Below are 121,896 nucleotides of genomic sequence, written 5' to 3'. Positions count from 1 at the left end.
AATTTGCCACTGGCACCCTGTGCTCTTCACAGATGAAAGCAGGTTCACACTGAGCACGTGACAGACATGACAGAGTCTGGAGACGCCATGGAGAACGTTCTGCTGCCTGCAACATCCTCCAGCATGACCGGTTTGGCGGTGGGTCAGTCATGGTGTGGGGTGGCATTTCTTTGGGGGGCCGCACAGCCCTCCATGTGCTCGCCGGAGGTAGCCTGACTGCCATTAGGTACCGAGATGAAATCCTCAGACCCCTTGTGAGACCATATGCTGGTGCGGTTGGCCCTGGGTTCCTCCTAATGCAAGACAATGCTAGACCTCATGTGGCTGGAGTGTGTCAGCAGTTCCTGCAAGAGGAAGGCATTGATGTTATGGACTGGCGCGCCCGTTCCCCAGACCTGAATCCAATTGAGCACATCTGGGACATCATGTCTCGCTCCATCCACCAAGGCCACGTTGCACCACAGACTGTCCAGGAGTTGGCGGATGCTTTAGTCCAGGTCTGGGAGGAGATCCCTCAGGAGACCATCCGCCACCTCATCAGGAGCATGCCCAGGCGTTGTAGTGAGGTCATACAGGCACGTGGAGGCCACACACACTACTGAGCCTCATTTTGACTTATTTAAAGGACATTACATCAAAGTTGGATCAGCCTGTAGTGTGGTTTTCCACTTTAATTTTGAGTGTGACTCCAAATCCAGACCTCCATGTGTTGATAAATTTGATTTCCATTGATCATTTTTGGTGTGATTTTGTTGTCAGCACATTCAACTATGTAAAGAAAAAAGGATTTAATAAGAATATTTAATTCATTCAGATCTAGGATGTGTTATTTTAGTGTTCCCTTTATTTTTTTGAGCAGTGTATATATACACCATTCATAGAAGTTTTTAACAGTTTTGGGAGAGCAAGTGGTATAAAGAAGCTATACATTACATGCCATCAATGCTTGTCCATGTTCAGTATGGACTGTACTTTTTTCCTTATTTAATCCCATCTGTTTTGAAAGAAATATTCTTAGATAAAAAACAACAACTTTTGTCTATTTATTAACCATTAGAGCAATGGCTAGCTCTTTACAATGCAAGTCAGTATAGGCTTCAATTTGACATTGAAGTTATACATTTTATGTAGATTTGTAGAATGTCCACTGTTTACATTGCACATTCTGGAAACGGTGAGATACTTTCTTTCGTCCCTTGTATTCGTTTATTCATTGTACTGGCCACAAAAAAAAGGGTCCTGCGCCTTTAACTGCAAATTGTACATCATTTTATTTCGCGAGATTTGCTTGGCGCGGTGACCCATGTGAGAGACACATCCTGCAAAAATCATTCTCCCCTGCAGAGAAAAAGGCAATGGAGCGCTGAACATTTTCACTTGTATCCCCCTTCCCCCAAAGGCCCCGTATTTGTTGTGATCAGATTTCTGTAACATTTTTTTGGTTGGCTATCGGGCGGTGGAACGATGTGGATTCAGATTCGGACCATAGACGGAAAGGAGACACGAACCATTGAGGATCTTTCAAGGCTGACCAAAATTGAGTATCTGAGGCTGAAAATCAAGGATATCTTCAATGTAAACCCCCAACAACAACGGTTATTCTATCGGGGCAAACAGGTAGATGCTATCTGTCACATATGGTCATCCTAACAGTCGTTTGTTGTGTGTTTACGGTGCAGGATTAGGTGCTAGGCTGTTAACGTTGTGCATAGCACTGGAGCTTCCTGTTTTGAAGGGAATTCGCCAACAGTTCTTGCGCAAGAGCTGAGAGGACGGACTGTGGTGCCATATTCATATGCTGTCATTGTCCCCATGCATTCTGTGTCTACAATGTTGCAGTTTTCAGTAGGCCTGTTTTCCAAGATGCATACAACAATGTATCAATGTAGTAGCCACTTGAGCTAGACAGCTGAGAAAAGGCATATTCTTCGTGATATTTTTTCAGATTTTCCAGTGTCATCCACATGCCAGGAAGACATCCCGTTATTACAACCTTATTCAGACCCCCATGACCAGTTCGAGATAATCTAGATGCATTGCGAACAGGATTCTACCACGTTTTCCAAAATATGTGGTCTCTTGATGACCGTCGTCATGGCCTTTTGATGTTCACGTGATTTGTATTATTCATTTGTTTAGTTCAGGATGCGTTGCTCCACGTGCCTTGACGTGAAGTGCAGTGTTTACACCCGCGCCCTGGTGGTTTGACACAAACTCAACGTCACTACATCGTGAATAGTGGTTAGGTAGGCGCTACTGTGGAAGTGCTCTTTGCACGGTGACTTTGTTTCCCCATATTCTGCATGTAGGTTACATGCAAAACATGGTTGATAGATACGAATTCTGCTGGACCGTGTTGAACAATACTAACACTCCTGGGGATTCTAGAAGCTGAACTAGTAGATTCAGAGACAATTGTCATTGAATGCGAGATTAAAAAAAAAATCTCTCCAAGTGAGATTTGACATTGATCAGCAACATTACATCTTTTACAATATGACATTGATCAGTCATTACAACATTGTCCTTTCTGCGACTTCGTATAATGCCTTGTCATCATTTCGGTGTTTGTGAAGGTAATATGCTAGAATGCTCTGTACCTTTTTTTTTAGGGCCCTGTTTCCAGTCCAGTAGTAAGGACTGGCGACCAGAGGACTGGCGACCAGAGTGTTATCAGAATACGCATACACCCACCTTGTATCCTTTCTATCCAGTGTTCGAGCCAAGTATAATGACTCAAAATGCCATCCGTTAAGAAAGACAATGGTGATTGGGTTGGAGATGGAAATGCTGCCGTGCCCCTTGTGACGGTCATTCAATCATTTGTGGGTGTGTGTGGGGGTTAATTGTCTGACCACTGTGCCCCTGTATATGTCCCAAATAGCAACCTTTTACAAAAAGCACTACTTTTGACCAGGGCCCATAGGCAATATGTAGGGAATAGGGTGCCATTTGGGACTGACCGTGTGTGGGGAATATTACATCTGGAATAATGACTCAACATGCACCTCATAAAGAAAATACTGCTTTTTCTATTATCATAATTTAATATGCTTCACACCATCCTTTTTTAAATCCAGTTATTTAACTTACCATATAAATGGATTCCTCTGAAGGCACTTGATCCATTCTTAAATCCTAGGCCCTGTAAATAAATAAAAAAACTAAAGGAAAATCAGGACTGCTATTGAAAATAAATGGCTTGCTCTTGTTTTGCTGAATTTCTGACACTACATTAAGGATTTAAGTGGTTTTGTGTTTACACATCCATGCTTTGGGAGGGATTCCAATTGACGGGGATGTTGTTCATTGCTGTATAATGTGCAGTACAGCATGACGTGTCAGCCATTTTGAATTTTTGAATGAGGAATTCCCATGTGCTCTCTTTGAGAGGAAACATGGGACGGAGCCACGGCAAGCCTTTTTTCATTTTTTTTTTCTTTTTTCGTGGGGATCAAGCAACTAAGCGTATTCCATTTTAATGTGAATTTAAACAAAAGACCTGCGTTCGATTTGCTTCAGTTGGCAGCCTACCTACGTTTTCATCACCTTGTGATGTATGGTATGCATGGCTGGCTGTTTCTAAGGAAACCATATGCTTTTCTCTTCTCTCTTTTCCATACTGAGTGTTGTTTTCCCACTATCATTTGATTTTAGGCCTAGTTTATGAGATGAAAACAGAATCCAGTGTGTAACGTTTGTTATACAAGAAGACCTTCGGTTTTCAGTGCTGATATTGTGTAGTACTGTAGTGAAGTAGTAGTGTAGACCTAGTAGTAGAGTAATGTACTGTTGTGAGTATGTACTGTAGTAATCTTTGTATTTCCTCTGCCTCAGGATAGCAGGCAGGGTGGGTGGGTGGGGGATTTACACGTGTGAAGTAATGTGAAGAATGAACCACGCGCAGTACCCACTACCGTCACACTATTAAGACTGTTGCCAGGAGCCAGAGGAGACTCATTCAATTTCAAAATGGCGTCGCCCTAGTTCAAAGCATGTGTTCTATGCCCTTGCGTTTGAATGACTGTCAATGTTAGAGAGCCACAGAGGTCTTGTAACAGTCTCTTCATTAAGTCTGTGAACAGATCTCTACCTGCCTATAGTCGGTCACAGATTCTCCCTTTCTGAGAGCACAGTCCCTGCCTTTCTCTTTTAGATCCTGGGCATACCGTCTTGTCACACACACAAAAACAGAACACTCTACTAAGCAGACCCTCGTCCGCTAAACATCTACTCTGAGACTTGTGATTGGCTGGTTTTCGAATTGTGCTCCCTCTCTATTGGCGAGTGATTCACAGAAAAATTGTTTCAAAGAAAGCCACTTGCACTGATGGCATGTTTAGAAATGCTCCTAAATGTGAAAAAAAACAGATTAAGAACTGTTTTTAATACACACACATTTTCAACATTACACTACGGGCTGATAAACCTTGACCCTTTTTTCCTTAGTTGGGGAAAACCAGGGCATTCGTTCAATCGTCTTGATATGGCTCTCTAAATGAGAGGCAGTATGGCTCTCTAAATGAGAGGCAGTATGGCTCTCTAAATGAGAGGCAGTATGGCTCTCTAAATGAGAGGCAGTATGGCTCTGTGTATGAGAGGCAGTATGGCTCTGTGTATGAGAGGCAGTATGGCTCTGTGTAAGAGAGGCAGTATGGCTCTGTGTATGGCTCTGTGTAAGAGAGGCAGTATGGCTCTGTGTAAGAGAGGCAGTATGGCTCTGTGTAAGAGAGGCAGTATGGCTCTGTGTAAGAGAGGCAGTATGGCTCTGTGTAAGAGAGGCAGTATGGCTCTGTGTAAGAGAGGCAGTATGGCTCTGTGTAAGAGAGGCAGTATGGCTCTGTGTAAGAGAGCTGGTTGGTTGTGTTCCTGGGTCTTTGCTTAATGTGGGACTAAGATAGTGTGTGTGTGCTGCAGTCAGCCATGTGTACAGATGCCCCACTCTCCAGTTTAGGGTTGGGCTGAAGGTTTGGAGCCTGTTGTCTGACACGGCTGAGGGCACTTGAATTCAGTTACGCTAATGGAAGTTGGTGTCCTTTCTGAGTTAAGAAAGGGACTGTGTGTTTCACGTGGTGGAAAAGTGACCGATTTTTATTTTGGATCCGTGCTGCGCAGGCAGCGTGAAGTAGAGGCAGACAACAAAGGACCAGTTTTCAAACATTTTTATTTAAGGCATGTTTTTTTTTCTATAACTAAACTCAAGACTCAACCCATTCTCCATTCACATATTGTTGATTTAGTTATTTTCAGTTGTATCAAAGAAGTTACTTTTTTTAAAAACCATGCAAGATTAAAACGTAACGAATTAAATAAACAAAAAAGGGCCCAGGAAGCAGGGTGTCCCATTTTCTTCAACCGTTCATCTTATAACCTTTTTGGTAGCTATTTGCTCTCACCAAACTCTTGCCACATGCCCTCTGCAACAGGGATCCACCGTGCTTCTGGGCTGCATCACATCCGGTGGGATGTCCGCACCTCAAATGGAAAGAAACTGGGATTTTCTAGAAGGCAGGTGAACATGCGTTACTCAATGAACCAGAGTCTGCAGAGTTAACTTGGCAATCAGTCATGTACTGTTAAGCAGTGGTACTTGAGGTAGATCAATGCCACAAAGGCTACATTTACACAGAGAGCCCAATTCTGATATTTTTTCACCCCACTAATTGGTCTTTTGACCAAATGCATCAGAACTTTTCATATCAGATCTTTTTCAGAGTTGATCTGATTGGAAAAACGTCTAGTCCCAGTTTAGCAATTTTATATTCGTATCCCTGCATGTGGATTTGGATTTAGGCTAGTTATCACCGTGTCAGCTCAGTAGTTATTTTGTTTACGGTTCCTTCAGTGGGGATGTGTTTTACTTTCAGTGAAGCCCGTGTTTTACTTCATTTGAATATCAGCTAGCTACAGGAACTGAGTGTCAGTTGTTCTTGGTAATGCGAGGAAAATGGAAGTGCTTTCTTTTTCACTCTACCAGACCGGCTTGTCAGAAAACGCAGGGTTCTGCTTTACGGACACGACGGCTAGAAAGAAACCAGGTTTGGGGGAAGAGGAGAGCAAGCTGAGTCTATTTCAGCCAACTTCTTTCTATCCATATAATTACTAGAGATGAAGAAGGGAATCTGTTTTAAGGTATGAAAAAACGTGTGTGTTCTGTATCGATTAATAAATAAAGCAATAGAGTTTGGTATAGGCTAGACAGCGAGTTCCATGTCAGTGTTTTGGGCTGCTTGGGGGTGTTCGCTCTTGATTAGAAACGTGACCTATTTTTTTCCTATTGGCGGTCTAGCGGGCGGGAGGCGAGGGGTGGTTTGGGTGGTGGTGGGGGGAGGGGTAGGGAGTGGAGCTCACTGTCTGGTTGAGCAGTATGTCTGTTGGGCGTTTCCTGCCCTATCCCAGAGTTCCCTGCTCCCTGCCAGGCTCTGACTGCAGACTAGTATCTGACCACCAGCCCCACTGACTGATTTGGGTTTGCACCTTTGTTGTGTTAGTGAAATGAATAGTCACACATACACCAGCCCTGACTCACTTACAAAAATACACATGAACGCCACACGTACGTACGTACGTACACACGACTGCACCAGGTGCATTTCGGAAGCACAGGTCGCGTACCGATTTTCTTTTTGAAAGGCTTGGCACTTATTCAGAAACACCTTTCCAAATTCTGATAGTAATCTCAGGTGGTCCAATTCACTTAATTGGCAGGCAGAGATAACCACCACAAAAGTTCAATGGTTATAATAGAAATGTTCTGTCATTTTAATTGCGTATACAGAGTACTTTTCTCTGTTGCGTTAAATCATTGATAGGCTAGATGCCAACGCATACCTGTCAGCCAGGATGGTAATCGAATAGACTTTTCCAGGTGATGTGGTGTTGCCCTCCCCTCCACCTGGAGTAGATTAGGTGTCTATTCTGTATCGTAATGAACAGGATCTGTCCAGCAATTCCCTAATTCAAATACAAAAGTATCTGTTTTAATTATTACGTATTCAGAATATGTTGTGACCTTGCCAGTGCGTAAGCAAAGCACATCTGCTGTTTTTGTTTAGTTTTTTTGTTTGTTTGTGCGTGTCAATGTCTGAGTGACGTGCTTGTAATGATTTAGCAATGAGCTTTTTAAAGACAGTCTGGCTGACTTGTCGGTCGTCACCTCGGATAAACAAAGAAATTAGTTTGACTGAGGAGAGGTGGTACTGGTGATCTAACAACCAAATAATAACACGAGCATGAACACACACACGCGCCCAAATTCACATGCGTGCACGAACGCAGACGAACACACACACACACACACACACACACACACACACACACACACACACACACACACACACACACACACACACACAGAGGTTGTGCCACTGCCACCATGAGGTCGATCTTTTGACCATGCTTTCAAAATATTTTTCCATTAGTGTTTCTTTTCCTCCTTAGTCTTGCAGATGACTGAGGTTTCATTGCACATTCCTAATGTTGCTATTGACGATGACATTTACATCCCACTTTGGAACTTTGATATGCCCGTAGAGTATATTATGTTCAACAAAGTATTTCAAAATGTGCCAAAATGTAATACATATGCCAACTTTGATTAATTGTTTCTCAATTATGCTTTTTGATATATATGTCAACAATCCTTCCAAAGGACCATGCTATGGATTGTGATTTTGGAGATTTTCACAAAATCAGTCTTTTTTTTTTTTTTGATCCGGATTTGTGAGAGGAATCGCTTGTATGAGAAATGCATTTCGGCATATATTTTCCAAGAGAATCTGAGCTAGAATCCGTTTTCTAGATGTCGTCAATTGATTCAGTAAAATTCTGAAGAATACGTACGTCCCAGAGCAATCACACATGTGGTGAATGCACAAGCTTCTGAAGACAAGATATGATTCATCAATATCCATCACATCCACAACTGTTATGGATGTTACGGATATCATAAACGCTGAAAGAGGATACTGACAATGAGAGAGTGGAACCAATTCTAGAACCACACAAAACCTTTAGTTTCCTAAAAGTTTCAAGATAAGGTGCATGTTTTATGACCCCCCTTAAAAAAATGTTATGGATGTTACATTGCCTGTCCCAGTCAACCTCCTACATTTTACAGGACTGTAGAATACACAAACAAAATGTAGTATTGTTTCATGTATATATCATCTTCGTAACTAATACTGGGAACAGCTGTGAGTGGAAAAACAAGCTTTGTGAGCCCTTTCTAAAAGCCATGAAATATGATTGACTGAAAAGCCTTGGCCACCTACTCTGTATATGGTCAAAATTCATGAAATGAATATTTTCAAATAAAGCTTGAACTCCAACACATAGACCTTAAGGGTAATGGTTTCATTTGTAAATGAACGCTCAGGTTGACTTTTACACAGAATCGCCCAACTATAACTCTTCATATGAACTGGACGGAAGACATCCAATCGCCCCAAATGTTTTACCATCCCTTGACCATAGCTAAACCCCAAATTTGTAGAAGCGTTATAACATCGGATATCATGGGTACTAACTGGACCTGGGTTTTGAGTAGAATTATTGTCATTGCCTAAACCCTAAGGAGCCTATAAAATGTCTTGTTGAAGAGGGAGATTATGCAAATCGTAATTGACTCTCCAGTTAAAGGCCAAACGTGGCTAATGTACGCTGTGTTATGGGATACCATGCATGAAATAAAATGGGCTTTTCCCGACACAATAGATTAATTCTAGTCGGTGTGCCGCAGCCTGCCTGGTGTCCCTTCTCTCCATGATGGCGTCTAGTCTACCATAGAAATAGAATTACTAGAACGGACATTCCCATTTGAAGTCTATGTTCTGTGATGGTAGTAATTATATTTCTGTGCTATGCAGTTTACTCCACATGGGAGGCAGACATGGACACAGACAACCGCACACAGACAGGTGACCATAGTGTTTGTGGCGATCACGGGCGGCCTGCTCTGTTCTAAATTTCATGAGATTATTAAATAAGGGAGGTTAGAGGATGGGAGATTGCGCTCTGTCACAAGCCAGTCTGGAGCGCCTCCACTCACGTTTCTCCTTTTCTGCCTCAATAAGTAACCAAGGAGAGGAGCGAGTGGCCATGCTTATTTCTCCAACACAATGGAGGATGGGAAATGGTCTGGTCACTGGCTACCTCGCTCGCTTCTGCTCTGATGAGACGAAGCTACATAGATCCATTGGGACACAACTAGCTGTTTGCTCACCATTATACCATAACATTTTCATGGAAGTAGGCTATAACAAGAGATACAGTAACTTAAACACGTGGCAAGTAATGAGGCAGCCAGAGATGCAATGTTTCTTAACGTGAGGAGTCTCTCACTCAGAAGTGGAGCCATTTTCTGACACAAACTCATGACTGCGGAAATGCGCCACACCACCATCTGAAAGACAGACCGAGATTGTGGGGAGGGAGTTTGTCGATATGGAGGAGGGGGGGGGGCTTCTTTATTGGTTGCCATAGCGACTTAGGTAGTGTGCCCCCCCCTTCCAGATGTAATATTTTTATTTATTTATTTATTTGAGGAAGAAAAAAAACGCAGTGTAAGGCAGGGATGTGTTGTTTTGTTCAGGAATGGATGTTTGTTTATTTCCCCTTAGCTTTTATTCCGAATTGTGTTGAGCATCAACTCATTGTCCCTCCTCACCCTTCTGAAGAACTGTGGAATTCTGTGTTTTTGCCGAGCTCTTTGTTTGCTCTTGACAACCAGCTCCGGCTCGATATATGCTTCTGACGGCGATGCTATGCTGTTCATTTTAATATTGAGCAGATGTCTGCCAGTGCCAGAGAAGAGAACCCCCCCCCCCAAAAAAAAAGAAAAAACTAACACCAAAATGGCTGGCGAACAGATCTGTGTGTGTGATTTTTCAGATGCAAGATGGCCATACACTGTTTGACTGTCACACAGCTGTTTTACCCACCTCAAGCAAAACACAGACAAAATGTCTGCCTTACTAACAGATCCATTTGTGTGTCAATATTTTTCAGATGGAAGATGGCCACACGCTGTATGACTACAACGTGGGACTGAACGACATCGTCCAGCTGCTAATCCGTTCTCAGGCAGGGGACGCTCCCGACAGCCCCCTCGTCCCGTCCATTGCACCCCCTGTCACCCCGAAGGACTGTGACACCATGCCCATGTCCAGTAGTACAGCTCTGCCTCCCACCTCCTCCAACACCACGGCTGGTGCAGCTACCACACCCTCCCCATCCAAGCCTACCATAGTGGCCCCCAAACCCATCCCTACCCTCGCCACAGTCAACAACAACACAACCACCAGTAACAGCAGTACCACCAGTACCAGTAACACCAGTGATCCCAATAACAACAGGGCCAAGTCTTCTACTCCACCAGCACTGCTGGAGAAGCTCGACAACCAGCCATCAACCTCCACACGTCCCTTCCTCATAGACGCCGGCATTGGGGTGTTCAAGGTGAGAGAAAGGACTTGCTGGTCTGTGGTACCATTTTCTCTCAGGTTGTGGTTTGTGTATGAGATTATATAATATTATGTTCATTCAATAATGGACCATTTTGAGCCGGATATGAACCAGAGGATACAACTCTCCCCAACAGTATACTTGTGTCTTGAAAGGTTTCAAACCCCTACTTTCTGTCCTCTAGTCCAGCTTGGTTAGTTTCACAATTTACTACTGACGTTTGTTTCGTCGTTCGTTTCCTTGATGGCACTGGCACACTACCTCTTATTTGCATTGTGGTTTTTGGACCCACATGCCTGTGGTAGTTTGAATTGCCATCTGCCTCTCACTCCCTCAGCATGCTCTGTGTTTGATTGCCATAGTGACGAGTGGATACAGACAAAGGGCTCTGGAGTATTTCGCTACTGTAGCAGGTCCAGTGGTTTGGGTGCCATTCTGGCCTTCTCTAGCTGGCTGGCTGGTTGGCTATCTTGTTTTGTGCGTGTGTGTCTGGCACGGTCATGTTGCCCTTCACCTCTCCCCTCCCTGTCACCCTGCCAGTCGTCAGGGAAACTGTCTGTGAACATGCATGACAGACCTGATCCTGTGTCTCTACTCTAGGGTGACACTAACAGACATTCAGTGGAGGTTGTTCTTCCTAGTGGTTAGAGCGTTGGACTAGTAACCGGAAGGTTGCGAGTTCAAACCCCCGAGCTGACAAGGTACAACTCTGTCGTTCTGCCCCTGAACAGGCAGTTAACCCACTGTTCCCAGGCCGTCATTGAAAATAAGAATATGTTCTTAACTGACTTGCCTGGTTAAATAAAGGTAAAATAAAAAATATATTTTTTAAAAAAATATATAAAAATTCTGGGCCCGTATTCACAAAGCATCTCAGAGTAAGAGTGCTGATTTTCTAGGATCAGTTTAGCCTTTTAGATCATAATGAATACGATATGGGCAGGGGGAGACCTGTTCCTACGTCAGCACTCCTACTCTGAGAAGAGTTTTGAATTTGGGCCATTTACTTAAATTTCCCTGTTGAATTATGGAGCTCTGAACGTTCGTCTCACGGTAACCATGTTGCGACACGTTTAATCTCCTCAATGAATCAGACATTTGAATTGGGGAAACTTTTTATTGCCACGCAACAAACGGTTGCTAAGATTTTTCTTGGTAATTATTTTTTTAATACTCTGTTGCAGTAAGTGGCAAGGCTGACACGTTTTGATAGACGTCCTCTTAACAGTTAACACCTTAGCCAAGCTGCAGGGGAGCTGGGGCTAAGGATGCCAAGCGGACCCAAGCCAAGAGACACATGCGCAGAACTTAACCCTGAGAAAAGGCATGCTGGCCTGCTGCTGGTGAACCACAGTGGCTGTAAATGATATTGGCTGGAACATGGACAGTAACTGTCTCTTGGCTCAATGAAAAGCCTGTGCTAGCCATCTACCATCAAGGTGATGACTGGCCCTGTGTGACTCAGTTGTGGGTTAAATTTATGCAAGGATCACACATACACATACCAAAAATGTATGTACTCTGATATATTCTTAGCTTTGGGACACATCATTGTGAGAATGTGTATTGGTTGTCCATCGTTCTGGTGGGTGGCAACAGAAAATAACAATACCACAATATAGCTGGCTTCACCCCCGAATCCAACATTTGTCCAAAGCGCACCATTCCTGCCAGTAGACAACGCACTTCACGCTACCACTGTTTACACTGCAGGAATATGGTGCGGTTCGGACAAAAGTTGGATTCAGATGTTTATTTGATAGCGAGGGACACATTTCACTTCACGTCTTGTAAGTAGAGTTCCTAGAGATTATACATATGCTTTTGTTGACAGGAAAAACATTTTTTGGGGTGAAGCCGGTGTTGTGTCTTTGGCTATGCCGGATTAAATGATATGACATGCTATTCTATAAAATAATTTCTCTGTAATTAATATTACCTGATTGAGCTAATCATGTAAATGTAATTAACTAGAGAGTCAGGGCACCACAAAATAATATTTATAGAGCTGTTATCTTCCGAATAAACTCTTAAAGACCTAGTAATATTTTACATAAATAGCAGTCAATATTAATCGTCACCTTAATTCAGTCTCATCTGAAAGTTGTAAATTCTTGGTTATCTTCCTGACTAACAAGTTGAATCAGCAATACAAAATTGGGTTGAATGATTTATTTACTAAATACCTAACTAATCACACAGAATTACACATACACATAATTAATCATAACTTGATTACAAATTACGTCATAAAGGAAAACGTCCCTAGCGGGCGGAAGAGATATGACCGCATTTTACACAAAAGAGAAGGGCTGGGTTTGAGTGAAAGAGCGCGAAGACTGAGTAACAAAGGAAGAAGCTGTGCTATCGTAAATACAGTATCTTATGCATTCTAAATTACCGCCCATTTGGAAAAGGAAAATGCAATAAATATTTACTGAGCTGCGCTTCAGTAGGTTGGTGGTATATGGAAGGCCGTGTTGCCAAACCGAGTCCTTTGTCCTTTGAAGAATGTCTCTGGTGGTCAATTGGATACGTTGTAGTAACGTCGTTGTCTGTTCCTTCCTAACCCTCGTTTGCAGCTGCTGTTGCTAACTCAATGGCTAGGAGGTATCACTTCTGTAGTGAATAAGAATTCAAAGTTCATACCATTCGCAACAGCTGACGTTGATGTTGGTTTCGTTCTGTAGTTATTTTCTGAACCATTCTGACATCGGACCGTCGTCCTCACATCCTCTGAACAGGAGGTTATATTGTCGTCAAGGCTTTATATAGGAAGGGAGAGGAGGGCGTGTTTGAAAAGTTTTATCTCTCATTTGGAAGCTAAAATTACATTTCATCCCATCACGAATAATTTCATATTCAAACATTTCAATTGAACAACAATTCCATGTGAATCCGATAACTCTGATATGTGGACTTTCCACTGTAGAGTTTGTCATCTTATCATTGATGAGTATGTCTCGGATGACAACCGAACTGACATCATATTTGGGGTCAAAATGATCACAAGAACGGGGAGCAAAAATCCCAGAACCACACGGGGGGACCTAGTGAATGAACAGCAAAGAGCTGGGTCCAAAGTAACAAAGCCTACCATCAGTAACACACTACGCCGCCAGGGACTCAAATCCTGCAGTTCCAGACGTGTCCCCCTACTTAAGCCAGTACATGTCCAGACCCATCTGAAGTTTTCTAGAGAGCATTTGGATGATCCAGAAGAGGATTGGGAGAATGTCATATGGTCAGATGAAACCAAAATCTAACTTTTTGGTAAAAACTCGTCGTGTTTGGAGGACAAAGAATGCTGAGTTGCATCCAAAGAACACCATACCTACTGTGAAGCATGGGGGTGGAAACATCATGCTTTGGGGCTGTTTTTCTGTAAAGGGACCAGGAAGACTGATCCATGTAAAGGAAAGAATGAATGGGGTCATGTATCGTGAGATTTTGAGTGAAAACCTCCCATCAGCAAGGGCATTGAAGATGAAACGTGGCTGGGTCTTTCAGCATGACAATGATCCCAAACACACCGCCCGGGCAACGAAGGAGTGGCGTCGTAAGAAGCATTTCAAGCTCATGGAGTGGCCTAGCCAGTCTCCAGATCTCAACCCCATAGAAAATCTTTGGAGGGTGTTGAAAGTCCGTGTTGCCCAGCAACAGCACCAAAACATCACTGCTCTAGAGGAAATCTGCATGGAGGAATGGGCCAAAATACTAGCAACAGTGTGTGAAAACCTTGTGAAGACTTACAGAAAACGTTTGACCTCTGTCATTGCCAACAAAGGGTATATAACAAAGTATTGAGATAAACTCTTGTTATTGACCAAATACTTATTTTCCACCATAATTTGCAAATACATTCATTAAAAATCCTACAATGTGATTTTCTGGATTTTTTTTCTCCTTTTGTCTGTCATAGTTGAAGTGTACCTATGATGAAAATTACAGGCCTCTCATATTTTTAAGTGGGAGAACTTGCACAATTGGTTGCTGACTAAATACTTTTTTGCCCCACTGTATTTATGACTGTCATAAACCTACCCCCAGGCCAACATCGTGACACCTATTATGGTAGGGTTATTTTCAGTCACCACCCACCAGAATGATGCATAACTCAGGAAGTCCAACCAATACAGACTCTCGATGTTGTGTCACAAAATATTTTCGCTTTAATGTGAATATTAAGAGTAGACCAAAAGGCTGCCTTACTATGATGTTGCTACTCCCCCCCTCAGTATTTGTCCACAAACACTCACTGACGAACTTTCCAGAACTGATGAACATTCCAGAACAGTGATACAATCCTTAGGTGCTAACTCTATTAGCTAACTATGCTATGCTACTCATCATAACATAAACTGAGGACGCATCATGAGGCGATCTGAATCCAGACCCAAGCCATGATTGCATGGAACACAGAATATTTCAGACGTCATTATAAAGGCCTTGAGAGAGGGGGTGGGGTGGGTGGGGGGTGTTAGTCACGAAGAAACATTGGGGTCTCCAAAACCCACAGTCTGGAGAAGCGTGTTTTGGTTCCTCACTTTACATCTGGATGAGAATCAGATGCTTCATTCAGACTGCTGTTTCATGTGGTAATGTCATTAGCTCCAGGGGAGACAGATAGTGAAAGCAGTGTCATCTCCACAGGCCCACAAGGACTGCTTAAAAAATAGTGGCACTCGGTATCAATAATACTCTGGACCTGCAACCATTAACTTTAATGAAGGGTATAGAGTTCACTGCATTTGCAAATCTCAATTTCTTTAGCCATGATTCACATTGTAATGTCAACATTGCTAGGCCCACGCCTCAGACAGGGAGGGGCAAGGCCAAACTCAGCCTGTCTCAGTTGTGTGCTTTGCTCTTCTTCCATCATTAAAGGCCCAATGCAGCTGTGATTTGCAGAGAGGTTTGGAACTCTTTTCTTATTGGTCTATTAACTAATTTAACGCCTGATGATTTCACCAGGCAGGCCATAACTCCATCCCACCAAAACAGGCAGAAATTTCAGGTGGTCTTTTCAAACCGCTCTTACACTAAAAGGGCATTATCATAATTGTTCACAATTGGAAATATATATTTGATTGCACTGGGCCTTTAAATAAACAGAGGCTAGTTGGAGAATTGATAGCTAAACACCAATAACTGGGCTAACCCAATTTCACATTTAAACGTCTTTCTCATTTTGTTGCTTCCAGTGGTCCACCGACGTTTTTTTTTTTTCAGCTACTTTGTATTCCATTGTAAACAAATGCTTGTCAACAATAGTAAAAAAAATGTATGGGTATTTTAGAAGTAATTGCAGAGGTCTATTTCTTAAAAAACATTTTTTTTTTAGAAATGTCCAATATGTCTTTGTCATTTTTCTTTGATGCAGCATACATTTAGTTATCCAGATGCCTGCTTTCATTAATATTGAAGCCAGGTGTACTCTTAAAATGATAAACAATAATGTGTATTTTTATGAATGTTTAAAAGCTAAACTATTTCATTTTTTCTTGTCTCCCAGATAAATGAGTTGGTGGACTGCAGAGACATAAGCATCGGTGCCTGGTTTGAAGCCTGCATCGACAAGGTGGCACGAACCCCAAAGGGTCAGAACAGCAACAGCAAAGCTCCTACAGCGGGGAAGGTTGGCAGGCCTAGCAAAAGGACTAATGGCAAGCTGGAGGCCGAGCCGGGCCAAGGCCACCCCTCCTCCTCCACGGACAATAGTAATGGAAATAATTATTCGATGTTAAACTCGGATAGTGGGCCAGGGGCTGCGTCCTCCACCTCTCAAACAGACTCTACTGCCACAGACAAAGAGAAGGAGGATGTCACGTACCATATCAAATATGACGAGTAAGTTGGAGCACCTGAGGAAAAAGGCAGCATGACTTGTCGGGAATTCCCACTTAGGAACCCTATTTTGGATTTATTTTCGCCCTTTTTGGGGAGGGGTCATCTACACTTGATAGTTTCACCCACCCAGGTTTGCTTTCCTTAATTCCCTGCCATTTGGTTTCTTTTAGGCGTGTTAGAGTAGGTCCTATTCTTTTGGGATGGGTCACCTACTTTTGGTTGGTAAGTAGGAGTACGGTATGTTGTGATGAATCCTACCAGGTACAGTGAGCTCTAAAATAATTGTGGTTTTTACTCTGTACTCCAGCACTTTGGATTTGAAATGATACAATTACTGAGTGCAGACCGTCAGCTTTCATTTCAGCCTTTTTTGGTACCTACCCCCCCATTTTAGGGGACCAAAAGTATTGGGACACTATACTGTTTGTGTATTAATAAAGTAGTATAAAGTGTAGTGTTTGGTCCCATATTCATAGCACACAATGACTACATCAAGCTTGTGACTCTACACATTTTATTGAATACATTTGCCGTTTGTTTTGGTTGTTTCAGATGATTTTGTTTCCAATAGAAATGAATGGTAAATCATGTATTGTCATTTTGGAGTAATTTAAATTATATATTTTTTGCACCTTTTTTCTCCCCAATTTTGAGGTATCCAATTGATGTAACTTGCAGCGATGAGACAAGTTAGTCTTGTCTCATCACTGCAACTCCCGTACGGGCTCGGGAGAGGCGAAGGTCGAGAGCCGTGCGTCCTCTAAAACACGACCCAACCGAGCCGCACTGCTTCTTGACACAATGCCTGCTTAACCCGGAAGCCAGTCGCACTGGAAGAAACACCATACACCTGGCGTACCGTGTCAGCGTGCACTGTGCCCGGCCTGCCACAGGAGTCGCTAGAGTGCGATGGGACAAGAACATCTCTGCCGGCCAAACCCTCCCCTAACCCGGACAGCACTGGGCCAATTGTGCGGCGCACATAGCCTGGACGACAGAGCCTGGACTCGCACCCAGAATCTCTAGTGGCACAGCTAGACCATCGTGCTACTCAGGAGGCCCTTGGAGTCACTTTTATTGTAAATAAGAATACAATGTGTTTCAAAACACTTCTATGTTAATGTGGATGCTACCATGATTATGGATAATCCTGAGAAAGTTAGAGATGCACAAATATCATACCCCCCTAAAATGCTAACCTCCCCTATTATTGTAATGGTAAAAGGTTAGCATGTCTTGGCGGTATGATATTTGTGCGTCTTACTTTCTCACTCGTCATTATTCACGATTCATTCAGGACTATCTGTAATCATGGTAGCATCCACATGAATGTAGAAGTGTTTCGAAACATTCTATTCTTATTGACAATAAAAGTGACTCAAATTAATTTGTTGGGCACAAAATAATCTGAAACACAACCAAAACAAACTAAAAATGTATCCAACACATTTGTAGAGTCACAAGCTTGATGTAGTCATTGCGTGCTATGAATATGGGACCAAATACTAAACTTTAGACTACTTTTAATAAACGTAAGTGAATTTGTACCAATACTTTTGGTCCCCTAAAATGGGGGGTGCTAGGTACAAAAAGTGCTGTCATTTCTAAAAGGTTCACCCGATATGGATGAAAATACCCTCCAAATTAAAGCTGACAGTCTGCCCTTTAACCCAATAGTCAATATATCGTTTCAAATCCAAAGTGCTGGAGTACAGAGCCAAAACGACAAAATAAAAAGAGAAAGAAAGGGGGTCACTGTCCAAAAGAGTTTAGAGGTCACTGTGAGTCAGAGCTGTGTAGACTGGGGTTACTGGGGAGTTCAGGAGATACCATTACATGCCATATATTTGGCTGTAGAAGTGCTTTGATATCCCCTTACAGTATGTAGTCCCGCCCCAGTAAATACAGAGGAGGTGTGATTGCATGCAATAGAAGTGGCGATAAATCTGACATAATACCCCTTATGTATTGCTGCACCAAAAGTGCCAGCCACTCCCTCAGTAACCTTTGACCTGGAAAACTAAAGCTCCAAGCAGTAATGAAACGGCAGCATTAACTGTTTTCCTTACTAGGCTGGTGGGGCACTGGCCAGTGAAGTCAAATTGAGTTCAAAGGCAGGTCAAAAGGCAACAGAGTTAGTTCCTGTCTCAGAAATCCATTCCCGAAAAATAGGTGTCTGTAGATCAGTGAGGTTTGCATGTTTTAAGACAGACAGATAACCTTCTGAAACACTGGCTAGTCACCTGGAGTAATCGCATGAGAACCAGATTTAATACTGTAGACAGGTCAGTTGGTAATCTGAGATGTTGAGTCTCATTTTCCAATGTCCATTTTCCATGTTGAGTCTCAACTTCCATGGCCTCTCTGAAAACATTGTCAGTAGTTTGTGTTTATAACCACAACTTGGACAACATGTACAGTTTTGCAAAGTAGTGTCACGAACCGGCTCGTAGCCCTTAACAAAGAGGGAGACAACGTGCAGATAACGGAATAACAAAAATATGTTTATTAACTGAAGTAAACTATATACAATTTAACAATGCTGTGTGTGTGGGGGTAGTCAGTAATCAGTGGTGTAAGAGAGTGGTTGCGTACAAAGATGGTGATAATGAGAGGTGCCAAAACAAACAAGCCACAAAACGCCACAACCAAAAATAGTATGTCTGTGTGGAGAGAAGGCTCCTCTATGAATGGGGGGAAAGGTGTATTTATCCCCGGAACACACCCGAGCCCAGGCATGTCCCATTTCGCTGACGACCCTCCCGGCTCCGCCCACCGTCATCCTATTAAAGAAAACAAGCGTAAAGAGCGAGAATTCGGCAGACAGTGGGAGGGTCGTCACAGCAGCTAACATCTGCAACGTATTAATATAACTGTTTTGTTCTTGTACTCCTTTTACGTAAATAATCAGAAATCACCCTACGTCCTGCTGGATGGGGAAAGTCCCTTTGTTGGGGGTGTAAACCCACAACTCTTTGGTTCAGAGGGAAAGGAAAAAGGGGTTGGGTTGGGGCAACTAGTTTAAAACCACAGCCCCTGATTCTGTCTGCCTGCAGCTTATAAGAGAAAGGAGAATAGAGTTGGTGGGGAGAAGCTGCTAGATGGAATTTGGAGTCATCTTTTTCAGGGAATTGAATTCAAAGGAGCCGTTTCCAAGGTAACCGTGGAGTTCTCGGGGAGCGTTACTCTAAACCCCATTCCAATTGCTGCCTAAAATTGAGCTGCACATCGAGCATGTTGTGAGGTGAGGTGCATAAGGCTCTTCGCTTAGTGAACCACTTACATCACTTCTGTAGCTACCAATCTCTCTAGCCCATATGTATCAAACTCATTCCACAGAGGGCCGAGGGTCTGCAGGTTTTTTGCTCCTCTCTTGTGTTTGATTGATTGAATTAAGGTGACCGATGGGTTCGGAACTCCCCTCACTTGGTTGTATCGGTCTTCATTGAACACAAATTGAAAGGAGAAACCAAAAAGTGGCAGACTCTCGGCTCTGCATGGAATGAGTTTGACACCCCTGTTCTACTCATTGGGCATATTTCAGTACGATGATGGGAAATAAACATTTATATTTCAAATGACCCCAAGCCAAGCAGCTTTTCTCTCTCTCTCTCTCTCTCTCTCTCTCTCTGTGTGTTGTGGTTAGGCAAGGCTTTCCAAGGCTCGCCTGCCTGCTGTAATAATTTGAGGCTGAAAAACAGCTTGTCAAAACTGAAACCACCTGTTTTACTTCAAAGTCTTGGACTAATCTGTAAAATCTTAATGAGGCTCAAAACCATTGCCTCCAAGATGGAGAATCGTCTGCATTCTTATGGCCTGTTTTTCCATTCTAACAAGCGTCTCAGATCTGGCTTGCGGTGGGACTCGCTCTCGGCCCCAACCAACGCTTTCAGTGTAGCATTTGGCACAACCGATGCATGTGCATCGATCCAAGCAAAGAAAAAACTCTGGAAAGTATAAATAAGGTATAAACAATGATCAAATGAAATGGTTATATGAAAAAGACCAGAAGGAATGTACTATTGCATCGCTGCAAAGGTCGTGCTACATGCTATTTTCCAATTGTGACGGTCACTGTATTAGTGAAGCGCCCGTTGCCGCCACATTTCTGCTCTGTGGTTTAGCCGTATCAATTAGACCTTGTACTTAAATGTACGAGGTCTAATTCAGTATTCCATGATTGCTGAGATCAAAAGGCCTGCAGTTCCATTCAGTTGTAAACGAATACTGTTTAAAACGCACTAAGCAACCGTTATTGTTTGAATATCTCATAGCTCCAGGACTGCCTACTCGCCTCCAGTAGTCGTCAGCTACTCCTCCACACACCCACTGTCTGTCCTGCACTTCACTTACTTATCCTCCCCTCTTGTTTTCAGATTCAATTTGATTAAACAGATCTTTTAAAAGGAAAAACTCAAGGTTTCCATTTGAAATATAAAATTACAAATGGACAGGGAGATTAACGGAATGTGATCATTTCGCCCATGTGATGTCGTCATGGCGTAATTACACTCAGATAAGATCAGCCAGACTCCTGCGTTGGTGTCTGTCGGGGTGTGTGTGTGTGTGTGTCCTCATCTGAATCCCAGACACCCTATCAAACCATGCTGCTTATCTGACACCCATGGCAGTGCTTCATTTGAGCTAAGGGGAAATACTCGTTTTCACATACCTCCTCTACATGCAGTATAGGTGCCCTGTTTGGTAATCTACATAATGATGATAATGACAAACACTTTCATAGTTTCTTCAGTTAACACTCTAAATTCCAGAGTCTCTAGATTCTAAATGCCAGATTCTAAATTGTGGTTTCCAGATTTTAGAGTCCAGATTCTAAAACCCAGATTCTAAATTCCATTCTAGAACCACTTCTAGTTTCCTGCTCTTCACAGGCGGTGTGTACAGTATGAGGGTCTGTGTGGCCCATGGCCCGGGGTGGACTAATCTCCTCTACTGGGTTGTTCCCGTCTCTCCCTTGCCACAGGAACACTGTGTGCTGAGCACTGACTTCTGTTCTGTTCTCTCCTTGCGGAGCTTCTATAATCCCCTCCACCCAAAAAAGGAAATTCATGCCTCTAGCCTGCTACTCTCACACTGACATCTCGGAGCTATCAATGGGCTCAAGCTTTCGTCGCTAGTTTTCCTACTCTATCGACAGTACCAGACAAAAGATTGGACACACCTACTCATTCCAGGGTTTTTCTTTATTTTTTAAAACTATTTTCTACATTGTAGAATAATAGTGAAGACATCAATACTATGAAATAACACATATGGAATCCTGTAGTAACCAAAAAAGTGTTAAACAAATCAAAATATCGATTGAGATTCTTCAAAGGAGCCACAAATGAACTTTTAACAAGGAACACCTGTTAATTGAAATGCATTCCAGGTGACTACCTCATGAAGCTGGTTGAGAGCATGCCAAGACTGTGCAAAGCTGTCAATCAAGGTGAAGGGTGGCTACTTTGAAGAATCTCAAATATAAAATCCATATTTAACACTTTTTTTTTTTGGTTACTACACTATTCCATATGTGTTATTTCATAGTTTTGATGTCTTCACTGTTAATCTACAATGTAGAACAATGTTTTCTGGTATGCACGTACACAGGCACCAAAACACGCACACACGTAGAGGATATTGCTGTGAACCGTAGGGCTGGTCTTTCTCCCTCTGTGTAAAGTGTCAGCCCTGGTGCTACAGAGGTAGGGTGTGTGTGGAACCATGGATTAAAATTCGGAACATGAACTTGAGTGTGCACGGAGCACATTGCAGGGAGACGAGAATGTGAAGGACACTGGAGAGGAGAATGTGAAGGACACTGGAGAGGAGAATGTGAAGGACACTAGACAGGAGAAATAGGAGACACCTTCACAGTGCAGCCAGTGGCTACTAAGCCTCTTCACCATGCTAATGTCTGTGAACCCAATTTATCTTGTCATCCATCAGCAAAATATTTTGTCAAAATAACCCGTCACTCTCCTCTGGTCGGATAGGACACTACCACTGTCACATTTCTAGGATGGGTGTGTTGGGAATATTAACGGTAAATCCCACAAACGACTCAGCAGTTTATTAAGGATAAAAGATGTGTCTTGTGTGCTTGTCACTTAAATTGTGTTGACATGCTTCAATGTAGTGATGCTGGGAAAGAGCTCTGTGATTTTTTTTTTGTGACACTGCAGAGAGTGCGTGCTTGTGTGGGGTGGATTGTGATAAAAGCATTGCCTAATGCAGGCCTTGGTATGTGAGCTCGTCTCCAGCATTCACTGTCCCTTTGTTGTTTAACCTCTCCAGGACTGACCACCTCTACTGGTTTTATGTCGGACATTCTTTTTGAAGTATAACTCTATTAACCTTAGAATCCTTATTCAGGGGCTACCTGACTTTGGAGTGGTGAGTTAGTCACACACACACACACACACACACACACATATATATATATATATATATATATATATATATATATGTATATATATGCCACCTTTTTAGAGTTGCCTTTTTTTTCTTCAGACCGGAGGATGGGATGTTTTTGCAACGTACACACAGTGTTTAATTTCCTCTTCTGTCTGTTCTTAGGGCGATACAGAGCTGTTAAACCCTTTCGAAGCCTGTTGCATTAGTCCCAGTCCAAGCTGCATATTATGCTGATTTTTCTCTGAAGTTTTGTGCTTACGTGCGTGAAATTCCAATTTTTCTTGTCTGGCTGTATTAAAAAAATTATAGAATTTTGGCCTGTCCTAGCAGTTTCTCTGCTCAGCTTGCTACATCTAATGTTGGTGTTTCTAATGAGGATGGCGGTGGTGTTCTCTCCTCTCCCTAGTTACCCTGAGAACGGCGTGGTGGAGATGTGCGGCGGTAACGTGAGGCCGCGGGCTCGGACTCTGCTCCGGTGGGACCAGCTCAGTGTAGGCCTTGTTGTCATGGTGAACTACAACATTGAGATCCCAGAGGAGAGGGGGTTCTGGTTCGACGCTGAGATTACTGCACTCAATGAGATCTCCAGAACCAACAAGGAGGTCCGCGTCAAGATCCTACTGGGGTAAGAGACTAGAGCTGTGGTGTAGAAACCCCGTGTATATAGAAGGTATATTTATGTCTACAGGTATTGTTGTGAATCTTCATATTCTGGTGTGAAGTGCAGGATCGGAGATGAAATCTGACATTGTAAAGGCAAAAGAAGAGGTTCGTTTTTACCAGTGTTTCATTTAATCAGATGTAAGGGCTGTGGGTTACTTATTGGTTGTATTGTGAACCCCGTAGGCCTCTAATGCAACGTAGATATTTCTGCTGACTGTTGTTGAGTGAGGACTGTTCTTGCTCCCCCCCCCCCCCCCCAGAGGGCCAGGGGACGTCATCCCAGACTGTAAGCTGTTGTTTCTGGATGAGATCTATCAGATTGAGAAGACTGGAGCACCCTCACTGTCTGCTGCAGATGGCCAGTTCAAACGTACGCTTCAATACTACAGTCTTCAGACCAGCCAGTCAGGGCTAGGATAGGGTTAAGGGGGTAATATTGAGAATTCACTCTGAATTGTTTTTGTCAAGTAGCCTCAATGATAAAATGTCCCATCGAAAATGGCCATTGCAAAATGGCACAATTTGCAATTTCACATGGTTTATTGCCATCAGTATGTGTGTTTTGGTGTGTGTGGGCATGGGTATTTGTTTTGTGGTTTTGTTTGCCTGTGTGTGCGGCAATTGTTTGCATATGTATTTGTCTGTGTGTGCACACTGGTGCATGTGTATGTTTTCACGGGTCTGTGTGTGTATGTACTCTACACACGCTTGGATTGATCCAGGGAAGAGCGGGCCTGAGTGTAAGCACTGCAAGGCGGACCCCGACTCTGAGTGCAGGTTCTGCTCGTGCTGTGTGTGCGGAGGGAAGCAGGACGCCCACATGCAGCTGCTGTGTGACGAATGTAACATGGCCTTCCACATCTACTGCCTCAACCCACCACTCTCCACTATACCAGACGACGAGGACTGGTGAGCTTCGCTATGCACTCCCACCATTTGGGGGCGCTACACTCACTCACTCACTCACATACTGTAGGCAGCATCCCAAATGTCACCCTATTCCCTATACAGTGCATGACTATGGGCCCTTGTCAAAAGTACAGTAGTGCTCTATGTAGGGAATAGGGTTGCATTTGGGATGTAGACAGAGACCGACCCATAGACCTGTGCACTAATGGCTGGTGGTGCATGTACAATATGTGGTCCATTGATTCTAATGATGAACAAACACGCATTGAGTGTTAGTCATTTCTGTATGTCAGTGATGACTGAGAAATGGCTTTAGCCGTGTGTGTGTGTGTATATGTATATTTGTGTATATATACATATACAGTGCCTTGCGAAAGTATTCGGCCCCCTTGAACTTTGCGACCTTTTGCCACATTTCCGGCTTCAAACATAAAGATATAAAACTGTATTTTTTTGTGAAGAAACAACAACAAGTGGGACACAATCATGAAGTGGAACGACATTTATTGGATATTTCAAACTTTTTTAACAAATTAAAAACTGAAAAATTGGGCGTGCAAAATTATTCAGCCCCCTTAAGTTAATACTTTGTAGCACCACCTTTTGCTGCGATTACAGCTGTAAGTCGCTTGGGGTATGTCTCTATCAGTTTTGCACATCGAGAGACTGAATTTATTTCCCATTCCTCCTTGCAAAACAGCTCGAGCTCAGTGAGGTTGGATGGAGAGCATTTGTGAACAGCAGTTTTCAGTTCTTTCCACAGATTCTCGATTGGATTCAGGTCTGGACTTTGACTTGGCCATTCTAACACCTGGATATGTTTATTTTTGAACCATTCCATTGTAGATTTTGCTTTATGTTTTGGATCATTGTCTTGTTGGAAGACAAATCTCCGTCCCAGTCTCAGGTCTTTTGCAGACTCCATCAGGTTTTCTTCCAGAATGGTCCCGTATTTGGCTCCATCCATCTTCCCATCAATTTGAACCATCTTCCCTGTCCCTGCTGAAGAAAAGCAGGCCCAAACCATGATGCTGCCACCACAATGTTTGCCAGTGGGGATGGTGTGTTCAGGGTGATGAGCTGTGTTGCTTTTACGCCAAACATAACGTTTTGCATTGTTGCCAAAAAGTTCAATTTTGGTTTCATCTGACCAGAGCACCTTCTTCCACATGTTTGGTGTGTCTCCCAGGTGGCTTGTGGCAAACTTTAAACAACACTTTTTATGGATATCTTTAAGAAATGGCTCTCTTCTTGCCACTCTTCCATAAAGGCCAGATTTGTGCAATATACGACTGATTGTTGTCCTATGGACAGAGTCTCCCACCTCAGCTGTAGATCTCTGCAGTTCATCCAGAGTGATCATGGGCCTCTTGGCTGCATCTCTGAACAGTCTTCTCCTTGTATGAGCTGAAAGTTTAGAGGGACAGCCAGGTCTTGGTAGATTTGCAGTGGTCTGATACTCCTTCCATTTCAATATTATCGCTTGCACAGTGCTCCTTGGGATGTTTAAAGCTTGGGAAATCTTTTTGTATCCAAATCCGGCTTTAAACATCTTCACAACAGTATCTCGGACCTGCCTGGTGTGTTCCTTGTTCTTCATGATGCTCTCTGCGCTTTTAACGGACCTCTGAGACTATCACAGTGCAGGTGCATTTATCATCATTAGTCATTTAGGTCAACATTGGATCATTCAGAGATCCTCACTGAACTTCTGGAGAGAGTTTGCTGCACTGAAAGTAAAGGGGCTGAATAATCTTGCACGCCCAATTTTTCAGTTTTTGATTTGTTAAAGAAGTTTGAAATATCCAATAAATGTCGTTCCACTTCATGATTGTGTCCCACTTGTTGTTGATTCTTCACAAAAAAATACAGTTTTATATCTTTGTTTGAAGCCTGAAATGTGGCAAAAGGTCACAAAGTTCAAGGGGGCCGAATACTTTCGCAAGGCACTATATATATATATATATATATATATATATATATATATATATATATATATATATATATATATATATATATATATATATATATATATATATATATATATATATATATATATATATATGAACTATAAGATAAACTGTGTGTGTGTTTTATTTAGTGCCATATTTTTATGGTGGGTATCAAAGGTTTCAAAGTTCCAAGAGACAATGACACCAAAGTATAGCACCAATAGTAGTTTATCTTCTGTCCATCAACACGCCCCCTATATTGACTCCCTGTATTGATCATGCTCTAAGGGGGTAGTGCATCTACTCCTTTAAGTGACTGACTTTTGGCTCTTGCCTGTTTTTACTTGGCAGGTACTGTCCCACCTGTAAGAATGACACTAGCGAGGTTGTGAAGGCTGGTGAGAAGCTGAAGGCCAGTAAGAAGAAAGCAAAGATGCCATCAGCCCATACAGAGAGTCAGAGGGACTGGGGCAAGGTGAGACAGACTGGGTCTATAATACTAACTACGCTAACCCCTTAGCCCCAACAGAGAGTCAGAGGGACTGGGGCAAGGTGAGACAGACCGGGTCTATAATACTAACTACGCTAACCCCTTAGCCCCAACAGCGAGTCAGAGGGAATGGGGAAAGGTGACGGGCCGTGTCTGAGATCTGGCTTGCCTACTACCTACTTCAACTGCATGCTATACTATTTAGGAACTCCTGTTTAGTCAAAAATGAACGCAGTAAGCAACAAATATCAGCACACCGGTCTCATCCTACTGAGAATTGGTCATCTAATGTGCAATTGTGTTGATTCCTGCCGTTTGTTCATTTTGGTACAGCATGTTCCCCTCAGCTGATTATCAGCTGTTGTCAAACACACTTTGGTCTTGAAAGACTATTCTATTTTACTTTAGAAAGAGGCGATATCTTGGCCTGGACTGGAGCAAATATGTTAATGCCGCAACTGGCGTTATGTGACACTCAGGAGGACCCCCTTGGTTTTTGGCAGCTGAATGAGTGAGCGAGACACTCACCCACATGGGCAGGCAGACAGACAGACAACACTGTCATTGTCTAGTGCCTTGTGCTAGACAATGAAGCCCAGGCTAGTTGAGTAAACTGAGCTTTCGGCCTGTCGAGTCACAATATTAGCAATACAAAGTAGATCTCTTCTTCACAGCTTTGTAGCAGAGTGACTGGGCAGATTGGATTATGCTGATGCATGGGGCACCGGTCTATGGCCCGTAACGTGAACGGGCAAAAGCCGTAAGGGAGGAGCATCCTTCTCCAATCGGAACAGTAATCTTCGCCACTCGGTCATGTTGCCAACAAAGCAGCGTGGTGCATTGTCCAACTTCTTATCAAAAGCAACCACTTGTGCATGTGGAAACACAGAATTATTTTCATTAAATCAAATCGGGTCCTTTTCCAACAATGCAGAGTTAAAGGTAAGATACAATCCAAAATGTAAATAGTGACACAAGGACTAAATACACAGCAAATAATGAGTAAAATAATAATATGGCTCTATACAGGGAGTACCAGTACAGAGTCGATGTGCAGGGGTACGAGGTAATTGAGGTAGCTATGTACTACATATACAGTGCTTTCAGAAACTATTTATACCCCTTGACTAAAAATTGGATCTGTTACAGCCTGAATTGAACATTTATTAAATATTGTTTTTCTCACCCCTTTTACACACAATACCCCATGATGACAAAGTGAAAACATGTTTTTATAATTTATACAAAATGTATTGAAAATAAAATGCAGAAATATCTCATTCATACTTGCTCCAAACATAACACTTTGTTTTCAGAATATAGTCTTTCTTTGCATTGTCTTTTTTGCAGTCTCACTTCACTTAATCACTCTGTCATTTAGGTTAGTAATTGTGGAGTAATTACAATGTTGTGATCCATCCTCAGTTGTCTCCTACTCACAGCCATTAAACTCTGTAACTGTTTTAAAGTCACCATTGGCCTCATGGTGAAATCCCTGAGTGGTTTCCTTCCTCTCTGGCAAGGACGCCTGCATCTTTGTAGTTACTGGGTGTATTGATACACCATCCAAAGTGTAATTAATAACTTCACCATGCTCTAAGGGATATTTAATGTCTGTTTTTTTACCAATAGGTGCCCTTTGCGATGCATTGGAAATCTTCCCTGGTCTTTGTCGTTTGAAATTCACTGTTCGAATGAGGGACCTTACAATTATCTGTCTGTGTGGGGTACAGAGATGAGGTGGTCATTAAAAAAAATGTTTTACTTTATTATTGCAAACCGAGTAAGTCCATGCAACTTATTATGTGACCTGTTAAGCAAATTGTTTTACTCCTGAACTTTAAGGTTAGCTATAACAAAGGGGTTGAATATTTTTTGAATCAAGACATTTCAGCTTTTCATTTTTAATTCATTTGTAAAAATGTCTAAAAACATAATTCCACATTATGGGGTATTATTGTGTGTAGGCCAGTGACACAAAATACTTTGAACGCACTGTAGGTAGGTGTAAAGTGACAACCGGATAGATAATAGACAGTAGCAGCAGTGTATGTGGTGAGTGTCAAAGTGTGTGTGTGGCATCAGTATGCATGTTTGTGTGTGTGTGTGTGTGTGTGTGTGTGGGCGTATGTAGTGTTTGTGTTGCGGTATCAATGTAAGCATGTATGAGTGTGTGGATATAGTCAGTGCAAGAGAGTTTGTGTAAAAAAGGTTCAATGCAGGTAGTCCGGGTAGCTATTTTATTAGCTATTTAGCAGTCTTGTTTAAGTCTTATGGCTTGGGGTTAGAAGCTGTTCAGGGTCCTCCTGTTGGTTCCAGACTATAGATGTTGGACCTTCCTCTGACACCGCCTGGTATAGAGTTCCTGGAGGGCAGGGAGCTCGGCCCGAGCAATGTACTGGACCGTACGCGCTACCCTCTGTAGCGCCTTGCTGTCGGATGTCAATCAGGTGTCATACTAAGTGGTGATGTAGTCAAGATGCTCTCGTGGTGCAGCTGTAGAACTTTTCAGCCTCCTGAGGGGGAAGAGGCATTGTCGTGCCTTTGAAGCTCTTGACCCGCTCTACTAACAGCCCAGTCGATGGGAATGAGGGCGTGCTCGGCCCTCATTCTTGTAGTCCACAGTTGGCTCTTTTGTTTTACTGACGTTGAGGGAGAGGTTATTGTCCTGGCACCACACTGCCAGGTCTGAGACCTCCCTATAGGCTGTGTCATTGTCGTCGGTGATAAGGACTACCACCATCGTGTCGTTTGCAAACTTTTTATTATGGTGTTGGAGTCGTGGGTGAACAGGGAGTGCAGGAGGGGACTAAGCACGCACCCGTGAGGGGCCTCTGTCTTGAGGGTCAGTGTGGCGGATGAATTGTTTCATGCTCTCACAACCTGGGTTACTCCTTTAATTACTTCACTTTTGTTTAGAGTTGACTTTGCCCTGGGCTTTGAACGGGGCATCTGGCTCACGTTTGGGAAGCAGCCCGTGTCCAAAACGAATTCAGTCAGCTTTTACCCCACGCAAAACACGCCTGCCTGGGCTGTATTCATTGAATCTCCTCACTAAGTTCTCCTAAAGGAGTGCATTGGCAGGTAGCAGTAGTGACCAAATGGGAAGAAAACGGACTGAGACAGGGAGGGACTACCTGGACTTGTCCAATAAGAACCACTCAATTTCGTTTTCCATTGCAAAATGTTTTGTGACATTGTACCCTACAAATTAGGGTTGCAAAATTACACAACCTTTCAATAAATTCCCTGTTTTTTGTGAAATCCTGGATGGAGTATTCCTGCCTATTTCCTCCTGATTCTAGGAATCCTCTAACTGGGATTTCAGGAAAATCAGGGAATTTATTGAAAGTTCCCCGAAATGTGCAACCCTAGCCCTACTGAACAAAACCCTCTACTTTTTACTCCGTTTCCTTCCGTTTGGTGCCCACTGAACATGGCCCAGGCCCACAGTGAGGCCTTTATGCTCTGACTAAGCCGTGTGTAATTCTTTGTTGGCGCTCTCCTCTCAAGCTGTGAGGCGACGCTAACAATGCCATTTAAAATGACTCAGCAGAGTGAAGTTCTTTTCCTGGAACTAAACTTGAGGAAAATGAACCCCATTTGTTTCCCAGTATACAACATTAATGCTTCCCAAATGACACCCTATTGCCTATTTAGTGCACTAATTTTAACAAGGGTCCATAGGGCTCTGGTCAAAAGTAGTGCACTATAGGGAATATGGTGCCATTTAGAACGCATCCCGTGTTAATTGAAAACAGCATATTCTGTACATTTTAACATCTATATACATGGAAGTGCTAGAGGTTTTGTTTTTCTCATTTATTTGTCTTATCATTTGGGAATGTTATGAGATAAGAATTAATCAAATTGTCCAATGCTTTAACAAGAAACATTTCCAGCCCTGAAAATGGATTATTGTTATATATACAAAAACCATTCAGGTCTGATTACGCTATTATGGTAACTAAAGCTTCTACTAGTAAGCCCTTTGTTTATGTAATGTGTGTGGTCCAGCGTGGGAATACATGCTAGCTAAAACATGCATGAATAAGTCCTTTCCTTGAATGCCATGCTCCTGTTTCAGGGTATGGCCTGTGTGGGGCGCACTAAGGAATGTACCATCGTCCCCTCCAATCACTACGGGCCCGTACCTGGTGTTCCCGTGGGAACAACATGGAAGTTCCGTGTTCAGGTGAGCCAATGGCAACACGATTTCGTACCATGGGTCATACCGGTAGGGTGATACATGTTGGATAATTCCTCACAGAGATCAGAGAGAATGTTTCGAACAATAAGTTATATTTTCAAATCATGGCGATGTTGAAAGGATTGTTATTTTAAGTGAAATTTATTGGCTTATAGTTGTCAACTCTGATATTCTGACACGGATTTGTTTACATAGCCTGTATCGCATGTTCCTTCCCTCTTTCTCTATCCCTCCCATACCATCACCCATCCTGACTCTCCCCCACTCCTGTTCATTCTCCCTATCTATATTCTCCTCCCTTCCTGTGTTCCAAGGTGAGTGAAGCTGGAGTGCACAGGCCCCACGTGGGAGGTATCCACGGCCGCAGTAACGATGGCTCCTATTCGCTGGTGCTGGCCGGAGGCTTCGAGGATGAAGTGGTAGGTTTCTTTTTTTATTTTCATTTCTGCGGTTGTTGTGTTTGAACTAAGCAATCTAGGAGCGTGGGAGCGGGCTCTCTCCCTCTGGTTTTCCCTCTCTATTCTCACTTCCTCTAATGTCCCATGCTGTTTGTTCTTGCTCTGTCTTGTCTTTAGCATGGGAGGAGGGTAGGATGGAGGGAGGATGGTAATCTGTCTACCCATCCATCTGGTCCTCACACAGATGTTGTCTGCCTCTCTTTCTCCCACCTCTGCTCTCCTTCTCTCCCTTTAACATGTTTGACTTAAAGGATGTACATCATTTTAAGAATACAGCATAGCACTGGAGAGTGTATTTAAACCACTATGATGAATGTTTAACTGGGATTTGTCTGGAGGATGGATTTGGATGGACTTTGAACCGTATTTTCAATGGATTTTGCAAAAGTGTTCATACCCATACATAGCCAGTTATAATTGTAATGGCTTAGCAGATAAGAAAAGACAATCAGTATTTACCTGGCTAAAAGAGAAGGAATGTAATATCTGTTGTTTACAGGAAACTCATTCAACAATTTTAGATGGTGATCTGTGGAAGAAGGACTGAGGGGGCGAAATATACTTTTACCATGGGCAAACTAACTCAAAAGGGGTGATGATATTAATTAACAATAATTCTGATCTGAATGTGCAAATTGTCCAAACTGATCCTCAAGGTAGATGGATTCTTTTAAATATGTTATTGGACCATAAACAGATTTGGCTCATAAATCGATAAGGTCCAAATAATGATGATTCACGCTTCTTTAAAAATATATATAATAATTGATCTTGCCTACAAGCAATACAAAACTCTATTATTATGGTGGGAGATTATAATACGGTTTTAAATACCTCAATGGACCGTAATGGAAATCGCACTACAAACTATCACCCTAATTCATGTAAGGAAATCACAAATGTCATGGATATTTGGTGTGTGTGTGTGTGTGTGTGTGTGTGTGTGTGTGTGTGTGTGTGTGTGTGTGTGTGTGTGTGTGTGTGTGTGTGTGTGTGTGTGTGTGTGTGTGTGTGTGTGTGTGTGTGTGTGTGTGTGTGTGTGTGTGTGTGTGTGTGTGTGTGTGTCCTGACCTAGAGAGTTTTACATGGCAGAGGCTCAATGAAGCTAGTCGTCTGAACTACTTTCTTATGTCATTCTCGCTGGCACCAAAAGTTTAAAAAGTGTTGATAGGGGACAGAATGCCATCAAATAATTGGCCTATCCATTATCCTTAGAGAATTTCCATGTTGGCGAGGATATTGGACATTTCATCAAAGCCTATTGGATGACAACTTGTTGACAGAATCATTTATAACTGCCTTTTCCCAACATAATATAGGTAGAGCAGATCCCCTTATTGTAAGGGACACTTTTTGTAAATGTGCCTTTAGAGGCCATACAATTCAATACTCATCTTTAAAACAATAGCAATTTAGGTCAAAAGAATGAATATCAGCAAAGGAAATAGAGGGACTAACAGTACAGAGAGTTGTCAATAAAAACTGTACCATAGAGGCACAGAATACATCAGAGGAAAGACTATAAAAGAAGAGGAGGAACTTATGCAAGAAAGATCAAGTGTACAAGAATATATTATAAAAAATAAAGCGAACTGGATGGAATATGGGCAAAACAACACAGAAATGCTACCAAAAATAATTTACTGGAACTTGTTACAAATGACGTAGTCACCCATGATTCACCAAACTATAATTAGAAAGAGGAGGCAAAGTACTTTAAGCAGATGTTTTCGTTTCAGTCTCCATTAACCAAAGTTAATTGTATTATTCTATTAATAATGTAAAATTAACATCTGTACAGAAAGACTCACGTGAAGGCCAAATTAGAGAAGGAACTTCTTGATGCAATTAAAGCCTTTAAGTCTGGGAAAACTCCAGGGCTGGATGGCATACCAGTTGATGTGTGCCAAACCTTTTTTGATGTACTCAGAGGACAATTATTAGCATTTTTTTAACCACTTCGATAAAAATGTCAGATTATCAGATACTCAACAGGGTCTGATTTCATTATTACTGAAACAGGACCCAAGTGGTAAATACAAAGATCCAGCCAATTTAAGAAATTAGAGGGCCCTTACACTTTAGTGTTGTGATGCAAAAATTCTAGCAAAATGCATAGTGCGTAGAATTTAAAAAGGTATTGTCGGATATTATTCATCCTGATCAGACAAGTTTTTTACATGGACGATACATTGGAGATAATATAAGACAAGTACTGTGAATAATAGAGCACTATGAAAAATATCTGGGAAACCAGGCCTGGTATTTATGCTGACTTTGAATTGAATATAAATGCCATGAATATTTACATTTTGAAGGATCTCTTATACAGTGGGTTAGAGTTATGTCTAGTAACTAGGACTGTTGCGGTGACCATATTACCGCCACACAAGTCATGACGGCAGTCAAATTCCACATGACTGTTTAATCATAGTAATTAGGCTTCTCCAAGCTCTGATGCTGCTGATGGTCATTAGTAGCCTGCCAAACTGGCTAACTTGCCTGGTACTCAGCACTCCATTGTCCCTCTAATCACTCTGACATCAATGCAAATGTATTTGAAAATCTAATCAGACTACATGAGAGCCCAGGAGCTCATGTTGCGCAACATTGGTATACAATTGCACGAGAAAACAGGGTGATGGCCTCTACTAAAAAGAGGATCCCATCAGCTTTGTATAGACTAGGCCTACTATATTTATTTCTCAATTTTCCTAATATTAAGCACATTGTTTATCACAACTAAAGTGTCAAATAACGTTTTAAAATTAAGCACATTAATCTGCTTTTACAAGGGGTTTAGAGCCTAAATGGCATTCATAAGCAGCGTGTGAGTTTAAAATTTGGGGAAGGTAATTTTCACCATAAAAATGCACCTTTTATAATAAATGCATTACATGCGTAATTACATTTGTGTTCACTTTTGATAATGGTGTCAACACACAATACCCCATAACAACAAAGCGAAAACAGGTTTTTAGACTTGCAAATTTATTAAAAATATAAAACTGAAATACCTTATTCACTTAAGTATTCAGACCCATTGATTTGAGACTCAAAATTGAGCTCTGGTGCATCCTGTTTCCATTGATCATTTTTGAGATGTTTCTACAACTTGATTGGAGTCCACCTGTGGTAAATTCAATTGATTGGACATGATTTGGAAAGGCACACACCTGTCTATATAAGGTTGCCAGTGCATGTCAGAGCAAAAACCAAGCCATCAGGTCGAAGGAGTTCGGGACGGACGCGATGGTCACTCAGACAGAGCTCTAGAGTTCATAGAGTTCCTCTGTGGAGCTGGGACAACCTTCCAGAACCCAATGGTCACTCTGACAGATGCAGAACCTTTCAGAAGGACAACCATCTCTGCAGCACTCCACCAATCAGACCTTTATGGTAGAGTGGCCAGACGGATGCCACACCTCAGTAAAAGGCACATGACAGCCCGCTTTGAGTTTGCCAAAAGGCACCTAAAGGACTCTGACCATGAGAAACAAGGTTCTCTGGTCTGATGAAGCCAAGATTGAACACTTTGGCCTGCGTACCAAGAGTCATGTTTGGGGGAAACCTGGTACCATCCCTACGGTGAAGCATGGTGGTGGCACCATCATGCTCTGGGGATGTTTTTCAGGGACTGGGAGAGTAGTCAGGATCGAGGGAAAGATGAACAGAGCAAAGTACAGAAAGATCCTTGCCGCTCTGGACGTCAGACTGGGGCAAAGGTTCAACTTCCACAGGACAAGACCCGAAGCACACAGCCAAAACAACGCAGGAGTGGTTTCGGGACAAGTCTCAATGTCCTTGAGTGGCCCAGCCAGAGCCCGGACTTGAACCTGATTGGACATCTCTGGAGAGACCTGAAAATAGCTGTGCAGCAATGCTCCCCATCCAACCTGACAGAGCTTGAGAGGATCTGGAGAGAAAAATGGGAGAAACTACCCAAATGTAGGTGTGCCAAGGTTGTAGACTCGATGCTGTAATCACTGACAAAGGTGCTTCAACAAAGTACTGAGTAAAGGGTCAGAATTATTATGTAAATGTGATATCTGTTTTTAATTTTTTAAATAAATTATTTTAGAATAAAGCTGTAATGTAACAAAATGTGAAAAAGGTCAAGGGGTATGAAGGCACTGTGTTCACATTCTATTTATAAAAAGTGGGATGAAAAATGGATTTAATTGTGAAATTGGAAGATTATTATTTTTTCACTAATAGAAATTATATAAGTAAAATATAGTTGTTGCTGAAGCATTCCGCTCCCTGAGTCAATACATGTTATAAACCCCTTTTGGCAGTGATTACAGCTGTGAGTCTTCTTGGGTAAGTCTCTAAGAGCTTTACACACCAGGATTGTGCAATATTAGCCCATTATTCTTTTCATAATTCTTCAAGTTCTGTCAAGATGTTGGGGATCATGGCTAGACAGTAATTTTGAAATCTTGCCATAGATTATTAAGCAAATTTACATTGACACTGTAACTTGGCCACTCAGGAACGAGCAGCTCCAGTGTAGATTTGGCCTTGTGTTGTAGGTTATTGTCCTGATGAAAGTTAAATTACTCTCCAAGGTTTTCCTCTATGATTTCACCTGTGCTTAGCTCCATCCTGTATCTTTTTATCCTGAAAAACTCTCTAGTCCTTGCTGATGACAAGCATACCCATAACATGATGCAGCCACTACCATTTTTTAAAATAAAGAGGCAGTTACTCAGTGATGTTGTGTTGGATTTGCCCAAAACATGAGGCTTTGCATTTAGGCCAGTGTATTCCTTTGGCAGTTTTTGTTTTTCAGAATTACTTTAGTACCATACAAGGCTCATGTTTTGGAATATTCTGTATATTTGTATTCTTCTTTTCACTTTGTCATTTATGTAATTATTGTGGAGTCCCTACAATGTTGTTGATCTGTCCTCAGTTTTCTCCCATCACAGCCATTGAACTCCGTAGCTGTTTTAAAATCACCAATAGTCTCATGGGAACACCCCTGAACAGTTTCATTCCTGTCTTTAAAAAAATGTTTTAATGTAACCTTTTATTTAACTAGGTAAGTCAGTTAAGAACAAATTCTTATTTACAATGACGGCCTACCCCGGCCAAACCCTAACGACTCTTGGCCAATTGTGTGCCACCCTATGGGACTCCTGATCTTGGCCGGTTGTGATACAGCCTGGACTCAAACCAGGGTCTGTAGTGACGCCTCTAGCACTGAGATGCAGTGGCTTAGACTGCTGTGCCACTCTGGAGCCCTATCCTGCTGCTCAGTTTAGAAGGATGACTGTATTTTTGATGTGTCTAGGTGGTTCAATACATAAACCACAGCATAATTATTCACTTGACCATGCTTAGAGATATTCATCGTCAGATTTGTTATTGTTACCCATCTACCAATCACTGTCCTTCTTTGAGGCTTTCAAAAAGCTCCCTGGTCTTTGTAGTTGAATCATGTGAACCCCTATTATTTCACACAGTGAGTCCATGTAGTTTACATTATTATTTGATTTGTTAAGCCAAATTTGACTCCTGAACTAATTTAGGCTTGCCTAAACAAAGAGGCTGAATACTTATGTACATAACTAATTAGATAATAGTTTAATTCTTCTTAAGTTTAATAGTTTAATTACTCACATTTGAATTAATCTTTAAAAAAGTTAGAATTTTTCTTCCACTTTGACATTAGAGTAGATTGTTGACCACTTTGCAACACAATAAAATATGAAGATATCCAAGGGTTATGAATACTTTTGCAAGGCACTGTATGTTGACTTAACTGTGAGTCTCAGGCTGAGATTTCATACTTGAGTCAGCTAAAGAAAATGCAAGATTAGTCCAGCATGTGCAGTGGCTGTGTTTATATATATATATAGATAGATGGATATCTATATAGATATCTATATGTGTGTGTGTATATATATATATATATATATATATATAGATAGATAGGTGTGTGTGTGTCTCCTTTTAACCCTCTGACCTCCGCTGTCAGGACAGGGGAGATGAGTTCACCTACACGGGCAGCGGGGGTCGCGACCTTTCAGGGAACAAACGCATCGGGGAGCATTCCTTTGACCAGACCCTAACCCACTATAACAGGTACAGTAAACAAACAAACACAAGAAGTACCACCTGTCCTGTTTCTCTCCCTGGTTTCAACCAAGACGGCAGGCTTCATAGTGCACTTCTATTTTTATTTTTTACTCAAGTCAATGTAAAACCGTTGAAAGCCAGTGTTCGTCAACCTGTCCCTGGAGACGCAAAGGGTGCTGAGTCAAATGTGTTAGTGCTGAACTAGAATGAAAGCTAGCTCCATTCATCACATGACCCTTGCTCTCTCAGGGCCCTGGCGCTGAACTGTGACGCCCCCATCAACGACAAGGACGGGGCGGAGTCCAGGAACTGGCGTGAGGGGAAGCCAGTGCGGGTGGTGCGGAGCTCCAAAGGACGACGCATCAGCAAGTACGCCCCGGAGGAGGGCAACCGCTACGATGGCATCTACAAGGTGCATTAGCTAGGGGACTAACCTCTGTCATATGAAATTGCAATGCATGTAGTTGAAGTCGGAAGTTTACATACACTTAGGTTGGTTCTCATTAAAACAAGTTTTTCAACCACTCCACAAATGTCTTGTTAACAAACTATAGTTTTGGCAAGTCGGTTAGGACATCTACTTTGTGCATGACACAAGTCATTTTTCCAATAATTGTTTACAGACAGATTATTTCACTTGTAATTCACTGTATCACAATTCCAGTGGGTCAGAAGTGTACATACACTAAGTTGACTGTGCCTTTAAACAGCTTGGAAAATTCCATAAAATGTCATGGCTTTAGAAGCTTCTGATAGGCTAATTGACATCATTTGAGTCAATTGGCGGTGTACCTGTGGATGTATTTCAAGGCCTACCTTCAAACTCAGTGCCTGTTTGCTTGACAACATGGGAAAATCAAAAGAAATCAGCGAAGACCTCAGAAAAAAGATTGTAGACCTCCACAAGTCTGGTTCATCCTTGGGAGCAATTTCCAAACGCCTGAAGGTACCACGTTATTCTGTACTAACAATAATACGCAAGTATAAACCCCATGGGACCACGTAGTCGTCATACCGCTCGGGAAGGAGACTCATTCTGTCTCCTAGAGATTAACGTACTTTGGTGCTAAAATCCCAGAACAACAGCAAAGGACCTTGTTAAGATGCTGGAGGAAACCGGTACAAAAGTATCTATATCCACAGTAAAATGAGTCCTATATCGACATAACCTGAAAGGCTACTCAGCAAGGAAGAAGCCACTGCTCCAAAACCGCCATAAAAAAGCCAGACTACGGTTTGTAACTGCACATGGGGACTAAGATTGTACATTTTGGAGAAATGTCCTCTGGTCTGATAAACTCATCCAGAACGCCGCAGCCCGTCTAGTGTTCAACCTTCCCAAGTTCTCTCACGTCACCCCGCTCCTCCGCTCTCTCCACTGGCTTCCAGTTGAAGCTCGCATCCGCTACAAGACCATGGTGCTTGCCTACGGAGCTGTGAGGAGAACGGCACCTCAGTACCTCCAGGCTCTGATCAGGCCCTACACCCAAATAAGGGCACTGCGTTCATCCACCTCTGGCCTGCTCGCCTCCCTACCACTGAGGAAGTACAGTTCCCGCTCAGCTCAGTCAAAACTGTTCGCTGCTCTGGCTCCCCAATGGTGGAACAAACTCCCTCACGACGCCAGGACAGCGGAGTCAATCACCACCTTCCAGAGACACCTGAAACCCCACCTCTTTAAGGAATACCTAGGATAGGATAAAGTAATCCTTCTCACCCCCTCCCCCCTTAAAATATTTAGATGCACTATTGTAAAGTGGTTGTTCCACTGGATGTCATAAGGTGAATGCACCAATTTGTAAGTCGCTCTGGATAAGAGCGTCTGCTAAATGACTTAAATGTAATGTAAATGTAAAACAATAGAACGGTTTGGCCATATGACCATTGTTATATTTGGAGGAAAAAGAGGGAGGTTTGCAAGCCGAAGAACACCATCCCAACCATGATGCACGGGGTGGCAGCATCATGTTGTGGGGGTGCTTTGCTGCAGGAGGGACTGGTGCACTTCACAAAATAGATGGCAACATGAGGTAGGAAAATGATGTGGATATATTGAAGCAAAATCTCAAGACACCAGTCAGGAAGTTAAAGCTTGGTCGCAAATGAGTCTTCCAAATTGACAATGACCCCAAGCGTACTTCCAAAGTTGTGGCAAAATGGCCTAAGGACAACAGTTAAGGTATTGGAGTGGCCATCACAAAGCCCTGACCTCAATCCTATAGAAATGTGTGGGCAGAACTGAAAAAGCATGTGTGAGCAAGGAGGCCTACAAACCTGACTCAGTTACACCAGCTCTATCAGAAGGATTGGACCAAAATTCACCCAACTTATTGTGGGAAGCTTGTGGAAGGCTACCTGAAATGTTTGACCCAAGTTAAACAATTTAAAGGCAATGCTACCAAATACAATTGAGTGTATGTAAAATTCTGACCCACTGGGAATGTGATAAATCTTTCTCTACTATTATTCTGACATTTCACATTCTTAAAATAAAGTGGTGATCCTAACTGACCTAAGACAGGGAATTGTTACTAGGGTTAAATGTCAACAATTGTGAAAAACTTAATTTAAATGTGTTAAGGTGTATGTAAACTTCTGACTTCAACTGTACTTCCATGCAATAGTATTTTGTTTGTATTGCCAATTGTTTGATACTTAGAAGGCATGCCCATTACATTGCTTTATACTAAGTTGTATGCTCGAGTGTGGATATTGGAATTGAGCCCTGGTGGCTCCTTGCCTGTCACTCAACCTCGCCATTTTGGATCCTTTATGCGTTTACCTCTCTCCTAGTCCCTTGTGACAAACTGTCAACAGCCGTTTGAGTTGTGAAATCAGAAATCCATTACAAATGTAATAGAAAATGGCATCAAAATAAATCAGATGTAGACATTGTTGGGCCTGGTCCTCATTATGAGTCATGCTTTTTGATCACATCTTGATTTCCCCTGATGTGCCATTACGGTAAACACAACACGCATGGTTTCAGGGCTGTCACTAACAAGACAAGATTAAGAAATATTTCATCTGCTCTTTTTTACCATCCTTTTTTTAAAAGAGGAATTTTCAAAGCAATATAATTTTTAGTGCTATCCCTGTCTTACTATAAACTCCTGTTTAGTTAAATCTTCACTGGATGTTGCTGCTGTGTATGTGCCCATAGAAGTAGAATTTCTAGAACGAACATTCCCATTCAACTCTGTGTTCCGTGGAGCAGCAGTAGTTATTTTTCTGTGTATGTCTCAGGTGGTGAAGTACTGGCCGGAGATAGGGAAGTGTGGTTTCCTGGTGTGGCGGTACCTGTTGCGGAGGGATGACCTGGAACCTGCTCCCTGGACACCTGAGGGCCTAGAGCGTATCCAGAAACTGGGCCTAGCTGTGCAGGTAAGTGAGGTTCTTCTGTCCACCTGCATTTGTTTTTATAGGACATTATGATAGTATGAGAAGGATAGGACAGGCTTTTGGTTATGACTGCTGTTTCAGGGGCTGTCTCTCTTTTATGTCTTCATTTCTCAAATTAAAAGTGCAATATTCTGAAATCGCTCCACCATTTCCTTGTTGGAAAAATGGGAGTAGTTTGCCTAATTTCAGTTTTATTGACAAAACAAGCACTAATCATTGTACCATCTAAACCGCTGTGAAATAGTATATTTTCAGTAACAACAAATATTGTATTGATCCTTTGTTAAAGACAGTTGACGTTTTTATCTGACGGGGCCTTGACTGTCTCTCGGAGTGCCCCTACTACAGTATCCGCTGTGTTTTCGTACGACTCTGCGTCTCTTTGCCTCCACAGTATCCTCCAGGCTACGTGGAGGCCATGGCCAACAAGACCAAGAAGGAGGCTAACGCTCGACCGGGGTGTACTAGGAGCAAGAAGCAACCTGGACGGGGACGGCCACGGCTACACCCCCTGGAGAAGATGGTGAAGGAGGATGAGAAGAAGCCCATGGAGGGTACAGAACAGCCACAGAGCAACGGCAGTCAGAAGACACCCAAGGACAAGGAGACAGGTACCTGTTGAGACACAGCTAGGAATATAAGCCAGAGACAGAAGAGATGTATTTATTTTTTTAGCTTTGTGTGTACAGTATACTGTATATCTTGTGCACTGGAATTGTTATGATGAGGCATTTCAGGGGTTGTTTTGAAGGTGTCAACTAAAATGTTACCCCATCTTTGAATAGAATCGATATGTGTCCATGCATCCATACACAACGTGTGTTGGTGTGCTTTGTCAGAGGTGTGTAAGGAGTCGGCGGAGCCCCGAGCCAAGCGTCTGAAGATGGAGGAGGCGTTCCAGCTGACAGAGCAGCAGCAGAGCCTCATCAAGGAGGACCAACCCAACAAGAAGAACTGGGATGAGTCCATGGGACACCTCAAGGAGGGGCCGGTAATGTATACACCACCACCCTACCTCAGTCACCTCACGAACTACCTCATCTCACTGACCACTAGACTAACTACAACTATACTGAACAAAAATATAAACGCACATGTAAAGTGTTGGTCCCATTTTTTATGAGCTGAAATAAAAATCCCAGAAATGTTCCAAATGCACAAAAAGCGTATTTCTCTCAAATTTTCTGCAGAAATTTGTGTATATCCCTGTTAGTGAGTATTTCTCCTTTGCCAAGATAATCCATCCACCTGAAAGGTGTGGCATATCAAGAACCGCAGACCACGGGGGGTGCTGAGGTGCTGAGGATAATTTATGTCTGTAATAAATCCCTTCTGTGGAGAAAACCTAATTCTGATTGGCTGAACCTGGCTCCCCAGTGGGTGAACCTGGCTCCCCAGTCATGTGAAATCCATAGATTAGGGCTTAATGAATGTATTTTAATTGACTGCTTTCCTTCTACACAATACTGCCTCATAATGTAGTCTCCTGACTACTTCTAAACAATAGCTGAACCAACACAAGAGTCTCAGCTAGCTACACAACCTACCTACAAGGACTTGTATGCACTTCTATTAAATGAAATGAAGCAGATGATCCTTAGCTAACTAAGATGTGTGATGCTGCTGTTACTATTGTGACAGCTGAGCCTTTAATTCCTGTGTTGCTGTCTTTCTCTGTAGAATTTCCTGAGGAAGGTGGAACAGACCTTCATGTGTGTCTGCTGCCAAGAGCTAGCCTACCAACCGGTCACCACTGTCTGCGCTCACAACGTCTGCAAGGTGTGTAACGTGTGTGTGCACTTGCATCCGTTGTAATGATTTGTTTGCGGGACTATAATTGATGACTAATTGTGGTGTAGTAATGGAAATGATAAACAAAAGTTGAAAAAGTATGCGGACATGACAAAAAAGGAAACAAGATATTAGATGCGTTGAAACAACAATGGTCTAAGAAGGGATCTTTGAGGAACACCACAAGACATCATAACCTTATTAAGTATGAAACACACCAAGCATGTCACTGCCGATAGGTACTTATCACAGTGGGAAGCCGTTCCTTTTCTTGCTAGACTGAAAGCGGTACCTGCTGCGTGACGAACAGACCGCAATGCTCGTCAGTGACCAACAATTTGACTTTGAGCCAGTCAGAGAGCACGAACCCCCATGTGGAGGAGACAAAAAAAATTATTAAAATGTCATTCTCACCGTACATTCCTGGATGAAACAGTTACACTTCATATGCACTGTAGGCTATGGGATTGTAGCTAGCTACGTGCACAGACGCAATGCACACAACACCAAATACTTCCTTGGCTAGCTAACTAGCTATGTTGTGCTAGCTAGCGAATATGCTAACGCTAGCTAAACATTTGGCTATGGGCTGGCACTGGCCGTTTAGGATTAGGGAAAGTGAATTCAATTGTTTATTCGTCCTCTTGCTAGGTAGTTATCTAGCTGTGGCCATATGGCTATTATCAACAAGGGTCTTCTACAACTTAGCAAGATGGCTTTGAATCTAAACCAAAAGCAATACGCACAGATATGCATTGCCAAACATAGCTACTGTCACCTTCTGGTATGAAGTATTTTAATAACAAGAATGAGTGGCTGACGACTTCCAAGGTGTTTGCTGTGTGAACACAAAAGAGATTGACTGCCGACACTGTTCAGAGGTGCTAAATACTGTTGGCAGGCGAACATTTGACAATCCTACCACTGTGTCTGAGCTTTTAGATACCTATGCTGTTTCTGTGATCTGTGGCATTCTCACTCTGTCTCTCACTCTCTCCCTCCCTCCACCCCAGACCTGTTTGTTGCGGTCTTTCCGAGCGGAAGTGTACACCTGTCCTGCATGTCGCCATGACCTGGGTAAAGATTACATCATGGTCCTCAACAAGACTCTACAGCTGCTGTTGGACCAGTTCTTTCCTGGCTACAGCAAGGGCCGATGAGGCCACACACATTACATGTACACGGCGACACACACACACACACACACACACACACACACACACACACACACACACACACACACACACACACACACACACACACACACACATAGATACACACATTTGCACTTACACAAGTATAGTTACACAAATAACATACCGATGATGCACACATACAAAACCTACGTATAGACATACATTGGTACACTCATACATGCCACCTGTTGAACTTGGACTGTCCCCATTTAACTTCACCAGCCTGAAATCATCCATGCCTCAGAAGACCTCTCCTGAGCACCACCTAACCCTGCCATGGATTCCCTTCCTGGGTACCACCACCCCTTAACCCCCCCCAAAGGGTTCCCTTCTTCCCAAGCCTTCCACGTCCCCAGTCCGCAAATACTTAGGAGTTCATCACCTGTCCATGTGAGGAACAGCCAGCGAGGATGCTAATGCTAACCATAGCCATGTAGAGAATATATGGCTGTAACGCTACGTAGCCTCCAGGGGGAAGGTGCCTGAAGTCAGCACATAGGGGTCAGGGGTTTGGGGTCACAACCTTGGGAAGCGGGGTGATGGGAAATGTAGTGTACAATGTTAGTTTTTTTTTTTGTGTTACTGGTCCATTTGAATTTCAGCCTGTTCCTCCCTTTCTTCTTCTCTCTGATCTCTGTTCCTTTTTTGTTTGTTCTTGTGGTGATGTCCTTTTCGTTCAAAGAATTCAGGATTTTTTAAAGACATGCAAATGCAAAATGTTTTAAATTATGCTATGGTCTCTAAAGCAGCAATCTGTGATGTGCATTCCTTCCTACTGCTCAAGGCGCAAATATACAGAACAGAAAAATAATTTTTCTCTCTTCTGTATCGACTCGCAAGCTAATAGTTTCCTTCTCTGTGAGCTTTGCTTCGTCCCCACCGTCCCTAGGGTTGCAAGATTCCGGTAACTGCCCAACATTCCAGGTTTTCCAGAAATCCCGGTTGAAAGATTTGTGTAATCAGGAGGGAGAAAGCAGGAAATCCAGGAATCCTTCAACTGGGATTTTTGGAAAAGTTGTGAGAACATTTGCAATCTTACCTGCCCCCAGTCGTGTACTCTACCTACCACTGCCGTGGACTACAGTAACTGTCTAGTCATCAAGTGGACGCTTCGCTTCAGCTTTAGTGTTGTGTTCTGTTTTTTTTTTTGCACTTATTGAAGAAAAAAAGATGTTGAAAATAAAAAAAGTAATGTCTATAATTTCCTATCATGCTACTACAACATATGGCATTTTTCTATCATTTTAGTTGTCTATTCTATTTTAGTCATTAGTTATTATTTTATGTGGCAACCTTTACCTGCTGCTGTCAGCCTGATTGAAGAGTTTCATTGCTTCATATTGTGATCTGAAATTTTATACATGGTATAATAATACTTGATATGCACCTATTAAATATTTTGATTCCAGAAAAAAATATTTTCTGTTCAGTTTTCTTCAAGCCCAAACTGGGCTTCTGCAGGCCTCAGCGGAAACATTGGGTTCTGGCTGCCATTCATGCCAAGAGGATATATCTTCCCCTCTGCTCCAGTCACTCTACCTCATATTCAGATTCCACCTAGTTTCTGCTATATTGCTGTTACATAGTGCTATAACATCTGTGAAGGACTGGAGAAACTTCCATGCGTTTACACAGGCGGCCTAATTCTGATCTTCTGCCACTAATTGGTCTTTTGACCAATCCAATCAGATCCTTTGCCAATAATTGGGCAAAATATCAGAATTGGACTGCCTGTGTAAAGGCAGCTTATCTATATATAGGTTAGTCTGAGATTGAAAATGTTAATGCGTAGAGGCCCCAAGTATAGGTAGGTAGGTACCTATTACCTACTCGACAACTCAGCTGATCAGTGCAGTAGAGCCACAGCCAGGCGCTGTGCTATGGCCTGGTTACTATACGAAAAAGTTTCTACGGTGAAGTGTAAATGGTCCCGAACGCTGAGCTGAGGATACAGGATGGAATGTTATACTTTCTGTGCCACTGACTGCAACGTAATGGTTCCACTTTTAAAACTCAGATAAACCCATGGAGAAGGTGATCACAGAATGAATTAGGGTAGAATAGAGCCAGGTTTTCACCTATGGACTCTGCAGGTGTTATGGCATACATCCAAAGAACATGAGATGTAGTGGCTCTGCAACGTTTACATTTGAATGATCAGAGATAAACCCATTGAGAAGGTAGTCACTGTCTAAGTTTGTCTTTGTAAAGGGACTAGGGAGAGAGGATTATTTCACCCTTGGATTCTGCAGGTGAAACTAAAGCAGCCAGGTAATCTTGATCGAGGATTTCTCACCTTGATTGTGCAGGTAAAACGCCAAACATTCAAAATGGTGCAGGTGATAACGAGGAACACTGTTATTGACCTTGTGACGAGCTGCCCCCTAGTGGAGTAACATATTACACTTTTCAAGCCTCCAATAGTACACTATTTCGCTTACTGCACAAACATTACTAGGGCTGTAATTATGATTCTCTACCCTTCTCCAGAAGTGTGCACTAGTATGCATTTAAAAGCATTGGACTAGCTGGCATTTCAACCACATTCTTCACACCAGTTCATTACTTTAAAATCCGTGGGGGGGGGAATCACATCCTCAAAATGCATCGGAAGGCCCGAAGGGAGTGGACCTTGACCCTCTTTCTCCAAAGCAATTGATTTAAGCCTTGGAAACCATTTGAACAACTACAGCTGCGTTACACAGGGAGCCCAATTCTGATCTTTTGCCCAAAAGTATTGGCACAAACTTGGATTTGTCAAAAACACCAATTTGTGGCGTAAGATCAGAGTTGGCTGCCTTTAATTCAATCACTCAGTGTAAATATTCAATCAGAGAGATGTTTGAACTGTCAAAATGTGTTATTGCAAAGAAATACTGAACAGTAACTAGCATACGCTTGTGGTCAACTTCTGGAATAAGAACCACTGCTCCATGATCATGCAAATGTGTCACATCTAAATGTAAAGTGCATTAACAAAGAACAAGACTTTACAGAATAGGGAGGAGGAAAAAAATCCATAAGATTATGTATCGGAGACAAGGAGGCAATGCTATTTTTCTTACTTTTATTATCACAGGAGCACAATAGGTACCACTATGCAAGGTGAACATCAAACTTAAACTCCACGAAGAATCAAAAAGTTAAATGGAATGCTAGTCCAAAAAAAAAATTACAAATTGAAACATCACAGCAATTTTATCCAAACAATGGTACAATCATTTTCAGATATACATGAAAGAAAAGCAAAAAGGACTATTTTTGGGTTGCTTTGAACCAATCAATCCATTTTACATGACATTTACTTGCCAAATTGAAGCACCCAAACCAGTTACAACAGCATTCACATGTGCTAAAGTTTAAAGGGCTATTATCCAGCAATGAAATACCAATATTGGAGCTTTTTTGTTGTTGCTTAACAGCAATGTTTACACACATTACAACATTTGTCAGAGGACTTGAGTGCTTTATTATCAAAATGTTTGTCACAAAGGTGGGGCGGAAATGTTTTTATAGCTTAGCCAATGAAATAAAAAGCTTAAATCAAATATAGCTAATGAAATAAAAGCATACATCTTAGCCAATTAAATTAAAAGCTGGAGTACCCAAGTGTAAACCTGATGCTGTTTTTTTTTACATTCAAGAAAAAAAGAAAATCCTCCTTCCACCTATCAACACAAGAATAAAACAAGACAATCCATTGATGATAATAGTTGAGAATTGCAATATGCTCAAAGTCCGTAAAAACATGGTTCCCTCTTAAGTAATGAACAAAATACCAATGAAACCTAAATAATAAAGAACTTAAAGGGATGCAAGAGAGAGGAGAGAGAAATGTCAGTCAAGCTGTGAAACTGGGGGATACAATATCGAAACTAATCATCCACTTCCTTTGAACAAAAGCATGGAAGGCTGTAAGCACTTGGGTCACATAGGAGAGTGGGGTTTGTTGGAGCAGTGGGTAAGGGGTAAGCCTGGATCCCAAACTGAATTGCTCCATTTCACACAATTGTTTCACTTCACAATTGTGGTCATCACAGCATGGCCATCAGACTTCAGTCTGGCTGAACCATCTCTTCATTGAAACAGTTTGTGAAACAATAGTGAAAAAAAAACAGCACAATTCAAGTTGGGATCCATGCTAGGCAGGGGGCTGTTCCAATAAGCAGGATCAATGTGTTACTTAATCAGCTAAATGTCTTAACTAAACATTTGGAAATTACTTCATCTTTCCTAGAATATAGAATTGAAATGGTATGACTGACTCAACCAATAAACCCGTGCTCGGGTTTAGCTTTCTGAATAAACCAGAAAAAAATCAAAAGATGTGCCTATATCTGGCTGTTTATCAAAGTTAGCTGGCTAAATTGATGATTCTGTTTCCTGGAACACCCCACAGGGGTCAGAGCTAATCCTCATCGGAGGAGGAGTCCTTGTCGAAGTTGTAGGCCATGAAGAAAACGTCAGGTCGGAGTGGGACAAGGGCATGGCCCGGTTTCACTATCTCGAAGCCCAGAAAGCTGAATGTGCGCACAAGTTTAGCTGTGGGGACACACAAAGACACATATTAGAAGAAATACCATCAAGGACGACCTTCCATCATAAACAGTGAACTCTAAAAGTATTGGGACAGTGACACAATTTGTTATTTGGGATAGTCCTGATTTACATTTTACATTACATTTACATTTACATTTAAGTCATTTAGCAGACGCTCTAATCGTGAATAATGATGAGTGAGAAAGTTAGATGCACAAATATCATACCCCCAAGACATACTTGACCTCTCATTATTTCAATAACAGGGGAGGTTGGCATTTTGGGAGGTAGGATGTTTATGTCTGCAATTTTCTCACTCCTCATTATTCACAATTCATTCAGGACTATCCGTAATCATGGTAGCATCCACATTAATGCAGAAGTGTTTAGAAACATTCTATTCTTATTTACAATAAAAGTGACTCCAAAATGGCACAATAGTTATTTATCATTCATTTCTTTAGGCACAAAATAATCTGATACACAACCAAAACAAACAGCAAATGCATCCAAGTTTGTCAGGTCACAAGCTTGATGTAATCACTGCGTGCAAGGAATATGGGACCAAATACTAAACGTTGACTACTTTAATACACATACAAGTGAATTTGCCCCAAAACTTTTGGTCTCCTAAAGGGGGGGGGGATACCTAGTCAGGTGTACAACGGAATTCAACTGAAATGTGTCTTCCGCATTTAACCCAACCCCCGAATCAAGTGGAATACCACGAAATTGGGGAGAAAAAGGGGTAAAAAATAATAATAAATAAAATGATTTCATGTTACTGTCCCAATACTTTGAGCTCACTGTGTGGATGCTTATCTATTGAGATCATAGGTTTGGTGGACACGCTTATCGTACCGCGATCATCTCTATTCTTGTAAAAGCAGACGAACACGCTGACAACTTCAAGATGTTCTTCCGCATACTCCAAAAGAGCCGCAAAACTGTAGAGAGAGAGAGAGAGGTAGGCAGGGCTAAATAGACAACATGAGATTATACACACACACACGCACTTTCACATACAGAGCACAGGCACACACCTCTCCTTGCTGCCCTCGGGGAGCGGGTCCATCGGTATCTCAACATACAGAGCGTTCCCGCTCAGCACAGCGCCCCAGTGGATCACCTTGGAAACAGTGGGGCGGCTCTGGAAGCGGAGTATCCCGGGGCGACCGTTCCCCGCCGGCTCCTCTGTCACAGTCAACTTCCGGTCCTGGAGAACCAAAATGGGAAGGAGGGAGCGTTAATCAATCATTTCACTTGAAGAAGGGATCATTAATGAACTCCCTGGGTGACTTCAGGATTGTGTTCACTAGGGCACACCAACAACATTTTTGAAATTGAAAAGTAATATCTGTTTTAATTTCAAGCAGTACTTCACTTTATATGCAAATCCTGCTAACAGCTTCTAAAAGGGCTCGGTAGAGTTTGCGGCCAACCAAATAATTATAAATGAGTAACAGCGTTTTCCATTCACGCAGGTCCTCAGCTAATCAGCCGGTACCAGACGGATTTTCAGCTGGCTACTTTTTCCACTTCATACTAAATTAGGGTACTTTTCACTTAAAAGTTTATATTGGCTATTTTGTCGACCCCTCTCCCGTTAGAATAGAAGATGCGTATCGTTCAGCAACCTATCGATAGCGCCTGTCAGTCACAAAGCAAGCGATGACTGGGAAACTCACGTCTGCCACCTGATCCCAGTACAATGGGCAGGCGCTGTGGTTGGTTTCAGTCAAATTTATTTACATGGAGGAGGGAGAGAGAGCAGAATGCTTGTGAATTTGCATGTCCCATGTAATGTGGTAACAATGAGTTGAAAACTATTATTTTATAGGAAATGTTTTTTATTTTGTGTTTCACATAGCCAGCCACACAGAGTCGTGGCGCATAGTATGCTATTTACTGTGCTATAATTGACAACTGAACAGCAAGTGTTGACTACTTTATAAAACGTGTCGAACTGCCTGAATAAAATCGACCTCCTATACCCCTTTGCCATTCATAAATCATGCAACGTGATTATATATATCCATGGTATCGCATCGGGACAATTAAACCAAAGGATTTCCGAGCTTACCTTTCCTAGGACATTGAAGCTTGCCAGGCAGTGACGAAAGTGACCAACTCTCACCTCGCTAGTCAGCGTATCCTACCGAATATTGACCTTAATAGGGAAGCAACTAAATGTATTAAATTTGCCTAAGTTTATCATGATGGAAACAGAACATTTTTCAGCCAACTTTCCAAATGTTGACTAAGCAAAATATGCTAGACAAGGTGGGATCTTCTTGTGTCTGAGAAATGTTGGTGGAAACACTGCGTAAATACTTTTTTACAATAACCACCATATCGAAGTAAACTTCGAGTCACATGATGACATGTGTGGTCCTCCCACTACGACTCGTTGGGAAAGCATGCAGTTTATTAGGGTACAGATGAAATAAGTTATGAAGGTCACAGGGTGGTGAAAGTGGAGGCGATGAGCTTGATGCTCCTTTCCAATAAATATGGATGGGTCTTATTCAGTTGACATGATCATTGATGCTTGTTTGACAAATAGATCTGATCTCGCGCTTTTGTTCATAATGATTTAATTATGTAGGCTATACCCGCACTGTATCTGCAAGGCTGTTGGCTAAAGCGCACATGCCATTACCAGAGAGGGCACACTCGCTATATAAAATGTTTTGTTTATATTATTTATATCCCAGGACAAATTAGCCGGCAACATCAAGATAACTAGCTAAATGTCCATGAATGTTTCATGTGTTTCGACCTGTGCCCAAATTAATATTAGTTGGGTCAGAGTGCGCTTCGATATTTCAACCTGCGAGCCCTGATCGAGTCTGGTGCAGATGGACAAAAATCAATGCGGGCGCGTAATGGCGCTCGCATGTGCGTGCCGGTGTAGTCATCAGCATGTTAGAAAAATATTTATCCAGCTCGACTGAGTCACGGCACAGACATGGCAAAGCAATTGCTGAATGTCTCAAGCAAGGGTGATCTGTTTCATAGCTCTATGATTAAAAAAAATGCAACGCACTTCCAAACCTAAAATAAGTAATTGCGTGGAAGTCAAACATTTGTTTTACGTCGGAGGCAGACATATTGCATACGCTCAGAACGCCAAAAATGGACCCCTTTACATAGTTCTTATCCCCTTGTCTATAAGAGGGATGCATGCTGTTTAAATGGCCCAAATGTTGATTTTGACAGTCACAAATTTAAAGTAATAAAGGTGAAATATTGTGTGTAGCTGTTCCTAAAACAAATTATAACTACAGTACCAGTCAAAGGTTTGGACACACCTACTAATTTAGCTGTGTTGTGACAAGGTACGGGTGGTATACAGAAGATAGCCTTATTTGGTAAAAGACCAAGTCCATATTATGGCAAGAACAGCTCAAATAAGCAAAGAGAAACGTTGGTCCATCATTAATTTAAGACATGAAGGTCAGTCAGAATTTTTCAAGTTTCTTCAAGTGCCGTCGCAAAAACCATCAAGCGCTATGATGAAACTGGCTCTCATGAGGACCGCCACAGGAAAGGAAGACAGAGTTACCTCTGCTGCAGAGGATAAGTTCATTGGAGTTACCAGCCTCAGAAATTGCAGCCCAAGACATCTCAACATCAACTGTTCAGAGGACACTGCGTGAATCAGGCCTTCGTGGTCGAATTGCTGCAAAGAAACAACTACTAAAGCACACCAATAAGGAGAGACTTGCAGCAACGGCTCAGCCGCAAAGTGGTAGGCCACACAAGCTCACTGTCCTCGGTTGCAACACTCACTATAGAGTTCCAAACAAAGATTACATTATGGTTGCATTTGCATGAGCGTTAAATGTGTGTATGTACTCACAGAGTAGAGCGGCCGAGCTGAAGGAGTGTGATCCCGTTGACCATTCCCTCGCCCACCTGGGATCTTCAGGGGTGGGAGAGGGGCATCAGGAGCACCACAGAGGCCCCGGACCGCGGGTACTACAACAGTGTAGGGACAGGCTAACAGGGAGACACACATATTAATCTTTAATTGTTATTTTTAAGCTTTTGATTGCAATAGGACTCTGAACATGCGGGATAACGTTGCTTAAATCTTGTGTTCCCCGGTGTATTTTAATTATTTGGTGCAATACAGGCCGACGTATCAAGTGCAAGTAAAATTGGTAACCAAAATACTGATTGTGTGATTTAATTCACCCTCAAAGCACATTATAGTTGGAACTGTTGTCCAAGGAGGCAGTGGCGTGTATTCATGGGTGCCAAGTGAAGCCCGGCTTCCCTCAAAAAAATTACCAAGAAAAAAACCTATACAATTGTCTCTTTCGTATCTGTTTCATAAATGTTCCTTCAATTCACAGGAAGCTTAACGTATCTCACCAGAGAAAGCATCAGAGTGAGCAAAATAGAGCCCCTCTGTCTCTGTAAGCAATCTATCTGATGCTGTCTGGTCAAAAAGAGTATGACATTGTTGCCACCTGTAGCATTGAATGCAATGGAAACCAGTGAGCATTTGGCCTCCCTTGATTAAAAAAAAAGAAGTACAAAATAGCCAATTGGCGTTGAGCTAAACAGTGTGCGCTCAACTGTGAATGGTCCTGACGCACCCAAAAAATAAAGTGGCAAGGAAAGACAGTTTGGATTTGGCTTCAGTCCAATCACATCTACAGCAAATCAGCATCGAGAGGAGATTATTATTATTTTTTTTAATTGTTTCATCGTTGCCCTCTGGTGTCTAGCTAGCTAGTTAAAATTGGCCCTTTCCTAAATTAGCCATGGATGGAGATCGTGATTTGGTTTTACTTCATTCTCTGTACTGACCAATGATTATAACAGCGATTTTGATCCAAACATAAACTCATACCTTGTGCCCCTGGCCTGAGGGAATGTAAGTTCAATATGTGCTCGATGTAGTAGGCTAATGCTAGCTCGCCTGGCGCATTTATGTCCTTGAAAGGAAGTTAAGCTAGCGAGCAACCATTTTAGCCAGGTAGCATAGGACAACAAAAAATAAAAGCATGTGCTGTATAACTGAGTCATAGACGTTTCGTCAACATGAAAAGACAAGAGAATGGCATTGGTGTTTCCATACAAGTAGGGTGGGTCAACATGTTTTTTCTTGCACAAATACACAGAAATCAGAACCATAGACATCCACATCATATTTGACTTACATTGATTGGACCAAATTGTTTTAGGCATTTTTGTTGTTGTCACTGTACTAAGCATAAGTGATTTGATGATGAAGTTGAAATGGAGCTGGAATAGTCGATGCAGCTCCAGTTCTTTGCGACTTGCGGTAACTCTGTGGTTCTAAACCGATAGTTGTTTAATAGTCCGAAAATGTAGGTCACGTTTTGTTACATACAATATGCTTTGTGGACTGTACCAAACAGAGGTTGGTCTCCGGTTTTGTGATGAAACAAAAGGTGTGCTTTCATTTACTCTACCACTGGGTCTTCTTATTGTCTCAGCCTTAGGCCTATATATCACGGTCACAAATTGTATTGGTCACACACATATTTAGCAGTTATTGTGGGTGTAGCGAAATGCTTTATCACAACACATAGGTTGTAATATGGCTTTAAATTGTTTTCTCTGGGTTGATTTGACCCACACACCACTACTGCATGTAGGCTATGCGAGTTCACCACCTCCCTTCATAATTGTGATACTCATCGAAAGGCGAGGTCAGTACAGGTGCATCAAAGCTGGGACCAAGAGACTGAAAAATAGCTTCTATTAAATAGCCATCATTGCCAGCATCCACCTGGTTATGTAACCCTGCACCTTAAAAGTGAATCACTTGTTAACTTTAATACTGCTTTACTCATCTCATATATACTGTATTCTATTCTACTGTATTTTAGCCCGTGCCACTCCGACACTGCTCAATCTATTATTTATATGTTTCTTAATTCCATTCTTTTAGATGTGTGTATTGTTAGAAACTACTGCACTGTTGGAGTTAAGAACACAATAATTTCGCTAAACCAGCAATATCGGCTAAATGTGTATGTGACCAATAAAATTTGATATGGCTTCAGTGTGACATATTTTGCCCTATAACCTAAACAAATTGTATTATTCCAAGGCAAAACTACTTCATGAATAAACATAATCCACCATGTATGTGATGGATAGTATTAAATGGCACACGGCAGGTTGCCTAACGCCCTTCGAAGGGGACACCTGGAGGCTGCCTTGCATCAGGAGGGCACTAGTGATGGGTCATTCGAACAAACAACTCTTTTTGAACGGGTCTTTTTTGGTGAACGTCAGGAACCGAACCACATCGGTGAAAGAGCCATTCCTTTGGCTCCCTGACTGCAACTACAGCAGTTTGATCTAAAAAAAAAAGTAGAAGTTTTTCTGCAGATAAATTACAAAAAAAAGTATGTAAAGAGGGTGAACCCTCACCGCCTAAACAATAAATAGTGGGGAGAGCTTGTCAATCTGGTCCTCGCTAATTTTCTCTTTTCTTTTTTTTTTTTTTTTTGGGGGGGGTAACATTTTATTTGAACGCGCATTTCACGATCTGATAGCCAACGTATAGCCCAAAAGGTAAGCTATCTGTACCTTTTCCAGGGTTCAAGCATTTTGAAAAAAAGAGCCGTTTAGGAACCGGCTCACTGAAAATACTCTGAATGCACCACGATGGGGAAAACGTGCACGACGAGGAAAAACGTGCCCTATCTAAACTGCGTATCTGCCCGATGACAAATTAACTTGGTCAAAAAACTGCCAATGATCGCTACAAGTCAAACGTATAAATAGCATACACTACATGTAATAATTAATTAATCCCACTTAGATATGCACCATTATTTAATTTATTCATAGGGGTTGGCTGATTAATTCAACAATACTTTGACAATATGACTCCAATAATGTTTTTGTGTGCATCATTTTGAGGGACGAATAGTATAACGGTATAACGTTACAATGTAACCGTAAGAGTTTGTGACGTCAAAAATGGAGGAATGACGTTGCGTCACTTGGGCCTTTTGATTAATAATCAAATGTGTTTAGAGAAAAGTTAACAATGGACGTGGATTCCGCGTGTTTCTTCCGTTTCAAGTTGCTTACCCATGAAACAAGCCATTCTAATGACCGTTTCATTTCGGGGCCTTTTAACTCGTTGACTTGTGAGTCAACGGTAGCAAGCTACCTGACGATGCTATGCTTTCAGGTGGCAAGCTAGTTACACAGCTAACGTTAACGCATCTCATCTAGCTAAACTACAAAACGACGTCATTGGCAACCATTGAAACAAATGGAAATAAAATGGTTGAGGTGTTCCGTTAAAAAAACAAAAACATGGTGATGGATATAGCTAGGCTTCCTAGAGGACCTTGATAATGTAGCTAGGTTTTAGCCTAGGGCTAGCTAGCTTAGGATAAGCTAAGGGAGAGGACTAACCTTAAACAATAACGTTCTAATTCTTCACTCCAAATTAAAATGTAGGATATGTTTCATAGATTACTTATCTAGCTAACCAGTTGTGGACAAATAAATATTTTACGTCATAAGAAATTAAATCCCAGTTTAGTGGCTACTTCCTCGTCACTGAAAAAAAGCACCATCCCCCACTTCACTTCGCTATTTTCTCCCGTCTTCACTTACTTGCCAATCATGTCACAAATATTAACGTTACTACTTAAATCCGCCATTGTAGTACAGAACTGTGGTTTTCCTTCTTTCTCGCGAGCAAAGCAATGACTGTTTAAGATCCGCTGGAGGTTGGATTTTACCATCCGGCCTCGGAGAGAGACACGACTGGCTTCTGACTGCTCGCTGCAATGGTCGGCTGAGGAATAGAGCTTGATCACTTCTGAACTCCAGCTATGAGCTACGTAGGGGAAACAAGCGATACGTAGCTAGTTAGAGGTGAAGTTAGCTACATGGGGGCGTCTTCCGTGCAAGTGGAAAAATACCACGGCAAGTAAACTAACAAAGACAGACAGACAGACAGCAGGGTTGATGTTTGTCATCAAGGTGAGACGAGTTGAATGTGCAGTCTCCATGCAACATTATAATTAGCCTTTCAGTTACATTTCATTTGTTTGAAAGGTACAGCACCATTGATGGCTTGAACACAGTGGGTGAATAGGTAAATTATAACCTGGCTTTATTCATATTATTGTCAATTTAATGTAATACAGTAGCTACATTTGTATAGGTTTGCATATTGTTCCTTTAGCCTCCCCAGCAGTATAAAATACCACTTTGCCTCCCCTGCAGTATAAAATACTACTTTGCCATAACAAACTAGACATTTTGGCTAAAAACATTTTCTCTGTGAACCCAACAGTGGACTGGAGAGACTGCATACCTATATTCTCGCCGAGCAGGTTAATCTCCTTGGGATGAGGATATAGCCTTGGATTGTTTATCTGGCTCTAAAATGTGTCAATGTCAGCATGCTTGGTAGATAAGCTTTGAGGAGTAGCTATTGATCTTGGATGCTATTACCAGAGGCAAAGCAAGAATACGTCCCAAACGGCACCCTATTCCCTGGGTGTCATTCGGAACGTAACCCAAGACAAGTCAGTGCTTATATTGACCCCAGTGACTTTTTACCTTGAGTAAAACATAACATTCATACATAACTCTGTTGAAAATCTGACAAAGCAACTGGCCATTACCGATTGCCTCATCCAATCTGGCCACTGCCATTATGATGTGTACTTACCGGTAGTCTTATATTGGTATGTGAAGCCTATGGAGAGAAATGCAGCAACATTCACGCTTTAGGCAGATTAATTTCCTTTCATGTCTTTAGCCAGCCCCAAATCAAAATGCCAGACTATGCTTATCATATTAACCATGGCATGAACTGGGGAATGTCCCAAATGGCACCCTATTTCCTATATAGTGCAGTACTTTTGACCAGAGCCCTATGGACAGGGTGCAATGCCTAAAGTATTTCAGTTCATAATAGCCAACTTGTGATGTTGAGTGGTCTGCTGCTTGCTCCAAGTAAGGGTAGCTGCAGCCCAATATTGTGACCGGAGTATGGGCGAGTGGGTGTGTCGAAAGTAGTGGGTGTATGGAATGCGAATCAGCTAATTGGGCAGATTTGTTCCCACTCAAGAATGTTTGGCGTGGCCGACTAACTAATATTGATAACCGTCTAGATGTCACCTTGATACATACAGTACCAGTCAAGATGTTGGACACACCTACTCATTCAAGTAGAAGGCCACTATTTTCATCAAAACTATGAAATAACACATATTGAATCATGTAGTAACCAAAAAAAGTGTTTAACCAATCAAAATATATTTTAGATTCTTCAAAGTAGCCACCCTTTGCCTTGATGACAGCTTTGCACACTCTTGGTATTCTCTCAACCAGCTTCACGTGGAATGCTTTTCCAACCGTCTTGAAGGAGTTCTTATTCTAAAAAGGATTAAAATAATTCCTCATCAATCTACACACTATACGCCATAAATACAAAGCAAAAACTGTTTTTAGAAATGTTTACTAATTTATTAAAAATAAAAACTGAAAAACCTTATTCACATAAGGCCCTTTGCTATGAGACTCAATTGAGCTCAGGTGCATCCTGTTTCCATTGATCATTCTTGAAATGTTTCTACAACTTGATTGGAGTCCACCTGTGGTTAATTCAATTGATTGGACATGATTTGGAATTGCACAGACCTGTCGATAAAAGGTCCCACAGTTGACAGTGCATGTCAGAGCAAAAACCAAGCCATCAGGTCGAATGAATTGTCAGTAGAGCGCCGAGACATGATTGTATCGAGGCACAAACCTGGCGAAGGGTACCAAAAAATGTCTGTAAAATTGAAGGTCCCCAAGAACACAGTGGCCTCCATTCTTAAATGGAAGAAGTTTGGAACGTACAAGACTCTTCCTAGAGCCAGACTCCCATCCAAACTGAGCAATCGGGGGATAAGGACCTTGGTCAGGGAGGTAACCAAGAACCCGTTGGTCACTTTGACAGGGCTCCAGAGTTCCTCTGTGGAGATGGAAGAACCTTCCAGAAGGACAACTATCTCTGCAGCACTCCATCAATCAGGCCTTTTATGGTAGAGTGGCCAGACGGAAGCCACTCTTCAGTAAAAGGCACATGACAGCCCACTTGGAGTTTGCCAAAAAGGCACCTAAAGGACTCTCAGACCATGAGAAACAAGATTCCCTGATCTGATGAAACCAAGATTGAACTATTTGGCCTGAATGCCAAGTGTCACGTCTGGAGAACCTGGCACCATCCCTACGGTGAAGTGTGGTAGTGGCAGTTTTTCAGCGACAGGGAGACTAGTCAGGATCGAAGGAAAGATGAATGTAACAAAGTACAGACAAATCCTTGATGAAAACCTGCTCCAGAGCTCTCAGGACCTCCGACTGGGGCGACGGTTCACCTTCCAACAGGACAATGCACCCATCAATGCTTTTAATGAAAAACAAACAAAAGTCAGTTTTATAACTGAACACTTATTTGTGTAAAACTAACAGTGCGACTCAGACTCATCCTCTGGCATAAAAACAGAAGTCCAAACTTGCAGTATGGTAATTCAATGTGTGATAGTTGCCTGGTCATAAACGGAAGAAAAACAACACGGCTCAATCAAAACCGTCTAACATATAGCAGATCGCTTTCGACACACCCACTCCTTTCCGCAGCTCTGCACTGTCACCCTTTGCTGGCTGTAATTAAACTATGACCTACATGTAATGTGTCCTTTGGACCACTAGGCGTCCTCCTTGCATTATAAACACCGGTAACAGGTTTGAAGTGTTCTAGCTACATTGTCATTCATGTCAGTTATGTTCAAGGAAGACGTTTGTTTTGTGTTTGAGCAATTGCGTGGCTGGGTATCTGAAAGGTTTAGGGTGACAGGACAATTTCAACTTTGGATGGTTTCTCCATGAGTTCATATACTTAAACATGTCAATTGTGAAAACACGAGTTTGATATGGTGCTGAATTGAAACGTGCAAGTCGGATAATTACAGAAAATAGTAGAAAGTATGAGACACAGGTCCTGTCTCCCCTACACCTTCTGCAGCTAGGTGAAGTCTAAACTTGCATTCCAAATGACACCCTATTTCCTATATAGTGCACTACTTTTGACCAGAGCCATATGAGCCCTGGTCAAAAGTATTGCACGGAATAGGGTGGCATTTCGGGTGTAGGCAGGCCGATGTGGTAAACAACTGTCTCTCGGTATGCCTTCGCTTATTGTCAAAACAGATTCAGTGGAGTGCAGATCTGGCTTGTACAGGCTTGTTGTTTAAAGCTGTGGAACCACTCCTAAAATCCCTCTGTACAGCAGTGGAACATTATGATTTAAGGGTATGATGATTACCTGAACAGAGGAGGAATCGTGATAAATTAACCTAAAAGGAGCATCTATTCGAAACGTTCTAATTATTGCCCAATCTTCTTGTGTTTGACATACATTGTGTATGAGGACCTTCAGTCCTCATGAGATCTCATAGATTTGGAAATCAAAGTCAAGTGAATTGAATCGTAACAGGGGGTTGTTTATTGTTAATCTATAGAGACCCAAAACCTCCCAACAGCTTTTCATCCCACGTCCGACCTGAGCTCTCCCACTCCCCCAGGGTAAAAGTGGAGGACTGAAGGTTGCTGTGGTGTGTGTGTGTGTGTCTGTCTGTAGCAGTGGCAGATATGTTGGTTCAATTGAACCATAATGAAAGCATTTAATTTGCACGAAGAGTGCCTTGGTCCTTCTTGAAACAGTTTGTTAGATCTCAAATTTTTACCACATTTTTCACAATGTGATGACTGAAACCTCCACATTGTGTAATGTTGAATTACAGAGGGATTATAACCAGGAATGTTAAATTGTCGTTTCCTTGCAGAGACTTTCTGCATGCAGTGGCAGTCAGTGCTGTTTAAGATGAGGGAGGACAATTCATTTTTTCATGAGCATGGCCTTATTTCTATTACAGCGTATTGGTTGACTCTCATTCATATTCCATTCACCCAGTTCAATGTAACAGTGATCGGTTTAGGCTACCTCATGATAATCAGATTTTCCCTATACCCATTATGAGGTTGCTGGAACCAAGCCTATGAATGAAAGTTTACAATGTAGTTGCACACAGGTCAAGAGACAATTTTGAGGTGACAGACAGTGACATTAAGTACTGCTTTGCACACTCTTGCCTGCATCTAGCTGATATAGGGTGTAATCATTAGTCCAACAGTTGCAAACAATAGTTTCTATTGGACAAATTCTAGTATAATTATCCCTGTTTTGTTCCGTTTGCTTACGCGTAATACATCTTTTCAACAGAATTGGCAGAATGAATACAGCCCTGATCAGGCGTAAACACAGTTCACTTTCATAGCAGCCACATTGTATTCCTTCTCGCATCCATGCACTCTCATCCTCTCACTTCTTCCCTTTGCTTGTGGACTTCAATGCACAACACATCAGCTGTATGTGGCCAGGCGAAAAAAAACCTTTCCAAACCAAACCGCTACACTCTGCCTACATCGTTGTCACCATGTTAGCTAATGTAAAGTATAGTTAATATAAGTAACACGTTAGTAAACCTGCTACAATCATGCAGTAACGTTAGTGTGCAGTCAGTAAGCAGTTACACCGGTGGGCCCCCAGAGGCAATAAATGAGTAATACCAAAAGCTTACCATGAATGAATTGGAAGAGTTCCAGCGTTGTTTTGGAAAGTCATAGCCAGCTAGCTAACATAGCTTCCCTCTTTCTGAGCAGGGTGTTTCAGTAGGCTAAACTAGGTAGTTGCATTTGCTTGCTAAGTAAGTGAAACTGAAAAAAATAAGGAAATCTCTCTCTTGCTTCTCCTTCATTTTGGAAAAAATACATTTGTTCAAAACTGTTCAACTATTGTCTTTCTCTCTCTTTGAGTCAACTACTCACCATTTTCTACACTGCAGTGCTAGCTAACTGTAGGTTATGCTTTCAGTACTAGATTCATTATCTGATCCTTTGATTGGGTGGACATGTCACTTCATGCTGCAAGAACTCTGATAGGCTGGAGGACGTTCTCCGGAAGTTCTAATTACTGTGTAAGTCTATGGAAGGGAGTGAGAACCATGAGCCTCCTAGGTTTTGTATTGATGTCAATGTACCCAGAGGAGGACGGAAGCAAGCTGTCCTCCGGCTACACCATGGCCGCTACACTACAGAGTGCTCTTAAGGCTACTGTAGACCTTTTTGGCAGAATAGTGTTTTAATCAGTCATTTGGTGGCGTGTTTATATTTAGTATAGTTTTATTTAAAAAGGATAACTTTCTAAACATTTTACAATTGACATTTTTATGATATTCACTGAGGAGGATGGTCCTCCCCTTCCTCCTCGGAGGAGCCTCCACTGACTGCTTTGTACCACATTTGTACCATTTTGTACAAATGGGCTTTCACATTTTCCTTACAGCTCCCTGACTCAGGCATTCAAGCCTTTGTCTCCATTTCATTAGTACAAAGTACCAGGCCATAATCAGCAGCACACTTATATCCATTCACAGGTTCCACCCATTGATTCAAAACAGAAAGACTGAGACGGAGTATGGTGTGAATGTGTGAAAACATTTACAATTTATTAATAGATGCAGGTGAGGCTCACAAATTCTGTTAATAACTTGTTAGTCAGAGATGTGTAAATGTTCTAGTCCCATAATGATAACTGCAGTGGAATAGAACAGTAGTTGGACTGTTTCCTTTGCAGCCTCAGCTTTTTCTCCAATGAGAAATATGGCCTAAGTTAAAGTGTGTGTGGAAGCAGTCTGCTGCAGTGCACTGGCAAAGGAGAGGAGACACAGCAAGCACAACAGCAGAAGCATTAAAACATCAACCTCTAAAACAAACAGAGTAATAAAAAGGGAAAAACAATCACAGGTAGCTTCCCAAAATGGCACCCTATTCTCTAAATAGTGCACTACTTTGGACCAACACTCTATATTGGCCCTAGTCAAAAGTAGTGCACCATGTAGGTAATATAGTGTTCTTTTGGACGTAACCAAAAAAAACAAAAAGGCATTCCAGTGACTAATACAGGTTAAACAATTGGATATCATAAATACTTTCACTATGGATCTTATCCATTGCAATTATTAAGACCTGCTTGAGTGGGGCACAACAGTTGATCTACAATCTCTGTATGTACAAGTTATATCTGTCTCCAGACTAGTCTGTGAAATTCCAGTTTCACATATCGAAGAGGGTGTATAGGGGTTACGATTTACAATGAAGTTCTCAGTCACCGTAACACATGGAGAACTAAAGGCACTGTAACAATTTTATAATATTGAAAACAACAATTGTAGATGCTATTAAGGTAAGTATTGGCGTAAGTGGGGCCATAGCAGTGGTGGTTCTGGCCATCTTAACTAATTCAATACACACCGTATTGAGTGGCATTAGGCAGTACACATTTTGAATTGGTTCAGGTAAGGCTAGTTCCATTCAGTGAAAACAGCTTTGCCTTTAAAATGGCTGCCTCTCTAAAGACCAATACCCTTCCTCCCCATATGGATTGACAAGGTGAGATGCAACATCATACCTTTACACTGAATGGTAAAGCAGCATTCTAGAACCTGTTGACTCCGTGTCAACACTTTTACTATATGTGCCATTGTAATATAGGCAAATGTAAATACTTGTGTGTGACCCTCTATTTACATTTTGTAATAAGCAAATAAAAGTTAAATAGCTGCACAGGCACAATCAAACATTTATGTCAAGACTTGCTGGAGTGGACAGCGATGAAATACCAGCGAGAGCTCTTACTATCTCAAAGGGCAATGGATATCAAGAAGTCCTATTAATTAAGGACAACACAAGACCATAACAGTTACAATGTCTTGGCTCGACTGTTGTTCATTAGTACTTTGCATTATAGTAAGTGTAAATCTTTTTCTGATTTGCTCCATTCTGTGCACGTCTCTTCTCACAGGGGCTGTGTTTGGGGTGGAGAGTGCAGAGTGCTCAGTCTGGCCAGAGAGACCATTCCATGTTAGGCTGTTCTGTCCATCCCTGGCCTGGCTGTGCTTTTGGACAATCTCCAGTGGTCTGCCTTAGTCCATACAGTAAACAAAACAGCAGTCTGTAAACTAGAACACATACAGTAGAAGCTGAATGGTCAGTCAGTGATGCCTTGCTTTCATGCATGTCGTTGTAAAGGAGGCAGGCAGGCAGCAGGTTCACATTGTATTTTCATACATCCTCCGTGACAGATACAGGGAAACCCAAGGCATTGGTTCATTGTCTCTACACATTGTCCACAAACTCGCCCCAATCCTAAAACTATCCAATCCTTTCAGATCTCATGGAGTGCCTAGGGAGCTAGGGGTTGATTTGGGATTCAGACAGTTTGTCCAGTCAGTGTTTCAGTCATTTGAGTGAGTAGAGCAGTTCAGCTGTATGACACAGGGACAGAGGGTGAGCGGCGCTGAAGTACTGACAACACAGCCAGTCCTCCAACTCTGCGTTCCTCTCCGGCTCCAGAGACCTCTCAGCAAACTTCATCATCAGCAGGGCTCTCTTCACGTCCAGCCAGTTGAGGAGGCCCTCGTGGCATGGCCCTTCTCCGGGGCCCAGCCTGTCTCGGTTCCCCCACCGCTGTTGCTCCATCAGGTCCCTCCGGGGGCCCCACAGTAGGCTCTGCAGCACCCGCTTGGCCTCCTGGATGTGGATGCGTTTCATTGGGTCTGGCTGGAGGAGCAGCCGGGTTAGTCTCTGGAGCCCAGTGGAGTAGAGGGAGACTGGAGGAATGGGGGGCAGGTCCTCACAGTTGTAGTCCTGTTCTTTCAGTTTTGGGCTCACCTCGAATGGGTTGGGCTGGTGGAGCAGCTCGTAGATCAGGATTCCCGTTTGGAACTCGTCAAATTTCCGGTACTGGGCGGCCGACACGATTTCCGGGGCCAGGCGGGCATGGTCGCGTTTAATGCGGGGATCATTGGCAGCGGAATCCTCAGTGTTTCGCTGCTTGGCCTTGGCGAAGCTGGCGATGACCAGGCGGGGGAGGTGCTTCTGATCGTAGGGGGCATTGGGGTTGGCCTGCAGGGGGCGACGGTGAGGGATCAGGAGAAGGTTCTCCAGACAGAGGTCGCGGTGTGTGACCCCGTGCTCCTTTAGGTGCTCCAGACCGTTGCACAGCTGCAGCAGGAGGAAGCAGACCCGCCGTTCGTACACCTAGATAAAAAACAATACATTTCAATAGTAGAGCGCTATTCATCAGAAATCACGAAGCTCTGTACATCAAAACAAGATTTTTTTTAAAGGCTGAATGCTTAAAGCAAAAATGAAGAAAGCTACAAGTGTCCCAAATGGCACCATATTTCCTATATAGTGCACTACTTTTAACCAGGGGCCTAGGATGCCATTTGAGACACACCCTAGTACCGTACAAGATACGCAGACAGACAACTGACCTCTGGCTGAGCCTGGTGGAAGGACGCCCACTCCTTCACGAAGTCTGCCGTACTCTGCTGTGGCACCTCCTGGGTGATAACCACTACGCGTTCCTTGTCCCCCTGCGTGGGGTTGGGCCCGAGGGGCAGTGAAGCCTCGTCAGGGGGGAGCATGCTCTGGGGGACGCAGGCGATGAAGTGACCACAGTCCTGCTGGAGGTTGAAGTGGGGCGGGAGGGTTTGCTGGACAGACAAACCGTAGAGGTGACCCTGCTTGGCTTCAGAGGTCTGGCTCTTACAAATCTGGGGGGAGAGAGGGAAACATACTGGTTATAGTTAGGTAGAGAATGGAGGAGGGGAGAGTCAACACCATGATGTGGAGAGAATTAGGAAAATGTCTGCCTGGCACTTTCAGAGAACAGAGTGGTGGAGGAAGAGACTGCTTAAACCACAATGTGCATAGTGGGGAAAATACTTGAATTACATTGATAGACAAGAGTCAAAGCCCTGATGTGGACAGAATGTGGAAATACTTAAGTTATAATTGAAGCAGTTTTATAACTTGTATACTATCTCTGCATCCAGAATCAAATCTCGCCTGTGTGCTTGCACGCTACTTGTCTGTCACAAGAGACTTTGCAAGAGTCTTTCCCCTTATTGTACGACTTCAAGTAGAGACATTAACACATTCTCTACTTGCACTTGGTGAGATTTAGTATTTTCACTCGCTGTCACCAAGCTTTAAATCCTGCATTCATTCCGATCTTGTTTTCAAGCAGACAAACACTGGTACACTTATGGCAGCTATGATGAATGAGTTTCATCATGTACAATATGTGCAAAGCCAAACACTGTGTTGATGCATCCCACATTGCACCTTATTCCCTATATAGTGCACTACTTTTGACCAGAGTCCTATAGACCCTAGTCAAAAGTAGTGCACTATATTGAGAATAGGGTAAGCTCTGATATGACATAGGGTACTTCCCAAATTGCACCCAATTTCCATATATAGTGCAATACTTTTGACCAGGGCCCATAGGGAAATGTAGTGGACTATATAAGGAATAGGGTGTTATTTGGGACAGTCTGATGATTAATATGAAGGCTGGATTATTTCATACACTGTGTGTGTGTGTGTGTGAGAGAGGGGATCTTTGATATATGTGTGTGTGTGTGTGTGTACAGGCCTTGACAACAAGCGTGTGTATAACTGTAAATCCTGGCTGGCATGAAAAGATTAATGGACACAGAGACATTAGGAAAGACTATGCAGAGTCTCTGCAGCAAACCTCCCTTAACACACAGGGCCCTGCTCTGGATTTACATGTTGCTAATGACTTTGGGACAAAGGTCAGTGAGATTGAATGCAGAGCAGCACACCCTCCTCCCTCCTCGGCAGGCTACAGTACATTCCCTGGAGGAACACTAGAATGGTGGGACCTTCCTTCTCTTCCCTCAGAGAACAAACCAAATATGTCCCAAATGGCAACCTATCTCCTATATGGTCAAAATTAGTGCACTACGTAGGGAATAACATGCCATTTGGTACATACACAAAGTGAAGGGGCTGTGGCTCCCTCTGGTTCTCTAAACAGTCAAAAAGCTTGTTAAGGGGTCGGCCTACTTCATTGGACAGGTTTTATTGTTTAGCGAGCTAGGCTTTAACAAGGTAGGAAGATGACCTTGATTGAGGAGTAGAACTTACAGTCCAATCACAGAGGAGTTTGAGGGCCTCCCGGGTGGCGCAGTGGTTAAGGGTGCTGTACTGCAGCGCCAGCTGTGCCACCAGAGACTCTGGGTTCGCGCCCAGGCGTAACCGGCCGCGACCGGGAGGCCCGTGGGGCGACGCACAATTGGCCTAGTGTCGTCCGGGTTAGGGAGGTTTTGGCCGGTAGGGAAATCCTTGTCTCATCGCGCACCAGCGACTCCTGTGGCGGGCCGGGCACACACATTGGTGCGGCTGGCTTCCGGGTTGGATGGCGCTGTGTTAAGAAGCAGTGCTGCTTGGTTGGGTTGTGTATCGGAGGACGCGTGACTTTCAACCTTCGCCTCTCCTGAGCACGTACGGGAGTTGTAGCGATCAGACAAGATAGTAGCTACTACAACAATTGGATACCATGGAATTGTGGAGAAAAAGGGGTAAAAAAAAGAGGAGTTTGAATTTAAACTACAGATTACAAAGAACCTCTTCTCACGGTAATTATGTCTCTCACACACACACACACACACACACATCCTCATCCGCTTGTTTATAATTCCATACGCCCCCCCCCCCTCTAAATGCCTTGTTGTTTTGTCTTTCAGACTTATTATAAACATTAAAACACCAGAGTCCTTGATAGCAAAAACATTTGATTATCAAGCACCACATGAGAGCCGTGGCCCCCAAAACAATCCCACTTTGAAACTCAAGAACACAGACAGACATATCTCCCTAGGGAAAGCGTTCTTCTGACCTAAAAGGGGCCTAGATAAAGGTTAACTAAGAAAGTTTGTATTCAGTTACCTTGACTGTGTGTGCGTGTGCGTGTGCGTGTGTGTAGTGTAAAACTTGAGAACACAGAGAGCTATGGAGATGAAAGGTATCTAAGGTTGTCACCTTGACAGCGTAGGAGTTAGATGGGTCGGAGGCGCAGGCAGCAGAGTAGTACACAGCATCGCCTGCATTACAGCTGGCTTTGTTACAGGTCAGTTTGAACAAAGACCAGTTGCTCTCATCGAAGCGCAGCGTGTTCTTCTGACTGCGGGTGAAGTGGTCCTCACATTTCAGAGCCAGGCGCCGCAACGACTCAGCGTACAGGCCTCCCAGCTTAGAGTAGATGCCCTCTCTACTGTCTATGTTACTGAGCAGGGTCTGCAGCTGCAGGCTAGAGCCGTGGCTGAGCCCGGAGGCTGAGAGGTGAGGGCCGCTGAGCTGGGGAGAGGAGGAGGAGGTGATGCTGCCCCTGCTGTGTCCTCCGAGTCGACTACGTACTTTCAGGGGTTCGTCCAGGGTCCGGGAGTGCAGGGGGCGACCCGGAGGGCCATGACAGCGCTCTAGGGATTCGGAGGAGTAAAGGGGACGGGGGTCGACAGGGGAAGATGGGAGGCTGGACAGGGATGGTACGTCTGGACGAGATGCGTTGCTCTCGGAACCACCGGTGAAGGGGAGGCGGGGGAAGGCCCAGAACAGGGGTTTCCCGGCTGCACTGTCAGGGGCGGAGACAGTGCGGTTCACCATCTTCTTCTCTGGGAGAGGCGGTGGCTGCAGCTGGTTGGAAAGGTTGTTGCTAGGGAACGGGTCAGGGTGAGGAGACACTGGAGAGGAGTCCATGGGGCTTCTGGGAAATGGGGAGGCGAACGACAGACGAGGGGCATCATGGGAACCTGTAGAGAGCGAGAGAGAAGTCATCAGTATTCATGTTGATATTGGATATCACACAGAGACAGGCTACAGGCACAAGATAAAATATTACATTTGAAGCACATTTCCATTTTTTTTTATATACTGAATTTACTTAAACACTGGAGAACTACTAGTACCAGCAGCATCAACACTTCTCTGATCAAACAGTTGCCGAATCCATATACATATAATAAAAAACATTTGATCAAAACATCTCACACTAGAAAACAACTCTGAGCTGACTTCTCTGAAGCGTGTGTGTGTGTGTGTGTGTGTGTGTGTGTGTGTGTGTGTGTGTGTGTGTGTAAGAACCCAGCTGAGCCATAAGGGAGACTGGGCATCTATCACACCACTATCAGATTGGGGGGGTTGGGTAGTGCATGTAGGCTTTTTGTCCCCCCACTTTTTGATCTGAAATCACCAGCACCCAGCTAACGTGTAATTTTTGCAGATTCTAAGTGTTTGCGCTAGTAATGTATCAATATTTGTCTATGAAATGACCAATGAACATATAGCACAACTTTGGATTTCACCTCTGTTTCGAAATCAAATGATGTTGATCGTTTTGAGGTCTTTACTGAGTCAGCTTCTCTTCTCCTCTTGCTTTGGCAAAGCAGTGCTGCTCGCCAAAAGGGTTTGCTGTTCTTGTTATGGAATGATAATTCGGAAAGTATTTGACCCCTTGACCTTTTCCACATTTTGTTATGTTACAGCCTTATTCTATTCCCCTCATCAATCTACACACAATACCCTACAATGACCAAGCTTAAACAGGTTTTTAGAGAAAAAGAATTGGAAATATCGCATAAGTATTTGTTGAAGCACCCCATCACTGCAACCCCCATACGGACTCGTAAGAGGCGAAGGTCAAGAGCCGTGCGTCCTCCGAAACAAAACCAGCCACACTGCTTTTTGACACAATACTCAGAAGCCAGCCCACCAATGTGTCTGAGGAAACACCGTACACCTGGCAACCGTGTCAGTGTGCAGGATGCCCGGCCCGCCACAGGAGTCGCTAGAGCCTGATTGAACAAAAACATCTCTGTCGACCAAACCCTCCCCTAATCTGGACGACACTGGGCCAATTGTGCGCTGCCCCATGGGTCTCCCGGTTGCAGCCAGCTGCGACAGAGCCTGGACTCGAACCAGGATCTCTAGTGGCATAGCTAGCACTGCAGTACAATCCCTTAGACCATCGAGCCACTCAGGAGGCCCTTGTTGAAGCACCTTTGGCAGTGATTACAGCCTCGAGTCTTCTTGGGTATGATGATACAAACTTGGCACACCTGTATTTGGGGAGTTTCTCCCATTGTTCTCTGCAGATCCTCTCAAGATCTGTCAGGTTGGATGGGGAGCGTTGCTGCACAGCTATTTTCAGGTCTCTCCAGAGATGTTCGATCGGGTTCAAGTCCGAGCTCTGGTGTGGCCACTCAAGGACATTCAGAGACTTGTCCTGAAACCACTCCAGCGTTATCTTGGCTGTGTGCTTAGGGTTATTATCCTGTTGAAAGGTGAACCTTTGCCCCAGTCTGAGGTCATGAACGCTCTGGAGCATGTTTTCATTTAGGATCTCTGTACTTTGCTCCGTTCATCTTTCCCTTGATCCTGACTAGTCTCCCAGCCCCTGCCGCTAAAAAACATCCCCACAGCATGATGCTACCACCACCATGTTTCACAGCGGGGATGGTGCCAGGTTTCAGGCCAAAGTGTTCAATCTTGGTTTCATCAGACCAGAGAATCTTGTTTCTCATGGTCTGAGAGTCCTTTAGGTGCCTTTTGGGAAACCAAGTGGGCTTTCATGTGTCTTTTACTGAGGAGTGGCTTCCGTGTTGTAACGGCGTTCGTCTGTTGAATGAAGAAAGTCGGACCGAAATGCAGCGTGTAGGTTACTCATGACTTTAATGAACAGAATAGCGGTACATGAAATAACTGAAATACAAAAACAACAGAACGGAACGAAAACTAATTACAGCCTATCTGGTGACTACAACAGAGACAGGAACAAACACCCACAAAATACAAAGCGAAACTCAGGCTGCCTAAATACGGTTCCCAATCAGAGACAACGATACGCACCTGACTGCAATTGAGAATTGCCTCAGGCAGCCAAGCCTAACAACACCCCTAATCAGCCGCGATCCCAAATATTACAAACCCCAATACGAAACACAACATATAAACCCATGTCACACCCTGGCCTACCCAAACATATAACAAAAACACAAAATACAATGACCAAGGCGTGACACGTGTGGCCACTCTACCATAAAAGCCTGATTGGTGGAGTGCTGCAGAGATGGTTGTCCTTCTACAAGGCTCTCTCATCTCCACAGAGGAACTCTGGAGCTCTGTCAGAGTGACCATCGGGTTCTTGGTCACCTACCTGAACAAGGGCCTTCTCCCTCGTTATTTCCGCTGAAGGCATTCAGTGATTTTTCTCATCGCCTGGGTATGACCGTGAACTGCTCGCCATCCGCCCCCAGTAGGCGAATGATTACTCAGTTTGCCTGGGTGGCCAGCTCTAAGGAGTCTTGGTGGTTCCAAACTTCTTCCATTTAAAAATGATGGAGGCAACTGCGTTCTTGGGGACCTTCAATGCTGCAGAAATGTTTTGGTACCCTTCCCCAGATCTATGCCTCGACACAATCCTGTCTTGGAGCTCTACGGACAATTCCTCATATATATATATAGGTGTACCTTTCCAATCAATTAGAAACATCAAGGATGATCAACGGAAGCAGGATGCGCTTGAGCTCAATTCTGAGTCTCATCTGTTTGCTTTTTTCTGTAAACAAAAACGTTTTTGCTTTCTCATTATGGAGTATTGTGTGCAGATTGAGTTTTTATTTTTTATTAAATCAATTTTAGAATAAGACTAACGTAACAATGTGGAAAAGTTAAAGTGGTCTGAATACTTTCTGAATACACCGACTGTTCAAAGCAAAACTATCCAAACTATTGCTGATGGTGAACCTGAACAATCATAATCAAATCGAACGCAAGCCTCGATCTGCAGGTAGGCTATAGCCAGATTAGAGTTGTGTCTCTAGTAGCTTAATTCTATTCTGGTAAAACACCATTTTCAACAGCGCATTTGATAACAATAAGCTTGAAAATTATATTGGTTGTCAATCAACTAATAAAGCCTAATATTGGGCAAGCCATTTTACAAGCATTTGAATGCTGAAGGTGCCCCGCAGCTACAAGATCAGAAATAGAACTCTCGTCGGGCAGTGCGAAGCTGGGCACAGTGTGCAGTTTCACTTGGCTACTGATATTCCCTGGGGTTGTTCGGCACGCAAAGGGACTATCAACACATTTATAAGAGCGGTATTTTCAGAAGTTAGACAGAAAGTTATTTGATAAGAAGACAAAAAACTAGCCGACGATTCGTAACCTTTGAATAGATTTTCCGACTGATGCATGCTAGATCTGGATCTTCAACATTTGAACTAGGAACCAATGTGTATTAGTGAATCGTTACATGCCCAGTATGAGCAATAGGGAGAGTGAGGAGAGCGACTAACTGCCGCTAGTAGTTACTGTTGAACTAGGAGCCTACCGCCTCAGGCGCCTGTATTGATTCTTATAATTGGAGCTTTGTGTCCTTGTGCCTCCCTCACCCAGAATGCTATAAATATATAGTACATTACCAATACAGCACATTACCCCTCACCCACAAACCTACAGTACGTTTTCCATAAACATACCGCACATTATTCATATGTAACAGATTGCATTCTGTTCTGCCCCGAGTGGGGATTAAACTTAGCGATCTTCTGCCCAGCAACTCAAAGCCAACCATCTTAGCCAACAGAGCAAGCTACATTATCCCTCACCCATAGACCTAGAGGAAATTACCCGTCACCCATAAACCTACATTAAAGTACATTATCCACAACAGCATCGGCCTGGGTGACTTTGGCTAGCCGTACCCATCCTATCACTGTGTCTAAGTGTCTCTCCCTTGTAACGTCTAACATCGTAGTCACATTTCATCTATTCAAAGTTCCCTGAGAGGGTGTAGTGAGGAAGTTCAATATGATGGTCAACATGTCTGCTGTGCTATACCATTAGGAAATGGCCAATTAAAGAGTACAATATAAAGAATGTGAAACTCCACAGTCTAACCCAGAGAGATGGGTAAGTGTGTGCTTGTTGACAGTAAAGAGATAGAGTAGAGTCATAGAGTCACATTTTTAACACCGACTAAATGAGTGAGTTTCCAGAGCGGAAATCTAAAGGAAAGATGGCATGTCTGCATGGAGCAGCAAAAGCCCGTATTTTCCTCCTTATCAAAGTCCCATAATTATCTCTTCAAACACTTCCCAGGAAGTGAGGCAATTACATACTGTCTGGGAGTGTCCCAAATGGCACCATATTCCTTTTGAGTGCATTACTTTTGACAGGAGACCTGTGGTCATAAGTAGTGCACTACATAGAGAACAAGGTGCCATTTGGGTTGCATCCCCTGGGCTTATATGGAGAGACGAAGACGGTGACGCCAGACAAGAGTGATGGTGCGTCAGACCTCAGCCAGCAGTGTGCAGGGCTAGACACACGCACACACTCACATGCACTCAAACACACACTGATTCAATCTGTCTATCAATCACAAGCGAACTCTCTCACTCTCTGCATGGCTTGTGCATGCTGGCCAATCACAAGCATCCCTGCTTAACTGCAGTTAGACTCTGGTGAGGAAAGAAAGGGCTTTACCTGTGTGTGTGTGTGTGTGTGTGTGTGTGTGTGTGTGTGTGTGTGTGTGTGTGTGTGTGTGTGTGTGTGTGTGTGTGTGTGTGTGTGTGTGTGTGTGTGTGTGTGTGTGTGTGTGTGTGTGTGTGTGTGTGTGTGTGTGTGTGTGTTCAGTTGTATGGCAGTATTTTGGCTACAGGCAAACTGATGTCAACCAAATTGAAGTGTTGTGTAAAAAGTGCCTCAGAGTTGTGGCAACAACAAGAGACAACACAACAAATGTATTAAATCACTTGAAGAATAACCATTCCCTACTTTACAATGATTGCATGGTGGAAAAAAAAACATCTGACAGTAGGAAAGCCCCTCAGCCACAACCAGCCGCCGAAACAGGCATTGATTACAGACATAGAAATCACAGAGGCTATCCCCTATCACATAGCTTAAAGAGATGTTCCTATTTACACAGTCAGCAAAGATGGCTTCAAGAAGATGATGAACAAGCCAGACAGGAGATACAAGATTTCCATCTCGCACATATTTCTCCCAAGTCGCCATTCTCAACACTGTATAACAAAATGCAGGGAGAAGCTGAAACGTTGAATGTCGCATTGAATGACTGGACCAAACTCCAATGTTTTGGACGGAGGCTGCACCTTGCAATTGGTGACCTATGTGTTACATGTTTTTGTTAAGGCACTTTTGTCTTATCATTTCAATTATAATAACGATTGAGTCTACTTATACATAAATACACAATCAGAAGCTTCCTATTCCATCTGTAGCCTATGGGCACCTGAATAAATAATTAACTTATGTTAATTAAGAACTCATAATGGTAAAATAGAAATAAGGAACTCATTATGTTATTAATTAATTAATTAAATGCTTTGCTTATAGCATATTATTTAGATAATAAAAATGTGTTTTAATACAGTTGAAGTCAGAAGTTTACATACACCTTAGCCAAATTCATTTAAACTCAGTTTTTCACAATTCCGACATTTAATCCTAGTAAAAATTCCCTGTTTTAGTTCAGTTAGGATCACCACTTTATTTTTAGAATGTGAAATGTCAGAATAATAGTAGAGAGAATGATTTATTTGAGCTTTTATTTCTTTCATCACATTCCCAGTGGGTCAGAAGTTTACATACACTCAACTAGTATTTGGTAGCATTGCCTTTAAATAGTTTAACTTGGGTCAAATGTTTCGGGTAGCCTTCCACAAGCTTCCCACAATAAGTTGGGTGAATTTGTCCCATTCCTCCTGACAGAGCTGGTGTAACCGAGTCAGGTTTGTAGGCCTCCTTGCTCACATATGCTTTTTTCAGTTCTGCCCACACATTTTCTATGGGATTGAGGTCAGGGCTTTGTGATGGCCGCTCCAATAACTTGATTTTGTTGTCCTTTTTTACATTTTTTTATTTAACCTTTATTTAACTAGGCAAGTCAGTTAAGAACAAATTCTTATTTTCAATGACGGCCTAGGAACAGTGGGTTAACTGCCTGTTCAGGGGCAGAACGACAGATTTGTGCCTTGTCAGCTCGGGGGTTTGAACTTGCAACCTTCCGGTTACTAGTCCAACACTCTAACCACTAGGCTACCTTACACGGAACCCAAAACGGCTGCGCACGTGCGCCATCGTGCGCTATCGTGCATACATTTACTTTGTCCCCTTACACCAAATGCGATCACTACATTAAAATATCAAAACAAACTATGATCCAATGACATTAATTTGGGGACAGGTCGAAGAGCATTAAAAATGTATGGCAATTTAGCTAGTTAGCTTGCTGTTATTAGCTCATTTGACCTGTAATATAAACATTGAGTTGTTATTTTACCTGAAATGCACAAGGTCCTTTACTCTGACAATTAATCCACACATAAAACGGTCACCCGAATAATTTCTAGTCTCCTCTCAAGCTTTTTCATCTTTGAACTTATATGGTGATTGGCATCTACACTTTCATAGTATTACCACGACAACCGGAAAAATAGTTTCTCCCATCTCGTCATTGGTTTATAGAAGCAGGTACCCATGTGCCATCTCCTCATTGGTTATACCCACGTGGGTGATTGAAAGACTGGAATTTTGTTTAAAGGCACAGTCAACTTAGTGTATGTACACTTCTGACCCACCGGAATTGTGATACAGTGAATTATAAGCGAAATAATCTGTCTGTAAACAATTGTTGGAAAAATTACTTGTGTCACGCACAAAGTAGATGTCCTAACTGTCTTGCCAAAACTATAGTTTGTTAACAAGAAACAAGAAACTTCCGACATCAACTGTATATAGGTGTAATAATTATATCTATTATCATATGTAGCCTATAACGATGTTGGAAAATATTTGTTTCATTTGGTTTTATATTTAGTTACCACAGTATGTATGTTTGAAAAATCGCAACTCATAATTGCAATATCTGCCCCCCCCCCCAAATTTTTTTAAATAAATTTTTAAAAAAATTTACAAAAAAAAAAAATCGCACAGCCTTGTGTGTAGCGCTCACTTAATTATTTTTGTTCTGCTCTTGTATCTCTTGTCTCTAGTTTCCTGTGTCCCGGTGGGTGGCTGGTGGGTGGCTGTACTCACCAGAATCAGAGAGGGCTCTGTTGGAACCTCCAGGCAGGCTGTCAATCGAGGCTGAAGGTAGGCTGCTGCTCCCCAGGCCACAGAGACTGTAGGACAGGCTCTCTACGGAGCCCTGCTGGCTACTCCGGTCCAGCTCCACACTGCTCTGACTCATCTTACCAGACACCCTGCAGAGAGAGGAACATAGAGACTGACTGAGTGTGTATGTGTGTGTGTGTGTGTGTGGGGGGGGGTTGTTTAGTGCCTTATCTCCATAACCAGGAAGTTAAATGAATAATAACAAAACAGCTTCCCACCATTAAAAACAAATGAACATTCACTGTTATCATGTCTGATGCTTGCACTGCTTAAAAACAACTAACAAAATGTCTCTATTGCACCTCTCAACAATTACAGACAGTGTTCTCGATTCTTCCAACCAGTTAAAAAGAACACAGAATCTTAGTACTCCTGTCTAATTTCAGGAAACTGGTCGAGCGTGTGTTGTTTGTGTGCGTTGTGTTGTGTGCTGCTTCCCTGTCAGTTTTGCTTCAGGGAATGAGGCTGTTGTTTACGATCTACTTTTGTTTCTCTTTCATCTTATCTAGATATCGCATCCTGTCTGGATGTGAATAAGACAGTATTAGACTCCATTAGGTAACTTGCCTCAACTCTTCACAAGAACACAAAAAACAACAGTTAGATTATTCTCACTTTCCTGGCTGACTGAGTGTTTGTTGTTGCTGTGTCTCTTTAAATAAATCATTTTCTAGCACACAATACTTAGAACCAAAACAATGCCAATTCATGAAAGAGAGACAATACAGACTGTGGTTTGCCGAATTGACCGTTCAACAATGCTGTTTTTGAAAATGTTTGCCCCTTTCCACCTCCTATCCCCATTTAATAATTTACCTGTTCTCCAAATCAACTGACAAAAGCTCTAATCTAAAACGATAGATAGAAAATCAATGATTGCGCCTATCTGATTATATCTAAATGAAAAGGAGTTCCATCCTCCTGGGGTAGTTTTTCTGATCATGGGACGCAATTAGACTGAGTGAAAAAGCCGGCCACTGCTACTGGAATTCAAATATATTTTTTGGGTGGGGGGGGTTGTATAATTTGATTTACACAACATGCCTACCACTTTGAAAATGCTAAATATTTTTTATTGTGAAACAAACAAGAAATAAGACAAAAAAACTGAAAACATGAGCGTACATAACTATTCACCGCCCCAAAGTCAATGCTTTATAGAGCCACCTTTTGCAGCAATTACAGCCGCAAGTCTCTTGGGGCATGTCTCTATAAGCTTGGCACATCTAGCCACTTGGATTTTTGTCCATTCTTCAAGGCAAAACTGCTCCAGCTCCTTCAAGTTGGATGGGTTCCGCTGGTGTACAGAAATATTTAAGTCATACCACAGATTCTCAATTGGATTGAGGTCTGGGCTTTAATGGTGCTCCGTGGGATGTTCAAAGTTTCTGATATTTTTTTATACCCAACCCTGATCTGTACTTCACCACAACGTTGTCCCTGACCTGTTTGGAGAGCTCCTTGGTCTTCATGGTGCCGCTTGCTTGGTAGTGCCGCTTGCTTGGTGGTGCCGCTTGCTTGGTGGTGCCGCTTGCTTGGTGGTGCCGCTTGCTTGGTGGTGCCGCTTGCTTGGTGGTGCCGCTTGCTTGGTGGTGCCGCTTGCTTGGTGGTGCCGCTTGCTTGGTGGTGCCGCTTGCTTGGTGGTGCCGCTTGCTTGGTGGTGCCGCTTGCTTGGTAGTGCCGCTTGCTTGGTAGTGCCGCTTGCTTGGTAGTGTTGCAGACTCTGGGGCCTTTCAGAACAGATGTATACTGAGATCATGTGACACTTAGATTGCACACAGGTGGACTTTATTGAACTAATTATGTGACTTCTGAAGGTAATTGGTTGCACCATATCTTATTTAGGGGCTTCATAGAAAAGGGGGTGAATACATATGCATGCACTTTTTTCCATTTAAAAAAAAGTTATTTTTTAAATTTCACTTCACCAATTTGGACACTTTAAAAAAAATGTCCACTACATGAAATACAAATAAAAATCAATTTAAATAACAGGTTGTAAATGCAACGAAATAGGAAAAACACCAAGGAGGATGAATACTTTTGCAAGGCACTGTTTGATGATGGAAGACGGTGGAAATGTTGAGGTGGAGGTAAAAAGTGTGTGTGTGTGTGTATGTGTGCGAGAGTGTGGTGGAGGTGGGGGTGAGTGAGAGGTTGAGGTACTCTCTCTTAAGTTTCAAACTCTGAGATCATTTGTATCCTAAATATCAGATTTCCCTCATCAGATTTTCCGCCCAGCTACCATAGGAATGTAATAGTGTTAATTAGTGTCCTGAGTAAATGTAAAGACAACCTCCTCAGTGACAGTCAAGGATACATTACAGGGAAGGACCTTGAGCCTTTAAGAGAAGACATGCATGGATAGCCTCCCATCATTACGGTCTCATGAAAATGTCTTATAACTGGACATTTGTTCTGAATCGTAGGGACACTTAGGATGGGATCCAAACCAACGCAGATAAATGTCCTGTGCACTGCGATAAACTTTCAAAGGCAATTTCCCAGACATTTAAAGTTATCACGTTCCCAGTAAACACTGCTATTGTAGGCTCTAGCATGAAATCACCTCACCTTCATTGCAGTGTACAGGTAATCCATCTGTGTTTGCCTGGATCTTAGTACTTATAACTTCAACTAATATGTAGAAAGTAAACAACAGGGTTAAGAAGCCTTGTGGATCTGTTGACACTCATGATATCATTACATGCATGTGGTATTTTTAAAGAAGCATCAGGGTTGAGGGGAGGGATGAGTATATGGGGTTGAGGAGCGGGTGAGTTATGAGCGGTCAAGTTATAAGGGGACTACAGATGGCAGTGTTGAAAGATGAGCCTCACTTGCCTGTGGATGATGTTGTGGTAGATTATGTTCTTCAGTACTGAGTCTAACTCTCTCTTCTCTTTCTCTGTTTCTCTGAGTCACCCAGCCCTCCTTTGAGTTACAAAAGAGAATAGCTGCCAAGTAGCGAGGTATCTTTAAAGTAGGCCGCAGCCTCCATCACTTCCCCTGCCTGATGGTCAGTGAACTGTGACTACGTTGTCAGATGATGGTTGGATAAAAAGGTTACCAAAACAATAACAATCTCTGAAACCTTGTTTATCATGGCATGGCTTCCATTAGCTCTTCAGGCATATGTCTTTCTGATAAATCACCAGTGTCTAAGGGGTTGAGTAATAGCCTACCTGGTGGCCAACCTGCCTATACTGTGCCCCTCCCCTCGCTCTCCGTCCCTCGCTAGCTCGCAATGAAAGATGTGTGTTTGTGTTCTTGGAAGTACGGCAACTAATCAGTCTCCTCCGTGATCTTGACACTCAGAAATGGGAGTTGACACCGGGTATTATTTTGGAGTCGACTCTCCACCACTACATCATCGTTGTTAATAGTTGGAAACATGGCGGAAGGTGGAATTGAGGTACAGTAATGGTAGTACAGGTGCAATGCAAGGATCAGACCCTTTCTTTCAATTTTTGCCTAAAATTACATACCCAAATCTAACTGCATGTAGCTCAGGACCTGAAGCAAGGATATGCATATTCTTGATACTATTTGAAAGGAAACACTTTGAAATTTGCGGAAATGTGAAACTAATGTATGAGAATATAACACATTAGATCTGGTAAAAGATAATACAAAGAAAACGTTTTTTTAAATTTGTATTTGTTTTCATCACCTTTGAAATGCAAGAGAAAGGCCAATATATGACTAAGGAATCTAGGCGCAATTTCATTTTTGGCCATTAGATGGCAGCACTGTATGTACAAAGCTTTAGACTGAGCCAATGAACCATTGCATTACTGTTCAATATGTTGTAGCAAGTCTGCCCAAATGTTTAACCATGTGAAAGGTACGCACCGTGAAACCCAAACATTTTGCCATTTAAACGTTAAGACATTTTTTCATTTATCATATCCCTAACTTGAAACTCTAAAACCACATAGAAAGTATGTATAAATAATAATAGACCTATATATTTCAAATAAGTGCCCTTTACCTGGCCCGCAATTGATTTTGAGGAACAAATCGGTGAAACAAAATCTCTGCGGCCCTTTGTTGAATTTTGAAATCCAGGTGTGGCCCTCATCACAAAAAGTTTGCCCACTCCTGATCTAAACTATTATGTACTACATCTATACTATTACTATACAGTAACATATCTAAAAAATATATTTCTGTTCCAGCCCGGTCATTATGAATATTTCCATTTGAAAAATGGTGGAATAGGGAATCGAGGAGGACAGTTCTGGTTGAAATAGATTACTGCGAACACGATTTCTCTTCACAGAGCCAGAGGGTGACCTTGGCAAGTAGCCTATTTAGCGATCGATACAGAGTGTTTGAGGATGATATGAGGACCATTGATGGGAGTCATGTGCTGCAATGAATAGCAATAGAGAAGCCCACTCTTATGATAATTCATCATAACATTATTATAGAGTACATTATATATACATATAGGATCCCTGAATGCATTCATGCGGGTCTTACTCAGAAAATGCCTTCCAGATCTATAACTGGCTCATTGCTGTTGGACAATACAGAGAAAACTGAGTGAATGTTGTGATATGAAGTCAAGTGACAGCATCATCATTTTGTATGCTACCCTATCACCATAGCTGGCTGTGAAAATAGCATTCCTGTAGCCTTCTTCCAGCAACAGCACTGCAGCATCCGCAAGCTAGCCTGTAAATTAAACATGGTGTTAGGCTAGCGAGGTTATAAATACAACATTAACACAGCCTGATGAGGACTACCTGCTGTGAAGAGGCCACACACATACACCATACACCACACACACACACACAAGAGTAGCTGTAGCTGCTGTGCTTGTAACTGGGAATGGGGATCCAAATAAACAAATAAGACACACAGGCAACGCAACAGTTTGTATCAGTTCCAAGACGAAATGATCCCATCTATAATAAAGCACAGCAGCCAGTGACACACTGTGACACATACTTATAGCACTACAGACATAGAATGACTAGATTCTGTTTCAATGGCTGAACCGTTCATTTCCTTTTTAAGCATTTAGCAGACACTTCCTATCTAGAGCGACTCACTTGAAGTAAGTGTGGAAGAGTTTGCACAACTCCAGGACCATTCAGTGATTCACCAGTAACGTTGGTGTGTTGTAATGCTGTTGCAATGCTAATTTTCTTGCCTTGCAAATGCAGGTTAGTTATTATTTTGAGAAGAATAGTGACCATTGTTTCAGCAACAAGGTCATATGAAATGCAGGCCAGTCATAAACCACTGCCTTGCTGCCAGGGATATTAATGTACAGCCACAGGGAGGCACAGGGCCCTCCCTCCCTCCCTCTTTGGGAAGTATATTAATGTACAGCCACAGGGCTCTCCCTCCCTCCCTCCCTCTCCCTCCCTTTCTCTCTCCCTTCCTCCCTATCTCCTCTCTCTATGGGCAGCAGTCACTGTACCCATAACACGTGCAGAGCAGAACTACAAGCAGCAGCAATGGGACGTGTGGTGTGGTGCAGAAACGCTTCGTTTCACAGTGCTCCGTCTGCCACCGCTGAGAGCTACGCCTTAGAGAGCTTTATGTTTTATGAGTCCTCAAGGTCTCTGTCAGTCATGCTCCCAGGATGGATATAACCCATTTAACGTTCAGATATATCCTACATCCGTCTGTCGCCAACCGTCTTTTATGGAAGATGCGTTTCACCCCATCACCTCCTATCCAGATGACTGGGGCTGCATGCCAAATGGCACCGTATTCCCTTCATAGTGCACTCATTTTGACGAGAGCCCTAGTCTCTGGTCATAAGTAGTGCATTATAAAGGGAATAGGGTGCCATTTAGGACGCAGCCTGTAACCTCCATCCACATCCCAACCCTGGAGAAATACACCTGGAAGGCATGACATGGGGAGGTTTATGTAATCAGATAGATACGGGCATCTCCTATCTGGGCAGCAGGCAATGGATTCACACACAGGGCTGGTTTCAGCTCTCAGCTCTGACAAGCAGTGCCAACCTATGGGGGACACCTGACAAGAGATCGCCTCTGACCTCTAACGATCTCGATCCTACTGCAATGTTATTGTTTCAGTCCATAAGTTGTATGGTTTTGGTCTGACGAAAAATAACCTCAATTTGCAGTACTTCCAAAAACACAATACAGAATCTGAATTTTATCAAGATTAGAACCATCTTATTCAACATAGGGCAACAAAGAAAGTTCACTAAATCATACCTACAAGACCATATTGTTTTTGTTCAACAGAGTTTGGCTAATGGTATGTTTTCAGAAAAGTCTCATACAGTACCTCAGACTGAAGTATCAGCAAAGGTCCAGGCAGGATGGCCATCAGACACATTATGATTCCAGGTCCTTACTCTCGTTTTAAGAAAAACACAAACTATGAAGTATTGCAACACTCCCTCAACAAGAGTCATGTGTGTATTTAAAGTCTCTCTCCACAGAAAAAGCAATGGCACCTTTTAAACGCCAAATAAAAACACCCGTGTCTCACAACCTCCACAAACCACACAAACACACTTCTTCACTGCAGCGTTTCCCCTGTACTCTTTCAAACCCAGCAACTATGCTATCTAGTCTATTCTCTGCCATCCGAAAGGATAAAGCTAATCTTGGGGTGAGACGGGGGGGGTTGTTGGATCTTGGCTGGGGGTGGCACCTCATGCCATGGACAGTTTGGGAGTTGCCCCGGGCAACAATCTGCTCTTCCACTACTTTAGGCAACCCCTCCAGGTGTCCTGCCCTGACCTAACTGACACACCCACATCCCATAATACACACACAGGACTGATGGGGGTAAGATGGTAGGCCACACACAACGGTTTGGACCAACTGTCACCAGGGTCGTTCCACCTCAAAAAGCACAATAAAGAGCATTTCAACACCACTATCATGGCATTGTTAAAAAAATTAAAAAATGACCCTGTAAGCAGTCTATTGACAAGGTGTGACAGTAACCCATGCTTTGTTTTTGTTGGTACCATGGACTTGCATTGGATTTGTGCCACAAATGCTAAAACGTTAGCATTTGAAACAGTGGCCTTGTAAACTAAACCAAAGCATGGATTGCTGTCATACCCTGTGGACCCTTGTCCACAGACACTTACAGGGTAAGGAAACTAATATAACTTTGTAATTTGGGTGAAATATCCCTTTATCGTTGAGGGGGTGGGGGTATTTTCTTTGTAAATCACCTAATAGCAGGAACAGCACCATCGAGTGGTCAGAACCTGGTAATATCAGGATGTAGGATGGGACATAAACCTAACAACTTCAATGACCAATTTCTCTGAACAGAGGGAAAAAAACATCACCAAATCCACTGAGAATACATGACCTAGGATGAAGATAAATGCTCAGAGCTGCAGCTCCACACTACCAGACACAGAGAACTGATACTCTATACTCGTTGTTGGGATTAGTGTGGCGGGTCCGTGGGTGACTTTACACCATTTCTTTGGATTCCTCATGTCTTACTCATTGTTAGTTTGGTCCAAATTGGAAGTAAGATACTATATTTACTGAATATTATGTGAACCCTAGAAATTAAAATGTCCAATTTGGGTGTAATCAATTGGCTTAATTTTCTCAAAGATCAAATTGCAACAAAAATCCTGTTTCAGGAATGCTAATCTTTTATGTTTCCATCTACAGAAACGATTGCAGAGCAATCTGAGATGGTGGGTATCAAGGCTTGCGGAAATGACCTACTAAGGATGAAAGGACTGCATCAAAAGTATCACCTCACACAAGGACCTCCCAGTGAGGACGTTTGTTTGGTTCCTCACAGTGATCAAAGAACTGATGATGATGATTCCCGTCGTCAGGAGGACAGACTTCTCAACCATCTGGTTCTTTAATGATTCATCACACAAAAATGCTGCCTCATCAGGGTTTGGTTGGTTTGCCTGTTTTCCTCCTTCTCAGCCTTGTGGAAGCACCACTGCATCACTGGATTTGTCTGAAATGGCACCCTATTCCCTATGGGCTCTGGTCAAAAGTGTAGGGAATAAAGGGCCATTTGGGACACACAAAACTGTCTGTCTTCCACTTTCCTGTGTTACACTCTTCTCAAAGGCTTTCTAAGACACTTTGTCTCTGTGGGATTAAAGTCTGATGTTTCCGGAGTTATATTGGGTGAACTGTGAGCTGTGAAGTTGAATCTGTTGTCTTCTGGCTGTTTCTTAGCAGAAGACAGAGAGGGGAGATCTTGTGAAGCTGACAGATTTAGGGAAAGTTGACTGTAAAGTCTATGTGAGGGTTAATGTGACTCTGAGGCATGTTGTTTAAACACGGGAAGAGCTGGCGTGGCAGTTCATGCCGAGTCCTACTGTGCGCTATAACAGTTAAGCTCCCGGAAAACAAATACGAAACGGAATACCCCAAAGCATAACGGTTGCTAGGGCAAGGCATGTTCCCGCATGTGTCTCTAGAAAGAGTATTTGTATCAGTAGCAGCATGCTAGCAATGTCATAATATAATGGGACAGATGCATCAGCTTACTAGTATTACAACAAAAATAAGGGTCTGGGAAATGCAATCAGCAACAGGGGTTCTAGAGTTCCCTACAGCCAGCCAAAACAAACGCCTCTGCTTTGACTCATTTGTGTCATATTGAAAAGTTTCAAATGTCAAACTTTAAGTTGCCAAATCATTAAGAGGTAGAAAAGTGTCTGGGATTATCCTGATCCCTCAATGACCTTGCTGCCCAATAACGTAGCCTAATGCTGTATGGGTTTGACACCCTTTTAACACACGTTAATATGAATCCACAATTAACACCGCTACAGCTTCCCTGCAGTTTAAAACCTAGAAATTAGATGTCGAAATAGTCCCCTACACAGAAAACCAGCAGAGAATCAGCACATTCTTGTTGACCAAACACCGAAAGCTGCTCTGTTCTGAACTCTGCAAGGACTTGAGGAATTTGCAGTTGTATTCTAAACCTACAGCATGCCTGACAAAAGCAAGGTTTATTTTAAAATGACCACTTGACGTCAACATGGCGGCAAACTATGTCTCGTTCTGCTTTGGGTATATGAGTCAGAAACCTCAGCGTGTATTAATAATCTGAGGTCTAGATAGTACATGGGGAAATGTCACGAGAGTTTAACAGCTAGGTTATTTTATATCGCCATGTGACTATATTTGTTTCATAGGTAGGTCACAACTAGCTATTACCAATGATAGAAACATTGATTAGTTTCATGAACATTTGATATGAGCTTAGTTAAATGCATATTCACATCTTAGACAGATGCATAATAACATATCACCATCTCAGTTAGTTGACAATGTTTTCTTTGTGTGTGTCTCTGTCAGTGTCATTGAGGCAAGGGCACAAGGACCTCCCCGCAGTCACATCTATTGTGTGGTGGTCAAAACAAATGTAGAATATGACAGGGAACATTTTTACTGCCCATTTTGTTCTTGACTTTTAGAACGAAAAGTTAGGCTGCAGTTACAGGGCTCGACTTGCACTCAGTTTTAGTTTGCAGTTGCAGGTTGCAAGTGACATCATCTCAAACAACTTTGCTGTTACATGAAGCGACTCCAACGCGGTTCAAATAGCATGCAACAGCCAAATGAAATTGAAGCTGCTTCTTGTCATATTGTTTGAGAATTCTAAACTCACCCCATGCCATCTGCTGCATTAGGCCTTGTACATTGTGACAATGGGGCAGCTATGAAAATGAATGGGCCTTTAGCTTTTGTGATAGCATCAAGATCCGGGAACGCTGGCGAAACAGACCAAGCAGAGCAGGCTGGGGTTTGAGAAGTCAATGAGAAGTGAAAGATTCATCCCTAGTTGTACATTTTCTTGTAATCCAAGCACAACCTAGATTTGAGCCAATGTCTTAAGTAATTGAACATGTTGTTACTCCAACCTCGTGAAAGTGACAAGCTGACTCGTTTTCATTTTTGGGACAAAAAATCCTTTATATCGAAGGAGTGCCTTTGTGATTTTGACGGGCCTGCGCGTATGCAGTTCGGCGCGAGACGACTGTGAGGCCCGATTTATGTGTTTCTCCACATGAGCTTAACTAACTAACTAACGTTGTCATGTCATCGCCTACAAGTGTGATCAGGGATTTCTATTGGAGAAGCGGTTTCTGCCTATCTTCATAATGTACTGTCTGTGTTGTTGACATGACAACTGGGCCGGCGTTCCAAACCTTTGAATGTGACAAAAGCATAAGTTCTCATTGGCTGTTTCTTACGACTAGTTGCATAAAGTTGAAAAGCTTCAACTGGATGTAACAACCTTGCAGATGAGATGCTAATTAGTTGCAAGGGGTGTTTCACTGAGCACTCTAGAAGCAACTCAGTTGCAAGCGACTAAAATTGTGTTCCGAGTTGCGTTGTGCAACCCCAGCCTTAGACTACTACAAATGGAACAAGGAATGCATTGAGACTGGTTCCCGGAACAGTCTGAATGATCCTACGGGTTCTAGAATGAGAATGGAGGCTGATACCGGCTGAATAATCTCACAATGAAAGGCGAGATCACAGTAGGCACGGTCGCCTCGCTCGCCTTGCATCGCTGCACAAGACGAGGGAGCGACATTTAACCATCACACGCAGAGAGAGAACCAACCACATGGCTGCTACAACAGACCTCTCTAGTCAGCTGATTAGGTACACCAAAGGGGGGTGAAACTATTCATCTGTTGTGTTGACATTCCCAAAATAGTCTGACAAGTGAATAGTTTATTATCAAACAGCAAAAACCTTTTAGAGTACAAGGGACATTTAAAATGTCTACACTACATAAAGCAAGTGTTTAATGCCCTTGCGTTGCTTAATTTATGTACTGCCTCGTGATGAATGAGTTTCATTACTGTAAAGACTTGAACTCGATTCTATGGTCTGTCTGGCATGCTGTACTATACTATGCCTGAACCAGAGTAGTGCATTGGGTTAAGTGAGGAGCCTTTAAAAGCTATAAAGAAAATGACAGAGTGGAAATCAAACAAACACCTAACTGAACTGGTACCTTAAGAATCACGTTTGCCTAAAATGTTGTCTCATCAACATGAAGCAGGCCATCTAATTCCAACTCGAATGACTGAAACACGGAACTCAATGACAACACTGTATATTCAACTAGCAAGCTGCAAAGACCAGCCATGGCCTTTGCTCTTTCAGACTCGCCATTGTGCATTCTACACTCTCAGGAACTCCATCCGTGGCTCAATGCTCAGTGTGAGGGAAATCATCCAGGTCCGTGCAGTACGGAAGAGTGACTCAACGACAAAGGTGCGTAAAGATACTTCACCACAGTACAATGACTGCTCTTCATTCTACCCTCTCAGGAATGCCATCCACAGTGTGTAAAAACAAAAGGCCCAGGCCCAGTTTCTTACCTGTGGTGTTTCTTAGGCGGAGGGGGTGGAGGAGTGGGGCCCTGGCTTGAACTCTTCCCCTCTGCTGAGTGCTGCGCCAGGCTGGAGACAGACGACGGAGTCAACGGCTGTGTTTTGGCCAACATGCCCCTGCTATGTTTGCCCTCCTCCACGCTGCCGCCGCTGCAGCCTGCCTGCTTCCGTTTCTGACTGGCACCATTGTTGGCCACGGTGCCTGGCAGGGTCTGGGTGCTGCCCTGCAACCCCCCAGCGGGTCTCCAATCCCTGGCCTCCCTCCAGACAGCCGCCCCATTGATGAGCCCCATCACCCTGTTCCGAGAGGAACTCTCATGGGCATGGCCCTCGTCCCCCTCCTCCTCCTCCTCGATCCGGCCCTCCCAGTTCCAGGCGGTGGTGTGGAGCTTGTGCCTCCGGGCCTCCGATGAGGCTGAGTTGTGGGGCTCCATCTGGGGCTTCACCTGCACGTCGCTCTCCCTGGGGGATAGAGACAGAGCCTGGATTCCCTGGATGCTGAGCTCAGGGAGAGGGACTGGGGAGAGACTAGAGGTCCCGAGGAGTGGTTTGGGGGAACGGTTGTTCCTCTTGGGGGGGATAGGGGGGCTGTTCTGGGGCTTGGGCTGGAGGGAGGCAGGGGAGGCTGGGGATGGTGTGGAGGATGTCTCTGTGACAGAGGAGCTAGAGGGCCACTTGAAGGCTGGACTCCCAGGGTTACTGAGGGCTGTGGGACTGAAATGTGACCACTGGGTGCTGACAGCTGAGTCCGGGCTGCTCAGGTAGAAGGTCCGGTTGTTCTCCTCAGTATGGGCGGCCATGACAGTTATCTTTGCCCTATGGTTCTGACCCTCTCCTGTGAGCTCCAGCTCTGGGCATTGCTTTTGGGCCTGGGAGGGGTTGGGCTTCCCGTTCCCCCCAGCGCTCTGAGGCCTCCTCTTCCTCTTGGTGCTCTCAGCATAGATGGGCTCTGAAGACATTGTCTGTCCCTCTGAGGGAGGGCTGGCTGAGGAGGCTGAGAGGTTCTGAGGAGTGGGACTATCTGGCCCCAGCAGTCTGAAGCCATCGGGTCCCGTGAGGGAGTCTGTGCTGCTGCGATAGGAGCAGGAGTCTGACAGAGACAGGCTGGAGACAGGCTCAGAGAGAAAGGAGTTGGTTCTGCCACCTCCACAGGGTTGAAAGTTGGGCACTAGTAGGCCCGGAGAGGCCCCTGAACCCATGGTGGTTAAGGCTTGGACGAAATAAGTGCTGGACGAGTCTGTGGTACCAGACGTGAGCCCGTTACTTGGGGCGGCTGTGGCGGTGATCAGACCGTTACCAATGCCGTTACAGGCTGTTGTGGTTGCCGTGGCGATGATGTTGATAGCAATACCCAAAGGTGCTTGTACATCCTGGACGACCTGGACTTTGGAAGACGCCCTAGTGTCGACACCATTCCCATTGTAAGTGCTCTTGGTGGTTTTGGTAGTCTTGGTGATTTGTTGCCTGTAGGAGAATTCCCCGTTGCTATTCCCATTCCCCTTCAGACTGTGGGCACTATGAGGCCCCCGGCTGTGGCCATCCTCCTGGGTCACAAAGATACTGCTGATGATCATACTAGAGTCCTTCTGCAGGGCAGACGGGGAGAGAGGGGACAGGGGGCTTAGAGGTCCAGGCGAGAAGCGGCTGCACGGGTAGTCCATCTTCCCAGGAGTTGTAGTACTGTGCAGTCCTGCTTCTCTCAGGGTCTTGTTACAGCCGTTACTGTCTATGTAGATAGGGGACAGGTCCAACATCTTAAGACCCAGTCTGTCCCCTGGACTCTTCTGATTTTCCTGGTGACACATGGAGGGGAAACACAATTCATGGTTATAGAAAACATACAGTCATTTATTGAATAACTTGAATTAAGTGACTCTAAAACCTATGGGTTTCTATTGGGTATTTATTATATATTGACATGGTTATTACATAGGAAGGTAAAATGCAAAGGCATGCATTGTCACAAATCTGTATTATGAGTTGGCGAGATCTCACCTGCTCTATGTTCATGTTGACATCTGCCATCATGTCGCTGGTGTCAGGGTGCATCATGGTAGGGCGGACAGCGATGGTGGGTTTCGAATAGAGCAAGGGCACGGTTACCCCCTGGCCATCCTCCTCCTCTCCACCCAGACTGGCCCTCAGGGCACCACAGGACACGATGCTGCCCCCGCTGGCACAGTGGGCGCTACGCGGATGGAAGCAGTTCTTACACGATCCGGGTTTCCACACGTGTTCTGCAAACTCGCCGCAGGCTGACATGTTTGTCCGAAAACAAACGTTTAGCGGTCGTCACTGATGGGTTATGGAGGCAATGGAAAGATCCGACATGGTTGACTGGTACCCAGAAGCCTGGTGTCACAAGATTGTACAGAAGATCTGCAGAGAGGAAAGCAGAAATCAGAAATGGATAGTGAACAGATTTGGATTTTGCTGTGGCGATTCTCAGTACTGTTTCTTGTCTGATCTTCAAGAGTTAACCATTTTAACCCAAAGGAATGCTATTGGGAGCATACATACAGTGCTTGAGCAGAGGCTCAGGGAGCTGAGCATAACAGTGGAGGTTATGAAGATAAGGCGTTGTTGAAAGCATTTCCTACAGCATACTTATTTCAACACCAACTGAATTAAGAAATACAACTTCATTCATATCAACGCAATGAATTACACTTTTTAGGAACAGGCATTTGATAGTGGATTGTGGTGTTGCTCAATGATCATTGAGTCAGGATGAAAATACTTCACACCCACTGGTGAAAACCAAAAGGTGCAATACTCTCCTCTCCTTTCCTCTCCTCTAACTAACAGAGTTGGCATTATGTCTGGTTCGGGAATCACCAAACTGTCTGTCTGCAGGATGAACTCGGATAGAAAGACGACAGTAAACACCTCATGATCATGTTGTTCAAGAGTTAATAGGATATATTCCATCCCGTCTATGACACTGTGGGAAGCTACAAGTGTTCCCATCGATTCTAACCCATTACTTAGCTAGACCAGTCTCTGACTGTATGTCAGAGGCCAGTCTCTAACTGTATGTGTGGTACCAGGGCCGGAATGGCAAAATGTGTAGAATAGCAGGAACATTTCTTAAAAACCACGAAATGTTCTCTTAGTCTCATGGCAAAATATAAACAATAGCATGAGATGAGCTATAAATCAGCATCATTTTCTTTCTGACCCACGGGCAAAAAGTGATTGGTACCAGAAAATGCTTAAGCAATAACAGTGATCAACCTATGTCCCATTGGTTCCACACTAATGCACCATTGATTCCAATCGATTCTAACCCATTAATTTAGGTTAAATCCATCAAGTGTTTGACTGTGTGAGGTGCCAGTAAAAGTTGAAACTACGACAGGCTTCAAGCTCTTAGTGTTAAACTCAACAAGCCCCATCACTATCACTCCACTCCAGTGTTGTCTGTAGCTTAAGACGCTCTCAGCTTTGTCCTCGTTCCCAGGGCTCCTAAATTAGAGGATCCTACTTTCTGTTCAGCCCACACGACCCCCAGGAACATAAAGGCGTTTAGAATGCAGTCTCATGTTCTAGAACGTCTGAAGTCCTGTTGAAGACTGAAGGACGATGAGAAAATCCACATGACTAGGAGGTTCATTTGTCTTCCTCCTGGGTGTCGTGCCGTCTCTTCACACAGAGCTAAATACCTAGAGACGAACCTTGGAAATGGTTCACAGTAGTACACACACATATCCCCCCACCCCCTGAATGAATTAGGAAAGCAATACGTAGCGTAATAATATACTGTAAGAGGTTACTCATCCAATATCAAACAACACCAGTGACTGGACGATTTATGGTATTGATATTATAGCTTGTGTTTCCCACGTAAATAATACCTAGGAACCAACTAATAGGCTAGACACAGGCTGTAGGAGGGGAGTTTGTTGAGATGCATTTTTACATATACAGTACAAACTGAATTCCTTCAATGTTGTTTTTTTGACACAAGAACTGTCTGGAAAGCACCGGAAAGAGCACTGATTTTTGTTCCAACTCTTGTTCCAATAGCATGAGTTACAAATGTAGCCTATATTCAAATGTGTGACCAATAGAGCGAATTGGCAATACAGACAGACAGTGTGGTACATGGTCTACTTCTGAATCATCAACTAGCTCTCAGTCTCATGTCAGAATTAGACGTTCATCCAGGTTTCTCAGACGTCAAATTTCGAAGTTGTTGCAAACGTTGTTGTTGCAAAAGTGTCTACGGTTAAGTTTAGGCATTAGCTCCAAAATCTCAAGGATAGGTATTAACTCTGAATGGATAAGGTTTGAGAGGCTTAAAACTAAAATCTCAAAAACAACTTTCTATCGCTAGATTCGAACTTGCAGCCTTTGGAATCAGAGGGAAATGCTTACGCCCATCCACCATCCCCCTAGCAAAAACGAAACCTACTGGAAGGTAACAGTGCTCACTGTTTCCCATAGGGGCCGGTTTTCACATCATCTCCTGACGTCCTCGGACATGTAGGGACGTCCAATACCAACTTGTATTACGGGTGACCTGGCTGGAATCTAACAGTCATAGCTGCTGTTCCATGTTCTCAACAGGGTATCTACCTATCACCCAAAACAGAAAACAAGAATGGATGTGGTAAGGAGGATTCATATGAGGGGGCTGTCCATTTCTTCAGCTCCATCAACTCTAAAGATGAACACAACACAATACTCAGACAGATTCGGAGTGTATCTCTTTTAGAGGTTGACCGATTAGGATTTTTCAACGCCGATACCGATTATTGGAGGACCAAAAAAGCCGATACCGATTAATTTGACTTCTTTTGTTTGTTGTTGTTGTTGTAATGATTACAATTACAACAATACAGAATGTATACTTATTTTAACTTAATATAATACATCAATAAAATCAATTTAGCCTCAAATAAATAATGAAACATGTTCAATTTGGTTTAAATAATGCAAAAACAAAGTGTTGGAGAAGAAAGTAAAAGTGCAATATGTGCCATGTAAGAAAGCTAACGTTTAAGTTCCTTGCTCAGAACATGAGAACATATGACAGCTGGTGGTTCCTTTTAACATGAGTCTTCAATATTCCCAGGTAAGAAGTTTTAGGTTGTAGTTATTATAGGAATTATAGGACTATTTCCCTCTACACCATTTGTATTTCATTAACCTTTGACTATTGGATGTTCTTATAAGCACTTTAGTATTGCCAGTGTAACAGTATAGCTTCCGTCCCTCCTCCTCGCTCCTCCCTGGGCTCAAACCAGGAACACAACGACAACAGCCACCCTCGAAGCAGCGTTACCCATGCAGAGCAAGGGAAACAACCACTCCAAAGCTCAGAGCGAGTGACGTTTGAAATGCTATCAGTGTGCGCCTACTAGCTAGCCATTTCACTTCGGTTACACCAGCCTCATCTCGGGAGTTGATAGGCTTGAAGTCATAAACAGCGCAATGCTTGACGCACAACGAAGAGCTGCTGGCAAAACACACGAAAGTGCTGTTTGAATGAATATTTACGCGCCTGCTTCTGCCTACCACCGCTCAATTAGATAGTTGTATGCTCAGTCAGATTATATGCAACGCAGGACATGCTAGTAATATCATCAACCATGTGTAGTTAACTAGTGATTATGATTGATTGATTGTTTTAATAAGATAAGTTTAATGCTAGCTAGCAACTTACCTTGGTTTACTGCATTCGCGTAACGAAACAACGAAACAGAGGCAGGTCGTTATAGTTTTGGACTAGTTAAAAGATTGGATCCCCCGAGCTGACAAGGTGAAAATCTGTCATTCTGCCCCTGAACGAGGCAGTTAACCTACCGTTCCTAGGCCGTCATTGAAAATAAGAATGTTTTCTTAACTGACTTGCCTAGTTAAATAAAGATTAAATAAAGGTGTAATTAAAAAAAAAATAATAATAAATTCAGCCAAATCGGTGCCCAAAAATACCGATTTCCGATTGTTATGAAAACTTGAAATCGGCCCTAATTAATCGGCCATTCCGATTAATCGGTCGACCTCTAATATCATTCTTCCTAGAAATGAAACTATTCTACAGTATGTACTCCTGTAAGCGAACATTATCAATGAGTATGGCTGGACAGTTAATACACAAATTCAAGTCTATTTTTATTTTATTTTTATAAACACCTGAAAGTGAAAATTCTCATATGGCTGTTAAGAATTTCAGAAGTCAAAAGGGAAAAATTAAAAAGCGATTGGCGGGTCTGGGTCAACTTTGTCCTTTCAGACTGAAAATAAAAAGCCATCTCTGTCTGTCTGTCTGTCCGTCCGTCTGTCTGTCTGTCTCTCTCTCTTACTCTCTGTGTGTGTGTGTGTGTGTGTGTGTGTGTGTGTGTGTGTGTGTGTGTGTGTGTGTGTGTGTGTGTGTGTGTGTGTGTGTGTGTGTGTGTGTGTGTGTGTGTGTGTGTGTGTGTGTGGTCAGTAGTGTTGTGTTGTTGGGGCGGCAGCAGTCAGGACAGTTTGGCTTCCTGGCACTGTTCTGTTATTGCATGCTAGGCAGAGACAGCAGGGGGTAGGCTTCAGCAGAGAGGCAGCAGTAGTTAATCACACACACACACCCACACCCACACACACTGCATTATTTGCTCAGGGCTAGTGTGGTGCAGTGGGGAATGCAGTCTGTGTCAATGTTAGACTCGGTGGCAACACTTTTGACAGTCATAGTCAGATAAAGACTGAGGCAGAGCAGGGCTTTGTCAAGGTCAGAACAGCTGAAAAAACTCTGATGAATTCGTTTAGTTTTATACTTTGTCCACATCAAAAAAGCACATTCCATGTACTACTAGTGTCCAATACAGTTTACCTGCATTTGGTAATCACGCTAGTGCCTTCACTTTCAAACTGAAAGCAGCCATGAGACAATTATAAAGACAAGTTTGATACTACAGTATGTAAACATATAATTTCATGGTGAAAATGCACTCACATGCATGCGCGCATATATCTAAGGGAAGAAGTTTTCCCGCATGGATCGATACTCTGCACATTCCACGACTGGTGTAATAAACTTAGCTAAAACGAAATAGGGCAAAACATTCTCAACTCGATCACGGACGAAATATGGAGTTATCGTGAGGATCTACGGAACATTACGCTGTTTTACGAAGGCAAATAACAATGTGTATGAAGGCAAATAATGAGAATACCGCGCCTGTTTGAACATCGATCCAGAATTTTCCATTTCTTGATTGAGGATTCGAACACTTCACTCTCATTTGATCTTTGTATTGTCTTATTCTGCGACTTTAAGATTCCTGAAGGTATCAATTCCTTTTTCTAAAACAAGTAGTATGCTTTACAGCCTCCTAGAGCACGTGCCTAGTTCCTGAATATCTATAGATGTGTTGACATGCTCATGCTCCTTGTCCTTGCTCAGCCATGGTCTTAAATAACATTTCACTTTTAGAATCAAATTGCGCTCTGGACTAGGAATGTTTTTTTTATGCAGGATCACCTGTGACATTCCTATTGAGGTTTCTTAGCCTGGTTATAAACATGGGGAAAATAGCCTACTAAACAGAGGGACAGCTATATGTTCAACCTAGAGACATTAAACAAACACTGGTTTGAATAAACATAGAGGTGTAATGTGTTGGTCTGAGAGGTGCTATTCGGCTGTCTGGCAAGAAAAACGCATGGCAGAGTCAAATGTTTTTGCTTACCTGCGGACTTGACTTGCCTGGCAACAGCAATTCGCGCCTTCCAAAACAATATAAAATAACTGGGTCCCCAAAACAAGGTGTTTCATTTATGTTACTTGTCCCGCGTCCGACAAAAAAACGACAAGGTTCGTTGGGAAGCCTCGAGAAATGAAGCTTGGTGCGGAGTCCCAGCAGCTCGCTTTGATCCGTTGCTCTGGACTCGCAGCGAGGTGAACTGGTAGAGGAACGGGCGAATAGTGAGCTTGAAGCTCCCGCAGCGAGGGGCGGAACTCCCTAAACTATAGGCCTAATAACCTACACGCAGAGTCGCAGACTATAGTCTGGCCACATTCAAGTGGCTGCAAAGTGGTTTTCGGCTCCTAGGTTCACTTTCTCTGCTCGCAACATATCGAGCCGTGCATCAGTGGCTTTCCCAGGGGCAAGGGCATTTCGCTAGAATAGGCTATAGGTGACGAGCGTAAATAAAATATAGTCTAATTGTTCATTTTACTTATGAGCTGTTATACAGCTGTTTTGCCCTATTTGTGAAGGGGCGGGAGAAATAAAATGAAATTAGGTATTTTCGTGGTCACCATATCTATAGGCCTGGCCGCCTGCGGATGATGTTTATCACATGCGTATAGCCTATGATAAACAGCATACTTATTATACTAGGAGGGTATGTGGGAGATAATCCAAAAGTAATTAAACACGCATTTTGGGCAGCTCCGGGGGTGGTTTTGAGTCTCCCCCGTCCGGCTCTGACAGGCAGTGCCTTGCTTGGATGAGTGCCCCTCTCGCCCCCCGGAGCTCCTGCTTCTGTACGGAGAGAGAAAGAGAGAGACGGGAGGAGCCCCCTGTTGAGCCTCATTAGGAGGCCAAACTCGGCATTGTCGGTACCATTCAGTACCATCCCATTCCACAACTGAAAGGTGAAACATCACTGTCAGCGAGAAGCTTCGTCAAAACAACAGCCTGACGGGCGATAACGCACACTAGTCTCCACACGCACGTACGCTCGCGCTAACGCACACACACTCACATACACACAGTTGAGTTGACATGCCTCCCCTCAGGGCAGACGTGCTTGTCTTTCGCCTGAGCAACCCACGATTAGGCTAATGTGCTGATAAGCGATGAGTCATTTAATTATGAACTTTCAATGGAAATTCAAAACACTTGTCATCTCCCTAGAAGCATCAGCTGTAGATGGGCCTAATTGTATTGTATGCACAGCAGTGGAGGCTGGCTGAGGAGAGGACGACTCATAATATCGTCTGGAACAGAGCAAGCGGAATGGCATCAAACACATGGAGACCCTGTATTTGATACCATTCCACTAATTCTGCTCCAGCCATTACCACGAGCCCATCCTCCCCAATTTAGGTACCACCAAGCACCATCGACTGTCAATGTATGAACTGTAGAGAATAATGGGTAAAAAGGAGAGGACATGTACTGGCATACCAATATAGTACTGCTAGGTTTATCTACATAGTCAGGTTAACGTTTGGGTAAATCAAATTCCATGTTATTTTCCTTTTTTGGGACACAACCTAACAGGCTGACTACACTGCTCGCACTGGAAGCGCGTGCGTTGTAAAATACATTTAGAAATGTACAGTATATTATTCAATTATTGCACCCACACTGCTCGCGCGTGCCAACGATCTAAAATAGATGTCAGTTCTCTTTCTGATGCAGATCGCGCTGCAAGTCCTGCCTCTTAGAAGCAGGTACCCAAGTGCCATCTCCTCATTGGTTATACCCACGTTGGTGACTGAAGACGAACGAGGTCAGTGGCGGCAACGCACCTCATTTCATGAAAGTTGCCCCCCCCCCCCCCCCCCCCTGGACATTCAGAGTCTCTGGACATTCAGAGACTTGTCCCGAAGCCACTCCTGTGTTGTCTTGGCTGTGTGCTTATGGTCGTTGTCCTTTTGGGAGGTAAACCTTCACCACAGTCTGAGGTCCTGAGCACTCTGGATCAGGTTTTCATCAAGAATCTCTCTGTACTTTGGTCCCTTCATTTTTGCCTCAATCCTGAATAGTATCCCAGTCCCTGCTGCTGAAAAACATCCCCACAGCGTGATGCTGCCACCACCATGCTTCACCGTAGGGATTGTGCCAGGTTTCCTCCAAATGTGATGTTTGGCATTCAGGCTAAGAGTTCAATCTTGGTTTCATCAGACCAGAGAATCTTGTTTATCATTGTTTAAGAGTTTTTAGGTGCCTTTTGGCAAACTCCAAGCTGGCTGTCATGTGCCTTTTACTGAGGAGTGGCTTGCGTCTGGCCACTCTACCATAAAGGCCTGTAGTGCTGAGTGCTGCAGAGATGGTTGTCCTTCTGGAAGGTTCTCCCATCTCCACAGAGGAACTCTAGAGCTCTGTCAGTGTGACCATCGGGTTCTTGGTCACCTTCCTGACCAAGGCCCTTCTTCCCCGATTGCTCAGTTTGGCCCGGGCGGCCAGCTCTAGGAAGAGTCTTGGTGGTTCCAAACTTCTTCCATTTAAGAATGATGAAGGCCACTGTGTTCTTGGGGACCTTCAATGCTGTAGAAATGTTTTGGTACCCTTCCCCAGATCTGTGCCTCGACACAATCCTGTCTTGGAGCTCTACGGACAATTCCTTCGACCTCATTACTTGTTTTTTGCTCTGACATGCACTGTCAACTGTGGGACCTTGGGACAGGTGTGTGTCTTCCCAAATCATGTCCAATCAATAGACTCCAATCACGTTGTGAAAACATCTCAAAGATGGTCAATGGAAACAGGATGCACCTGAGCTCAATTCTGAGTCTCATAGCAAAGGGTCTGAATACTTATGTAAATATGCTATTCTTGTTTTTAAAAATCTTGAATACATTTGCAGAAATGTCTAAAACCTTGCTTTTGCCTTGTCATTATGGGATATTGTGTGTAGATTGATGAAGGGTAAAAAAAACATTTAACCAATTTTAGAATAAGGCTGTAACCTAACAAAATGTGGGGAAAATCAAGGGGTCTGAATACTTTCCGAAGGCACTGTATATAAGCGGCAGTACATCATGAACTGCAAGGTGAGCTGTCTGTCTGGCCAACACAGAAACAGAAGCGAAGCTCATTCATTATGACCTCTGTACTATAGCCTTACTGCAACAGCATACACCGTCGTCATCATAGGCCCACACTGTGTAGCCAACTGCAAGGTAAGCTGGTGTATAGGCAAACTGCAAAAGCATAAGCATTCAGGTATACAAACAGAATTACATGCCATGTTTGGGCATCACATTCAACTATAAAGGATTACAGAAGGGAAATAGACAATTGCAGCAAGTAAAGAACATTGTAAGCCTGCCTTCCAGGAGAGAAGGCTGCCTGCTCTGTCTGTCCTGCCTGCTGCAGTATTTGCAATTTGAGAAGTGAGCTGTGAGTGGACAGTGGGGAGCTTGCCAATCAGTCCCTCGATTACAGACCATCCCCACGATGAGAGAGATGCTGTGTCAGGATGCTGCTGGAAGCGGGGAAGGTGTTGCCAAAGGTATATGGACTGTGCAATGGTCAAAAGTAGGGCACTACGTAGAGAATAGGGTGCTATTTTTGACGCAGGCCGTGCTGCTCCTTTTCCAACACGCTGTGTAATCTCATGAAGAAGTCCATGCCTGCCAAGCATCTCTCCTGTGGCTAGCTGTTTGAATTATTAAAGACAACATAATCTTGAATTAAAGTCAGCCAAAGGATAAGTGGTTTTAATGCACGAGGAGAAAAAAGTGCAGGGTTCACACTTGACTGGAAGAGTTAGATAGGTCAGTTTGGGCCAATAGGAGTCATATTGTAGCCTCACCCCAGAGTCGTTGGGGTTTGTGTATGTGTGTGAGAGAGGGGTGGCACCTCACCACAAAGTCGTTGCTATTGGGGTGAAGAATGGGGATTGGGTAGAGACTACTGAGCAGGGAGGTGTGTTATGATTATTCTGTCAAAATGAAAACTAAACTGCTGACTAAACTGTAATTCTTCTTACTGTACATCTCTGGCAGACCAATCACAGAGAATGGTTTAATAATCTGGATTTCCCTCTGTGTCAAAAAAGGCAGCAATCCCCAACCCTGCAAGCCGTCTATCTAAGCTCTCATTAGTCTCTCAATCCTTCTTTTCCCCAGGGAAGTGTATTTAAAGCTACTGACAAAATATGTAGCCAGTAGCATGGCCACCACCTACAGAGGTGCCCTCCATCCGTTTCCAAATGTTTAGCTGACTGTGGTTGATGCTGCACTTTGTACTCCTAGGACTGCTTACTGCTTAATGTACCACTGTGTAGTGTCGAGCGTATCCGAAGGAATGTTATGTCACGCAGGAAATAGGCTTGGTGCCGCTTCCCCTCATCCCCGACTTCCCCAACTATTATTTGTTCTATCCCACGTGTTTCTCATCTCTCCTGCACACGTTTTCTTTTTTTCCCACTATCACCATGTTGCTTTGTCTTTTCATTTGTTCACCCCCCTTCCTAGCTATTAGTCGCAGGTTGACATTTATTGTCATGAGTCTTGTCATCGAGGCAGAAGAGAGCGATTTCCCCTTAGATATTCCAGCTGCAAAGTCAAAATTGGCTATATTTTGGGTGCTTTTTGTTCTTAGTTTAAGGTTAGGGATGTAGATTTTATAACTTTGTGGCTGTGCCAGCTAGTGACCACAATGCAGAGCTGCATCCAGAACAAGATGAAAAATGCTAACCTGCTAATGCTAACCTACCTCACTTCTGTCCTCACCCCTGACCCCTGGCCTGTCCCAAAATAAGTTCAAAGTTCAACTCACTTCCACTGTTTGTTCGGGATGATTGAAAAAACAGGTTGCCTGGTTGGCTGGTCCCAGTATGACACATATACCATATAACTCTTGTAAAACCCTTCTTTACCACACCAAAAGGCTATCACTGCTACTGTGAAAGAACTTTCACCTACAGTGCCTTCAGAAAATATTTTGGTATTTTATTAGGATCCCCATTAGCTGTTGTGAAAGCAGCTACTTTTCCTGGGGTCCACACAAAACATGAATACACGTAGCCTACATATCAATACATACACACAAACTATCTAGGTCAAATAGGGGAGAGGTGCTTTATCTGCTTTTTAGTCTCTAAGAGCTTTGCCCACCTGGATTGTATAATATTTGCCCATTATTATTTAAAAAATGATTCAAGCTCTGTCAAGTTGGTTGTTGATCATTGTTAGGCATCCATTTTCATAGTCTTTCCATAGATTTTCAATTAAATTTAAGTCCAAACCGCTCAGGAACATTCAATGGTGTCTTGGTAAGCAATTCCAGTGTATGTTTGGCCTTGTGTTTTAGGCAATTGCCCTGCTGAAAGGTGGATTTGTCTCCCAGTTTCTGTTGGAAAGCAGACTGAACCAGGTTTTCTTCTAGGAATTTGCCTGGGCTTAGCTTAATGAAGTTTATTTTTATCCTAAAAAAACTCCCTAGTCCTTGCCGATGACAAGCATACCCATAACATGATGCAGCCACCACCATGTCTGAATATATGAAGAGTGGAACTCAGTAATGTTGGATTTGCCCCAAACATAATGCTTGTCCAGTATTACTTTAGTAACCTATTGCAAACAGGATGCATGTTTTGGAATATTTTTATTCTGTACAGGCTTCCTTCTTTTCACTCTGTCATTTATGTTAGTATTGTGGAGTAACTACAATGTTGTTGATCCCTCCTCAGTTATCTCTTATCATAGCCATTAAACTCTGTAACTTTTTAAAATCACCATTGGCCTCATGGTGAAATCCCTGAGCGGTTTCCTTCCTCTTTGGCAATAGAAATAGGAAGGGTGCCTGTATCTTTGTGGTGACTGGGTGTATTGATACACCATCCAAAGGGTAATTAATAACTGCACCATGCTCAAAGGGATATTCAATGTCTGCTTTTAGAAATAAAATGTATCCACCAAATCCACCTTTGCGAACGATTGGAAAACCTTGCTCATTTCTAACCATTGCGTGAATTTAACACTAAATATCTGCGTGCGCCATTTCTGAAAAGACTACCGGTAATCACGCACAAAAATATTGAGATTTATCAACTTGGTGAAAGCCATACATGTTTCCTGTTATAAATCAGACCTGTCATAAAACTGTGCACATAATTCTGCTTGAAAAAAAAACCCATCAGTCACTTTTTATGGTGACATGAACACCCTGTATACTTTGGAAGTATTGGCATTAGGCCATGAACGTATCGAAAGGAAATAGCAATGCATGATGAACTTTATCAAATGTATTTGGATCTGTTGGTAGAATGTTTTCTATGTTTTCTATTTCTGTGGTCCTGTAAACAGATCGTTTTCAATACAATATTGTTTTTCATTCACTTTTTCCCGACCCTAAAAATGCTCACTGCTTGAGAATTCTGAAACATTGTCTCCTTAGGGCTACTTACAGTGGTAGCCTACATACCTCAATGCTAATGATCGACTGTCTATTCACCTGTTATATTCTGTATGTTATGAACCGCGCTCCTTGTCGGATGCATGAAATTGCTTGAAAATATAATAGCCTACATAATAGGCCCAATTAAATGAGAGATGCCCATGGTAATTTGTTGTATGGCTACTTTGGGAATATGAACACATTATGTAAAGAAAGGTGAGGAATGTATTCTGCAATGGTTATATATACAGTACCAGTCAAAAGTTTGGACAGACCTACTCATTCAAGGGTTTTTCTTTATTTGTACTATTTTCTACATTGTAGATAAATAGTGAAGACATCAAAACTATGAAATAACACATGGAATCATGTGGTAACCAACTTTTATTTTAAACAAATCAAAATATATTTTATATTTGAGATTCTTCAAAGTAGCCACCCTTTGCCTTGATGACAGCTTTGCACACTCTTGGCATTCTCTCAACCAGTTTCACCTGAAATGCTTTTCCAATGATCTTGAGCAAAGCACCCCACACCATCACACCTCCTCCTCCATGCTTCACGGTGGGAACAATACATGCGGAGATCCATTCGACCTATTGTGCATCTCACAAAGACACAGTGGTTGGAACCAAAAATCGAACATTTGGACTCATCAGACCAAAGAACAGATTTCCACTTCTCTAATGTCCATTGCTCGTGTTTCATGGATCAAGAAAGTTTCTTCTTCTTATTGGTGTCCTTTAGTAGTGCTTTCTTTGCAGCAATTCAACCAGGAAGGCCTGATTTCATGCAGTCCCCTCTGAACAGTCCATGTTGAGATGTGTCTGTTACTTGAACTCTGTGAAGCATTTATTTGGGCTGCAATTTCTGAGGCTGGTAACTCTAATGAACTTATCTTCTGCAGCAGAGGTAACTCTGAGTCTTCCTTTCCTCTGGCAGTCCTCATGAGAGCCAGTTTCATCATAGCTCTTAATGGGTTTTGCGACGGTACTTGAAGAAACTTTCAAAGTTCTTGAAATGTTCTGCATTGACCGACTTTCATGAAAGTAATGATCGACTGTTATTTCTCTTTGCTTATTTGAGCTGTTCTTGTCATAATATGGACTTGGTCCTTTACCAAATATGGCTATCATCTGTATACCACCCATACCTTGTCACAACACAGCTGATTGGCTCAAACGCATTAAGAAGGAAAGAAATCCCACAAATGAACTTTTAACCACCCGAGCCACTGCCTGTTCACCCCGCTATCATACAGAAGGCAAGGTCAGTACAGGTGCATCAAACCTGGGACCGAGAGACTTAAAAACAGCTTCTATCTCAAGGCCATCAGACTGTTAAACAGCCATCACTAGCATACTAAAGGCTGCTGCCTATAGGCATAGACTAGGAATCACTGGCCACTTTAAGGAATAGAACACTAATCACTTTAATAATGTTTACATATCTGGCATTACTCATCTCATATGTATATACTGTATTCTATACTATTCTACGGTATTTTAGTCGCTCGTCCATATGTATATAGTCTTAATTTCTTCCTACTTAGATTTGTGTGTATTGGGTATATGTTGTGTAATTTGTTAGATATTACTGCACTGTCGGAGCTAGAAGCAGAAGCATTTCGCTGCACCCGCAATAACATCTGCCAATCACGTGTATGTGACCAATAACATTTAGTTTGATTTGAATGGTCTGTTCTACTGTTAAATGGCGCTTTGGATTGAATTGCATAGAGCAAAATACTTGAAATAGCTTATCTATTTACTACTGTGAAGTGGGTCCAAATGAATGAGAGATGGAACAGATGATCGCTTAACCTAACTTGTTGTGGGCCTAGGCTATTTCGCGAGTAGCCTGTGAAACCACCACAGTCAGAAAAGGTGAGGAATTTATTCCGCAATGATAATGGAAATTAGAATGTATTATTATTTTAGAATGCAAAGATAAAATAAGTTGTTTTTCATTCTTCTCACGAAAGGCAAATTATTGTATCTTGTTATTATACACAAAAAAATATATATAAACACATGGAAAGTGTTGGTCCTATGTTTCTCTCAGATTTTGTGCACAAATTGGTTTACTTCCCTGTTAATGAGCATTTCTCCTTTGCCAAGATAATCCATCCACCTGAAGGTGTGGCATATCAAGAAGCTGATTAAAACAGCAACATCATTACACAGGTAACCATAAGCCACCACCAACGTCGTTTCAGAGAATTTGGCAGTACGTCCAACCGGCCTCACAACCGCAGACCACGTGTAACCATGCCAGCACAGGACCTCCCCATCCGGCTTCTTCACCGTCTGAGACCTGCCACCCAGACAGCTGATGAAACTGTGGGTTTGCACCGAAGAACTTCCGCACAAACTGTCAGAAACTTTCTCAGGGAAGCTGGTCTGCGTACTCGTTGTTCTCACCAGGGTCTTGACCTGACTACTGTTCGGCTTCGTAACCGACTTCCGTGGGCAAATGCTCACCTTTTACGGTCACTGGCACGCTGGATAAGTGTACTCTTCACACGGATGAATCCCAGTTTTAACTGTACTGTACATTCACCGCCATCACCTCATGTTTCAGCATGATAATGCACAGCCCCATGTCGCAAGGATCTGTACACAATTCTTGTAAACTGAAATGTCCTAATTCTTCCATGGCCTGCATACTCACCAGACATGTCACCCACTGAGCATGTTTGGGATGCTCTGGATCGACATGTATGACAGCTTTCCAGTTCCCGCCAATATCCAGCAACTTCACACAGCCATTGAAGAGGAGTGTGACAACATTCCACAGGCCACAGGAACAGCCTGATCAACTATATGAGAAGGATATAGTGGCAAGAAAAAGTATGTGAACCCTTTGGAATTACCTGGATTTCTGCATAAATTGGTCATCAAATTTGATTTGATCTTCGTCTAAGTCACAACAATAGACAAACATTGTGTGCTTAAACTAGTAACACACACATTATAGTATTTTATTGTCTATATTGAATACATCATTTAAATATTCACAGTTTCATAGGTTGTAAAAAGTATGTGAACCCCTAGGCTAATGACTTCTCCAAAAGCTAATTGGAGTCAGGAGTCAGCTAACCGGGAGTCCAATCAATGAGACGAGATTGGAGATGTTGGTTAGAGCTGCCTTGCCCTATAAAAAACACTCACAGAATTTGAGCTTGCTATTCCCAAGAAGCATTGCCTGATGTGAACCATGCCTTGAGTAAAAGAGATTTCAGAAGAAAAATTGTTGACTTGCATAAAGCTGGAAAGGGTTGCAAAAGTATCCCTCAACGCCTTGATGTTCATCAGTCCACGATAAGACAAATCGTCTATAAATGTAGAAAGTTCAGCACTGTAGCTACTCTCCCTATGTGTGGCCGTCCTGCAAAGATGACTGCAAGAACACAGCACAGAATGAACAATGAGGTTAAGAAGATTCCTAGAGTGTCAGCTAAAGAATTACATAAATCTCTGGAACATGCTAACATCTCTGTTGACGAGTCTACGATACGTAAAACACCAAACAAGAATAGTGTTCATGGGAGGACACCACAGAAGAAGCCACTACTGTCAAAAAGAAAACATTGCTGCATGCCGGAAGTTTGCAAAAGTGCACCTGGAGGTTCCACATCGCTACTGGCAAAATATTCTGTGGGCAGATGAAACTACAGTTGAGTTGTTAGGAAGAAATACACAACACAATGTGTGGAGAAAAAAGGCACAGCACACCAACAACAAAACCTCATCCCAACTGTAAAGTATGGTGGAGGGAGCATCCTGGTTTGGGGCTGCTTTGCTGCCTCAGGGCCTGGACAGCTTGCTGTCATCGACAGAAAAATGAATTCCCAAGTTTATCAAAACATTTTACGGGAAAATGTTAGGCTCTCTGTCCGCCAATTGAAGCTCAACAAAAGTTGGGTGATGCAACAGGACAACGACCCAAAACACAGAAGTAAATTAACAACAGAATGGCTTCAACAGAAGAAAATATGCCTTCTGGAGAGGCCGAGTCAGAGTCCTGACCTCAACCCGATTGAGATGCTGTGGCATGACCCGAGAGCAGTTCACACCAGACATCCCAAGAATATTGCTGAACTGAAACCCTTTTACGTTGTGAAGGTCTGATCCGCAACAACAGAAAACGTTTGGTTGAGGTTATTGCTGCCAAAGGAGGGTCAACCAGTTATTAAATCCAAGGCTTCACATACTTTTTACACCCTGCACTGTGAATGTTTACACAGTGGGTTCAATAAAGACATGAACACTTAATTGTTTGTGTGTTATTAGTTTTAGCAGACTGTGTTTGCCTATTGTTGTGACTTAGATGAAGACCAGATCAAATTTTATGACCAATCCAGGTAATTCCAAAGGGTTTACATACTTTTTCATGCCACTGTATGCCGTGCTGTATAAGGCAAATGGTGGTCACTCACACCAGATACTGACTGGTTTTCTGTGACCAACAGATGCATATATGTTTCCCAGTCATGTGAAACCCATAGATTAGCACCATATGACTTTATGCAAATTCACTGCTCGACTAGGAGAACTTACAATCATCTGTATGTGTAGGGTACAGAGATGTGGTATTAATTTAAAAATAATTTTAAACACTATTATTGCACACAGAGTGAGTCCATGCAACTTGTTATGTGACTTGTTAAACACATTTTTACTCCTAAAATTATTTAGGCTTTCCATTACAAAAGTTTTGAGCACTTATTGACTCAAGACATTTCAGTTTTTCATTTTTTATTAATTTGTAAAAATGTCTAAAAACATAATTCCACTTTGATATTATGGGGTATTGTGTGTAGTAGATAAGTGACACAAAATCTCAATTTAATCAATTTAAAATGCAGGCTAACACAGCAAAATGTGGAAAAAGTCAAGGGGTGTGAATACTTTCTGAAGGCACTGTAGTACTTGTATACAAAGCATTTTGAGTTCAATTCAGCCATTATCCTTCTGGAATGTGTTTTTGATTGGGGCTCCAACGTTTACGAAACTGAGATGGTTGAATGAACAAGAATGATCCAACAATAGGTTTCAGGAAGTGCCCATCTGGGTCAGGGTAGTGTCTTGTGACAGACTGTTAACATAAATGTCATGGTGGGTTCTGAGATTATGGTCATGGTATTGTATTGCATTCACCCAGGCTGCTTCCCAAAGTAAAATGTACTACTTTTGACTAGGGCCGATAGGGGCTCTGGTCAAAAGTAGTGCACTATATAGGGAAAGGGTGCCATTTGGGACGTACCCCCAGTGTGAGAAAAGCCTAATCAGCAAACAAACCTCAATTCTCAGGTACCTCGTAAACCGTGTACATTCAAAGGATTCAAAGGTACCCTCTCTGTGTAACTGTACGCCTCTGGGAGTCCAGGAGCTAAAACAGAAATTAAAGACCGGTGTGAGCGCATGTGTGTTTTTGTGTGTGTGTAGGTCTTGTGTATGTTTGTGTAGATCTTTGTGTGTAGGTCTTTGTGTGTCCTTCACTTGTCTGGCAGGAAGTTAGAGACAGAGAGGTGGGTGTCCGTTTCAACAGTGCCTTTTTCCAGCTGTGTTGCTGTGGCGGGTAGGTGTAGTTTGGAATGCAGAGATAACGTGGCCAGCGCTGCCTCTGTGTGTGTGTGTGAGTGTGAGTGTGAGTGTGAGTGTGAGTGTGAGTGTGAGTGTGCGTGCGTGCGCGCGTGTGTGTGTGTGGTGCCGCACCTTGCTGCCCATGGTTAAACACTGTACACAAGCCCACCAAGAGCACTTTATTGTGTAGCCTCTGTCACTCACTGTCGAGATTTCTCCACTGTCATTCATTGACGCGTTCCTCAACATGTTGCTACAAATCCTCAGCCTCTGTTGGTTATGAAACTAAATCACAGAACATGGAGACATACTGTATGAATCACACTCAGTTTGTCACGGATCTGGCAGAGTTCTTATGTTTCTACTCACAGAGCTTATAGATATGAAAAAAGTCCTACTGTAAAAACCAGATTTTATACTTAAGTAGAGCATTTCCCATGTTGTTTTGTAGTGTACATTTAGCAATGAATGTTAGTTTATTCCTTTTTAGAAGAGTATTTGAATTTTAAGTCATTCTAGAAGAACATTTCATGCCCCATTGCAAACCTACTCAGCTTAAATCAATACGTGAAGTCACCAGACAACATTGTGAGCATCAGCTGGTAAGAGTTTGGTGGTCGTGTGTTTGAGGGACTTGTCCTCTCTCTCCAACCAAACTAATGTACCTTCCACACTCGGTCTCTTCCCTATGTTTGCAATGTATCTCTGCTCTTGCACTTAAGCCACACAAGGCCATCTGCCAGAGGCATTAGCTGTCCAGGATTCAGGCTACAAGGGACCACACCTGGGTTCAAATAGTATTTGTTATCTTTCAAATACTTTGAGTGTTTTATTGACACTGCCTGAGGTTACATATGGGCAGGGTTTTGATTCCTTTGCAGAAAGTAAGCTCAATATAGCGCAGATAAAGTCATTGAAAGACAATGAATGCTATTTGAACCCAGGTCTGCAGTGGAGTCATGTGAGTTTGATGTTTCATGAGGCGTGTTAATGGCTTCTGCATGGTAGGTAGCCAGAGAGTCAGTCCTCTCACCCAGGAAGGGGGCTCTCACACACCCAGCCTCTTCCTCGTTGGCTGTTTCATTGTGGGGTAAAAACTTCTTCAATTCCCCCTGGCTACCACTGCCCCACCCTGTTCTACCAGCATGGGCTTAGTTAGAATCCATTTTGACATGAAGCTGGCCAACATTTACATCAGTAATGGTCTCTTCCCCCATGGGCCATTTCATCGTGCTGTAAAAAACACTTCCTCAACTCCCCTCTAGCTACCACTGCCCCACCCGGCACTAGTCTGGATTTACCTCCACCGTCTTAGCTGGAATACATTTTGACATAGTGTGTTTCTCCTTCTAAATCTGTAATGGTTTCTCCCCAGGGTCTATTTCACTGTGGGGTAAACACTTCCTTTACCTCCATGGGCTTAGCTATACATGTAGCCAAAATTTTGAGTGTGCCCCTTCTAAATTGGTAATGATCTCTCTCTCTCTCTCTCTCTCTCTCTCTCTCTCTCTCTCTCTCTCTCTCTCTCTCTCTCTCTCTCTCTCTCTCTCTCTCTCTCTCTCTCTCTCTCTCTCTCTCTCTCTCTCTCTCTCTCTCTCTCTCTCTCTCTCCCTCCCTCTCTCTCTCTCTCTCTCTCTCTCTCCCTCCCTCCCTCCCTCTCTCTCTCTCTCTCTCTCTCTCTCTGCTGCTAAGTGGTTTTAGAGAGCTGTGGGCATCTGAAGAAAAGCTGTTGTGAGGGAATATGACATCTGACCTTTCCCTGAGCTCTGTCCCTGTAGACTGGTCATAAGGAGTTCTTGGGAATCTGAAAATGTGCAAGAGAGGGTTATGTCCCAGGAAAAGGCATGGGGTGAGATTGATTTTAGTTCTGGACTAAAAAGCTTGCTCAATGGAGAGTCCCCATTGAAATGGCTTTTTAGTCCAGGGACTAGGTTTATCTGTCCAGGAAAGCAGAGCTGCATGATACATATTGAAGGAATTGTACATTTATTTGTGCTAGTTCATTCATACCTATGAGATCTCATCCCTAGTGACAGAATAGACTAATCGGTTGATGAAATAAAGATAACCAATTTTGTTATTTTAAACATGATTTATTAATCCTGTGACTGATTGTGTTGTACGGCATGAGAAAGGCTGTTGTTATTTCAGTGGAGGCTATGGTATTTTATAGTTTACAACCAATTATTCATAATCAAGAATCAATAAAAACCACGATAGTCTATCCTTACAAAGCCTATTAATTCAGTGTTACACGGAATTGAACTGATTGGGGCATTAAATACATAAAATGGAAATTCCTCCAAATGACATAAAGACATGAGACAGAAAATCAATGATTGCAGATGCAGCCAAACCCCTAAAGCAGGGGTGTCAAACCAATTTTGGTCTTCAACGAGGTCCCGAAGGACGCACTGAATTTTAAAGTTATTTCCTCACTGTCAAAATTAGCCCAAAATAGTCCTCTATCCAGCATTTTGGGAATTTCCGACGATCCCTGATTGTCTAGCTTTCATTTTCGTGATTATTAGTGAGCTGGACACAGTAAAGAAACTGTATAAATATAGGTCCATTATCATTTCTACACCGAGTCCTTTTAATGTATATCGAGGCTCTATGTTTGACACCCCTGCGAGAGAGCGAGAATATTCACACACAGGCCTTTAACCTCTCATTAACCCTGTCTTCTCCCCTCTGTCTCACTGTACAGCTGCCTCATCAGATATATGTCGCACAGCCCTGTCACTGTAATTACACAAATTGACAAGACAATCCCTGTGTCAATCCTACTGTTCCCTGTCGGCAGACTGGGCTGGACTCCGCTGTATATCTCAGATAGAAAACCAAGAGTGGATATCTGTCAGTCGGTCTTAAATAGTTCATTACCACAGGGATGTTTGATTGGAAAGAAAAGGCATTGGTGGTTGTCTGTCAGGTTGTGGAATAATGAGAGAGCTTGGAAAGAAGGGGAAATGAAATACAACACTAATACGCCAATTGTCTAGGGTCTCTATTACAGGAGTCTGTAGCCTGCTTTACTGTGAGGTACTAAAGAAAGAGACTGACTAGAGCAGACATTTCTATTCGAGTCTAATTGTCTTTATCCTGATTGGCCAAAGCTGTCATTACCATGCAGTAGGGCACTGTGTTGTTTGAACCAGAACGGCTCCTCAGTGGCTCCTCAGTGTTTAATGACATCCTTTAGCCTCTTGCTACTATTGCCACTTAATCACAGACAGACAATCAGGAGAGAAGAGAAGAGGAAGAGAGGAAATGAAAGGAGTGGAGAGGGGGCGGTTGAAGAGAGGAGACAAGAGGACTGTAGAGGGGGAGAGAGAAGACAGTCTAGTCTGTGTATCCACTTATCTGCCACTCAAGTATGCAGATTCTAGTCACGAAGTGGATGCAATCATAATCACATGAGTTCTTCTGTTGAGAGCTTATTGGTTCCCTGGCTGGTTTAGGCTACAGAAGACTCAGTTAGAGGATTGGGGGATGATTATAAATGCAAGAAGATAATGATAATCATCTAGACTAGTCGTCTGGAGGGGACGGGATGAGAAGTGGGACTTACATTTTATCTAATAAAAAATTCTGACTTCCACATTTCATTATATTATTAAATAAAGAAACATGTTCTGGAAAGAAATGATGGTTCAGGAATCCCAATGAGAGTGCTGTAATACATTTTATTTACCTGCTTTACTCATTATATTTGAGAAATATTTTGTCACTTCAGCTTCTTTAAAGGGGAACTGCACCTGCTGATTTAGCCACATTTTTTGGCTTGCTCTTCAAGAAATGCTGGTGGTTAACATCATTTCTACAACCGACTGGAGTGTGGACGTCAGTTCATCTTTCAATCACCCACGTGGGTATACTCCTAAACACCAATGAGAAGATGACATGTGGGTATATGCTCTTAAAAACCAATGAGGAGAAAGGAGAGGCCGCGCGTTGAGCATCACAAATTGAACCTCTGCATGGCCACGCAGACGCTCGGTGAGGAGGGCGAGCAATGTGGGTGCAATTATTGAATAACATGTACAGTTGAAGTCGGAAGTTTACACACAGTGGGGCAAAAAAGTATTTAGTCAGCCACCAGTTGTGCAAGTTCTCCCACTTAAAAAGATGAGAGAGGCCTGTAATTTTCATCATAGGTACACTTCAACTATGACAGACAAAATGAGAAAAAAAATCCAGAAAATCACATTGTAGGATTTTTAATGAATTTATTTGCAAATTATGGTGGAAAATAAGTATTTGGTCAATAACAAAAGTTTATCTCAATACTTTGTTATATACCCTTTGTTGGCAGTGACAGAGGTCAAAAGTTTTCTGTAAGTCTTCACAAAGTTTTCACACACTGTTGCTTTTATTTTGGCCCATTCCTCCATGCAGATCTCCTCTAGAGCAGTGATGTTGTGGGGCTGTTGCTGGGCAACATGGACTTTCAACTCCCTCCAAAGATTTTCTATGGGGTTGAGATCTGGAGACTTGCTAGGCCACTCCAGGACCTTGAAATGCTTCTTACGAAGCCACTCCTTCGTTGCCTGGGCGGTGTGTTTGGGATCATTGTCATGCTGAAAGACCCAGCCACGTTTCATCTTCAATCCCCTTGCTGATGGAAGGAGGTTTTCACTCAAAATCTTACGATACATGGCCCCATTCATTCTTTCATTTACACGGATCAGTCGTCCTGGTCCCTTTGCAGAAAAACAGCCCCAAAGCATGATGTTTCCACCCCCATGCTTCAAAGTAGGTATGGTGTTCTTTGGATGCAACTCAGCATTCTTTGTCCTCCAAACACTACGAGTTTTTACCAAAAAGTTATATTTTGGTTTGATTTGACCATATGACATTCTCCAATCTTCATTTTATCAGCATGAATTAGATTGAGCAATATAAGCCCCACTTTTACTCCATAGGCTTGGAGCCGCACTATGCAGCTGTTGCAACAGCACATTTTTCTCTGTCTATCCACTGGTTTCATCAACAATGATTGATAGGCAGCTTCAACTTCTTGAATTGAACCATTATCACAACAGCCACAATCCGTAAGGCGCGAATAGCTAAATGAGAGAGCAGCAGTGTGATTCACATCAATGCGCTATGCAGATTTCAATCATAAGTGATATCAGTATCGCCGTAGACGACACCACTGCTGTCACCCTTACCTCCAAGCGTTTATTAAAGCTGGATAATCTTTGGATGCCGACAGCAGTCGCACCATTGGAAGACATAGCTTGGACTGTAGCCTACAAAAGCCTATTCCTGCTCTTTTCCCACGATCCATCAAACACATATGGTTTGATTACAGTTACCGTTTCTTTGTTATCCCTGTATTCCGTTACTCCCCAACCCTACCGACCGCATACTTAGGTTCTTTGGCAGGGCATGGAAACCATAGAACGTTGGCTGTGGAGGCACGGTCAATCCATATAGGGCCTGTGATCTTTGGAACGCGTTGGGGGCGATGAAACAACAAGAGCCCCATTCAACAAGAGCCCCATTCAATGAAGGGAAGCGAAGTGGGTGGAGGGGCGATTTGCACGTGGAGCTTGTCAACAGTGGGCAGGATTTGTTGACCTAATTGAAATCCAAACACAATCTTAATTTATTTGGTGTGATGCACTGAGGTTCCAAACTCAGTTTCAGAAATGATCCTATTTACACTTTGTAGTCAATTTTGACACTAGAATAAATGTTTTTGACTCATATCGATGCCACATAGGCTGTTTTCAAAGGGATTAGTTGCATTTTAGGGGCAGTCACTCTAATTTGTCAGTGAACACATGTGAATGCACATGTGAATGCATGGAACAGCCCGCTTGTCAGTCAGTAGGGTCTCATACTTTAACATATCGCTTTTATACCCCAAATTAACATTTTATTTTCAGATTTCATGACATTGTTAAAATCCAGTATGTTCCAGCCAACTTTGAATTGCACATTGTGATGAATGCAGCAAACGAGGCTGAGCGAAACAAACACAAAGGTTTAATTGAATTAATTCTAGAGTGTGGTGTTTATGGGGTGTCACCCACTCCCTAACACCCTTAACACTAAACAGTGCCTGGTGGATGGATAATGGGAGAGTGGATGGCTTTAGCAGACAGAGTGCAGACAGAGTGCCAGAACAGGGAAACATGGCCATTTATGGAACACTGTTGTAATAGCCTACAAAATGAGCACACGTTTTTCTATATTTCTCCTAGCCTGGAAATCATACCTGAATTCAACTCCGTTTCAAATTTGTTTCAAAACAATAGTGAACCATAACATAATTCAGTCTGGATTTCGAGGGAGTATTAAAACTATTTTGGCATATTCTCTGAGTAAACAGTATTTTAAAGTAGGCTACAGAACCATGTTGTTGGTTATCATTGTCAACAAAATTAGACTTAGTTTTCAACATCTGCCTCTCAGACACATACAATGCTGGTTGGTTGTGATGTCTTACTTGTACTGTATCTCACCTCACTTCACCTAAGCTCTCCTCTCCCACCTCAGGTTTGACTGAGGTAGCCAGGGGAATGATTTAAGTGTCTGACTGCTTTAAAACAGGTTTGGGTTTCCTGAAAGTATCCTTCGTAACAGTTACCTGGAGACATGACTGAGCTCTTGCTTTTGAGTGTTCGGAGAGGTTCAGCACATTGCAGGGTGATTGTGACTAGTAGCTCACCTTAGCTCTGTCTATGATTTAAGTGTCTGACTGCTTTAAAACTGGTTTGGGTTTCCTGTAGACAAGCTACCTGAGCTGTTGCTCCTGGCTGTTTTGGAGACTTTCATCACTGCAGCGAGAAAAGAAAAGGAAATAAAGAAGAGACTTGATGAGTAAGGAGGATTAATGAAATATATCTCTCGTGATTCCCCCAGGCAAGTTTGTCTGACAGATATTAGATAAAGTTAGACAAAGACCCTTCTCATAGTCTCAGTGAAGAACCAAAGGAGCCCATAACAACTAGGCATTTATAAGAGAGCTCTATGAGGGGAATGAGCGTGTGAATCATCTAGCGTCCCAAATGGCACCCTATTCCCTTTTTAGTGCCTGTCTGGGCTCTGGTCAAAAGTAGTGCACTAAATAGGGAATAGGATGCCATTTGGGACGCAGAGGAATGTTGTGCTCCAGACTTCACCTCCCCTTTTATGACCTCCTAGGGGTCAACATGTTCCTAAATCATGTTCCTACACCAAAGAGTTCCTTACAGTTCATGACTAGAGTTATAGTTACTGGGGTCACGTGTGGTGCAGCATTCTCAGTCAGCATTCTCAGTACGGATTCTCTTAAGACTTAAACACTGAAGGATCTGAAGGGGTTTCGGGTTCCATGATGACTATGCGTTTGTCCATAGAAACAGAATGTGTATGTGTGAAGTGGATGGATTGACTAAAGAAGATGGCACTGAATACTGGTGGGTGTAGAGAACTCCTTTCAAAAAAAGTTCTCGAAAACCTCGGCGCTTGGAGCTTGTGGTGCATGGACCAAAATTAAACCATTAGATGTAGTGGAGATAGAATAAACTCCTGAAATGCTTAACATGTGAGCATGGTCTGTTCTGCTAATGTGAATATGGTATCAGGATTGTGGAGCTTACCTTCCCATCCCCCTGTATGTTCATCTGTGTAACTGGGAATTGACTAAAGAAGCCCACATGAAAAATGACAGTTTACTAAAGAATACTACAATACTTACAATAGAATTCTATAGTAAACTGTAGTATACTGTATAATACTTTACTACACACTTTCGTATCCCTCAATAATGTGTACTACTTACGATGGAATGTTGTAGTATACTATAGTACTAAATACTATGGTATTATCTGCAAAAGAAAACACTGTAGTAAATATTACAGTAATGTCCACAAAACAATACAGTCAGCAAAAATACTACAGTCTTTTAACTGGTATATACTACAATATTACATTTGCATATACCCTGACCATTCCCCTACCCCATATCCCAATTTGTGTCACCCGTAAGTGAGAAACCTACGTGCTAAGTATAGATCAAATATTGTGTTACCTACAGGTTCTAGAAAAGAGCAGAAGGTCTGAACTATCCGTTCAAACCCCAGTCCGACCTACCTACAGGTTATGGAAAAGAGCAGAAGGTCTGAACTATCCGTTCAGACCCCAGTCCTACCTACTTACAGGTTATGGAAAAGAGCAGAAGGTCTGAACTATCCGTTCAGACCCCAGTCCGACCTACCTACAGGTTATGGAAAAGAGCAGAAGGTCTGAACTATCCGTTCAGACCCCAGTCCTACCTACCTACAGGTTATGGAAAAGAGCAGAAGGTCTGAACTATCCGTTCAGACCCCAGTCCGACCTACCTACAGGTTATGGAAAAGAGCAGAAGGTCTGAACTATCCGTTCAGACCCCAGTCCTACCTACCTACAGGTTATGGAAAAGAGCAGAAGGTCTGAACTATCCGTTCAGACCCCAGTCCTACCTACCTACAGGTTATGGAAAAGAGCAGAAGGTCTGAACTATCCGTTCAGACCCCAGTCCGACCTACCTACAGGTTATGGAAAAGAGCAGAAGGTCTGAACTATCCGTTCAGACCCCAGTCCGACCTACCTACAGGTTATGGAAAAGAGCAGAAGGTCTGAACTATCCGTTCAGACCCCAGTCCTACCTACCTACAGGTTATGGAAAAGAGCAGAAGGTCTGAACTATCCGTTCAGACCCCAGTCCTACCTACCTACAGGTTATGGAAAAGAGCAGAAGGTCTGAACTATCCGTTCAGACCCCAGTCCTACCTACCTACAGGTTATGGAAAAGAGCAGAAGGTCTGAACTATCCGTTCAGACCCCAGTCCTACCTACCTACAGGTTATGGAAAAGAGCAGAAGGTCTGAACTATCCGTTCAGACCCCAGTCCTACCTACCTACAGGTTATGGAAAAGAGCAGAAGGTCTGAACTATCCGTTCAGACCCCAGTCCTACCTACCTACAGGTTATGGAAAATGTGCTCTTTTAATATTTCTCTAGTAGGTTTTCTGAAGAAGAAAGCCTTCACTTCTATGTCAAAGATAGTAAAAAAAAAAAAAAATTGAATACGGCAGTAATGTCCACAAAAACATTACAGTAAATACTACAGTATACTACAGTGAATACTACAGTAAAGTACAGTTAAAAACACTACAGAGAATACTATAGTATTTATACCATAGTATACTATGGTATTTTGTAATGTGGGAGATGGCACTGAAGAGTGATGGGTGAAGAAAAAACCCTTTCAGAACATATGCGTGGACTATGTTGATACAGTGTATATAATAGATATTGAAAAACTGCTGAAATATGTCAAATGTGAGCGTGGTTTATAATGTGCATATGATAGCAGGATTGTGGAGCTGACCTCCCCACCCCCCACCATTCGAGCCAGCTGTGGCGATGACTGCTGTGGAGTAATGCTGTGGAAGCAGGTAAGAATTATGATGACGGATCAATGCCAGATCTCAGGTGTAATTATCCTTCCCTACCCTCTGCCCTGAGCTGAACGACTGCACATCATGGGAGAGGGAGAGGAAAAGGGAAGGAGAGCGGGTGAAGAGAGAAAGGAAAAGAAGAGCGAGGCGGTGTTTGGGAGAGAGAGAAGACTGGGTGTGTGAGAGAGAGAGATAAAGAGAGGGGTTAGAAAGAAAGAGAAAGAGATGTTGGAGACGAGACTGAGAGTCATTTTAAATCAGGAGACCTTGTCATGACAGTTTCCAAGTAAAAATAGTAATGTTTAAGCTTCAGAAATAACCCAGTCTCCCTGGGGACAGAGCAGAAAAAAGCAGAAATTCACAGGGTCTATTTTTAAGAGGAACTGATATGACTGTAGATTATGTCCCAAATGCCACCCTATTCCCTACATGGCACCCTATGGACACCGGTCAAAAGTAGTGCACTATATAGGGAATAGGGTACCATATGGGATGTAACCAGTGACTGAGGTAAAGGCTAGAGCTGCTTCGGGCCTATTATATTTAGGTCCTGTGATCTGCTGAGCTGTTTATATAGAAACGGTCTACCTGCCTCTTAACCTGTCTAGCTACAGAGTGGTTTTCTATGTTTAGCTGTAACTTCTTGTGGGGCAAATGATTTTATTTATTTAACTACCATAACCATTACCTAGCTTTGCCAGAATGGAAAAGTGACCTAGTTAAAGATGTGTCTGAAAATCCCTAGAAAGCAACACGACTGGAAATGTCAATCAATCTGAGAACGATATGGTGTGTCATAGAATATTGGCCAATCACACAATATAACTAAACAAACTGTATGTAAGGCTATGTGATATGAGGAAGGATACTCAAATGCAACCCGATCTAAGAGACACCGCCCCAGCCCTCCCCCACCACACACACACACACACACACACACACACACACACACACACACACACACACACACACACACACACACACACACACACACACACACACACACACACACACACACACACACACACACACACACACACACACACACACACACACACACACACACACACACACACACACACACACACACTCTTGCCCCCAGTAGCAGCTCACTCACAGATGAAATAAACACATGAGGTGCATGCTGTTAAAACGTTCCAGTGTTGGTCTCACTGTATTATACCAGACAAGAATTTGGCAGCAAGTTTCAACAGTTTTTTCCTTTTAAGGAAAAGTTGCAGCACGGACGTTTGCTAATCCTCTCAAGCTACGGTATATTGCAACACAAAGCAAAAACAAACCTGTTTAAAGTACACTTGGGTAAAGAAAGTTGTCTGTGTGTGTATTTGTTGTTTGCCTCGGGCCCAAGACACATCAATCACAACAGAAAGCAATATCTCCCAACCTCCCAAATTCAAACAAATTAATGTCAAAGGTTATTTCAGTATGTTGGTGTGGTGAGGGCTTAATCACTTTTAAATTGGTTTTTAATGTTGTGGAGAGAAGAGAGGGAATCTTCAGAGGAGATAAGAGAGAGAGAGAGAGAGAGATGGTATAGAGAACCCAGTAAGCTCCCAACACCTGCTCTATCATCTCAGACTGAGAGAGGGATGAGACGAGTGGAGGAGGGGAGGAGAGGGAACAGGGGAGGAAACCAGACCTGGCTGCAGCTGACCAAACATTTCCCTGACTTACCCTGGATCCTGCAGAGAGACGGTCAGCCGCGTGGGTTAGAACAGTGACTACACAGCAGGAAGCATGGGGCAGGCCCGAGCTAATGAGTAGCTTCAATGGCTCAGTGGGTTAGTAAGGGTTGTGGGTTTGATTCCCATATGGGCCAGCTATACTGAATATACAGTATGTCACTGTCAATTTTACAGTTCTGTCGCTTTGGATATGTGGTTTTGGTCTGCTAAATGACCAGGATCTCAGCGAGACAGGGTGTGCGTGTGTGTATGTGGCAGGGAGGTGGGACGCCAATGAACCCCATGTATTATTTAGGAGGGGCACGTCTGGGCTGGTCTGGACGCCTGGCTGATGATTAATTCTCTGCCTTGGCAGGGGTGCCCCTTTGCCCCTCCAACCAGGTATCTTCCAACTAATCAACACGTCTGGCAAGGGCACCAACACCCTTCGCCCCTCTTCGCCTCCTCAGACACATACTGGGCTGCCCCCCTCGCCCTCGCCCAGGCCTCATCCGAACCACCAAGAACCACCAAGGGGAGAAAAACAGCAGGAGTTAAAGCATCAAACGCTATTGCCACAGCATGTCTCAGAACAACATCTTCTGTACCAGGTGTTGGTGCTGAGCTGACCCTGTGCTGATGATCAAATGGTTCACGAGCTTCGCCTCAGCACAATTGTCTAACTCGATCGTCACCTGACCACCTCTGGAGGATCTGAGGCGAAGATACTTGAGCAAATAGGGAGAGAAATAGAGATTAGGGAGAGAAAATATTTGCTTTTACAGTACATACACTGGTAACACTTTAAATACATATACAATATAATGCATTATATGAGGCAGTCATAATGGGTTATAAGACCTGCGATAATTATCTTTCACCAGGCTCATAAGATTCGATATTTGCATGTCTCATTTTGGACAGATCAGCAGATCATTTCTTTGGCCACGTTAACTAAGACTGACAGGTGAATGAAGACTGAAGACTTGAAGAAGTATTAAACAGGATTAGACAGGTGCATGATGTTTTACGAAAGCCTGACATGAAGAACGACTGATGAAAGATTTCAAGCACAAGACTTTTGATCATTTGTGCGTGTTATGATGTTACACGTCTTCCCCTTGGGCTTTATACACTCGGTGGGAGCGTGTTAGCAGGTAGCCTAGCAGCTAGGAGCGTTGCTGGTTCGAATCTCCGGGCCGGCAAGGTGGAAAAATCTGCCATTCTGCCCTTAAGCAAGGCAGTTAACCAACAACAACTGCTCCCTCAGTGCAGTGGACGATGAAGACATCCCCCCCCCCCGCACCTGTCTGATTCAGAGGGGTTGGGTTAAATGCTGAAGACACATTTCGGTTGAATGCATTCAGTTGTGCAACGGACTCGATATTCCCTTGTGTTAGCTAACTCAGTCTGTGCATCCCAAATGGCACCATATTCCCTTTATGTTGCACTGTTTTTGATCAGGGCCTGTGTACTATATAGGAAATAGGGTGCCATTTGGGATGCAACCTCAGTCTCTCACAAATCAGCTTACCTACAGTGCATTAGGATTAAGAAATACCTGTTTATTCTCTTACCAAACATATGCTGCTACTCAGGCAGACAGAGTGGCTCTCAAGAAGTGTGTGTGTGTGTGTGTGTGTGTGTGTGTGTGTGTGTGTGTGTGTGTGTGTGTGTGTGTGTGTGTGTGTGTGTGTGTGTGTGTGTGTGTGTGTGTGTGTGTGTGTGTGTGTGTGTGTGTGTGTGTGTGTGTGTGGTGGGTGGGGGTTGTTCTTTTTGTATCTGCAACTTAAATAATTTCAATAATTCAGGGTACTGTGAAATCGCTCAAAAGGTAGAACAGGGAATAATGGACTGAGAAACAGTGTATTCGTCAATAGGAAGAGGGGAGTAAGATAGAGAGGGAGAGAGTGATTCAGAGAGAGAGAGATAAAATAGAGGGGGAAAGAAAATAGAGGGGGAGAGAAGGAGGGAGGTAGGGAGAGAGACAGAGAGAGACAGAAACACATAGACACAGAGAGAGATACAGTACATAGAAAGAAAGCGAGGGGGAGAGAGACAGACACAGACAAACAGAGAAAGAGAGAGAGAAGATACCCTAAAGACACAGTGTCACATAGTTTCCCCTTCACAAAGCCAAGCCACTGAGACCTTCAGCCCTAGTACACACAAACACCAATTTAGCTCCTGTGTCTCACTTACAAACATACCCCGATGACTCACTCGTCATTGTTTTTAGCAGCTTCTCATGTCAAACACTTTTTCTTTATACAAACCGTTTTCGCTCATCAATAAATGGAAAACCGGATCGGACCACAAAACGCTGAGGAGACCAGACTGAGGCGATGATCCTATCCGCTCACAGAGGAAGCCTGGGGTTGTCTGAAATGGTACCCTGTTCTCTATTCAGGGCTATGGGCCTTGGTCAAAAGTAGTGCACTATAAACTAAATGTGGTGGCATTTGAGATACAACCATAGCTATCTTCCCCAATTCTCATGTTTAAACGTTTTTAAATCTTACTACATCCAGAGTTGGTAACCAGTTCTGCTAGAAACAACAGAACATAAAAGCCACAAGAATAGCAGTTATATTAAGAGAAGAATGTTGAGGGATGGACCTTATTATTTGTCATTTTCCTTTTCCCCAAAAATGCTGTGTACAGCACAACTGAAGATAATCTAAACTCATTATCTTTCTGAATGGACTGGAGCACATTTGATAATTCGCTTTGTGTGTGAATACGGCGAGAGAAAGGGCTGAGAGAGGACAATAGAAATGCAAACGCTGCAACTACGAGAGGAGATGAGAGACAGTCGTTTGCCTTTTAATTTTTTTTTTTTTAAATATAGACTAACTTCTTGGAGGCCAGAGTACTTATTTGAGCTTTCATGGAACTGTGAATTTTCTTGATCTTTTTAGAAATGTTCAATGCAACATTTTAGGGTGTCTTTGAGACACCAATGTTTCTGTTATGATTGTTGTTGTTCTTGTTGTCTCCATTCCAATTTGTAAATAGAGACCCATCATTTTTCACTTACCAATGAAATTACACTCCTAAACAGACACTTTTCTAGTTTACCCAGGCGAATAAATATAATGTATTAGTACTTTTTAAATAAGAAAATTAGAGAGGCTAGAGGGTACATTTGTGATTTTCGTGTCTCTCTCCAAAGCCCTGTAGACCTGACCTGGTCAGACAACCATACACTCTCTCTCTTCCTATCTCAGTGGAGAAGGTTAAGGAAACCCTATCTGCATCTGAAATGGCACCCTATTTCAAAAAGGGGTCGTTCCACCAATTCGGTGCCTTTTGAGAAGTGTAACTTGGTAAAAAAAACAAATTTCTGTCATAAAGAGCACTTGTTCAAATTCATTAAAAAAACATTTTACCATCTCAAGAAGTTAAGTGGCAAAAAATACTATAGTCTGTGCCTAGTAAGTGCAAAATAAAGTAACTGAGTTGACCGTCACATGATTTCATCTTAAATCAGCCCAAATATCCCCACGTGACACGGGGAATGGAAGCTTGTTGTGTGCAACAAGGAGTGGCAATTGAATAAAACATTTTAAAAATGGTTTCTAGCCTGTGTATTTATAATTTTTGTATTTTTTAAATTGTATTTCACCTTTATTTAACTAGGCAAGTCAGTTAAGAACAAATTCTTGTTTACAATGACGGCCTACTCCGGCCAAACCCTAACCCGGAAGATGCTGGGCCAATTGTGCGCTGCAGTATGGGATTCCCAATCACGGCCAGTTGTAATACAGCCTGGAATCAAACCAGGGTCTGTAGTGATGCCTCTAGCACTGAGATGCAGTGCCTTAGACCGCTGTGCCACTCGGGAGCCCCGATGTCTTAGATGTAAAGTCCTATGTTTTTGGGGACCTGTGTGGTTCTGCAACTGATTCCGACCTACATTTTGGCTTATAAATCTATGTGGACACCATAAATCTAAATGGCTTGCATTAAGTGGTAGCCCTGAATCTCATGGACAAAGAAGTATGTATAGTTTGCCTGTGTGAAGCAGGATGTGAAATCTGACAGCACTTAAAGCTGGGATGGCCCTCCTACCATTTCATTGGCTCCTCTGACTGTCCATCAACTCTTGGCTGAACCCTACATCAAAGCCACTAATAACGCACATGCCTGG

The 121,896-nt window shown here is 42.9% G+C and overlaps 3 protein-coding genes, 1 long non-coding RNA gene and 1 other non-coding gene across 7 annotated transcripts; 3 read left to right on the top strand and 2 right to left on the bottom strand.

The window, feature by feature from the left end:
• The first annotated feature begins 1,289 nt into the window (after window positions 1–1,289).
• Window positions 1,290–43,978, top strand: LOC124048560 (E3 ubiquitin-protein ligase UHRF2-like). 3 transcript variants are annotated; one of them, XM_046369473.1, is made up of 16 exons: window positions 1,290–1,617; window positions 10,009–10,458; window positions 15,980–16,314; window positions 23,141–23,359; window positions 23,658–23,767; window positions 24,120–24,306; window positions 26,610–26,733; window positions 30,836–30,943; window positions 31,273–31,377; window positions 37,403–37,509; window positions 37,753–37,915; window positions 40,750–40,887; window positions 41,300–41,516; window positions 41,745–41,896; window positions 42,586–42,684; window positions 43,710–43,978. In XM_046369473.1, exons 1-16 carry the CDS (start codon window positions 1,465–1,467, stop codon window positions 43,854–43,856), a joined length of 2,814 nt encoding a protein of 937 aa, XP_046225429.1. In that variant the 5' UTR covers window positions 1,290–1,464; the 3' UTR covers window positions 43,857–43,978. The 3 variants fall into 3 exon arrangements, with proteins under 3 accessions (XP_046225429.1, XP_046225428.1, XP_046225430.1); XM_046369472.1 differs by having other exon boundaries at window positions 41,691–41,896; XM_046369474.1 differs by lacking the exon at window positions 1,290–1,617 and adding an exon at window positions 5,829–6,132 and having other exon boundaries at window positions 41,691–41,896.
• A 2,967-nt stretch (window positions 43,979–46,945) lies between these two features.
• Window positions 46,946–56,325, bottom strand: LOC124048558 (ornithine decarboxylase antizyme 2-like). Its single transcript, XM_046369471.1, is given in 6 exon segments — window positions 46,946–48,434; window positions 49,293–49,378; window positions 49,475–49,647; window positions 52,297–52,383; window positions 52,385–52,436; window positions 56,061–56,325. Coding segments are annotated over 6 exon segments (663 nt in total). The 5' UTR covers window positions 56,192–56,325; the 3' UTR covers window positions 46,946–48,300.
• Window positions 56,326–56,440: 115 nt separating this feature from the next.
• LOC124048559 lies at window positions 56,441–83,639 on the top strand. Its single transcript, XR_006841253.1, has 3 exons — window positions 56,441–56,547; window positions 75,467–75,566; window positions 83,240–83,639. It is a non-coding gene; the product is annotated as an uncharacterized LOC124048559 (long non-coding RNA).
• Window positions 61,789–95,148, bottom strand: LOC124048557 (inactive tyrosine-protein kinase PRAG1-like). The gene is made up of 7 exons (XM_046369470.1): window positions 94,641–95,148; window positions 88,960–89,343; window positions 86,953–88,757; window positions 75,510–75,676; window positions 67,428–68,194; window positions 64,847–65,128; window positions 61,789–64,607 (listed from the first exon to the last, which is right to left on the bottom strand). The coding sequence occupies exons 2-7, from the start codon at window positions 89,224–89,226 to the stop codon at window positions 63,807–63,809; spliced, it is 4,089 nt and encodes a 1,362-aa protein (XP_046225426.1). The 5' UTR covers window positions 89,227–89,343; window positions 94,641–95,148; the 3' UTR covers window positions 61,789–63,806.
• Window positions 95,149–115,591: 20,443 nt separating this feature from the next.
• LOC123989633 lies at window positions 115,592–115,644 on the top strand. Its single transcript, XR_006830589.1, has one exon. It is a non-coding gene; the product is annotated as a U7 small nuclear RNA (small nuclear RNA).
• Window positions 115,645–121,896: the final 6,252 nt, after the last annotated feature.

The sequence above is a fragment of the Oncorhynchus gorbuscha genome, linkage group LG11, assembly GCF_021184085.1.
Source record: "Oncorhynchus gorbuscha isolate QuinsamMale2020 ecotype Even-year linkage group LG11, OgorEven_v1.0, whole genome shotgun sequence".
In the NCBI taxonomy this organism is placed as follows: Eukaryota; Metazoa; Chordata; class Actinopteri; order Salmoniformes; family Salmonidae; genus Oncorhynchus; species Oncorhynchus gorbuscha.
Note: the sequence above shows the minus strand (reverse complement) of the source record. Positions and strands in the feature narration are given on the sequence as shown.

Excerpts from the sequence above, each read along its gene's own strand:
- LOC124048560 (XM_046369472.1), top strand. The coding sequence starts at position 1,465 with ATGTGGATTCAGATTCGGACCATAGACGGAAAGGAGACACGAACCATT. Across the intron at positions 30,944-31,272 it reads CATGGAAGTTCCGTGTTCAG|GTGAGTGAAGCTGGAGTGCA; the intron begins GTGAGCCAATGG and ends CTGTGTTCCAAG. Across the intron at positions 41,517-41,690 it reads ACCCAAGGACAAGGAGACAG|AATCGATATGTGTCCATGCA; the intron begins GTACCTGTTGAG and ends ATCTTTGAATAG.
- LOC124048557 (XM_046369470.1), bottom strand. The coding sequence starts at position 89,226 with ATGTCAGCCTGCGGCGAGTTTGCAGAACACGTGTGGAAACCCGGATCG. Across the intron at positions 68,195-75,509 it reads CAGAGCCCTCTCTGATTCTG|GTTCCCATGATGCCCCTCGT; the intron begins GTGAGTACAGCC and ends CGCTCTCTACAG. Across the intron at positions 65,129-67,427 it reads CTAACTCCTACGCTGTCAAG|ATTTGTAAGAGCCAGACCTC; the intron begins GTGACAACCTTA and ends CTCTCCCCCCAG.